This window comes from Rhipicephalus microplus, chromosome 1, assembly GCF_043290135.1.
Source record: "Rhipicephalus microplus isolate Deutch F79 chromosome 1, USDA_Rmic, whole genome shotgun sequence".
Taxonomy (NCBI): Eukaryota; Metazoa; Arthropoda; class Arachnida; order Ixodida; family Ixodidae; genus Rhipicephalus; species Rhipicephalus microplus.
The window spans coordinates 95,705,070-95,837,569 of record NC_134700.1 but is presented as its reverse complement, the minus strand read 5'-3'; the positions used below and the strand labels follow the sequence as shown (position 1 = coordinate 95,837,569).

At 45.4% G+C, this 132,500-nt stretch overlaps 3 protein-coding genes and 1 long non-coding RNA gene across 7 annotated transcripts; 2 read left to right on the top strand and 2 right to left on the bottom strand.

The window, feature by feature from the left end:
- Positions 1-14,441: 14,441 nt before the first annotated feature.
- PCID2 (PCI domain-containing protein 2) lies at positions 14,442-58,821 on the bottom strand. Its single transcript, XM_075885504.1, is given in 16 exon segments — positions 14,442-14,607; positions 18,691-18,747; positions 29,246-29,312; positions 31,419-31,544; positions 32,758-32,831; positions 34,314-34,414; positions 35,860-35,906; positions 47,295-47,389; positions 48,478-48,553; positions 50,337-50,359; positions 50,361-50,441; positions 53,310-53,407; positions 54,980-55,044; positions 55,798-55,919; positions 58,474-58,515; positions 58,638-58,821. Coding segments are annotated over 16 exon segments (1,200 nt in total). The 5' UTR covers positions 58,674-58,821; the 3' UTR covers positions 14,442-14,517.
- On the top strand, positions 24,667-26,039 carry LOC142792326 (uncharacterized). Its single transcript, XR_012890851.1, has 2 exons — positions 24,667-25,156; positions 25,363-26,039. It is a non-coding gene; the product is annotated as an uncharacterized LOC142792326 (long non-coding RNA).
- A 280-nt stretch (positions 58,822-59,101) lies between the features above and the next one.
- LOC119178481 (uncharacterized) lies at positions 59,102-88,431 on the top strand. Of its 4 annotated transcripts, XR_012890432.1 has the most exons (6): positions 59,144-59,469; positions 76,397-76,558; positions 80,528-80,765; positions 84,948-85,055; positions 86,286-86,364; positions 88,221-88,431. XR_012890432.1 is itself a non-coding variant. In XM_037429689.2 (5 exons), the coding sequence occupies exons 1-5, from the start codon at positions 59,150-59,152 to the stop codon at positions 88,278-88,280; spliced, it is 888 nt and encodes a 295-aa protein (XP_037285586.2). In that variant the 5' UTR covers positions 59,144-59,149; the 3' UTR covers positions 88,281-88,431. The 4 variants fall into 4 exon arrangements, 3 of the variants coding, with proteins under 3 accessions (XP_075741701.1, XP_037285586.2, XP_075741670.1); XM_037429689.2 differs by lacking the exon at positions 86,286-86,364; XM_075885555.1 differs by lacking the exon at positions 88,221-88,431 and having other exon boundaries at positions 86,286-88,189.
- A 36,319-nt stretch (positions 88,432-124,750) lies between these two features.
- LOC119178480 (uncharacterized) lies at positions 124,751-126,476 on the bottom strand. Its single transcript, XM_037429688.2, has one exon. The coding sequence runs from the start codon at positions 126,435-126,437 to the stop codon at positions 125,202-125,204; it is 1,236 nt and encodes a 411-aa protein (XP_037285585.2). The 5' UTR covers positions 126,438-126,476; the 3' UTR covers positions 124,751-125,201.
- Between the last annotated feature and the right edge of the window lie 6,024 nt (positions 126,477-132,500).

The following is a 132,500-nucleotide window of genomic DNA, read 5'->3' as shown; positions in this document are numbered from 1 at the left end:
TGGTTGGCAACACTGGTGTGCTTCTTGTCTAAACAAAATAATGTCGGTAAGGGGCCCCAAAATGTCCGTCAGTAAGCAGTGCTCTCAATTTCTCGTCAATGCCTCGCAGGTACCATGCAATGCCACAGTATAGTTAGCCCCCCGAATATTATTCTCTGCTCATCACACATGCGGAATCGCAGGCAGAACTATGCGAAATTTTCGGAACAGTGTGTGTTGCTGGATTCATTGTCTTGAGAACTTGTTCCTTTTTGGTTGAGGAAGAGTATGCGAAGCATACATATACATGCACTAACTATGCTACAGTTGCTGCCTTACAGAAAAGAAAATCAATTTTCCAAACGTTGGGTCCAGCGATGCTCCCTGTTTTAAGGGGAGATGCGGGTCGAAAAACGCGAGTTTTTTTCAAAATTACAGATTTTTTTATTTCCACCTGTTTTGATGAGATTAGTACCTCTACTGTTATGAAAAAAATAATACAGGTCGAAACTTAACTGCAAATGCTTTAAAATTGCATCTAAAGAGCACAAGGTGCCTGTTAAAAGGTCCAAAGCGCGCAGTCTTCGAGCACCTTGCCGCCGATAATGCGCTGCCGCTCGCCTCTGTTGATCGCATGAGTCGAAGAGTCGAGCCTCACTCTTCAAATAACAAGTTTCTCTCGCTGATGCAGCGGAAGAAATAATAAAAAGAAGCACTCTCCTGCGCGTTTTTCGAGCGCCGCGACTGGCTTATCACGTGGTACGGATCGGGGACCGCCATTGGCTGCTGCACGCCTGTATATACTGTGAAAGCTATTTGTGGGGTCCATGTCTTGTCGAGCAGCACAGCTGAACAATGCTTTTCTCGTGTAATTATCTCCTTTATGAATGAAAAAAAGGCATTGCTCACAAATGAAAGCCGTGGTGCGGCGTGCTCTGTAGGAATAGGCTACGAGCAGCTGGTCCGATTAGCGACAGTTGTTGGCTTGCAAAAAACAAAGCATCAAAAGTCATTCACACCCATCAGCCGGAAAGTTCGTGATGCGGCAATGGATGACGTCAGCGCCGATCTTGCAAGGTCGAAAGAGCTCGCTGTGAGAGAACTTAGTAGGGACGACATTGCCATTACGTACGATGGTATGTGTCACAAACATGGCTGCAAAATGGCATGACACTGGACTTAGTTTGGATTTCGCAGTCCTGTCGAACTTCTTCTTAGCTTGCAGTTGCCACAAGGCTCTGCGAGATGGAGCGGAAGTTTGGCAAGCGTTTCATGGCCCTGTCTGTGAGCAAAATGTCAGTGAGGAGTTGGCTCGAAAAAGCCGAGAGGGACAGGGACAAACTCATGGTGCTGGCGTATTTTAGTCACAGCGGCCACTACAAGAAGGTTTGTTCTTTTTGGTGTGCAAGTTTCATCTGATTTGAAGATATCTTTCATAAATAAAAACTCAATTTTAACTTTAAAACTCGTTTTTCTCAAAACACAAATTTTGCCATTTTTTTTTTCAAAATGCCCCTCCTTTTTCGGGCAATTCTACTGCTCCGATCTGCATGAAATTTTGCGCAATTTTTTTCCAAAGTATGAGAAATGCAACTATATAGTTTAAATTTCAATATTTTATTGTATAATAAAAATTGTATGTACACCTTTACTATGGTAGATGAAATATGGACTTTCTGTGTCTATTATTTTTCACGCGTGATACATATTTTGTATGTGCTTCCTAATTAGTTATTTGCACTCTACACTTTATTGGAAGCATTATGAACTATGAATAGTAAAAAATTACAGAAGTTTAGGGAGGAAAGAGGGGGGTAAAAGGAATAGGGCTTTCACTTTGTCATGTTGCAGAGCTAAAAGTGTGTAACTTACAAGAACACTAATTATATATTTGAAATCGGCATAAAAGGTTTAATAAACAGCTCAAGTTTCATTGCTGTAGGATAAGTATAAAAAAAGTGTCTTCGAGTAGCATCGCTCCTTAAGGATTTTCATCTCTTTTAGCCTCCATTTAAATACTCCTAAGTTTTCACCTTAGTTAGGCAGAACAATGCCATACAAAATATCTAGTAGGCTTAGCAACCTGAATTTGACTATGCAGCAGGAGTGCATGCTATGTGGCAGGCTGGTAATTTATGTTTATTTTCAGGGCTCCCTTCATTGGAGGTGGGGGGCCTCATCATATCAGACATATGATTATGAATGTTATACAAATAACTATACAGTAAGAATTCATTGATTCTAATTAAAAGCTTTTTGTTTTCAAACTTACTAGAGATGCAGAACTTTAAAACAGCAGCTCTTCTTGGCACATGATAGGTCTGACACTGTGTTGGAGCTTTTGGACAAGCTCCAAATGATGCTCATGGGGTTGGGACAAGAAGCACAAGGCAGATTACTGATTACTTTTAGTTTTCATTGTGTTTGCTCAGGCATGCAAATAAAAAAGTTTGGAAACATGAAGAGCTTCATATATTTACACATTAAGGCTCACTGCTATCATGAATGAATGTCTGTGCTTCTTTCTGGTGTACGACTGTTCAATTAATTCTGTTCGCTGTTAGAGCTCTATGAGCTTAGCTTACGAAATCGCCTGCTGCAAGCATGTAGTAGCGCCTAATTAACGAAGAGTCTAGAGGTGGCTTCTTTGGGTTTTGCCCGAGCAGTGTGGTGCAATGTCCATTAATTCTAGAGCTCACTCGTTTATTCGAACTCTGCTTAACTAGAACAATTCTGTAGTTCCCTTAGAGTTTGAATAAAGACCTTTTACTTAGGGGTGTGCAAATATTCTAAATCCCAAATATTTTTATTTAATAGTACCTATTGGATTTGCACCGGAATTTGACTATTCAAACTACTATATCTTCCTGAAGACAAATACAGTCAACGCCCGATTGGCAGTGGCCCCTTCAGATTTTCACTATACTTTCCCCACCACATTCTCGTATTGCTTCAAAGCTGCCTTTCAAGCTTGGCTATGGTTCTAAATAAATTGACTAAAGAAAACGCTGATTAAATAGAGGTGATAGATGTGGCAGAGGTGGTGGCTTAGTTATGCTTTTTCGGACTTGAAGTTTGGGTAGCAAGTCCGAAAAATCGAATGTCAAAAATTTTATCATCCAAAATTTCAGATGTTGTTATATTGATGTCAGTTGAAATAAGGCAGACTAGGAACTCGGGACTCTAAGCAAGCACACCCTTGTCCGCCACATCAGTTGGGCTTCTATGTCGAAAGATAATGAGACACTGAGTAAATAGTATCTGTCTTTCATGTGTTAAGTGTTGTCTACAAAGCTTTGGTTACACCAAATTATGTACATAAATACCATTCGGTCCCTGCATTGCCTCATTCTTGAAAAGAGAGCTGTGAAACACCACCCTGCCAATTCTTCATCAACTAGCCAAAAGAAATACTTCCATGTTGCTGTCTCGTGAGAATATGCTTAAGAATTCTTCCAAATGTTTGTTTCTGCAATTTTGCTTCAAATTATTTGAAAAATATTTTGGAAGTATTTGAAAAATATCCGATTGAATTAACACTTGCAATTCTCACTTCACACTCAAAACTTCGATATTTGCACAGCTCTTTCTTTTACTGTATTACTCAGAGTGTTATTCGGCCATTTATATAATGTGCTGATTCAGTCTATCACTTTGAAATTAGAATTTTGGAAAGGCTTTTTCAGAAATAACTCAGGATAGTAAGGGTTAGAGGTATGCGAGCTTGAAGGAAATAACCTAGCTGAAATCCATACAAATCCATACCATACCACTTGCATCGAGAACCTCAGGCATAACAACAGTTTTTTTTTTCCTGTTACTTATCTAAAAAAGTAGGCAAAATACACGCGTCTTTGGTTTTACACCAGACTCTTAATGCACCACTGAACAAATGAAAATTGACCAGTAATGTAAAGAGACCAAAGTAAACCTTCAAACCGATTCGGAAGCATGTAGCTTAATGCGCAGGTGCCCCATGAAACAGTATGCTGCGCCAGGAAGCTTAGTTGAACAAGGCTGTGAGCTGTCATGCGCAGTGTCTCGGGGAAATGCATGCAGCATTATGATAATCTCTGTTTTCCTGTTTTGGTCATTCCACATAATTAAATCATTATTAATAAAATTGGAAAGTTACAACTTCCTTGCGCAAGCACTACTGCCAAAAACAAAAAAAATTACCCCCCGTATCTCAATGTTTCACCGCAAATGTCACCGAAAGGCAGTAGTCTTGTGTCTGGAGGGAGTGAATACAATGTTTATTAGATGTTCTGCACAAGAAAATTGGTGAATGGGATTCTGGAGGCGCTGCTCGAGACATGAGCGCCATCTAGCAGTAATCTTCGAAAATGATAGGATCTGATATAGCGAGCGCACAGCGTGTGTGTGCAGTCTCGAAAGCCATAATTAGTAAAATGCAAGGCAATCGGTTGGTGCCACCACCGTATCATCTTAGCGAAGCCCAGGAAACACCCGCCTTTTCGTGCATAGCATTGCATTGTCAGCACAGCATTATAGACGCCTTTTATATATAAAGGCATATGTATGCCTTTAATAATATAGAGAAACAAGCCACAGATATTGAGATGTTGAAATTGTGCCTCAGATATGCACAATATTTTCTTTTACTCGAGAGTACGCAAGAGTATGAACATCAAAATCAGATTAATATTGCCAGGCGCTGCCAATGTGGTTGGATTTTAGCCAATTCGGGTGACCCACAGACAAGTCGACCGACAGACGAGAATTTAGCGTTGAAGTATCCCAAGAAAGACTATCCTCAATAAAGTAATCAACTACAGCGCTCCTCAAATGGGTGCTGATGTGCTGCAGTTGACAAGCTTAAGGAAGGCAACCCCTCTTAAACAATGAAGAGGGGGACGATGAGACCCCTTCCTGACTTAAAGCTCTGTTTCTTGTGTATGCTGTAGTGTGAACAGAGCAGTGAAGGAAATGTGCCGTGCACTAAGTGAATGTCAGGTAGGTTAGTGTGTTCCCAGTCCACTCGGTTAGATTTCTCTCGTGAAGCACCACGTTAATACTGCTGATTCTCCTCCGATTCACCGCCGACTATACCCAGTGTCTGCCACAGAGCGTAAGGTAATTCAAGAAGAATTCGACAAGATGCTAGCCAAAGAAATTATTGAACCCTCCTCGAGCCCTTGCGTACCTTCTGTTGTGCTCGTTAAAAAGAAAGATAACACGTGGCGCTTCTGTGTTCATTACCGCCATCTTAATCGAATCACGAGAAAGGACATTTATCCTTTGCCCTGAACTGATGACGCCCTCGATTGTCTTCACGGCGCGTGATACTTTTCTTCAATTAACTTACGTTCTGGCTATATGAAGATTACGGTGGACGAGGCAGACCAAGAAAAGACTGCGTTTGTAACTCCTGACGGCCTATACCAATTCAAGGTGATGTCGTTTGGGTTATGCAACACCCCAGCCTTGTTTGAGCGTATGATGGACTCGCTATTACAAGGGTTCAAGTGGTCAACATGCCTGTGCTACCTGGATGATGTCCTTGTATATTCGCCTACATTTGAGACACACCTTCAGCGTTTGTCAGCGGATCTCGACATCTTCTGCACTGCTGGCCTCCAACTAAACTCGTCAAAATGTCACTTCGGCCACCAGCAGATTACGGTGTTGGGCCACCTTGTCAACGCATCAGGTGTGCAGCCTGACCCGGAGAAAATCAGGCCGTCACAAACTTTCCTGTACCCCAGTCTGTCAAGGACGTCCAGAGCTTTGTGGGACTTTGTTCTTACTTTAGAAGGTTCGTGAAAGATTTTTCAATGATCACTCGACCACTCACTGACCTTCTGAAGTAAGAAGTGACTTTTATCCGGGGTTCCACTCAAGCTGCCGCTTTTTCTCACCTCATCACCCTCCTCACGACTCCACCTATATTAGCCCACTTTGACCCATCCAACCCGACAGAAGTCTGAACCGTTGCGAGTGGTGATGGGATTTGTTGAGTAGGCGGACCGATCCCGCCGAAGCCACCACTGTTGCGAAAGACGGCGACGCCAACACGGTCCCGATGGCGCCACTGCTTCCAACTCCGCCGGGAAGGTCACCAGCCGTTTGGTAGCGTATGTTTATCAGCTCGCGACTGCTTCTGCGCAGAGCCGATAAGACGAGCGGACGAGACGACGGTGAGTTAAACAAGGTTTATGTACAGCATATATACAGAGGCGTTACAATTTCGGCACTGGGGCCGACAGAGACTCGAAGAGCCGAGCTCTCCTCTATAACACATAGGTCAGCCTTTCGCCTAAGACCGCTGACTCACACACATGTCGGCACTCCGACACGGGGACTCCTCTCCTAGGACCTCCGATCGCGACGCGCCGCAGGGCTTCTTTTATTTACACCGGGTCCAACCAAAATGTCCAATCAGAAGCGCCGCTGGTCGTCAGCGCAGATTCTTCCAATGGGGTTGCCGCGCCATGCGTCAGACCACCAGACACGAGAACGCCGGCTCGCTGTCACGTGCGCCGCTGACTCAATGCACGTGGGCGAGAGAGGCGCCGCGCGTGTTCACGCCGTTGAGATGTTCGCGTCAGGCAGACTGCGGGCTGGCCTTGACCCAGATTGCCTTTTTCAGAGGCACGGACGTTTGACGAGGACTCGCTGGCATAACAGCACCCCCGCCGCCAGACAATGCACCGGAAAGACGAGCTGCTTCCACGGGGCTCGGATGTCAGGTGCGCTCGTTCGCCAGGTCCCTCCAGGTTCGCCTCCAGGGCCATGGGGAGAATACAGCTCCAGACTGTTCCGGGAACACATCCCATTTTTGACGACGGATCCTAGCTCCACTGGCTTGTCGCCACAACTTGCTGGCCAACTTCGCTCGTCTCTTCTGACCATCTTCGGTTTCAGCACTTGTCGATGGTTCTGCAACTTGCCAAGAACGGTTCGACAACAGACAACACACGACACAAGCAAGTGCCCTCGGTCACCCAACAGAACACCAGACAAAGTATAGTACAACATATACCTATCTACGTGTCTATCGGAATTTTGTTCCCTCTACATCAAGAGGCACATGTGGGACACAAGACTCTTAAAATGACAACTCCAATTTTTTTTTTCCACGTACAACAACGTAACGAATTAGAATACCACAAAGTTGGCCCCTTGAGATCACTCTGAACGAGAGCGCTCAGCCCAGGTCGTGATGAGGTAAAAATTTTGCCCCGAATCGCCAGCGAGAAACCGAAAGGTTGAGAAGTTACTAGCTGGAACTCACTGCTCAATGCACCTGCCTTAGCGTTTACCTTTCCTTTATTTTTTTTTTTTTGATAGCGAACGTCAAAGTTGCGCTGTGGAGCAACATGCTCCACTTCAGTAACCGGCCACTTTTAGGCGACGATACCTATGCGGCACCAAGAGCGGCTCACACTTTCGACGTTGCACAGGGGAACAACGATACGGCTTGCTACTGATTGACTCCTCACCGCTTAGCTCGATATCGTGTTCGATCAACCTCGTGTTTCCGGGGCGGTCCGAAAACACGTCTTCAAACTCGGAACCAATCTTTCTCAGGTCCTCTTTCTCAGGTCCTCCTTCACTTAAGCTAGGCTCTAGGTTTATCTGCTCCCGGATTACTTTCGATCCCCCTTCAATTACCTCACTAGAACTCAAAATTTCTGCTTCCTCTTCCTTTGAAGCATTCAGCACCAGATTTACGACTGCTTGATGTTGAACATTGGGTTTCATCAAGTTGTAAATTTTGTTCTGCCGCCTTCCTACTTGCACCTCATAATTTGTATCGCAAGGCTTCGATAATACTTTGGCGGGCCCTTCCCAATCAACCTCAAGCTTGTTCCTTTTGGATGGCTGCAGCCGCATTACCTGATTATCAACTTCAAAAGCGCGCTTCTTCCCCGATTTCTCGTAGTGCTCCTTCGACAGCACTTTTGCCGCGTTTTTCTGGCTTTCCACTAGCGCTTCAATTTGGCTTTCCACTAGCGCTTCAATCGAGAGATCCTCACTCTGCCCTCGAATGAGCGTCTCTCGATCAACTCTCGGCAGCTCGCTCCAACTTTCCGCTACAGGCGAGAGCGTTGCAACCCTCTCGCTCTGACTCAATGGCGCCACGTCGTCTCCCCCAGCGCATACCGCGCCGGCCGCTCGCGTGACTGCTCACATGACTCATGCGGAAAATTTCCTTTCTGGGGTTCCGTCGACCCGCCGACAAGGTCACTTGAGAGTTCACCGCATGGAACCAAGTCAAGCTTCCGCGAAAGCTTTCGCGCTTGCGATCGCGTGAGAGCCATGCACGCTAAGTTGGGGAAGAACGATTTGCCCTGCTCTTTGAGAAGCTGCTCCGAGTTGTTGGAGAAAAGATAAGAAAAACGACCATTCAGCGCGGCAGACACAGCCGCTTCGGTGCAAAGCTTACCGAACGGGCCTTCAATGACAACGGTGGCGATTGGTAAGCGAACACTCTGCTCCTCGGCGACTTGCCTGATCCACGCGCATTCTCCTGTGAAGTCATCCGGAGACACCAATGAAGGATGGACAACGTCCATGGTTGCCGCTGAGTCTCTAAGTGCTCGGCACGTTTTCTCATTGACCCTAATTTCTTGGAGATACGGCTCCAACAACCGCATGTTTTTTTCTGATTCTCGGATCGTTGCGAAGGCAAACTTTTCCTGACAGTTTCTCGCGATGTGCCCTTCCTTTTTGCAGTTGTAGCAGATTAGCGGCTTCCGTGATTCAAACGCCCGTGTGGTATCAGTGCGTTGTTTAGAAACCTCACTCGATTTTTCCGCTTCTGTTTTCCCTTCCTCTACAGTGTCCTTCGTAAGAGACGGGTCCCTTTTGAAATTACGGTGCGGAGCGGGTTTCCGTTGATCAGGTTTCTTTGAAAAGCCCTCTTTTCTTTCATCCTTTTCAACGCGCACTGCCCTGCTATGCAACTTTCGGCGAGTATAATACTCCTCAGCTAACTCTGCTGCCTTGTTTAGCTGTACTTCACCAAGTTTGTCCTGCAGCCAAAGTTTGACATCCTCCTCGATGCAGCGGTAGAATTGCTCCAATGCAACGCATTCCACCACTTTATCGCGGTCGTCATAAACACCTTCGCCCTTGAGCCATTCAATCAAATCGGCTTTAAGACGAAACGCGAAGTCAACGTGTGACTCATTCCCCTTTTTAGCATACCGGAACCTTTGCCTGAAAGCCTCGGGTGACAACTTATAACGTCTCAAGAGCACTTCCTTAACCTCGTCATAGCTCTCAAACGCTTCCCTCGACAAGCAAGTTATCGCGTCGGACACTTCGCCGGGAAGAAGAGCTAGCAGGTTCCGCGCCCAAAGAGACTGCTCCAAAGCATTTCGCTCACAGACGTGTTCAAACTTGACGAGATACTTCGCCATGTCCTCGCCCACTACGAACGGTGGCAGTTGATCCCGAATTCTAATACCGCTGACCTGAATCGTCGGAGAAGCTGCGCTAGGCGCCTGCGAACACTGTAGGATTGCCAATTCTATTCGTTTCATCTCGAGGCGCTCCTGTCTCTCGGCCTCCTCGCGCTCGCGACGTTCGCGCCTTTCAGCTTCTTCACGTTCGCGAGCTTCTCGCCTTTCAGCCTCTTCACGTTCGCGAGCTTCTCGCCTTTCTTCACGTTCGCGAGCTTCGCGCCTTTCTTCACGTTCGCGAGCTTCTCGCCTTTCAGCCTCCTCACGTTCGCGAGCTTCTACTTCTCGCCTTTCAGCCTCCTCACGGCGTGCTTTAATATCCACCCAGGCCTCATCGACTTCCTCAGCCGACACTCCCTCATCCTTCATGATCTCAAGGATCGCTTGCTTTCGTTTCGCACGGCCCAAAGTAATGCCGAGTTCCTCACAAATTTCGATGAGTTCCTTCACTTTAAGGTTCTCCATCGTTCACACTAGCCTCTTGCTGTTTGCCCCTGTTAAGAATCTACTTGCCGTACCCACTATAAGCCCACTAGCAAGACGCGCAAGCAATTTTAACACTGCCGTGTTTACCCCCTCTGCATTAACTTTGGTTTCAAAGCGCTTCGACTTGGCTTGAAACGATCAAAGCTTACTTTAATGCTTCACACAGCCCTTCTCTAAACTACTACAACCTGAGCTAGAGTAGTCTGGTGAACTGAGGGGAAAACATCAGGCACTCACCGCATCGATGTCGCTGACGCCGGCCGATCCCGCAGCTGCCAACCACTGTTGAGAAACGGCGGACCGATCCCGCCGAAGCCACCACTGTTGCGAACGACGGACCGATCCCGCCGAAGCCACCACTGTTGAGTAGGCGGACCGATCCCGCCGAAGCCACCACTGTTGCGAAAGACGGCGACGCCAACACGGTCCCGATGGCGCCACTGCTTCCAACTCCGCCGGGAAGGTCACCAGCCGTTTGGTAGCGTATGTTTATCAGCTCGCGACTGCTTCTGCGCAGAGCCGATAAGACGAGCGGACGAGACGACGGTGAGTTAAACAAGGTTTATGTACAGCATATATACAGAGGCGTTACAATTTCGGCACTGGGGCCGACAGAGACTCGAAGAGCCGAGCTCTCCTCTCTAACACATAGGTCAGCCTTTCGCCTAAGACCGCTGACTCACACACATGTCGGCACTCCGACACGGGGACTCCTCTCCTAGGACCTCCGATCGCGACGCGCCGCAGGGCTTCTTTTATTTACACCGGGTCCAACCAAAATGTCCAATCAGAAGCGCCGCTGGTCGTCAGCGCAGATTCTTCCAATGGGGTTGCCGCGCCATGCGTCAGACCACCAGACACGAGAACGCCGGCTCGCTGTCACGTGCGCCGCTGACTCAATGCACGTGGGCGAGAGAGGCGCCGCGCGTGTTCACGCCGTTGAGATGTTCGCGTCAGGCAGACTGCGGGCTGGCCTTGACCCAGATTGCCTTTTTCAGAGGCACGGACGTTTGACGAGGACTCGCTGGCATAACAGATTGGAGCTGTCCTAGCCGAACGCCAGCGGGGACACGACCGAGTTATCGCCTACACTAGTTGCCTGCTAACAGCTGCCGAGTGCAACTATTCAATAACAGAGCATGAATGTCTTGCTCTTTTTTGGCCAGTCACGAAGTTCCGCCAATATTTATGCGGCACAAATTTCTCTGTAATAACGGACCACCATGCGCTATATTGGTTTTCGTCACTGAAGGATCCTACTGGCCAGCTTTGGTGCTGGGCTCTGGGACTGCAAGAATATACCTATACAGTCATGTACAAGTCGGGACGCCTACATCAGGACGCAGACTGCCTCTCCATCTACCCGGTCGATTGATTGAGCACCATCCCTGACACCGACACCAATACTTGCGTCTTCTCCGTTTTGCAACTGACCCGCATCGGTGACGAGCCATGCCGTGATGCATCCTTGCATGCTATAATCGAACATCTCGAATCACCATTTTCCGACAGGTCTCATTGCTCATTCGTCCTCCATGATGGTGTCCTATGCCGGCCGAACTTCTACCCAGATGGACCAGCCCAGCTGCTCGTCATTACAAAACATTTTGGCTTGGCACTTCTCCACGAACTCCATGACCTTTCAACTGCCGGTCACCTTGGTGTGTCACGCACTTTGACCGGATTCGTCGACGCTTATTTAGGACTAGGGCTTTCATGCTCAGTCAGAAGATACGTTGCGGCTTGTGAGAAATGTCAGAGCCACAAAACACCATCGATGCTTCTTGTTGGGCCCCTCCAACCACTTGAAATTTCGTCATAACATTTCTTCCGCGTTGGCTTACACTTCCTGGGCCTTTTAGGGGCGAAGCTCCTTAGGGCGTGGGCTGTGCGTCCCCTGTAGCCTGTATGTAGCCACCTCTAGTTTAGTTCTTGCAGTGTTCACTAGATGGCGGTACCGTCCCCTGTATGTAGCCACCTCTAGTTTAGTTCTTGCAGTGTTCACTAGATGGCGGTACTGTCTCCTGTATGTAGCCACCTCTCGTTTAGTTCTTGTAGTGTTTACTAGATGGTGGTACTTGTAGCTGATGATGAAAAGATGCAAGATGTTATAAACTAGAAAGCGGTACTTGTAGTTGATGAAAGACGCGAGATCTTATAAAATAGGAATGATGTCACATATGGCGCGTGTCATTGGTTGAAGGCAATCGTTCGATTTAGTGCAGCGACGTACGCTAGGGGGAGCGATGTAATAAAATCGAGTGGGCAAAATGTACAGAGGATTCATGGTTTACCAGGTTTACCTCCGGAGCTTCGCCCACTCATCATCATTCACTTCGTGGATATGGCGGAATTTTTTTCCCTTGTCTTTTTCTAGCAGCAAGTGGATAGCTGTGGCCACAGACTATGCCACGCGCTACGTCATCACACGAGCACTTCCGACAAACTGCGCCAATAGTGTTGCCAACTTCCTCCTACCCGACGTGATCTTGCAACATGGAGCTCCACGCCAGCTGCTTACAGACCGTGGTCACATCTTTCTATCAAAGGTCATAGCCGATATCCTTCAGTCATATGAAACGAGGCACAAGCTCACTTCCTCGTACCACCCGCAGACAAATGGACCCACGGAGCATCTGAATCGAACATTTACAGACATGCTTGCGAAGTATGTTTCTTCCAACAACTCTGACTGGGACCTTGCTTTGCCATAGGGGTCATTTGCATGTAATTCTTCTCGCCACGACACTGCTGTTTACTCTCGATTTTTCTGTTGTTCGGTCGAGAACCCACATTACCCCTAGATACAGTCATTTTGTCTAACGCGACACCGACCAGCGAATATGCCCTCGACGCTATCACTCGAGCTGCCCATGCACGCAAACTCGCCCACACTGGCTTTCTGGCTTCTCAGGAGAACCAGCGGTGTTTGTATGATCAACGGCACCGCGACCTGCACTTCTTACCCGGTTCATTGCTCCTGCTGTAATCCCCGACCCGTCAAGTCGGCTTGTCGGAAAAACTTCTTTTCCGCTACACAGTTCCATATCGAGTCCTTCGTGGGGTTACTCCTGTGACATACGAAATGACCCCTGCTGCCTTATCGCCTTCAACTGCTTCACAGACCACCAATATCGAACATGTGGCATGCTTGAAGCCTTATTACTCTTCCGCTGACGTTGGCATCTAGACGCGCTGAGATGGCGCTTCTGCGGCCGGGGTTTATGCTACATGCATGTTGACATTTTGTGGGACGATGCACGTGTGTGTCTGACAAAGAGGACGAAGAGTGGTCTTCGCTAGGTGTCTGGTCAACCGGTCACACCGCTGCTGCTGGCTTGAAATAAATTTCATCCACAGCCTTGTCGATACGGCGTCTCTTCTCTTCCGCAACATGCATGTAGCAATATTATTCAAGCTACGTAGCCCACTAGAAAGCAAGTGCGAGTTTTTAATTTATGCACAGTGCAGTGAGGGGTCATGCGTAGTATGTTACATTAATGCATGGTAAAATGTTATACTTTTGCTAGTGGCATTACTGCTGTTCTATATAGAGAATAATTTTATATACCCATCTACACAAGTTGTTCTATATAGAGTGCTATAGAGCGAGTGCAAACAGTGCCTTGTGAAGTTTCTTTCCTTTGCTTAGGCTACTTTTCTCAGGACTCGTCTTATCACTTCTTTCGATTCCCAACCAGTCGACTTGCTTCTGACCAGACATTTTGATCTCCTGGCTTATCTTTTGAGCACTCTATGCTGAAGTCTTCAGCAATTTAGGTATTTTTTTTCCACTGTCATTTTTGTGAAGTAGGTGCACACATGAATTTATTTGTAGTAGTGTTGGTTAAGTATTTGGAAAAGTAAAGCAAGCAAAAAACCTGTGAACATGACCCGATACAACGAAGTCCTAGCAAATGTCAAATATATTTATTACACAATCTTTGTGTCCTTGGCATCATCAGTATTGTTTTGTAAATGTCGCTATTTTAAATATGTGCAACAAGGGATGCTCCTTGCACCTTTGAAAAAGCTTTGAACTCCTCTCAGAAGACCTTGAACACATTTGACTCTTTTGTGTTCAAAATGTGTAGGTTCTACCTGTATGAAAACTTAAATTTTGTACCACTAGCCAGCATTAGTAATGACTAAGCCAACACTGGCCACTGCTAACCAAATGTTGCTAACCAGTGTTAGACAGTGTAGCAGTATGCCAGTGAATACAGTAGGCTAGAAGGACATTGTTGCTTAGCATTTCTAAACTGCAGAAAAGTTGTGGGGGAGACTGTGGTGACAAGTGCAAAAGCTCCAAAACAGTGCAGTACGGAGCAGAGGATGAATTCTCAGAGCTGGAGTGTCACTTTATTTTAAAATACAGAACGGGGTGAACTCTAATGCTGAAGACTTGGGCTTAGCCAAGCAACAGGGAGTACAACGGGTATGACAAATCCAGCCATGATGTGTTAACTGCTGTTGGCAGCTAAACAAAATCGGCATGCAAAGCTGAAAGACTTTCATCTTCACAAGCCGGCACAACTGATCTTATTGACATTGAAATGCACTTTATTTACAAGTGTCGCTCTGGACACAGACACACAATGTTTTCGTGGCTCTGCTATTAGCTGAGGGTTGACAGACGAGGGAACGCGCTCTGCTTGCTGACGACCAGTTTCTGGTGCTGCAGTGAGATGTAGCCCTTTATCTTGCCCTGTGAAATGACAGCACAACAAGAAAGAGCGTATTATACATATTGCAAGTTCAGTGCAAACTGCCCATAATCGCAATACTTTACTAGCAATATACAGGAGGTAGTGTCAACTACTGTGCTTATTCAACTATAACATCACCATGATTACGTAAGGTGATACAGCAGATAGAAGATGCACGAAATTAACGGTGCATGCTAGGTTTGTGCGAATATTCTAGCATTCTAGTCCACATGTACCCCCCCCCCCCCCCCCCTGTGAATGTGAAGGTAGAGAGGTGCTCTACCGCGATTACGTACACCCTTGAAAAAAAAAAAATTCATACTGCCGTGAAGTCTCACTTCAAGATTAAATAAACACGCTACCCTCACATCAATTCTTTCTTTTTATAGTTTAAAAGCTTGTTATGCTGGCTTTTATGCACTAAATATAGCAAATTTTGAAACATACATTTTACAGTTATCACTGGCATTCTACCAAATGTCGAATCCCGCTACTATTCAAAGTGGCTTTTGTTTCCTCTGAGCCAAAAAGAATGACATCTGCACATACGTTGCCGGTTAGTGGAGTCATGACAAAGAAGCTCGTTCTTCTTTATAATATGTGATATATACTATTCAAATCGAGTCGAGTCAAACAAACTATATTTCGCCAACAGTTATGTCATCGATTCAAATTTATGCGAAACAAGCCACTATCCATTTTTAGTTTGATTCTAAGCTAAAATTCACACAAGCCTAGTGCGCACTAACAACAAAGTGATGTGCACTCCATGCTGAAATTTCCATCCAGGAAACTTCACGGTGCTTTGCAGGCAAATTATTCATTATATTCTGCAAGGTTGATGTAGCGAAAGCTTCAAGAGTAACTATAACAATTAATACCCAACGATGAAGGGGTCTGCACATCAGGATTAGCCAATGTAGGCCAAAAGGTTGCGCCAGCAGCACCTGAGGAGTCATCGCCTCTTCAGAAACAAAGATAATTTTGCTGGTACTTCTTGCTTTTTGTGAATCGTCACGGGTTTTTAAATGAGCAAGCTTACGCTCTCGTCCTGTGCACCTGTCTATTTGCCCATTTGTTTATCCCTGCGTCATACAAGATGAATCACTATAAAGAAATAAATGTATAAAAATAAATTTTCTCGTAGGTGCAGAATTTCGAATCTACGCAGCCACATTAGGTTTCCTACTGACTGGCTCACAGACCTGCACTTGCAAATATGCAAATATTTTCAGGCGAACATGTCCCGCCACCGTGGTCTAGTGGCTAAGATACTCGGCTGCTGACCCGCAGGTCGCGGGACCGAATCCCGGCTGCGGCGGCTGCATTTCCGATGGAGGCGGAAATGTTGCAGGCCCGTGTGCTCAGATTTGGGTGCACGTTAAAAAACCCCAAGTGGTCGAAATATTTAGAGCACTCCACTACTGCGTCTTTCATAATCATATGGTGGTTTTGGGACGTTAAACCCTACATATCAATCAAATCAACCTTCAGGCGTTCTTGAACCATATGGACGCATTGCATCACCAGTACAATAAAAAAAAAAGAGCACCTTTTATGATGGCTTCAGTGAAATATTTAGTGCCAGCGAATTAACAGTCCTCTCTAGCACAACATGTAAAGCCGCCATGTACAAATCAGGAAAAATTTGAACACACGGGAGGAAATGCGAGTGTAAAAATGCAAGTTTGTTCTAAACTACATATTTTTCATTTTTATTTTTTTTTCACTAACTTGCTTTCTCTATTTTCACAAAAAAAACAACAACTGATGATTGTAATAAAACTCGAGCTAGGTTGAAATCACTTTTAACGGGCACAAGGCAGCTATTCAACGCTAAAAAGAGCTCATTGTCTGGGGTGCCCTGGAAATTGTCACCTGGCTGCTTGCCATTGCTTTTCGCATGAAGAGTTTGCTGAAGCCACATGCTCAAAATGACAATGATTGCCAAGCTTTCGTGATGAAAGGAATCATTAAAAAAACATATCTTTTTTAAAATGCGTTTTTCTCAAGATTAATTTTTGGGCAACTTCTTGAGTTTAGACATCATGTTTTTGATACATATGATAGCTAGATTACGATGACATTTTTCCCACATATTTCTTAACATGTGAAGGGCGCAAGTATCTCCTTTAAAACTTGGTACTGCCTGTATAATTATTACGATCCTAAAGCAAGCAATTCGTATGAACTGGTGATTCTTCAAATTCTCACATTACAATTTTTTGTTCATTAAAATGTTTTATACACACTTTCCTGATAGTTATTTTCACTCTACAGTTAGTGTGGAGCAATATGAGTCATTAACGACTCAGAACCAGAACAGGTTTATGTGATAAAAAGTTTGTCCAAAACATTTATACATTGTCATGGCACAAAATAAAAAATGTGGAACTTACTTTAAAAAAAAACTAATTACATATTTGAATTTAGCATAAAAGCCTATGTATACATCTCAAAAATTCCATTGTCCTAGGTAACAAATTAATTAAACATTTTTCTGAATTGCATCTTCCATTAGGGAAACATAGTTTTTGTTTCTGAGAATACATATTTTCATGGGACTTACACAACTTGTGTATATTCAAGTGCTCATTCCAAATATGGAATCATTTCTTTAATGCAACACGTATTTTTTAAAGGGACACTCAGAATAAAAACGATTTTTTTTCGTATTAGTAAAGTACAATTCTGTGATCCCGAAAGAACAAATGCACGAAAAGAAAATGCAGGTGGAGGTGCCACTTTGAGATTCTCACACCAAATACTGTCATGTAGAAGATTTTGATGGCATCTGCTAGGTCTTAACATTGTTTCTAATTGGTAAAATTGAAGTACATTGTTATCTTTGGGGTCAAAGACTTAAGTTATGAAGTTTACAAAAATTTAATCGAGTCAACGTTGGGGAAATAAGAAAAATGCATTTCAAAATTTGTGACGTCACGTGCGAAGATTTCGGTGTAAAATTCAAAAATAAAGCTTCAACCTGGATTTTTCCATCTAATAATGAACTTATGATGATGGAACTTACTGCATCAGAATTCTCAAAGTACAGTTTATCAACCTAAACCAAGCCATTGTTTTGCTTTAGTGTTTCTCTAAGATGTCAAAAATGTACTGTTTGGAGCAAGATTATCTCATCAGCTACAAGTTGTAAAGCAAGTCAGCAGGCCACAACGATTCAGAATGAGAATTGTATGCTGTCAAAGAAGAATGGATTTTCGACATACATGCAAACGATAGTTGTATGTTGAGCATGTGTGAGTTAGCCCGTGTCAATCAGAGGCTTTGCTGACCAAAACAAAACCCCTGATGGCAGGCAGTGCACCATTTGCCATAAGGAATTTTAATAGATAAATTTCCAGAACAAGAACACCGCCATGATTTGGCAATGTGTGCTATATGGGCTGCAGCCCACCCTAATTCTTTGGTAAGTTCTGATTCCACGAGTAGTCTCTCATGTTGATGTTTGGCCAACACATACGTACTCTTGTGCGGATTCTTAAGTCTGGCTGTGAAAGCGTGAGTTAGTTGAGACTCTTTGAAACTAATGTGAGTGCCGGTCATGTAAAATTTGAGCAGGGGTCTCAAAAAAGTGGCCCACAGATGTTTCATGAGCAGCCCCGTTAACATCTCCATCCCACATTATATTCTTATTTTCTATAGAACTATGTTCATGAGCCTCACGAACGTGGCTGGCCTGAACCATTATTTTTTTTCTTTTCTTCGTGAGGCACCCAATTCCGTCACTATGCACTAAAACATAGCTGTGGAATTAAAATCATACTTCAAAGCTGGCATTCAGATTTCAGTCACTCTGGAGATCAGCATCGATATGTATCTCAAAACGTGCTGCCATATCCCCTTAACAAATGACCCATATATGTCATATATGGGAAAGGCCTTCTTTCAGTTAGCAACGTCAGCTGACAATTTGTTCACCCCCCCCCCCCCCCTCCACTCCATCGCGCTTTAGTGCACCAGCCTTCTTCACTGTCATAGCCCACTGGGCAATTAAATTTCGTGACCACGGTCCACTAGGTACGGTAAGTTACAAAGCTTTCAACCAGAGTTTCGCTCACCTCGTAGATGAGATTGGCTATGATGCAATGCAGTTCTTCCCTGTCCACATCGTCCACCTGAATAAAGAGACAGAAGCAAGCACACAGTGAAAAGTTTTACTTTTAAAGCAAAGGCTGTTTAGGAGGAGAGGTGGTGGTTAAAATTTTTGGAAAATTTAAAAAGTTCTCTGAACTAAACTGAATGAAGTTTTCATACAGGGTTTTCTATGGCGATTTCAAAAATACAATTAGTATTCTTTGAAATGGCTGAGTGGTTCCACTGACAATTAAAATTAATCACCTACTGGTAATCACCTACAAATGGCAAGGAGAGTCTTATCCAGAATACTACATAATTGGATACCGAATAATGTAAGGAACACAAGCACACAACTCCAACTTTTTATACTGCAAGTATTACCAATTTTATAGCAATTTCAAGTGCAATCTGCTGACAGGGCTATTGTGGGGTGCAATTATTACCAAGATTAAACATTTAAAAAGCCAAACAAAAAAATGTGCTTTTACATATGTTTGGTACACACATGTAGCCATATGACACAAGTATTACGGTGTGCCTCTTATCATGAGCGAGAAACGCACAACACCCGTTCGTCGGGCAAGTTCTTCTATTCTCCCTCTTCCTTCTCTTCTACCTTGCTCAAGCTACCCGCGCGCCGGAGCCCCAGCGTCTTTTTTGGTCACGACAATGAAGCAGTCAACACTCTATATGCTTTGAATATCAAGTTTAAAAAGACCAAGAATCAAATTCTGAGAAAGCTCAAAACCCAAAATAGGCTTATTTTTACTATAGAGCACCAAACGTATAACAATATTTATAAATGTTATTGTATTTGTAAATATTCCAATACATGATAATTAGTCCCCAGGAACATTGTTTGCCTGGATAAAGTTGCCCCAGTAATATTTGTCACTTGTCAAAAAAAGAGCGTTTTATTCACTGAAACCTTACGTCATTCTCAGCTGACACTGATGCTGAGAATCAATGTTAAAGCTAAAATATTCGTTCACCCAGCACGAAATTTCGTGAAACGATACAATAACGATTGAAAATTCCAAAAGCAACATTTTCAAAGCATTGGTTTTTTTATTCAGATATTTTATTTTTAGACCTCCTCTTCCCTTTTTAGGTTTCTCCATTTTCATCAAGAAACTCAGACAAATGATAAACTTGAACTAATTGAAACTGCAGCATAGCAGCACACCACTGTTAAGTAAAAATTTTTGCCTTTGTTCTAATGGCAACTGAACAATCTTTGAAGTCTGACTTAATCAGAAAGTCTAAATACAGTAAAGCTTCAGAACTTCAAAATCGTAGATTAGAAAAAATTTCAAGAGCAGCAAGACTGCGAAAACATAAGGCCACGGAGACACAGAGACCACACACAAGGTGTCTTCAATACGCAGTGTAAATGTCCTTGACGACCTCCTTATATAAGTACAATACTATACGAAAAGCATTATTTTTAGTCAACATGGATTGGGTATGTCATCACTCTGGGATAACTAAGCAACAGTTATGTTTGCTTCTAAGGGCAGTACTATCCTAGGCACTGAACCAAAGACATCCGGGCCCCGCCGCGGTGGTCTAGTGGCTAAGGTACTCGGCTGCTGACCCGCAGGTCGCGGGTTCAAATCCCGGCTGCGGCGGCTGCATTTCCGATGGAGGCGGAAATGTCGAGGCCCGTGTGCTCAGATTTGGGTGCACGTTAAAGAACCCCAGGTGGTCAAAATTTCCGGAGCCCTCCACTACGGCGTCTCTCATAATCATATGGTGGTTTTGGGACGTTAAACCCCACAAATCAATCAATCAATCAAAGACATCCAGGTTGAAGCTTGACAAAGCGTAGCTATTAACCCTGATATACATTCAAACCTCTATATTGTCGTGAGAGGAAACCATGAACAGAAACTTGAAGTGATCGACTGTTTACACGACCACAACAACCACTCACTTCTACGCTCTTTTCTTCTGCCATCAACACAGGGTGGCATTACTCTTTCCCCTGAGAGGGAAAAAAAAAAAAAAAGAAAAAGTATCATGTGAATGCTGCAGCTTCGAAAAACAGTGGAAGGTAGCCAAGAATGTTAATGTCCTTTGAGAAACACAAAGGCGAGATAAAAACAAGTGAGAAAGAAATGTACAATTGTCTTGAAGGCAAGTTCCACATCACTAAGTTCGTGACTTGCAGTCAACACAATTAATAGGGTTTCTTCCTGGAGACGTCAACCACATTCAAGGAGTGTGGCCTATAAGAATGGTGTGATCTGTCTGCTGGAGCAACTTCGTAGTTGACTTCCCCGAAGCGATGAAGAACTCAGTATGATCCGAAGTATTGACATAATTTCTCGGAGCGCCCACATTGACGTATGGGAGTACAAACCCAGACTAGGTGACCCGGTTCGTATGTTACAGTTCTGTGATGGGTGTTGTACCCGCAAACATCTTGATTTTGCTGCGATAGAATGCGAAAGCTGACAGGCTTCTTCGGCACGCTTAACAAATACATCTGCATTCGAGGTAGTCATGTCTGGCAAAGTTGGTTGCAGCATGGTGTCAAGAATTGTGGTGACGTCGCGGCCGTAAACCAGATGCGAAGGGGCAAAGCCGGTGGCTTCTTGAAGAGCTGTGTTGTAGGCAAATGTGATATATGAAAATATTTCATCCCAATTCTTGTGATCCTTGGCAACATGCATAGCTGCAAGCGTAGCTGCAATTGTTTTGTCAAGGTGTTCGGTTAACCAGTTGGTCTGCGGATGGTACTCAGTTGGTGTTCGGCGTGTCATACTACTCAGCCAAAAGATATCTTCGAGCAACTGTGCCCTAAGTGCAGTAACACGATCTGTGATGACAGCGGGGGCACTGTGGCAAAGAACGATGTTCTTTATAAAAAAGTTAACCACATAGAAAGCAGTTGCTTGCTGGGCAGCTTGGGTTTCGCAGTATCTAGTCAAGTAGTCAGTGGCAACAACAATCCAGCGGTTACCAGCAATAGACTTCGAAAATGGGAAGAGTAAATCCATCCCATAGCACATGCAGACATAGCACATGCAGCCGGCGCGAGCAGAAAGTCTGCACGGGTACTTTGTGTTTGTGATTTTTGTTTAGATGAAAGCCCACTTATAGTATTGTACATTCGAAGCGGCACGTTCGCGCGACGATGCCTTTCAGGTGCTGTGTACTGGGGTGGCGTTCCGGTTACAATGGCACTAGCGAAAAGGTATCGCTGTTTTGCATGCTGAGTGTTCGCGAGCAGTTCGAGCCCTGGAGGCGAGCCATACTGCGGCAAGAAACGAACGACTTCAGATTCGATTCGAAGCATGTGCGTGTGTGCGCGAAGCACTTTGACATATCGGACATCATCCGTACGGATGATTTCATGATAAACGGTGACGCCGTGTCGTCGCCGAGGGACAAGTCGCGCCTCAGGCCTAACGCCATTCCCCGTGTTTTCGACGGCCTACCAGCATACCTCACGACGCCAAAGCCCCGACCACGGACAGTTCGACCTACACGGAAGCGGCCTCGAGAGCCGTCGCGTGAAAGGGAAGCAGTCGAAGTTTCTGTGCTGCCTAACGAGCACATTGGGTACTGTGCCGGCAGACGACGATACGTAATATGCGCGTTTGCGCTAAGGCGGCTGTTTGCAATCCTTGTGCGTGCGATTTACTTTGCATGGTGTGTATACATGGTGTTTGGTGTGAAGTATGTACATGCTGTTGCTGTTTTCAACATTTTCACAGATGCAGCAGCCTGTCATATTACGAGCAGCGACCAGAGTTGTGACTGCGCCTGCCAAACGGATAACGAACTCAGCTGTTGCTGCGCAGCGGAAAAGGCGACTCTGCGGTATCAGCTTCGGGCTGTCAAACAGCAGCTTGCATGGTGCCAAACAATGCTCGCGAAGTTGAGGGTGCAGGGTGGCAGACAAAAAATGCTGGAGCAGAGCCTTCGGAAGCTTACTGATCGCGGGAGGCTTGTCCTAGATCAATGTTTGATGAAAGGAAACGCGAAGTCTGCTAAAGCTGTGCAGTAAGGAATTTCTCTAAAAATTTAAATATAGTGTGTCTTTATACGCCTTAAAGGTTGTTAACCATTCTCCAAAGGGGCGACCTTTTTACTGCCTATATTGTAAATTATGTCAGTGCCTGTTCTATATGTTTGCTTACTTGAAATTGTACCCTATATTAAGACGTCATTGGTCTGGCACCTACGCACTCTAACACCTATCTGTGTTCATAACAAGAATCACAACAAAACTGCTTTACTCAGCACTGAAAGCAACAAATTTCTCGTGACTGGACCGATTGCTTGATGGATTTTTGTAATTCTTGCACGTTTGGCAGCCTGTTTATAGGCGTGTGATCTATGCACATACCCGTGAGTGTGTATATACTCTGGCATTGTGGCATTTTAGCGATTTTCACTATATGCAAGGTGTCTTTACATTTACAGCAAAGCTGCATGGTTTAGTAAGCATGAAAAACACTATGATGGTAAGGCTGTATACTTCCAAACACATTCCAACATGTTTTTAATGCAAAACAATTTTGCGCACCTTTTCCCATCAGGTACAACAAAGATTGGCTGTATGACTGCCTTCTTTTGAAGGTTAAGTCCACTGCAACGTACACATTTCTTCATAAGAATGACTACCTCCCTATGCCGAATGTGCGCACATTGTACACCTACATGAAGAACCTTAAAACGAACTTTGGGTTTGATTCAGACTTATTTTCTGTGCTAAAGAAAAAGCTGCTTGCTTGCCCCGAGAGGGAACGACCAGGTTTGTAATTAGTGTCTCCATCACTTCGTCATGCTTTTCTTATATTCCTTCAACAAGTTGATTTCATTTTTGTTTTTCTTTTCTGTAGGAGTGTTAATGTTCTCGATGAAATGAGTGTACGAAAAAGCCTGCACCTAAGGGAGTCTGACATAAAACTCGTGGGAAAAGTGGATTTCGGGGAGTACACCAGACTATCAGATAACGAGCGAGATGCTGACCACGTGCTAGTTTTCCTACTCCGACCTTTCCTTGTTGGTTGGTCTCAGACAGTAGGCACATTCTGTACTTCAAATGCTGCTCCAGGTTCAATCATTGCAAAATTGCTGCTGCAGTGCATTGTGAACTTGTTCAATTCCGGAGCTATTGTGGACGCAGTGATGTGTGACAACTCAACAAGCAACCGGTCAGCTTTGAGATCATTGGGTAGGGCAATTACTAAAGTGCATATTTGTATCTGAGTATACATCATAAAATAAACTGCCTAACCTCACACGATATATCATTTTTAGGCATATGCGGTGAAATGGGAAACACAAGAACACCATTCGAACATCCATGTGACCCTTTTAGAATGATCTATTCAGCGATAGACCCACCCCATATATTAAAGTGTATACAAAACAATCTACAGAAGGTTGGGAAGTTTTGCGTAAGCTAGAAATGAGTTTTGCCAGTTTGAAATGAACTTTCAATGACTATTTAGTACTAATGAAATTTGTGTGCAGCTCCCACAGGGACAGGAAGTGTACCACTCTGATTATGCGGATCTTCTTGAATATGAAGAGAAACAGGGCGGTCTTCGTGCAGTGCCAAAGCTTACAAAGGCACATGCATCACCAAATTCCTTGCAGAAATTGAGTGTGAAGCTTGCAGTTCAGGTAAGAAACATTAAAATTTTGTTCAGCTGAGAATGATTTTGATAATGGTATTTTAGCTAAGAACAATTTCATCAGAAGAGCATTTCCATATTTCAGCTACTCAATGAATCCACTGCTGCAGCAATGGAATTTTACAGTACACAAGATAGCTGCAAGAAACTCCACAATTCCTCGGCAACAACGCAGTTCACAAGACGAATGAACAGCCTTTTTGACTGCCTGAACTCTCGACGGCCAGAGCACAAACAATATCAAGAAGCCGAGCATATTGCTGTAAGAAATCAGTTCTTTTCATTTAGTAAACATTTTGTTCTCGAGGCCGAAATGTGACCAATTTGCAGACACTGAAAGAAAACTTGATGTGGCTGGATAGCTGCTGCAAGTATCTGGATGAGCTGCCAAAGCAGAGCAGAAGCTGCTTCCTAAGCAAACCTACGTGCGAAGCTCTGCGCATAACTCTCCTCAACACCATTTCTCTTGTTGAAAGCCTGCTTTCATATGGTTTTCGTTACGTGCTGGTTGGAAACTTTGGGCAGGATCCATTGGAGGTAAATAACTGTTTTTTCACAAGTTTTCACTGATAACACATGCCCATTCTTTCAGAGATTCTTCGGCATAGCGAGACATGTTGCTGGTGATGGAGGGCAGCCAACGGTGCAGCAGTTTCTGTTTATATACAGAATACTCTCCGTTGACAACCTGGTACAACCACCTAAACGAGCGTCGGTAGCTGAAGATGGACCACAGTTGCTGCTCAAGCTCAAGGACATTTTCAACCGAGCAAAAGCACCCATAAACCATGTGAGCAAAGCTTTGTTAACAAAATAGTTGTTGGGCGATACATGAGTGCATAATTGTTACTAATTATGGGCACCCAATATTGCTTTAATTGAAATATAAAAAACTCAGGCATGTCAAACAATCTTGCCCTACCTATAGAGCACCAAATGTGCATTTCTCTCATTGGTTCACTGTTTACTTTTCTAAAATTGTGGTTTACATTACAGGCCGACTCTCTGGCAGTCCTCCTAGACGATGTCCTAATGGAGCCTGACAACAGTGTAAAGGAAGCTTCAGATTTGTGTTCCCAAGAATCGCCGCCAAAAGAGCACATTCTGGAATATCTTGCAGGCTACGTGGTAAAAAAGTTTTCTTCTCTGAAATGCTCCGGCTGTGTCGCAACGCTAAAGTCTGAACGAGTGCCAGCTGGCCTAATACTTGCAAGATCCAAAGGTCATCTTCAAGTGCCCTCTAACCAGCTGCTTACGCTCCTGAAAATTGTGGAACATCACCTGGAACTCTTCACAATTGAAAAAGTAGCATGTGCCAACGCATATATGAGCATTCTTGAGGGCGTTTTGCTGGACGGCCACATGGCTTCGGCAGCACTTGGTTGCACACTACATTTCATTAGCATCACTGCTGAGATCATTCATTTTTTTCTTAGGACTCGCCTGCATTTCTTTACTAGAGAAAAAAATGAACGCACGCGAGCATCAGTGTGAACAACCTGTCCAGCAAGCTGGGGCAAAAAATCTGCTTGTACGAAGCAGCAGGCATATGTCGGCCCTGCACTGCCTACATAACTTGTTTTTGCTTGAATATTGCAAATAAAATCACCCCCAAGCACAAACAAAAAAACTCGGTTTTGCTGTTTGAGCAATAAAATATTTTCTTCCTGTAACCTTGACTGCATTCTCTGTGTGTCAGTATTTATAGACAGTAAATTATAACTTAGCTTAGTAAATTATAACTTAGACAGTAAATAACCACTTAGCTTCAGTTCGTGCATATGCATCTTGTACGCTGACATCAAAAGCTATTAACAATTTTAACATTTTCTTAAGTTTGCTACTGCAGCTCTGTGCTGCTTGCAAAAACGGCCATCCCACCGAAGTGACTTCGTTTCCCAAACAAAGTAGGCTTCCAGCCGTGATGAATGAGCCATTCGTAACTTATGGCAACAGAAAAAAAAAAACAAGGTATAAGACTTCTGTGTCAATACTCCTTTACCATTGCTATAGTGCTTTACACTACGCCAGTGCTGAGCGAAGGCGAAAATTAGATGCTAATTCTCAAGCATCTGCACAGCCTCATTTCCTTCAAAAATAAATAAATCAATAAATAAGCTCGTGATTACAATCCTATTATGCGTCTTCGTTCACCATGAAATATGGCACTGTATGCAATCACGCACAATCCTCTTCACCCTGCTCGAGCGAGTTAGAAAGAAAAATACTTTATTTCTTCTTTAACATTACATCAAGGTGGCAAGAGCAAAATGCGCCGCAGCCTGACAGAGGCTCCTGCTCCGAATGAGTTAGAGATAAAAAAAGCGCACTGCTGAGACAGGGGGCATTAACATGCCCCTGTGTCACTCTGATTCACGAGGTTTTCATCGGGGACATTGAGAGAAAAAAATGTGGCTGGAGCGGAGCGCAGTCCAAAAGGGAGAACTTTCAATTGATAGAGATTTTCAGGTGTCATAAACACTTTTTTTTCTCAGTCCCATTCATCTACTTCAATCTACCAATACTCACTACAGAGATCCATGGACGAGAAGTAACGGGCGTGGCACAGGCAATCTGAGGAGTCATCGATGATAGGAAGGGGATACATGTCTTTTTTTTTGTTATCTTGTTCAGTTTGTGATATTGTACACAGAATCGTAATGAACCATTTTTCTTTTAACCAACACAACTGATGATGCCCAAGGACTTGTCAATGGTTGCGTTGTGCCATTGTCTAGTATTTGTTTTCCTTGATGACGGATGGCATCATGTTATTTCTGCGACAAGCGGTAAGGGTGTTGGCGCACAGGTTGGACGTTGGGCTCAGTGATGATTCTGTACTTCATCAGTGGTGTCTGTCGGACATTCGAAGTTGTGGCAAAATAGTCCCTAAAGATGACAAAAGACTGAGGAGCTTTGGCCCCTTAGGTTGTTCTAACTCGCGATCCACGTTGAGGTGACTAGTCCCATTAGTATCACAGCTGTTCTCATTCGAGATTATCGTAACAAAAAAAAAAAAGGCGTCCAAATCATCCAATGCCTCCAAGTAAGCTACAGTGGTGCATTGCGCTAAATGCCTGCGTTAGCCACCGAAGTTCGTAACTTAAAGCGTAGTCTGGCCATTTAGGAGATGAATGGCACTTCGAGCGATGGCGACTTCCTGATCAAGCAATAACGTGAGGTTACCTTCGGCGATGTCCGTTATTGACTGTCCCTGCGAAAACTCAGCAAGGACGAAGATACTTCTGCGAGGCGGCAAAGTGATGCAATCATCAACTATGTGTAAGGCCACGTCACAATGTTTGTTCTCGATGTCTGAATTTGGAGAAACACAGTTAGCAAAAGTGACGAACAAATCACGCAGATTGATTATCGCTCCACACTCTTGAATAAAAGCCATGCCAAAAATGACCGACCAAGAACAGTTCGGCAGTACCAGAAACAATGTCGCAAAAGGCAGCGCACAATTCTCAAGCCTGGTGGTGCCTTCCTATATCTGATACAAGGTGTCCCCCAGTGGTGGTTATAGTTGGTGGCAGAATAAAGTGCAGAAGTGAGTGTCTGCTACGATGAATATCAGCAGACCTTAGCGCACTGGCATTGGTTGCTTCTGGTTCAGGACCAGCAGGCATAAGACAGCAGTACCCAGCACTTCCACCAGTCTGTCGTGAGAGGAAATGAACAGAAACTCGCAGCAAATGCCTGTTTACTCGGTCATGGCAACCACTCACTTCTACACTTTCTTCTTCTGCCACCAACATAGCGTGGCAATATAACGAACTCAGATAAAGAAACATCGGCTATAACGTAGTACATGAAAAGTGATATTGCAAATAGATATAGTGTTAGAAATATGCCTTCCCAAGAAATTTTTGAACATGACGAACTTATTTTCGTGTAAGACGTAAATTTGTTACAGCAAAGTTTGAATGTAGCACAAGCTTTAAATCCTGCCTTCCAAGGAGCTCATGACTTCAGACGTGCAAAAAAAATACTAACAAAATGTTCTGGGCAATGAGTATGGCTGTGACGGTTGGTTGCTGCTAACACAATATACACAGCTTCAAGTTCAACAGCAATGAGCAAACCAATATCGTGCAATTGTTCTTTTCATCTATTTATTTACCATGTACAACTAAATAAATGCAGCCGATTTGTGTAAATGAGTGATTGCTAGCTGCCATTATTGCTTTAAAATCTGCCAATGGCAAGCCAGATCTGTTCACTCTTATTCACAGATGACCAGCCTGAATGCATTTGATGTACCCTAGCACCACCAAAAACAGCAGTTGGCTGCTGTGAATATGAATGAAGCTCAAGTTTTAATTACTTAGCGAAGCCGATTTCAGAAATGAAATAACGGCGTCAGGGCGAGAGAAATGCACGTACACACTGTTTGGAGCGGTTGCCGAGAATCGAATTGTACTTGACAACTATAACTGGAGTCAGAGTCAGAAAGTTATGTCAGATGGTCAATAAACATTTAATGAATCGCTATGCTACAAGTAATTTGCTACACTTTCGCTATTTAAAAAACGTAGTGATGATGAATTGAGTGGTTAGGCAAGGGAATGCTATGCACTCTAACCCCGACATAACGAGTCTGGATATAATTAAATATCGGCTATAAGGAAGTCAATGAACGAAATATCAGTTATGACGAAGTCTTGTAACAGACACAGTGCAGGGAATGTACCTTTATAACGAATTTTCGGATATAACAAACTTATTTTCGTGTAAGATGCAACTTTGTTAAAATGAGGTTTCAGTGTACATGTAATGATTTATTTTATCTTCACAATGATTGTTGCATTCGAAGTTAGAACATGAAATTATTACTAATAGGCAAAAAGGCAGATGATCTGCAATGAAGCCGCACCTTCATGAACTTGAGGGCCACCAGGAATGCGTCCATGGAAATCTGGTGTGTCTTCAGCAGGAGGTAGCTGTGTGTGAAAAAACCCAGCAATGAAGGCCCAAACTTCCCTTTCTTACATCTTGAAGGCAGGCCACAAAGCCCAAAATGGCCGAACATGTTCGAAGAAAGAACTCATGGCCAAGAGGTGCACCCACTTGACTTCTTGTTTCTATGTAATGCTTCCCCTCCTTGAGCAGCTTCCAATGTGCTCACCAGGATAAAAGGAGAGAAAAAGCGCACTAAAGCATGTTGCAAATTCCCGTAACTTAACCTATACGTAACGAATGCAAAATATTTGAGCGCCAAGCGGTTTGAGAGACCACAAACTCTGTTAGTGAGGTCATTAAACAATTCCTTGAAACAGTGTTGAAAGGAAAGGGTTCCTGCTCATATGCAGCACATATTTCACACAAGATTACGTCCCTGAATTGTTGAAGGATGGCTATTCAATCTAGTATTCGGTTAAATTCTATATCCCTGTAGCCCTTTCTGATGTCAGTATTGACCCTGTTGCTATCAAGTGATCTCTTTTAGCAAGCAGTAGGTCTCTTGAAAACTTCTGTGGAATAATATTTGTAGCTGCACGCACTAAAACAACAATGTGATTAGGAGACAGCCCATATCAGAGAGCTTCAAAAGTTTCCACTATCTTCTCTTCCTTAACGTGCACTGACATCGCACAAACAATTATACGAGTCTCTAGCAAGTCGCCTCAATTGAAATGCCGCTGCTATGGCTGGTATTGAACCATGACTTTTGGGTCGCCAGCCGAGTGATACTGTAATTGCTGCACCACAGAGGCGGATGACACAAAAGTTATGAGTTTGTCATCCCCATGTCCACCTGAGTCAGCCATAGCTCCAATGGCGATATGTCATACTCAATAGGGGGCTATTTCGAAGTAACTACCGTAGAATCTCGATAATTCGAACTCGAAGGGGCACGAAAATTTGTTCAAATTAAAAAAGTTCGAATAAATGAAACCTAAATAAACGGAGGGCTCTCCGTGTAGTGGCGCATGTGCATTGAGCTAACACACGAGGGGGATGTTTAGGAAAACTTACATTCATTCACAATTCACAGGACATCCGTTATTATTTGAAGTAATCGGTGGTGCACGCCTGCACACGTTTGCCTTGCAGCGAGTCAACCAATTTCGCACGCAGCTTGCAAAGCATTTCTACTTTGCCTTCAGCATTCTCCTGGCAAGATAAGTTGCGCTCGAAAATATCCAGCACCAACACTTTCTAAAGACGACGACAACAACTGCTGCGTAGCTGAGCCTCCCGCTCTCCGCAGCCGCAGCATGGCCAGCACGCGACGAGAAAGGAGAAGCGTCTCTACGCGGAGAGAAGCAGATCTGCATGTGGAAAAAAAAAAAAACCATGGCAGATTTTTTTTTTTTGCTCTCTTCGCGCACGTCATTGAAAGGAGAAGGGTTTCATGGCAGGGAAGGGAAAGCGTGGCACCGGCGCGCAAGGCAAGAGACCCCCCCCCCCCCCCTCCCTCAAGGCGCAGAGTCGTGCTCCCGCAAGGGGCTAGGGCTGCAAAACATAGCGCCTTTTTCCTTTCCTTCAACCACACATTCATTCAGCCCAGCCACGGCTTTCTTTTTTTTCCCTCTCTCTATTTGCGCATGGCATTGGAAGGAGGAGGGGCTTTACGTAGCAGGGACAGAAAAGGGAGAAGCATGACACGGGCGCGCAAATCGGCATTTGAGAAACAGCAAACATTCTACCGCAGCCTTCTCTTTCCTTTTCATTTCCTTCACGAGCAGCGTTGAGGTGTCGCAAGTGCCGCCGCAGGATTGGGCGGGGTGCTGAGAGCATTTTCGGAGCGCAGTATGTTCGAATTAACCGTCAAAAGTGCTTGGGTGTTCGACTTACCGGGCGTTTTCACTCATTAGAATACACATAGCTTTGACGGGACCTCATCGTGAGTTCGAATTAACCGAAAGTTCGAATTAAGCGTGTTCAAAATAATGAGATTCGTCTGTACCTACTTGAAAACCTTGTGCACTTGACATGTGTGGCAGCATCAAGCCTCAACATAGGATGTATTGTGATCGCGTTTCGATTAACTGAGGCATGAAATGATAATATGTCTTTTCGCAAGAAAAGTGAAAGGGACGTACACTTTCTTGAACAGGTTGCGGTAAGTGATGATTTTAAGCCGCTCCAGGATGAGGTATATGCCGTTCTTAATGAAGAAGTCCTCATTGGCTTCCAGTGCTTTGTCAAAGCGCATCAGGTTGCCCTCCCTGTCAAGTAAGTGAGAGGCATAATAGTAGGTCAGAATTAGCCTCACCGAAACACCTCCTGAATCTTTCACACTTGGCATCCCACTGAATCACTGGGCACCACAGCAGATGTGCCTGTAGGAACTACGTTCTTATGAAACAATCACCCTGGCACAGCTTGGTTAACTACTTGAAAGTACAGCCAGCAGACGGTCAGTAAAGGGAAATCTGTTAAACTGAACTGCTGCTTAACTGGAACATTTGCATCCAGCACAATTAATTTCATACTTGCAGTCTCCACCCTAATTTGTTCCTCGGTAGATGGTACTCCTCTTAAACAGAACACATTTTCCTGTTCCCTTCAGGTGCTGTTTAATGAGAGTCTATTGTGGAATGAAGTCACAAAGACATGTTAAAAAAAAACATTCAGCAACTGCAGTGTAAAAAGCAAACAACAATAACTCTGCCACTCTGCCACCAGATTGGCATTCACAAACTGAGTCTTTATGATGGTTTGTCTCTATTTTATTATAGTATTCACTTCTACTCTTCACTTTACCTTTTGCTGCACAAATGAAAGTGTAATGAAAATTTTGTGTACGTGCATCATAATGAAACTATAAAAGGGATAACCGACAAACTTTTCCAAACTAAAAGCCATTTTAGCTGTAACAAAGTCCATGCAGCTTTTACAGAAAGGAAACCTAGATTAAAAAGAATTGGTCCAAGCCGAGGATGCTGCCAGAGCTCAAGGACTCATGGCTGCCACCTAGGGGAAGGAGACAATTCTTCCACATCTTGCCGCTTTTTTTAAAATAAAGTTATTTCCTCCTCCTCCTTGCTCGGGGATCGAATCCAAGAGCAACACCTTTGTGGGGCTCTACCGAAGGAGCACACCAGGATGGCAGCAAGTGTCAGAGCAAGGGCAGATTAGTCAACAACTCTAACAACTTTTGCCCAAATTACCATTTTGGGTGCTTCATGCTAAACTCGGTATTGCCACTACACTCAATATCAACATCACTTCCACTCAATGTCACCATTAAACACATTGGCCTTGAAAGACTCCACCTTATGCTGTTACGCCCCTAATTATTGAGCAGATCTAAAATATGAGGGCCCAAAAAGTCGGTCAGCTATCGCAAGGCTTTCTTGGTGACGCCAAGACTTAAAAAAAAAAAAAAGGGGGGGGGGGGGGAAGCAGGAGACACTGCGAACGAGCAGCATCACTCACGTGACAGCAGACACCACCTCCGCAAATTGCATCAGGTCATACTTCCGTAGTAGGGCCTCACTTGGCATGTGACCCTGAATGTAGAAGAATTGGAACATACTACATTGTATTTACATAGCTACACAAGGCAAGACAGCCACAGTGATGCTCATAAAAGCTAAGCATTTTGGACAGGAGGGTGCATGCAACACGACCTGCCCATTCTGACCAGGCCAGCTTGCAACCATGATACACTCAAGCCTCATCATAGCAAAGTTGCATCTTACACAAAAATAAGTTCATTATATCCAGAAATTCTTTACAAAGGTATATTCCTAGCACTATCTACTAAAAGACTATATTTCATTTGCTTCGTTATAACCAAGATTTCGTTATACCCTGGTTCATTGTCTCAAGGTTGGGGCGCATTTCAGCTGGCCCCATTACAAAAGGTTATCACAGGTTTGCTATATTAAAGCATAGAGTCAAGACAAAGCAATGCGTTAGCTTTCCCAATTATCCAAAATTTCAGAATTGCCACCATTGTGGCCATTACCAATGAAAGCATGACAAACACAAGAGAAAATTATCATTCATTAGCGAAAACGTGAAACCGACTCCTACGAAGCAAAGCTACACTGACGGCCGAAATTGCAGACAATGGATGAAAACAAAAAATCAACTAGCACTTCAACATGAGTAAAAGTGCATCTTCGACTATGTCCCTGCAAGGAAGCTGTTCAATGGGCGTGTGCAAATCGTAAATTCGAGGTTCAAAGCAAACAGTGATTTGGTTGAATAACTTAAATGAGAATACTTCAAATAGTGGTACTAGTGCATATCACATATTATAAAGAAAAATGACCATTTTCATCATAACCCAACAAATTTTATTGCACAATAATTTTAAGAATTTAAACTAAACCAGTGTAAATATATTTGCACTTTTGGTGAGAAGTGAAGTCTAAGTACATTAGAACAGTACATTAGAACAGGATTTGAGTAGCACTGAATGGGTGCAAGTTAGAAGTGACGATTCAACACACTTCAAAATTTCCCATACTTATATCAAATAATCTTGCACGACACTATCTTAATGTTCAATGATAAACTAATCAGGAATAATTAATATATACACTGTGATTTTGTTGCAAAAGGAAATTCCTCTGAATATGTAACCTCACAGCACAATGGCCCCATCTTATAGTGAAATTACATCTTTACAGGCAGGTTACATGCAGTAAAATATGCCTATTGATTTGCTTTAAATACATCAAAATCGTGGAAGTTTTAAATCCATGTTAAAGTAAATTAGGGTACTATTTCTATAAGCTTGGTGTCCAGTTATTTTCATTTTATTGCTGCGACAAGTGCATTGAAAACCATGACCGTAAAAATCACCTATGCAAATGAATGAAAGGTTTCTCGGGGGCAGGTTGAAACATTTTTTTTTTTCAAACTTTTGCAACAATAAATTGATGATGAAGGAGGATTTCATGTATGAAAGCGTAGTCTAGCAACAGTGCCTACGAATTGAAAAGGACGACAGTGACAGACAAAACATCAGAAACACTCACCAGGAGCATCTTGACAGGAATGAGGTATATGAGGATGAGTCGCTTGTTGTGCACAGAGTCCTTGTCACATCGTAGAAAGGCGTATGTCAGGTACTCCTCAGCTGTGACAAGAAAAGAAGCAACAGCACATGATACGTACAGAGTACAGCAATGCTTTGTGAAGTTGTTCGAGGATTAACCTATGATTCAATGAAAAGTTTTTCCAGACACTGCTAAAACTTGTCTAGCTGCACAGAATTTTAACTTATTTAGGAAAGTTCATTCTCGTCTTTCACAAGCCATAGCGAGTTCCTTTGAGGTGTGGAGCTTGGCTCTAGTATGGGCAGATTCTGCAGCTGACCAAAAGCCGCTAAAACGGTGTAGTGCACACGTATCTTGAAGGAGTACGGCCACTAGCGTGGGTCCAGTCTTAGCGAGCCGCAGGGCACGCATTAACCATCGTCGTGGCGAGAACACGGTACTGCTCAAGGTCACAACACTTTATTGTCTGCGGCAACACAAAAAATGCAGTACAGAGCCCGTTGCAAAGACGCGGCGGGAAAGCAAATGGGCTTATTCATGCCACGGGCAAGAAGCACTACACAAGGGTGCCACGAGCACGTCTCCGTGGCAAAAGTGATTGGCGGAGACACCGGGTCAAGGGCCCGGTCGCTCGCGCGAGGGCAAAGGCGCTCGCGTTGGCTTCGAAGAGATATGTGTCGGTGCAGTTTGACCACACATTAGGACATTGCACCGCTCTTCGACCTAGTGTTCACAAGGGGCAACAAAAAATGAGCGTTCACCGCAGGCGCCGTTGGCGAAGCCTGACGAGCCCCAAACAATGGGAGTCAACGGACGGAAAAGAGAATGCGTGCTCGCCTACAGCTGTCCCAGAGATATCTCTCTCACTCCCGACGCGCACGCAAAAAACATCCCAAGAGACCTTATGCGCGGCGCCACAGTCGACATCCGCTACCAGGTGAAAGGGGTTAAAGGTCACTCCCCGCTCTCTCAGCACGGCAGACCATGGAGGAGGGGAGTCATGTCGGGATATGAGAACGACAGAAAGAGGCCGCAAAGACCACGCAAAGGCGGCAGGCTAGCCTCAATTCCTACAACGGTTACAAGTTTTCTGCGAGACAGTCACGGTAAAGCACTGTTCTAACAAAATAACTCCCTTTTGATATTTTGGAACCTTGCAAGTTAACTTTCATAAAGAATAGCAATCACTTTTTAGAAAAACTTAAACAATGAAGTTTATTAAGTAGCTGGCTATGGGTTATTCACTGATCGATTTCAACCACCTGTCTAAAGGAAGGTATACACGCATTTTAACATTATGCCTCTGTCAGAATGTGGCTGCCACTGACAAATATTGCACCTGGCACCTCTCCCTGTGACAGACCAAAATGCTGGGCAACATTCTGCTATTCCACAGAAAATAATTACAAAGAATGCATCTAGTAGAGCAGGTTCAATGTCCATCTCATTTACAGCCTAAAAAATACTAAATAAGAGAGCGAAAAAAAGAAAGGCTTGAATCGGGGGTGTTGGGAGATGAACTCACCATTCTTGAAGTCACTGTCAAACATAGCTTTCTGCCCAACGTAGTACCTGAAATACGAGTGAGTATTCATGTACTATATTCTAAACTAAATAAAGTACATGTGGTGTAACTTAACAACGGTACATTGGTGGCATTGTTTTGAGGCCCCAGAGTCTATAATGCCATGTATAGCTAAGCTACAAGTCTGGTTATATAGGTAAATATGGAGTTTTTGAATAGGGGTGCCCACTGTTTTGGGCCGCAAGGAAATACCATTGAGACCGCTGTGCATGCGCGACAAAGAAACAGAGTTTGGGTTTTACTTTGGACGCTATTTCTAGAATTTAGCGAGAGCCCCAAAGCCTGCACCGAAACCTCAGCGTCAAGCAAATGTGATGGCATTCACTGAAAAGACTGCCATCGGCCAAGACTAGGACGACATAGAATAGAGGGAGTGTTAAAAATGCCACAGACCCTATGAGCGCTTGCTTCACTTAGCGCTTGCTTCACTCGAACCGAGCATGTGTGCGGGGCTTTGGGGCCCCATATTTACAGAGCACTCACTCGAAAACTTTCTAATATGTTTACATGTATAGCAAATAAGAGCCTAGCAAAAAAAAAACACTGAGGCATTTCAACTGAGAGTGACAGTTTCTAACAAATGGATATTTAGTCAAGGACATAGATTAATTTGAGCAAGCGACGTAGATACTAAACAGTGAAGCACTTAGGAGCGCTTTCTCAAACCACTAAAAAATAGAAATCCACTTGTGTCACAAGATCTTGGTGACGATTTATTACAAAGCATCCTAATTGGTGCTGTGGTCATATGACTACCTCAAAGCTGTCGTGCCAGTTGCGTTGCAAGATGCTCGCTATCACTGTAGCTCTACAAATGCTTAGCCCCCTTTGAATGTGGAGCAAGTAAAACATGGCACGACAAACGAGTACTTTGGATTACTGGCTAAAGAAGCATGTTAAAGCAAGATTTAAGAGGACTGCCTCTAATTGTGCGAGGTGTACACGACGCATCATTTATTTGATGGGTCACTCCCAGTTGGGTTGAAAAGCAGAAATCTTTTTTTTTTTATAGCCACTTAGAAAGCCACACTGTAACTGTTGGCAACGATTACGAAGTGTCGTCAGGTCGTCGTGTAGGGCCTCAAGTACTTCTGGCCTCACTGCTGAAGGAACCACGATAAGGTGGTTGGCTCAAAGAGGGAGGAAGCTTTTCTTTAGAAGAACTCCATTACGCAAGAAGAACGACTCCAGCCGCAAAGGTGAAGGAATCAATGTGACAGCAACAAATTGGAAGGCCACGTGCAAAATGGCAAGCAGACTTTATTGAACACAATGGGCTGGAAATTCGGTCTCGGTGGCTTCAGGTGGTGGCCCAAAGCTGGTCTTTGAGCTCCTTGTAACCTCTGCCGCTTGCCTCTATTGCCTCGATGACTACCGCCTTCAGAGATAACCCGTTCCTCGCGATTCAACGATAGCATAGCATCTTTCATAACAGGCATAGATATTTGTTATTAGACTACCAAAGGATGAACTGTGAAAAACACTTGATTTGTGGTTTGTCCTGACTTTCTGTGACTGCACTGTTTTGAGCACCGTTTGATTCCCAGTTATAACAAAAGCAGAAATTTGGTATTGGCAGTATATGGTGGCATGCTGAGGGTTTCGAATGGTTTTATCATACCGAGGAGAATATTGAATATATTTATCATGTTACTGATAAGATACCTCATGAGTTCCATGTTTGTTGCTTGCTTGGGCCAGAGGAATGTATCAAAACATATGTATAGCGGAAGCTCGTGGATACAATACCGCATAACACATTTTTTGGCCTAATACCCTTTATCTTTTTGCTCATGGCCAACCTCAGTTAATGCGATTTTCGCAGAGTACGTTTTATTTTCTTGTTCCCGCAAAAAATGCGTCAATATTATTTCACTGTATAATATTCACAATCATGCAAGCAACCATGACAAATATCAGCTCTTTTTGAGGTACCTGCAGTTCACAAACTAGTTCAAGTGGTGCTGCACTCGACTGTCTGCTTTAGCATTGCAAAAGCAGTGTTTTTTTAGAAAGTATAGGTACAGTTCTGCCATAGCTCTGAAGCAGCGGATGTCTGTGCATACTGCGATACTACATAAAATTGCAGCAAGGTGCTGAATGGCATACCGACAGAAATCTTGCCATTAGTTGTCACTGACGGCATCCACACTCGCGACAAAAGGTAGTGTTTGTTACCTATGACATGCAGAAAATGTGCTTTAACTGGAGTAAAATGTAGCTTCTCAGCAACAGGTTACGTACAATACAGTTGAACTCCGCTACAACGAACGCCGCTTCAACGAAATTTGCGCTAGAACGAAAAATTCATGGTTCCCCGTTGGCAGTCCATAAAAGCCAATGCATAAATATTGTTGCCACAACGACCACTTTTTCTTCTGCCGTCTTGCTTCAATAAAATTTCACGATAAAATTCCAGGCTCAGATATTTATTTCTATACAGCAAACAGAGTTTTTAACATTTTGATGCACTTTCATAACTTAAAAATATGTCGACGAAGTTTAAAATACGCGTTGGCACCACCAGCAACCTGCGCTGTTCAGCATGCATGGGCGCCACCATTGCTCGATAGCTATGGCAATGAGACTGCCCTGCTTTTGCCACTACCGGCTTGCTTTCGAGCTGCAGACGATCTTTGTGCCTCAAAAGTGCATTAAACGCAATCCAAAACATCCGTGGTACACACGGGAAATCATTCAACTAACTCGCCGTGTAAAGCGACTTCGCAAAGGTCGTCCTCTTTTGTCAGCTGCGCGATCACCACTGCTTAATTCTTTGAAGTGTACTTTGAAGGCGAAAATGCAGGAAGCGAAAAATTTCTATTTCAACAATACATTGTCACGGTTTATGGTAGAAAACCCAACCAAATTCTGGAAGTCTATTAACCTGAAGTCATCTGTTCAGTCTTGCTTCCTTATAAATGACCAATCATGCTCCGATTCTAACACTATTGCAGAAAGCTTCAACAACTATTTCAAGTACGTTTTCTCTCGTGATGATGGCACTATCCCAGATTATGCTTGCAACTTTGTTCAGTCTACAATTCCAGACATCACAATCTCTTGTTCAGATGTTCACAATTTGATACTAAAATTAGATGTGACTAAAAGTTCCGGTCCTGATGGCATTCCTAATACGTTCTTGAGGCGGTACTCCGAATGGTGCGCTCGTTACTTGACTGTCATTTTTAATAAATCGTTTGCGTCAGCCACTGTTCCCATACTTTGGAAGACAGCTAATGTTGTCCCGTTATTTAAATCTGGCAATAAGCAGCTCATTCCAAATTATAGGCCAATTTCCCTAATTTCAACAAGCTGTAAACAACTGGAACATATCATTCATAAACATATTGTTGAGTATTTGGACGCAAACAACCTTCTGTCCCGGTGTCAGCATGGCTTCCGAGCTGGATTTTCTACAACGCAGCTCCTAGAATTCACCCATGACATTGCCACATCACTTAACAAAAGGGGTCAGACATATGCAATTTTCATAGACTACTCGAAAGCTTTCGACAACGTATGCCATAAAAAACTTCTTCTAAAACTTAATTCCTTTCTTAAAGATTCTGAATTACTCGGTTGGATTGCGGATTATTTGCGTTCTCGATCTCAGTTCGTTACTTTCAACCAGGTGCAGTCATTCCCTGTTGAAATCACATCCGGTGTGCCGTAAGGCTCTGTGCTAGGGCCTCTCTTGTTTATTATATTTATTAATGATGTTGTTAATGTCATCTCTGGAACCCCTGTAAACATACGTCTGTATGCCGATGATTGTGTACTGTATAACTGCATTACTACCTTTCAAGACCAGTCAGTCGTCAACAACGTATTCTCGTTATTCTGCGATTGGAGTTCAACGTGGCAAATGCCCATAAATTACAAGAAAACTGTAGCTATGACTTTCTCAAATAAAAAACAGCCTCTAAGTTTCAGTTATAACTACAATGGGTCCACCCTAGCACATGTGAGTGAATTCAAATACCTAGGCATCACCTTTACACATGACCTTAAATGGGGCAAACATGTTGATCAGATAACTTGTCAAGCTCTAAGGAAACTTGGTTACTTAAAGCGAAGATTGAAAAAGTCGACAAAAGATTGTAAGTTAACTGCCTACAAGACACTAGTGAGACCGATGCTCGAGTACGCCTCTGTGGTTTGGTCGCCTCATCTTGACCAAGATAAAAACAAGTTAGAATCTGTGCAGAATAAGGCTATACGGTTCGTTTTTAACCGTTATGATCGGGACTTCTCCCCGTCTTCACATGCTCATTTGTTGTCACTTCATTCACTGGAACACCGCCGTACACGTGAGAGTATTATCTTGTTGCACAAGATTGTACACAAAATGACCCGCGTTCACGTGGCCTTATCTTTCGCTGATATACCAGCGCGTACAACACGTAGTACAGACGCTTTGAACCTTGTACCCTTCAGGTCTCGTTTGGATTGTTTCAAATTCTCTTTTTTTCCGCGTGTGGTGGAAGTTTGGAACAAGCTTGATGGTGCATTGCGTAGAATGAACACTGTAGAGTTCGGGAAAAATTTTATGTGTCAGTCACATAAATTTGTGCGCACTATTGTTTGTTTCTGTGCTTTCGTTGATTTTTCTGTACCCGCTCCTGCAATGTCCCAGGCATGGGACAGCAGTATTTGTAAATAAATAAATAAATGAATGAAGCTGAAGCTCAGTCGTTCAGTTCATGGTTTTCTTTCACGCAGCTGTGTGGAACGATGCCTTTGTTGATGCCAATGCGTATCGATTCGTTCGCCCATGGCCATTGTGGTAACTAATCAGAGCAGCTGTTCGTCCGCATTACCAAAAAAATCAGCTAGCCGCGAGTGGTGGATGATAAGAATGACATAGAATAATGCAAAAGTCACCACTCCACGATGCCCTGCCTCCATCTTGGCATTGTCGGATACACTTTGACTGCGGACAGCTGCTGGTGTTAACATGTTAATGCAGCTGTTTGGTTTGCTCACGAAAGCGGTTGTAGGCCTTGTTTCAGTGTGCTTTTCACCATGGCCTTGTGATGCGTGGGGGAGAATCACGTCGTGACGCTGCTGGGAGAGAATAGGAAGCAGCGGACAATTTTTGAAATTTGAGAATAAATGTTCCTTTGTGTTGCTAGCTCAGATCAACTATATTTTTCTATTTCTCTACAACGAAATTTTTGCTTCAACGAAATTTTTTCCACGCCCCGTCAGTTTCGTTGTAGCGGGGTTCCACTGTGCCGAGATAACGTTTTTTTTTTTGTGTCCAACCAGCTTACCTAGTTATGTCATGACTGGGCTATTACCATATGACAAATTTTTCTTGTCCTTCACATTTTTTTAGGACGTAATAGATCTGAATCTTAAAATATAACCACGAGTCAGCAACGAAGTCCCAGCACATACCGTAATTACTCGAATCTAACGCGCACCTCTTTTCCGGTTAAGCGAGTTCATAAATCGCATGCGCGTTAGAATCGAGTACGAACAAAAAAATTACGGTCAATCCATTGCCATCGGCAAATCTAAAATGGCCGCCCCCTACGTGCGTCGGCACGGAGGAACGGCATAGCGTGTCGGCCATTTCTGCCTATGTGTTTCCCATGTGCGGCACTTTGTACGTGTGCTGAGGAGTTCGTCATCTAGTAGTGCATTTGAATGGACGGCGTGGATGGGCCGAGTACCAAAACTCGAGTGCACCACGATGCCGCTTTTAAAAGAAAAGTCATCGCGTGTGCAGAAACGGACGGAAGTCGGGTCGCATCGCGGTCGTTCGGAGTTCCCGAAACGTGCGTGCGGGACCGGCGGAAACAAAAGCAGAAGATTGTCGCCAGCAAAACTTCATGCAAAGGCTTCTGTGGACCACACCGAGGTCGGTTTCGGCAAATTAAAGAGCTGCTCGGCGAGTATGTGCTTGAGCAGCGAGTCGCACAGCGGCCCGTGACGACAGAACTGCTCCAAGTGCAGGCGATGCAATGAGTCTTAGAAAAAGGTCTAATGTGGAGCCAGTTTAAAGCGAGCAGGTGCTGGCTAACTAACTTTATGAAGAGGAAAGGCTTTTTCCTCCGAAGGGGAACATGCATATGCGAAAAGTTTTGCGGAGGAGTACGATGAAAAGCTTCACAGTTTTCAGAGGTTCGTCCGAAACTTGCGGCGCAACAACGGCTACCTGCTTGGGCAAATCGGGAATGCCGATCAGACGCCTCTTTACTTCGACATGCCTGGCACCACAACCGTCGAGAAGAAGGGGGCGAAGCAAGTGCGCGTGCTGACATCGGTCCACGGTAAAACTACAGTGACGGCAATGGTCTGTTACACGTCAGATGGGCACAAGCTTCGCCCGTGCATCATATTTAAATGGAAGACGCTCTCGAAAGGAGTCGTTTTTTCGAGTGCTGTGATCGTGCGGGCCAGCGAGAGAAATGGGTGCGCGTTGCAATTGATGTCTTACGTTTTTTTTTTTTTCGCGGTGGAAATCGGCTGCGCGTTACAATCGAGGGCGCGGTAGAATCGAGTAAATACGGTACTCTAAAGTTCCAGAAATGTACAGCACGACGTGAGAGCAGGAACACTGATGACTAGTGCTACATCACAAGTCGTGCGTTAGTTTCTGAAAAATCTTTTCATAAGGGTGGCTTGTTAGGCAAGTTGCTACATAGCCTTGGTGGGAATACGAGCAGCACCAAGTGAGTTTGAATAAGCTGTGACAAGAAAAATAGACAGGGACAGGAAGGATGCTGGACTATCAACTGACTTTATTTTGATCAAAACGTCAACAAGAAACCAATATGAACATGCGCGAACATAGCAATCACACAAAAAGGCCCCCTATCACAACCCCCATTTTAGATTTACTGTCAAGATACCAGAGCTTTTCGTATTTCAGTAACACAGATGGCATGCTCACACACTTCTCCGGAATAAGTTTGTAGATGTGAAAAGCTTCAGTAATTTTGCGCTGCTTCTGCGTATCAGCCCTTCCAGTGACCAAAACATTGCTGAAAAAAGTGTCGCAACCACATGCCTTGCAATGAATCGGCAGATTTTCAACCATGCCCATAGGAAGTAAATTGGCGTGCTCGCGCATCCTATCATTGACACACCTTTTCGATTGCCCAATATATTCTTTGCCACAGGTCAAGGGAACACTGTAGACAATGAGCATCTCACAACTACTGAATCCATTGACACGCGTATTATTGCACATAGAGTTACTTGCCCCATACTTTGTAACAAATTTACATATTGACACAATGTGACTTCAAGTTATGCGTGCTAGTCGATACTTGTGCCCTCCAGATGGTTTGCGACACACAAGCCTGCGGGGCCCAGCTGCGCGCGACCCGTGTTGGAAAAAAAGAAGAACGTGGAGGAAGAGGCAGAAGTAAATCCTCGAGACAACTAGGAGATTTCGTTCTAGCTGTGTTGTTATTCTCGGGCACAAGTTCGCCCTGCCTACGTTAGCCTATTAGAAGTGTTTATTGACCGTGCATTACAAATCTGGTGGAGGTGCTGGGTACGATGCCAAGCCTCTCTCGAGTGACGGAGCAGAGTCCAGAACCACAGTGGTTTGGTCCCAACAAGCTGATGCCTGTTCATCAGCACTGCAGTCGATGCCTACGTGGTGAGGGTCCTGAATTTTCTTTTTTATCGACTTCCCTTAGAACCTCAATGGCTGTGAACGGGTACGCAATCGACATGACAGCTCAGGTCACTCGAGCCAACATTGTAGAGAACCAGCCAATGCTACCAAAGCCTTTCCATGGCGAAAGCTACGAGGACGCAGAGTACTGGCTTAAACACTTCGAACGCGTCACAAAGGCTAACAGATATGAGGAAGAGCGCAAACTTGGAAGTGTTTACTTCGCGCTGGAAGACAGCACACGAACGTGGTATGAAAACCACGAAGCTACCTTCCGGTCATGGGATGACTTTTAACGGGAGCTGCCCACTGCTTTCCCAAATACACACTGCAAAGAAAGAGCTGAAGCTGCGCTCCAGACACGAAATCAGTGAAATAACGAAAGTGTCGCCATGTATGTGCAAGACAAGTCTCGCCTATTCTGTCAAGCGGATCCAAATATGAGCGAACACAGGAAGCTGCGACATCTGATGCGAGGCGTGAAGCAAGAACTCATTGCAGGACTAATTTGAAGGCTGCCGCGCACCGTCGCCGAGTTTCGTTCCGAAGCGACTACAATGGAAAGGAGGCTACAACAGCGAACAAGGTTATACAACCGGGATGCGATCATCACTTCCTTGGACATGTTGCCACCAGTCTTCGGTAACGGCATGGAAGCACTACGCGAGCTGGTATGTTCTGTTGTGCGAGAAGAGCTCCAGAAGCAGCGTCTTGACCAGAACGCTCCATTGCTTTCGTCTCTGGCCGATGTGATCCATGAGGAGGTCAGGCAAATGGTACGCAAACCTTCAAGCAACGCACAGCCAGAGCCGCCACTACAACAGAAGACGAGAATGACGTATGCCGATGTGCTACTGCAAGGATCTCCAGGACGTGCGGATGTCGCAGTGGCTACACCTATGCAGGTGTAGCCGCCGCGTTAAAATTTTTTTAACGAATCGCTGAATCTCTGACGCGGCTGACAAAAGAGGAAATGCCTTTCGTATGGCTTTCGGAGCAAGAGGATGCCTTCAATGAACTATGAAAGTGTCTTCAAAGCTATCCTGTTCTGGCGCATTTTGACAAGGAAGCGGAAACCGATATCCACACGGATGCACGCAATTTATGTCTTGGGGCCTAGCTCATCTAATGGCAAAATGGACAAGAACGAGTCGTTGTGTATGACACAGCGACCGAGAAAGAATGCCTTGCCGTGGTATGGGCTATCAGCAAGTTTCGACCAAATTTATATGGTAGGCCTTTTCGAGCTATAAGCGACCATCATTTGCTATGCTGGCTGACTAATCTCAAGGACTTATGTGGACGGCTTGCACAATAGAGCCTGCGATTACAGGAGTACGATATCACGCTTGTGTATAAGTCAGGTCGCGAGCACAGTGATGTGGACTCCTTGCCACGTGCTCCGATTCAACCTGCTGCTTCTGCTTCCACCGATGACGGTGAAGATTTTGTTTTCTTGGGAGCTGTGACACAGTCAGAGATGGTACATCAACAATCCGACCCTGAGCTACTCCTCCTGATCAAGTACCTACAAGGACAGTCTGTCGATGTTGCACAACCTTTTGTGCGCCGCTTGTCAGCGTTCGTCCTACGAAACAACATCCTGTATAAAAGGAACTTTGACAACAATACAGCGACATTCCTTCTTGTCGTCCCTTCACTTCTGCGACAAGAGATTTTGGAGGCTTGCCACGACGATCCATCAGCTGGACATTTAAGAGTAAGCAGAACGTTGGCACGCATCCGCACTAAATACTACTGGCCGATGTTGCTTAGCTCTGTATGGCACTATGTCAGAACCTGCCGGGACTGCCCAAAACGTAAAACCCCACCGCTAAAACCAGCAGGTCTCCTTCAACCGATAGAACTACCAGAGGCCCCATTCACACAAGTGGGAATAAACTTACTGGGTCCATTTCCTACATCGTCATCAAGAAAACGGTGGATAATAGTTGCGACCGACTATTTAACCCGATGTGCCGAGACAGCGACTCTTGTTAAAGGATCAGCCGTTGAAGTAGCCGAATTCTTCGTCTCCAACATCGTACTGCAGCACAGAGCTCCAAGAGCGTTGATCACAGACCGAGGAACTGCATTTACGGCCGACCTGATAACTATGTATTATGAAAATGATGCACACCAGTCATAGGAAAACGACGGCATATCATCCTCAAGCGAATGGTCTTACCGAACGACTCAACAGAACGCTGGCTGATATGTTGTCAATGTACATTGATATAGAACACCATACTTGGGATAAAATATTACCCTATGCAACACTCGCCTATAACACTGCGATGCAAGAGACAACACGGATAACGCCATTCGAACTTGTTTTTGGCCGGACGGTAACAACACCCTTACATGCAATGTTACCTATTGACGAGACATCCGAGAATGACTATGATATTCATGACTACATTGAAAGAGCAGAAGAAGCCAGACAGCTGGCAGGGTGTCGCATTCTCCAACAGAAGGGACGTCCAGTACGCACCAGGTGACAGAGTATGGGTGTGGATTCCTGTACGAATACGTGGCCTGTCAGAAAAACTGCTTCGCCACTCTGGAAAGGGGGCAATGACACAATGTGACTTGAGTTATGCGCGCTAGCCGGTACTTGTGCCCTCCAGATGGTTTGCGATGCACGAGCCTGCGGGGCCCAGCTGCACGCGACCCGTGTTGGAAAAAAAGAAGAACCTGGAGGAAGAGGCAGAAGTGAATCCTCGAGACAACTAGGGGATTTAGTTCTAGATGTGTTGTTATTCTCGGGCACAAGTTCGCCCTGCCTACGTTAGCCTTATTAAAAGTGTTCATTGAACCGTGCGTTACAATATGCTGCCTTTCCATTGACCCATGTTTTGGTCACTGGAAGGGCTGATACACAGAAGCAGTGCGAATTTCTTGAAGCTTTTCAGACCTACAAACTTATTCCGAATAGATGTGCGAGCATGCCATTAGTGTTCCTGAAAGAAAAAGGGCTCCGGTATTTTGACAGTAATTCTAGCATGTCGTGATAGGGGACCTTTCTGTGTGATTGCTGAGTCCGCGCATGTTCATATTGCTTTCTTGTTCATGTTTTCATCAAAATAAAGTCAGTTGATAGTCCAGCATCCTTCCGTTCCGTGTTTCTTTTCCTTGTCTCGGTTTGTTCAGCTTCATTTGGTGCTGCTGGTATTCCTACCAAGATGAAAAACCCTGTTGTCACACTGTGGCTACAGTTCTGAGCTGCTCCTGCAAGAACATGGCATTGCAGAGTGAACATTCGAAAAAAAAAAGTGCATGTGAATAGGACTGATCAGTTCTCGTGCACGACATCCTGTTAAGAGATGCGCACGAACATGTTGCAATACATCCAGTTCTGCTCCTTTATTGAGTAGAACAGTGAAACCTGCCTATAACAAATTAGTGAGTACTAAATTGAACTGCAAACTTCCCTTGAAATATTTTCGACATATGAGATATTTTATACATTGAAATAGTTACATGTTGAACTTTATTGAGATCACCTTCAGGTTCGACACATCCGTGCTTGGCTGTACTCAATGGAACTCTGTAGCACACCTCAATCCACACTAAACCATCACCATCACATCAACTCTTCAATCCCCCATTTATTGTTGTGATGTTTTCAGCTACAAACAGCTCCCAGCCACCTCAAGCAATGAGCCTAAGAAATTGCGGAATGCACCAAGTCGCCCAAACTGTCAACCTTGTGACAGTTGTCAACACACACCTGTAAGTGACCAGTTGGGAAATGGTGAAGTGGTCCTTGAGTGCTGAACTTTCAATGGCCCGGATCAGGGGCTTGCACAGGTGGAGCTTGTTGATCTGCATGAGTATCAACCAGTGTTAGATACGGACATTTATCCTTTTCACACTTATGTACAGAGTGATCAGGCAATAAACTTGAATGAATGCCATGCTCATGTTCGGCAAATGCCATAGTTCTCCGAATGATGCATGAAGACATGTCATGATGTGTACTGGGTTTCCAAAGACTTGTCCAGCTCAGATTTTATTCTTCCAATGATGGTATCTTGTCAACCATGTTATCCATGACACTGAGTGGTTGAAACCAAAGATACAGAAAAAGCACAACTCCAAGCAAGACAGTGACTAAGAACAAACACACTACATTTTTTTTGTCAAATTCAATATTCATTTCATTTCACTTTGGCGTGCCCCAGATTAGTCTTGCTGGCATTTTAAGTACTTATATCTTTTTGTCACTTCTGATTAGATTTGTATAAAGAGTAGGCAAAAAAAGGTAAGATAAAATAATATTTACGGTGACAATTCTACAATGTTTTACATGTTTGCAGACAAGCTACCTGAACTTACTTCAAAACAATTTGTGATATGAATACAATTATTTTGCATCCAAGTTGACGCATTGAATGGGATGTAAACTCTAAAAGTTCAGTTTGAATGAAGAGCTTTGAGCCACTGGCGAAGCTGGCAGGAGTCAATGCCCCCCCCCCCCCCCCCCTTCTCAAAATTCTTTAATTTTGCAAGCGTATCAATACACACACACACACATACAAACACATGCATAAAAGTACATGAAGTACGGTTAAACCCCTTTCTTATAGCTAAAATTATCTACCTACACTACTGCATTAAACTGAACTACGCACATAATAAGCTGCTGCTATCATGAAAAAAAAAAAAGCTCTGAAGGCTTAAATTGAGGAAATATTAAGCAGTTTCAAACTAAAACCACACTAACTCAGTTTATAGTTGCTGATTCCCTTGGTGCGGAGATTTGTTTACTAGCTTTTTTTTTCTGAGCCCCGATCAAAGAAATACAGACATTCTACTGGGACAAACACTCACAACAAAGACTTATATGTAGTAAAAAATAAAATATTCTTGCACCCTTCACAACTACACTCACCCAAGCGTCCTGTGCTCACCTTAAAGTAGATCTTGAACAGCTGGTTGACTAAGTTGAGCATGCCTTGCCGTTTCGAGTTCTCCAAGGATGACCGGCTGCAGCAAAAAGGAAAGACATCTATCCTGACTTCACAGAAACATTACAAGAGCAGGCATTAAGTACGAAAATGTAGTCAAAGGATAGTAATCTATGCATAAGATTATTTTACAGTGTAAATATACTGCCATTATACCTTCTGTATAGCAAGAAAAGCTCCTACCATAAAGAATGATTTAAGAGATTATATGGAGGTGGGGACTGATTGCACATCTCATCTTTTGTGCATGGTGGCAGCAATTTACGAGCTGTAGATATGTGGCAACCACTTACCTTGAAAGGTTGTGTTTCTCAGATCTCTCGGGACTACTACCACAAGGGCTACACGGCTGGCACACTGAAGCTACTTTCTCATAAAACCGTGCTTCTCTGTCCAAGCTCCAAGTTGCCAGACAAGTACAAATCACTGGGGATTGCTCTGGTTGGTTTTTTCCAGAACCCTACCCACATATGCTTTCTTCTATTCCACATGGTACTGTCTCACAGTGGCACTAACTCACGGGTCAATGAAAAGTTAGTTGCAAAGCACATTTACTTCAACTGCTCATTTTCATGCCTGGTGAAGCACATATCAGCTAGCCATGTACTCGACCGGTCATGTGGCGAGCCTTTGCCTACAAGTCACAATTGTGACCCTGTGTTGAATCTGGGTTTACAAATCTGCATTTTCTGGAGCCATCTATGGACTGCGTCCCCACACAGACAATGAATGCTGCTGCATTGCCCTTCGTGCGATGACGAGTTGGAGAGAGTTATCCCCTCTCCTTACCACAACTTTTATGACCAGCCTTAACAAGCAAATGCTAGTCCCCCAGGCTTGAAGCGCTAACCAACCAAACTTTTTCTTTCTTCCTACCTATGAAGCCTATGATGAGCACAAGTACATAACTACTGGAGACAGGGCAAACAACAATACACCTCCAAATTGAAAGTTTACTTTTTGAAGTAACTTTGATAACATGGATTTGTTTTTTGTGCTCCTCTTGCAAATCGCAGGCACTTTTATTTTGTCTTCAGTCATTTGGCCCACATAACAAGTCTATGCAGGTATGCATTTGGTTTATTTGGCCCACACCAGTTGACACAACTACTGACAGAGCCAAGACGCGATTTAGGGTAAATCAATCACACTGTCACATTTAACAGGTGCTGAGAAACTAGAGCAGTGAGTTATAAAATGGCAGTTACAGCCAAACCACCCTCTTGTTCACACTCACCTTGAAGCCACATATAGAAGTCTCTTTGATCTGGTAAAATTGTTCCTATGCTGCAGTATATCTTGCTCAGTATGCAACAGATTGCAAATGAAAGTCACCTGCTGCAACGTGTTAGTACTAGTAAAACAATTTTCTCAACTACTAAAACAATTTGCTGAATGAAGGATACGGCGTAGCCATCTATGACTCTTATGAGCAGTAGTATAACTTACCAACAACTTAAAGATGGCAATTTACATTACGCCATCATGAGAGCACACATTTTCTTGTGCATCACTGAGACAGTGTATACCTTCATATTATTCCCAATGACACCCAGAACTACTGTGTTCAAACACTCTAAGAGGCACGTAGATATGCAAAACAACATAACTGGGTGAAATCTGAATGCAAATGATCCAATGCTAAGAGCCATTTAAACCTGGCACCAACTTATATTTAAACAACAGATTGTGGTATTTTTTTTTTTTTTTGTCTGAATGCTAGCCTGCTGCCTGACAGCGCTTAGCGTCATCCACAGAAGCAACACTTGCATGCAAAGGCATTGCCACGACTGCTCACTGACTTGTCACTGGCGCAGACTCTGAAAGCAGCCCATGAGATATTCCGCTGCCTTCTCCAACGTCTCTCCTGGTTTGCCTTTGCTCTTCTTTGACAGCTGCGTGTCAGCCTGGAGAGAGTGACATGACAGAGTAAATAATGAGCGAATAAATGAGTCGATGAATGAATAAATAGAACCCACTTCAACAAACAGAATTCACAGAGAAGTAGTCAGATGGGCAAATAAGGGCCAGGGAAAGCTTAAAAAGGTTTCTGGGTGTTCTTGCAAAATATTTTTCTGCAGGCGACAATGAAAATGTAGACGATGCTTACAATGATATTATGTAGTATACATATAACATATATAAACGAATTCAGCTTGAAATTCAGCTTCATTGTAACAATGTTTCAGTCATGAAAGGTATTGTACCCAACAAACTTCAACCCCAACCTGACAGTCAATTTCTGCTTTGACAAATTTCACTAGAGATTGCTAAGCGATGCTTTTAGCTTCAAGAGATGCTTAAAGCAAATACCGTATTTACTCGCGTCATGAACTCCCTCACATAATAAATGCACCCACAACTTCACTCGGCAAAATTTGAATTTTTTTTCTCTCACGTAATAAACGCATCCCCCACATTCGTCCCCTGCAGTGCCACAAACCGACACCTGCCGTCTTCACAACCGTAGAATCTTTTCCATTTCTTGTTATGCCGAACCCCCTCGATCACCTTGACTCGCTTACACCTGTGGGCCACTTTGTTTTTTTCTATCTACGTTGGCACGTCCCTTGTCTTTTTTAATCATCTGTGCTCCACTGCGGAATACAGGAACGGTGCAAGAGTAGAGAAATAACAGCTGAGAATCACAGAGTGAGCAAAGGTCATGAAACTGCCCAGGCTAACCGATGGTCACTTTCTGCAAATACAAAACATTAAGGCCCAACCACGTACACGCGATTTTTGAGTGACGACGACAGGATTCTCGCTTCGGTAGCAATGAGCTCTTCATGCTTGTTATTTTCTCATGCGTCACGGATCGCAAGATATATGCTTCTCCTTCTACGTGTGGACAGTGAGGCAGCGGCTGCCGCATCTTGTTATCGACAGGTTGTTTTGATACTTCGATGGTAGCTTGCTACAATGTTGGTTACTTGCTGCAATGTCAACGGTGCCGCAGTCGTCGTGAGAGCTAGCAACGGGGTTGGCAAACTGCGTTGTAGCGCTTGCTTATGGGTGCCCCTCGATATCACAGGAGATACCACGTTTGCGGTTAAACAATTGCGAGAAAAGAAAGCTGTGAAACGCTTTTATGGAGTGCGCGGGCGGCGTGGGGACAGCTTGTAGAAAATAGCGATATCGACCACCAAGTATGAGTGAAATATAACAAAGAAGTTATTTCCAAACAGTGTACGTGTCTATTGTAAAAGGCTTTTTTTTTTGCATTACTGCATTTTTTGCTCATCGTGAAAAAAAGTTTTATAAAACTTGCCATGCGTGATGAATGCACCCCCAACTTTGCTTCAATTTTTCGGGAAAATAAGTGTGTTTATTGTGCGCATAAATACAGTATTAAATCGACGTTGATTGTTGACATAGCGGTCCAGAAACCTACTTTTGTGCCAAAAAGCTCCTTATTTCGAAGTAAAATTATGTTTTAATGGTGAGCATCACATAAGCACACTTCAAATGACGTGCCTGAAAGTGGTCTTTCTGACGTCCCTGTTGTTGTGCCCATCGTTGCCCGCCTTTACTGTGTGGCTGCCAACACTAGTAGCAGCAGAGTGAAAGTAGCAGGAGGCACAGCAGCAACAACGGCCATTGAACAATTTTGTGCTTGCATGGTTAAACTGAGCCCCGCTAGATGGCACCACCTATTCAACCTGACCATGCGAAAATGAAACTTTTGAACCACTTGTGTCTTTCACCATAGTTGTGCCATGCGGTTTTTGATTTCTATGCGGGTTTTAACGTCCCAAAACCACCATACGATTATGAGAGACGCTGTAATGGAGGGCTCTGGAAATTTCGACAACCTGAGGTTCTTTAACGTGCACCCAAATCTGAGCACATGGGCCTACAGCATTTCCGCCTCCATTAGAAATGCAGCCGCGGGAGCCGAGATTCGATATACACGAACTGCGGGTCAGCAGCCGGGTATCTTAGCCACTAGACCATCGCGGCGGGGCGCCATGGAGTTTTTCTATAAATTAAACAGGCAGGAACAAGCAGCATTTTATTACGGCTCTTAATGCACAGAAAGATATTTTTTAAGGGCGAAGCTCCTTATAGTCTAACCTTGTGACCAAGAGAAGAGAAGAGAAGAGAAAGAAAAGAAGGCAAAAGAAATGAATGACTATTTCACGTCTCATTTCCTAGATAACCTTGTGTTACTCTGCCGCTAATCTCTGATTGGCTGCTGCGCACACTTTGCCAACAAGTGCCTCTCTCAGTCTCCTGGATAGTCGCCACGGTAGATTGTTAGTGGTACGTGGTGGATTGTTAGTGGAGCATGGACAGAGCAGAGCGGCGGGCGCGTTGAAGACGCTTACGCTCGGCTTCCTTGGCTCATGTCTTGTCAGTGTTACCCGCACAAGATCTGCATTCTCGAATGTGACTGGACACATGGACACATGCGTGGACGGACAAACACATGGACGGACGGGCGCTTCGCCCCACTCATTATTATTCACTCCGTGGATATGGTGTGATTTTTTTTATTGAAGCTAGTTTGATTACCAGTGATCAATTGTAGTCGGACGCTCTCCCGTCATCGGGATCATTTCCAAAATGTCCCACTCGTGGTGCACGATGTGGGATACATTTAGCTCAATTTCTTGGCAAGTAGGGCACTGCTCTTGACAATATTGCTGTTTTATAGGTCATACATCGAGCTTTCACTCTGACATAAATTGTTATATGCCTTTAGTGCCCCTTTAAGGTGGCCCCAAACAGGTACATGATGATGGCAGCGAAATTTGGGTGCGCGTCCATACCTGTGAGGCGAATACTCGGAGATCCAGGCAGACTGTGTACATGATGGGCAGGGCCCAGTTTTCTTCCTTCAGTGACTGGAAGATCTTGGTGAAAAGCTTGCAGCAGGAAAGAGCAGGCTGCCGTTAAGGAGCAAGTGGCACTCCGCGCTTTACGAGCACCTTCTTACTTACAGAACCATATCCACAATTATATGGGCATTCAAGCCGCGAATGCAAAAACTACCACACCGCAGCTCGCATGCTGTAACACTCTGACCCTAGAGACCAACACCAACCCACTGCTACTATGCATTTCTTCTGTAATCACAATGAATGTCAAGCTACATATTTGTGTTATACTTGAAGTTTCTGCTACAATGGTGTATTATCATACCATGCTTTAAGCATCTTAGTTTTTTTTTCCCCCACCATGTTGCACCACTGTGTTTTGCGTTTCCTTTCCACTTCCTTTTTTTAATCTACCCACTCTCTATGCCAGGAGTCTCATACACGCTGCCCGCATATGACAGTCTTCGTCCCAAATTTTTTTCACAACTGTTTATGATATTGCTAAAACTTGTTTGCATAATTTTTTTTAATATCATGGTATGCAACATTTCTTCGGCTAAGCTACACTGCAGTCGCTGATCTAAGCATTTGTTTTTCGAGTCACCCTGTGTAGTAACCCGACAGTGAAACAAGACCATAGAAGTAGTCTGCACTTCAGAATCATCGTGCAAATTTTAGTTACTTGGGATATTAGCACCGAAACCTTTTTCAAACACCTGCACCAAACCCCCTTTGAGAATGACTGACATAGGCCTATATTAAAATTGTAACGTTAGCTGACTGGTTATATCATTAGCCGACTAACATCCTCGATCCCCCCCCCCCCCCCCCGCTTTCAACTTTTTCCCCGCCCTTTGCAAGAAGACGAAATTCGGGACTGCACCATAGCAGCATTTGCGAGTTTGAGACCGCTGGTCTAGGTAACACACTCTTAAGAGGGCTCTTAGGGGTACTGTGAATAATAATATTAATAACAATACATCATAATAATAATGTCCCGAGTACTTTCATAGCTACTACCAATGACGAATTCTACTGCCCCGGACAATTCCCTGTTATAAACAGCCTACATTTTGTTTTGTGCTAATGAGCCATGCTTATCTACAAGTACAGGAAATGAAATTGGCGATTCTTTATTAGTGAACAAACATTAAGAACCTCACCATAACGGCAACACTTACAGTAACTCAGATGATGCGCTGTCAATCGGCATTTCATTATGCGAATAGTTGGAGAAGAAAACATGTGGCATCGAGCAGGTGGGGCGCATGCCTTCATGCTTAAACGATGCAGCATCAAGCACTGTAACAAGCTAACTCGAACATAAAAAAATTCTTAAGGATGTTCCATTCACCTGTTGAATACATGCATTCACAGCATAAGGTAGTTATGGCATCAGGCTTCTGCGCTAGAGGTTCTATGCTTGATTCCAGAAGACAAACAACTAAGCTCTTGTCTTTTACATTTGTTTTTTATTATCCTCTCCAATTTTTACATTAATGGTCCCTGCTATCACAACTGGGTAATTTGTCATTGCTTTTTTCCAGTAACGTGGCTTCTAATGCAGGGCGTGCAAAACAGCAACCTGCTTGCTGCACACCATGCATAGTGTGAAGGATATTGAACAAGGAGAGCTTGCTCCTTGTAGGCCTCCACAAAGTTGTAGTTGTTCATGTGGTACAGGCACCTGAAGTAAACAAACGCGCTTGATGCAATATACAGTAGTCTTCCCGCGAACACTACCTGGGAGCAAAGAAGGTAGACAGTCACACTAAAGAAAAGTATTAAATAAAAAATACACCTCAATGAAACACAATGAGAATTGCCACTGCTAAGTACACTGTCCATCAAGTTTGAGGTCATTTAATTTCCGCAAACGACACATGAATTAAACTCAGACTTGCATGGCCAGCATATGCAAAGCAAGTTCAAGCAATAAATGTGGCAAGCTTAGAATTAGTTTTAATGCTTTCTTTCTCAATCACATGGCGCTTTTGTATGTAAAACGGGGTTGTACAGATAGTACCACAAGACTAGACGTGACTTTCAGACTGTTTCTGTCATGAACAAATGGTTAGCCACGTTAGTTTAGATTGTAATGTTCAAAAGTTCCAACAATGGGCTCTGTGAAATGCATAGTAGAAGAGCACAAGATAACAGCTTTTTTAATCTCTGTTCCCCTGAATGTATATAAAAGCTTGCTGTCACATTCCCCATCTACCTGCACCTGCAGTGGCTAGGGGTTGAACCAGCAATATGATACTCTGCAGTTGCAGCAGAAGACTCTATTCATTCGAAATCATCTCGTGGCAATCTCGACAGTCAGACAAGATTTCACTAATTAAGGAATCTGGATATTTGCTCTGATGTATGTATCCTATGCCAAACAAATTACAGCAAATCTAGCTACTGCACTGTACATGATAAGCATGTATGCCACCTCAGGTGTTGAGAGACCACTTCATCCCACGGTGCGTCCATCACGCGTTGCACTGCAGCATCAGGGTCTTCCACCTGAAGTCGAGAGCTTGCGCTGTGCGCATGCTTGCAGGACAGCAACTCCTGCAAGACGGGCCCAAGTACTCTATTGCAGTTTCACAGAAGGAAAAGAACACAATGTGATGTCCAACATTCTCATTAAAAAGCGGCAATGGCAGCCAGCAAGTGAACGCACGCATTCGTGATAGGCAGTGCAATGCCTCAGCCGCTAGCCACCGCTAGCGAGCAGGTTCAGCACTCCTAAAACAATGACGACTAGAGACCGGATTTCACGCAAATTCCTATTTTGTTCCTCGAACTCTTTTTGTGCCACTTATATACATGAGCATGAATTAGGTGTTGAGGAGGGCTTTTATGGTGTTTTCATAGTGCCTATAACTGCCTATTTCTTACATTTGTGCCTAAATTTCTATAATTGCCTATTTTTAATATAAGTGCCTATATGAACACTATTTAACCTAAAATTTTGTTTTCAGGTACAGCTTAAGACCGTTATTCATGTTACCAGGCAAACATGACCTTTATACACTCTATGGGGTGCCACCTAGTTATCTAGTTCAACAAACTTCCAGAAAGCAACTGCTAGCAGCAGTGAAATAAGATGCGCCGTCCATCTTGTGCCACCGCAGTGACATAGGGCAAGCAGGAGGAGGAGGAGGGAAAGAACGAGAGGAAAAGACGTTATTTCTGCAACCCTAAGTGGGTGATTCTGTTGACAGACAAGGAGGGCGACTTAGTGTGCATGGTGACTGAGAGAACACCTCAACGGGTACACACACTGTGAAAGGGGATGAAAAGGGGACAGCTGCATCCGAGCGTATACAGCGGAAGGCAAAGGTGGGAAGAGGGAAAGGACAGAAGACGAGTGGCTGAGGATGTGGCGAGTATCCTTTAAAGCCAGATTTCTAGTGCAGTGTTCCCCTCGAACAGCTTTCACAGGAGGTGCCTCTGCAGCTGCAGGAAGATAGAAAGCAAATGCAAAACTGCGGAGTGCGGTCAGGGGAAAACATCAGGTAAAAAAAAATCTGATGTGCCTGCGGCTTTTATTTTGCATGTACTTTACTTCTTAAGGGCACTTTACCAGGTCACATGAGAAATTTTAGCCCCTGAAAGTTGTGACATGCCCAAGGAAGAGTTTTGTACCCCAATAATTCTTGAATTGGTTGATTACAAGCCCTCAAAGCGTGATACCAAAAGGTAAGCTTGAAACCTTTGCCACATGCCTCGGGTAGACTTCGCGAGTCAGATGAGGGCCTGCCCTCGTCTGTGTCGGAGCATCTTGTAACCAGAAGATCATATGACGTAGACACATCAACACACCATGCGCACGCAAGGCTACCATGCGTATGACATGCTCAAACCAGATCGCGCACGCAAGCAATGTTGTATCGTTTCTGCATTTTTTGTGGTATACTACCTGCTCCTGAGGGTTGAATCCCTCTATGCAAGCACGTTTGGAGAGGCTGGCATGGATCACATATTTTTTTGTGACAATACACAGCGTCACACCGCGGGACTATTGTAGAAGACGGTGCACCAAAAACACACCAGGCATAGTCAGAGCCAGCACCGGCACGATTCGAGAACGGTGAGAATCCGAACAGAAACGAAATGGAGGTAGCTTAGTGTCACATCTCGCTTAATTAAAAAGTAAAAAATAATAATGATGATGAGAAGGCAGAGTCTGTATGTTCTATTATTTCTATCAACAACTTTCATTCTATATTCAAGCAACAGGTTGCGCAAATTACACCTCACGTTGAATAATTCACGCAGTGGCATGTACTACTGTGACATATGCAGGACCAGTGCTTGTCGAACGTCACCTACTCCATGGTGGGGCGCGCGCTCGTGAGATGGAGGGTAAGCGGTGTCCAGTCGGACACGTTACCTCTTTTAGGAGTGTGTACCGCTGCAAACCTTGGCAGACACGATCGCTAGTGCGCAGTCTACGTATTCACTTGCCAACTCGAAATGCTCAAACCTGAAGGGTGGGGGGATGGGGGGATGGGGGGGGGGAGGTCTTTAAAGGTGTTTACGGGCAGAAGAGAAAATGACCCTGCTGGCCTTTTGAGCGGTCTGGCTCACCTGTGCTGCTCCTCTAAGCCATGCCGACAAAAAAAAAAAAATAAACCCGTGAGCATGTTTATTGGACGATCAAAACTTGACTAGCCTTGTTGGACAATAAAAGGGGAGACCATGTTCTGCAAATCATGCGGGAAAATGGAGAATGGCCCGGCTATATTAAACCAGTGGCGTCTTTGTGCCATAATAAACTATATTTTCTTTCTTTTTTGCTTTCTTATCGTAAAAGTAGGTTACGCACGTAGTTCTTCGAAAATTTGAATTTTTGTGAAAGTTTACTATTCACGATTTTGGGGTCTTGAAACAATGTTTTGTCTGCCTATTTTTGGCGCTTAAAACATGACTTCGTTAGTGCCTAAACATCCAGCCTCTAATTATGACGTATGAAAAACCACACAAGTTCGTTGCTTTAGTGCGACTACAGTGACTTATCTTCCTATGTGCACGGACGACGAAACAGTTGCCGAACGTAACGTTACGCGCTCACTTCATGAAGATGATGCCGCGGGCAGGAAGTGGCCGGAACACTCACCGCGGCCTTCTTCCCCCTTCCTTGCTGCAAAGCTTCGTCGACCTGCGAGCAGCAAAGTGAAACATTCGCGCTTTGGATTCACATGCACAACCGCACTAGCTCCACACCACGCAACGCCGTTCACACATGTCCCCACATTACGAATGCCGCGCCAAGATGCCTACCTGCTGAAGATACTGATTCATTGTGATGTGAGCCATGGCTATGCACTCAAAAACAATGCGCGCAGTTACGCGAGTTTACAAGCATTAAGGCATGAAACAGGACAATAAAATCTTGAGACCGCGATTGTTTACCGAGAAAGCAGCGCCATTAATGAATTAGCGTGGATTATACTTGGATTGGATCGACGCTTAGTCGATGATGACTTTTTTAACTGATGGCGTTTACCGTTGCGTTTACTCACAAAAACTGGACGGCTTATATAAAACTATGCCAAGCTGAAAATTATGGTTATGTAGTGATTGTCCTTCTTTTTTGTGTTGTTACATTAGTGGTTCTGGGCTTTTTAACAAAGAACCACGGAGGAATGCAGACTCAGTCGCTGCTGAACTGACTCTGCGGATCGCATGAATAAATTGCCTTTTTTCATTCACCGGAACGGCTACGTGAGTTATTACCGTCCTTGATTTCATGGTACCTCATGAATGGCAGAGATCATCACAAGCACTTCCACATGCAAGCGCCAGTGGCTCTCCTAGTGGACAGACGCGAACATCTACGGTCGCATCGGATCCGGATCGGCTGGTGCACGTGGTTTTTCCGGTTCTGCGTTGTGTTGTGTGCCCCAACAAAATGTGTGTCCGTGTGCGCAATGAGAAAAGCGAGTCGGCCAGCCCACAAAGCTGGTACACAGTACTGCTGTGTGGTTGAGTGCCACAACAGCCTCGAGAATACGAAAGGCCGGTACCCTCCCGTGAAATTCTACAGATTTCCTGGCAAATGGTATGAAGCGGAAAGGCGTGAAGCGTGGAAAGCGGCCGTCCGTAGAGTCAAGTGAGTGGCCTTCCGCGTCTTATCAACGTGCTTTTTTCGAGTGATTATTGGTGTGGAGCCCATGCGCAGTCCTACTAAGGTAGGAAGGCCTATCCAATCGAGGAACGTTCAACCGCGTCACTCGACAGGGCGAGCCTTATCGACATTTGATGTGTGGTCAGACTTTTTGGGTTTGTGTTTTTGTGAAACATGTTTGTTTTCGGGTTCAAATCTTATATAATACTTTCATCCTTGAAGTTCTCGTTCATGGAAAATGCTAAGTTGCCTTTTACAACAGCACCATCCACGCGAACGTGCTTGCACATTTGGGGATACTTCCTTACTGCGTGTTGCTAACGTGCATGACAATTGCTTTTGTCATGACGAGGCGCAAGCATTGCGGTATGCTGCTGGTGCCTGAATAATTTTGCTTTTTTCTTTCTCCTGTTGTGTTGCTGCATTGTTAACAGGCTTTCTAATGAGCAAAAGGAGCCCCGCAGCGGTGGTCTAGTGGCTAAGGTTCTCGGCTGCTGACCCGCAGGTCGCGGGATCGAATCCCAGCTGTGGCGGCTGAATTTCCGATGGAGGGGGAAATGTAGGCCTGTATGCTCAGATTTGGGTGCACGTTAAAGAACCCCAGGTAATCGAAATTTTCGGAGCCTTCCACTACGGTGTCTCTCATAATCATATGGTGGTTTTGGGACGTTAAACCCCACATATCAATCATTAATGAGCAAAGGGAATAGAAAGAGAGAGATGAGTGTTAATCAGAGAATAAAAAACTCAAGGGGGAGCAATATGGAAAAAATACGTGAGAGACTGCCGCGTATATCCTGTATCTGATATTTGAGGTAGAAGCCCCAAAAAACAAGATGACCAACGAAGACAGACTTGGTGAATAACTGCTTTATTTCAGCTCGCGCGCTCCACGAACTGTGCTGCCGAACAAACTGAGAGCCATGATGATGATGAGGAATTGTGGTTATGCCTTTTGTATCGTGTAGGCCGCTTTTGAATGCCTTAACCAATGAGAACAAAAAAAGACGGAAAATGGTGGAAAAGTGACTATATATGATAAATAGACAATAAGAAATGAGACAGAAAAGGGTAAAAAAAAGGGGGGTGGGGCAGATACACAAATGGTTTTGCACACACACTATGAAATGTTCACCACAGCCGGCTAGTGTATCGTTCAGGGCACCTAAGCTGTCTGAACTGTTTGAACACTGTGCATGGCACTGCCTGTAACTCTTGCACTACTACTGGGCCAGTTTCTGTTTTGTGACCTTCACTGCTCTGTCCACCGCTCTGTTCTCCTTCGCATCTTCTCGGAGTCCCAGTGCCTGTGGTCATAGAGGTGCTCCATGGCAATGTCAGTTTTGTGGGTGCGATATGTCAGCAATGTGGACTTCTCTTGCATAGCATGCCGCCACTGCTCTGTCTCCACATCACAAACCTGCGTTTTGACGGAATGGGCTTACTTTTGCGTTTTGTCTTTAGCCACAGCCATAGAGGCCGAACTTTCTTTTCAGGTTGCCCAGGGGCCTGTACCACTGTGTTTGCTGGTTAGGCTCGTATATCTGAACAGCTGCTTGGGCCACCGTTCGTCATCCATGAGGCTCAGGCGTCCTTCGTACATGGCTTTGTTTCTCCCCTCATGAGCCTCAAAGGTGGACCATCCCAGGTCACCTTGAGTGGCCTCCATGGCTACACGTCTGTGGCACCCAAGTGCCGTACGGCTCACCTCCCGTTGACGCCGCTCCAGCCATTGCGTGGTTGTCACAGTGAGGTACAAGATAGCATTGGCAAAAGTGAGGCCAGGGACATGTACGGCCTTCCACAAGTCTCTTACGAGGAGGAAATGGTTGCATCCCCACAGGCTTTTATGGCGAAGCACATTTGCTGGTCTCTGTGAAGACCTGCACAACTTTTTTTGTGCCCCGTTAACGATTCACCAGATATGTTCAATACCACTCCGAGGTACTGATATTCAGTGACCCACTGTATCTCATTTCTTTCTGGCAGGCATACGTCGGCAGTAGGGTGGGAGCCTGACAGCTGTAACGCCGCGGACTTTTTGAATTAAAGGCAAGGTCCAGGTGGTATAGATGGGTCGCGGCGAGGATGACTAATTGTTGCAGGTCCGTTGGACTTTGGGCTAGTTCGACCAGGTCGTTAGCATAAACTAGGCCTGATAGCTTCCAAGTCACGGACGTTCTATTGTACATGTATGTGAATGCAAAGCCGATACCGGTTGCTAAGAGCACATGTTCCAGTCCAGAAACATAAATCAATGGGTGAGATTGGACCGCTCTGCTCAAGTCCCTGTGTTACCATTATTGGTCTGGACTGGGCTCCGTCAAAGCATGCAATAACAGAGTTGTCTTTGTATAGCCATCGTAGTAGGCCGAACCACAATTCTGGCTTTCTGACATCTGCCATCCACTAGAACAGAGATCCATGTGGGACGCTGTTCTATGCCTTGGCCATGTCTAGGAAGCACCCATACAGGTCTCTATACTCCTTGGGAGCCACTGCTATGGTCTGCACAAGCACGAAGAGGTTGTCTTCCAGGTACCGGTCAGCTCGAAACCTGTTCGGCAAGTCTGTCAGCACGTTGTTCTTCTCTGCCCATCCACTCATCCAACATTCAATATTTGTGCAAATACACGGTATGGGACACTCGTTACAGTCAAAGGCTTGTAGTCTCGCAGGAGCCCAGCATCTCTGCCTTTCTTCATCACCAGGCACTCTCTTCCTCTTCGCCAGGCTGTAGGGACTGTCTCTCTTGCCACGATGCCAGAGGAAATGTCGGCAAGGTGGTTTGGGTAGCATCCCTTAAGCGCTTAAAGGGCCACTCAACAGGTTTGTCAATTTTGAGCTGACAAGCGCAATGCGTAGAGGAGGCGTTCATGATCACGTCTGCCAAAATTTGCAACGCTACGTGCCACGAAAATGGGTCAAATTTTAAGATGAATGCCTCCTCCCTTCTGCCGGCGGGCGCCCGGAGAATGAGGGCATGACGTGCGCGTATGAATGGCCCTACGTACACGGCAATGCAGTGATGTTGGTTCTCTACGTAGATGACTCTGCTCCGACGTTGCAAACAGTCGCACATGACATGGCAGAAATTATTTAACACGGCATGCGTAGTTTATTAATTTTTTGCTTGAAGAGATTAATAAAGCTTTAGATAAATAATGAGATGTGGTGAGGGAATGTGAGCGTCTTTTTTCCATTTTTCTCCCATGAATTGCAACGAGATGCGGGGCTAATGTGTAGGCGTTTCGCATGCGTTCGTGTACCCGTGGTCAGCGCATCACATCGAGTTGACGACCACCGTGGAACGCTCCTACCCGTTTGCCACTCATTGCGCTCATATATTCTACCAGGTCTAAGCCAGCATTTCCAAATCATCCCGCAGAAACAGGCAGAAGACCACAAAATAATGCTGTTCAACAAAGCAACGCCGCTCGTGTGCTCGGGGGTTGGACTTATTTGGGCACGTCATGCACACGTGACCTCTTGGTCGGATGCCTTAAAGGGTGGGGAAGAAATTTGGCTTGCGAAGGCTATGTAGAGGAGCGGCAAGGGTTTTGAGCTCGCCTCCTCTCATCCTCGTTTCGCGCCGCTTCAAACAACTCGTTTTCTCCACTCGTGATGAACCGATTCAATAATTTTTTGTGGCAAAATGTTCTTCATCGGACACCCAACAACTTCCACTGTCTAACTAAAATTTGGTATGGGGCCTGGTGAGTGGCCCTTTAACAATACCGGCAGTTATGTTGAGTCCTTTTGCTGTGTGTGCATCAATTTGTACAACTGCTTTGTCCACTGTCCTTTGTGTCACTTGCCATTTCATGATCTCATCTTCAGGATAGTAGATCTCTGCTTCTTTCTCCTCTTAGGGCGCGCACGACGATTGCACAGGTTGACACACAGTTCATATGCTCAGTTAGCTGTCCGGGAGGTTACAGACGGGCAGAATTATTTCCTCATTCCGAATCCGCGGCGTGCGTGCCCTCCTGTGGAGTGATGACACATCTGTTCGAAACCACCGGGAACCATTTTGTCTGTCCTCAGTTGAAGCTTTCAGCTGCTTGCCATTATAATCAGCAATCTTGCGTTGCACTGTTGCTTGCATGGCATTTTTACATTCCAGGTACCTCTGCCATAGCATTGCACATTTGTGTGGAGGAGCGTCTTTAGGGCTTTTCTGTGGAGGCGATTTTCCTCTCATTGAGCATTCAGTGCCAAATGGCCCTCCTTGTCCCACCACGACTTCCCGTGCACCCTCCCCGGAAGTTAACATATACTTCATGTGCTTGCATTATCTGTCAGAGACCTTCTACATAGCAGTCATAGGACTCCATAATCATGAACCTGTTTTCAAACTCTTCAGCGATGTTTTCATACTTCTCTACCAGTATGTAACGTGAGGCTGGCTCACGATTTTCTGTCCGTTTTTGCTGCCATGTGGAAGTTAAGGAGGTCAATTTGATTGGGTCGGATCACTTCCTAACACTAAACTTCCCATCCTTGTCGATTGTGATTGATGAGACATGGCGGGACATAATCGATGCATAAATGGCTGTTCCTGGCACACCACTTGAATGCACCCTCACAGTCAATGCATAGGTTGGCTATTTCTAGGTTTAGTTTGCATGCTGTCAGGTCCACCAAGTCTCTATTAAAATCCTGAAATCTGTACAGTGTCTGCGTATGTCCATTGAAGTAACCCATGAGTAGAACTTTTCTGGCAGCTGCCCATTGTTGCACATCCATTGTTACACATTTAACAATTTGGGCGTTTCCATCATGCTGTCTGCTGCTGATCGCGAGGTAAACCACACCCACTAACACGGAAATCCCCAGAACACAACCACAGAGCCACATGTATTCAATGCATGTGCGTGTCAATCCCACATCGCTCCGGACCGCCACAAGATGCCCATTTGCCCACCTTTGTGGGCATTCCCTTTGCGGTTTCAGCCTGACCATTCCCAGTTTGGATGTACGGGGGGGTCCCTCCTGTTAGCGCATAAAGTTTCATACTTTCACTTTCTAGCATGGCATATAGCTCATCCCACTTGCTCAGCTTCCTTGAACCATGTATATTGAGAAGGCCCACATTGGTTTCCCTTGCACGTGACCCCTGGCAGTAGTGACGATGGTATACATGTTTTACTTCAGACTAAAAGGACAAGGGGGCTTTCTGCACTTCCCCTTGTTCTGTTTCTCTGCCATCTGTAGTATTGCCTGTACGGGGGCTTTCATGAGCGGTGCCAAAGGGTGTGAGTACCAGCTTGTTTGTGGCCATTTTATTATGGGCCCGATCGGCTGGAGTCCTAAAAAAAAACACAGCCTGTGTCCGAAGCGTGTCCCCAGTTCTTCGGCAGCATTAGCCCTGTACAGCAAGCTGTCTACCCCTCCTGTCGGTGCTGGCGTGGTGGTTACGAACTCCACTTGTTGGCCCAATTCATCACATACTATCCTGAGCTTCTCGTTCCACAGTTTTCAATTTCTCTGCGTTGTGTCATTACAATGTTCAGGTTCAAGCACACCATACACAATGAAGTGATGTTTATTGGCTCTTGACCCCCACATCTGCATCCTGGACTCGAGCTCTTGCATTGTAATATCTGGGGAGGCATCACTGTCCATGATATCACTGCTTTCGCAGTGTATGACAACAACTACCTCTGTTGCTTTCCAAATGTCCACCGCAGCATCCATTTCAGCCATCACTTATTAGAGGTAGGCATCCTTTCACGTTCAGTACTGGGCACTTCTGTTTCACTTCACAGTGCGTAGTCAGCTGCGGCGGCTGAATTTCCGATGGAGGCGGAAATGTTGTAGGCCCGTGTGCTCAGATTTGGGTGCACGTTAAAGAACCCCAGGTGGTCAAAATTTCTGGAGCCCTCCATTACGGCGTTTCTCATAATCATATGGTGGTTTTGGGACGTTAAACCCCACATACCAATTCACAGTGCGTAGAGTGGTGTACCTCGTTCGAAAGGCATTCTTTTCTCGATATACGAAAACACACCTACTTTCGTTCAGCGGCTCTTTGGACTGTTCTTGTTGTCTACGCTCCTCCTTTTGGGAGGGTCCTGTTTCTCTCTAGCTCTTCCCCAGCTGCTTACGGGTTTTTTTCACCAAACTGGTTTTTCACCCGCGTGCCCCTAAAGTGCATTCTTTTTTCGGCTGGCTTCACTATTCCCCTCTCAGTTCGAGTGCCTCTGAGCAGTTCCTCTCAGTTTCCTAGTCAAGCCCTTTATCATGTGCACGATGTATGTTCCATTCCTTCTTGGGCAAATGTGATATCCTGTTATCCGCTGTAGCTTGATGAGACTCTTCCAGCTTTCCAGTCGCGGATCCTTCCATCTCACTCTTCAGTTCATCAACTTGTGCCTGCAGCAGGGAAACTCGCTCCTGGAGCTCTTCGCGCTTACTAGTCTCTCGGCCCAGCTGAGAGAAAGCGTCACTCAACCTAGTCTCTGTATTTTCAAGCTACAGCGCACACTCTTCCTTAAGTTGCTGCAGCGGCTGTGTGAACTCCTCACACAGGACCTTCTGGCGGACACACTGTTTGCAGTCATAATGTGCTGCCCCGCATGCTTCCTCGACCAATTCAAAAGCGCGTCTTCACTGTCGAGCCACACATCGCAGCTAGTACACGCCACCCAACTCTCTATTTTGCTGCCAGCTTCAACGGATGCACTTCGCTTGGCTCACGGTCTGCCCATACTTTGGTTCTTGGTCCAGCAACCGAATGTCCCGCTTCCGCGCACGGCCACAATTTGAGTCACATAGGTAGTACCACCCCTTATCAGCTTTGGGAGGTAGCCAGTTACCAATAAGACAGTTGTTAAAGGCCAACTTCAGGGACTTTTCGAGGTCAATGGATCTCAATGAAACTCGCTGAGTACGTTCTTTTGCACATTTCCGTCATTTATGCCAAATTACGGGCTTGAGAGATGCGCTGATTGTTTGCAAATGAATTTTAAAGATTGCCTCGAAAAACTCGCCTCGCTAGCCGGAAATTGGCAACACTGTTTGTGTGACATCGTATTTGGCATGTGAACCGAAGTGACACAGCCGATGGCATCGCTACTTTGGTCGCTACAGCATTTACTGTGCTGCCCACAAGGTGATGGTGGTGCTGTGTGGCACGGCTATAGCAAGAGAAAGCTGTCTTCTTTGCTCTGTGGCGTTAGGCCGGCGGTTCGCTGGTCTGGCTTTCACAGCTTTCATACTACCCGCTGGTGAAACCAGTATACAGCCTCCGGTTTTTACCAAATAGTACGTCATACGCAGACAGGGCGCCTGGTTGGGTTTCGGTTTCGGTTTTGCACATTTTTGCTTATTCAAAATTACTTTCGTATTTTCTGAGCATTTCAGCTACTGGACTCGTGACAAGAGTGTCTCAGGAACATAAAAACAGCCTTACCTTGACATGAATGAAGAATCGCCAGAGTTGCTGAGAAGGCGTTGGTTAAGCCTATATCGCTAGTCAGCATGGTACACTGCACTTTAGACGGCGGGGACAGCAGACAGAATCTCACTAAAAGCACCTTCTTCTGCACATAGCCCAACACGTACATACCACTGCACTTCTGTTGGTGAGGTGGCGCCATCTGTCGTGCCCTCGACCAGACGCACAGCAAAAACATCTCACTCCTCCCAATCCAAAGACCGGGTCCAGGGCGTTCATGGCGAGTAGCGCATCACAGCAAGTCTTGCTCCCGAGAAGAAACATTTAGGACGTGCTACTCCGCTCCTTGAGGCTACCAGGTAGATAGAGTGGGCTAGCCTCAAATAGATATTATGTGGCTAAAGTACCCTTTGCATTGGGTGGACTAGGTATTAGTGTCCTATCTGAATTGTAAAAAAAAAAAAAAATAAAAGGTGAAAAAAGCACACACGTTGGAATTCACAGGTGACCTTTCGTGAGGTGCACGCTTTTGCCGCAACGGTTTTCCTCCACATCATGAAATCTAAAGGCTTGTGGTAAGGTGGTGCCCTCTACTGTAAGGGGAGTCAGCTTCGAGCAGTAAAGTAGCAAGTGCTCGATAATTTCCCGCTCGCGACCACAGGTCGTGCACACAGCCGCGAGCGTCTTGGGGGCACGAGCAAAACGACTTTGCTAGTCAAGAGTGCGCCGCACGCCCGATCAAGGCTAGAAGAGCAGGACAGCACCACAGCTGCTGTTATACAGTGCGGGCTCCATCGTGATGCCTTTCTTGCTCTTCCGGTACATGTTGAGGGTATTCTTGGGGAGCATAGCTGACTGTTACATTTCTTCCTTCGCTTCTCATACACGGTCACGAATGCTTTTTGCGGCCTTGTGCTCAGGTCCGGTTTCAATATATGTATAGTCCAGGAAGCCGTATTTTTGCCTCGGAAGCATCACTCGTGCCCTCCATTGAGTGCGGATGCCCTTGATCTATATATAACGAAAGAGCCTGCGTGCCCACCTTTTTCATCCATGGTCTGTTGCCGACATTCAAATGTGATTTTGTTGCGGGACTCTCGAACCTCGAATGAAGGCCAACTGACATCCCCCTGGATGTTCTCCATGGTGACTCTCCCATGGCAGCCTTAGGCTATATGGCCCACCTCCCTCCGCCTTCGCTGCAGCCAATCCCTCGTTGGGCCTGACAGACAAACGGCCAAGTTTGTGAAGGTGAGACCAGGCTTGGGCACGGCCTTCCACAGGTGGCGCATCATGGGGTATGGGCTGCAGTCCCGTAGGCACTGTCGACGAAGTATGCGGCTGACTCGCTGTGCCGCATGTGTCAAGTGACCTTCATGTAGCGAGACGAGCTTCCCTGAAGTGGACGTTATTACTATTAGGTAGTGATAGTTCTCTAACCTGGGCAGCGCTTCGTTATTCGGCAACACCACACCAGCCTCGTCATGCTCCAGAACTGGAGTACGACTGATTTCTTTGCATTGAAGGCCAAGCCTAGGGTGTTTTAGGTGGTTGGCTGATATTTTGACCAGATGTTGCAGTTGCACACCTGATTTTCATCCAGCAGCGCGAGATCATTCACAAAAACAAGGCCGAGTAGTGTTCACGTCATCGGGGTGCCATCGTAAGAGCAGTTGAGGTTGAACCCCAATCTTGAATCCAGGAGGGCATGCTCCAGACCCTCTGTATAATGCATATATATCAGTGGGGAAAGAGGGCATCCTTGTTTGAGACCACACTGGACTGGCACGGCACGCGTGCGTGTTCCACGAAAGTTGGTTTCAACTGTATTGCCAGTGTAGGGTCTGCATGGTAATTCAATCCACACAGGAGGCATATTGAGGTATTTCATGCAAGAAAAAAGTTGTCCCTGTAGTATGCTGTCATAAGCCTTGGGCACGTCCAGAAAACAGGCGACTAGGCCGTGAGAATTCCTGCATGCTATCTCGACGCTTTGTATCAGCACTAAGAGATTATTCCTCCCTTTCCGCTGACAATGGAAGCCATTTGAAGCTCTGTAAAAGGTTCCTGGGTTTCTGTCCAACCACTCATCGATCTCTTGATGAGCTGTGTGAAAAGTTGGTACAGCACACTGGTGACTGTGAGCGGCCTGTAGTCTTGCAGCTGGTCGCTGTTGCCTCCTCTCATGAGCACCAGGCACTTCTTGCTGCAGCGCCAGTCCTCTGGGATAGGTTCCTCATTGAGAATGCCGGTGAAGAAGGAAGCCAAGGACTCTCTTGCCCTTTGTCCAAGCTGCTTCAAGTGGAATTTCATCCAGTCCTGTGGCGCTGTGGGCTCTAATGCTGGACATAGCTCGGTCGATTGCCACACGGGACATCTTCCACTCGTGCTCCGCAGTGGCCCTGTTGTCCATCTCACAGTCTTTTTCACGAGGTTGGTATGGCATTCCCTGTTGTTCTGGCGACGGGTTCTCGTACATCGCTGCAAGTAGGTCACCAGGTGTTCTTCAAGGTCTGTGACAGCTGCACCTGTTGAGTCTCGGAGAGTAGGAATGATGGGTTCGCGATTGAGAGAGGGGATATATGTCCAGAATGTGCGCGGTCCTTTGTTGCCGGCTTCTGTGATTGCACGCAGTTGTTTTTGGTTGCTCTCCTCAATTTTTTCTGGACCAATTGCTGCATGGCTCTCTTGCAACGCAAGAATTCCTGCCATGCCTCTTGGCATTCTTTGGCCAAGAGGTGTTTTACTGCATGTCGGTGCGCTCTATTAGCCGTGCGACGTGCTTCATGTGCGTTCTTCAACTGCTGGCCCCACCAGGTCTCAGGTCTAGTGCCACCTCGGAATTGGACTCGCTTCTCATAGCGACACATACTGTGTTGCAGCTCTCTCACGAACTCCTTATATGTGGTTTTCTGCACATGTCTGTCATTCTCTTCGAAATCCTCCATAGCACTGAGCTGACTTGCGGCATTCTGTTCGATGATTTATTTCGATGGATTGAAGTAGAGAGTGTCAGGGTGATGCGATTGTGGTCGCCACCCAAACTATATATATATTCTTTTGAGGTGTGCCTCTAGATTAGGCGAAGTAAGGAGATAGTCTATACAAGACGGACCATATCTGGCGCTCCGTGGGGTCTCACCTAAGCAGTCACCGTGGCGGCTGGCCACTTCAAAAAAAAAAAAAAAAAAAAAGATTGCTGCTAGCTGCAACATATGTTCACCGTTATGGTCTTGGAAGCCATCAATGCTTGGGACATGCTCGTTGAAGTCTCTTGTAATTAATATCTCTCTGTTGGATCCCCAGCACTGAATGTTTTCCGCATACAATACGACCAGCTCGTGGAGTTGGATCATCACGTCTTGGGTACTGAGATGCTGCCTGAAGCCGTACATCGTCTCCGGCATCTGATCTGTTTCTTCAAGGTGTTTCTGCAGCCGGCGAAGGACCATGTGCTCCATCACCTTTCCTACACAGGATGTGAGGGAGATGGGCTGCAGGTTGTCTACCGCGAGGGCCTTGCCGGGCTTTGGAATAATGTGGACCTCAGCTTCCTTCCATTCCTTCGGCAACCGTGAGCTTTCCCAGGCTTTGTTGATGTGCTTTAGGAGGCCGCGGGCCACTGCATCGCTCATGTTACCGAGCAGTTTGTGAGTTATGGCGTCCCAGCCGGGTGCGCTTCTCTTGTTGCTTTCGTGCATGTCTTCGATATGAGCACCACCGGAACGGTAACACCACCGGAACGGTTGAAAATCCTCATAGACTTGTCACTAATCATGTCAGTAGCTGGATGTACAAAAGGACTAATGTTGGAAATGCTTGCGGTTGCATCACTAATGATTTTCTTCCACTCCTTGCACATGTTCTCTCAGCTTCACTGCATCTCAGCATGGCAGTGCCATGATAACAATTGCGAGAATTTACTCTCGTCCTTTGCAGTCTTAGGAAGATCATTCGACTCATTCTCAACCTGAAAACATGTGCTAGTATTAAAAATGAAAGCTGAGGTGCATCAACAGCAACAATCCAAAAGGTCACATGGATTGCATATTAAGTGTAATAAGCTAATGGTAGGACTTCTCAGCTTCAAAGCATTAAAAAGTGGCTGCTTGAAGTGGGCAAATACTGGTTTTATTTTTCATGCCTGCATACTATTCCAAGTCATCCATGAGCATTTAGGGAACTACAGACAGGCATGCACCTCATCGGTTTCAAATGACACTTTGTATAGACTTGTTGGTCTGCTTGCTGCTACCTATGTTAATTTTATTACATCAAAAAAAGTATTCTGCAGAACTCATGCTCAAGAAATCACTGCAAATTGTGTGCCAAAGTGTCATTAAGTATTCACTAAATTTAACATCACATTAGGGAGTTTTTGTATAGCGTACCACAAGCCTTTGCATTGCGGTTGCTGCCTCTGTGCATGCGTCGTAACTCTAATCACCGTTAATGTTTGCGGTTTGCCCGCAAGAAATCCGAAATAGTGTGCGGCCCGGAAAGCGCCTTTGCGGTGATCTCAAGGAGAACGCGTGCTGTGTGAAATAACGAGATGGCTTTAGCCAAAACTACGACTAAGAGAAACTGAACGAGAAGCCAGCTTTTTTTCTGCTTCTTTTGAATCTAAAAAAACCGCTGCGTGAACATGGAGCTGCCACCGAAGTGCTTCAGGTTCACAACGAAAGTGGACATCTACATGTTGTGTAAGGTCCGTGAGCAAGACCCTATCGCAATGCGCATGTATGGCTTTTTGTCGCGGAAAACCTGTTGCTCACGCTAGGAAAGGCCATCAGTGCACGAGAAGTTTGTGAGTGCTGCGAGTTGCCACTCGCTCAGTTTGCCCAGGAAGATTGGACGAATTTAAAGGGAGGGGCCCCGCAACACTTTTTGAGCATGGTCAGAAAACGCTGCCGATCAGTAGTAGAGGCTTCCGACAACACGCGAGCCAAATATTATGGCGCAGCATGTGGCCTAGAAGCCATAATAAATAATGAGCAGCTAAAAACTGCTTTCTCTTCTCTCGACAAATCACGCGATAGGCCCAGAACTCTCGCATAGTAAGCCCATCTATCAGACATTGGCCGATTTGAACATGGCGCGCTCACTCGTTGCAGAGATTTCCGCGAGAGGCCGCTACTTGTCCACGTGTGGGTGCATGATCACACTGAAAAAGCCACGCATTTGAAGAAAAAAAAAAAAGAAGTGTTCCAGGTCACGAAGCGCGCGTGACATTTTTCTATGGCCCTACCATCCCTCCCTGCTTAGCTTCTAGCGCTTTCGTCGGGACGAGAGAAGAGAGAATGCAATTGCAGCATGTGACAAACCTGTGTAACTCCATTCACACTGGACGGATTCTTAAAATTCTTGCGGCATTGAATTCGTGAAGCAATAAGCTCTTCCAGTGATTCAAATTCATTCAATGGTTACTTGAAAAAGTGTTTCAGGGCCCCTTTAAGAAAGTAAGTGTACTATTTCAAGCAGTCTGTAGCACTGCTTGAAAGCACTGCCCTTGACGGTGCAGTGCTTAGGCTGTTCAGAGCTGAACGTGGAACTTGCGCAGGTCCGGCACAAAAGAGCAGTATGGGGAGCAGGAACAGCTCCTCTTAGAAATTTACGACGTGGTACGAAGCCACGGCTGTTGGGTAGCCCTGGTGCTGCGAGGAAGGGGGCGAGCGCCAATGCGTCAATTTCACAAGCACCACAGCCTGGGGACAGAGGCGAGCGCAGACTCTTGACGATGGTGTGTGACTGAGCTTTCGCTGCACTGCAAGTCAAAATCGAGGAGAGAATCATGGGTTTCGCTGACCAGGTGCAGTCTAACCTTTGTAAGTTTGCCGATTAGTGATTGGATGAATAATTGTTGCGGATTCAACTATGTTCCCAGAGCGTACAGCGGCACTTGAGGGGCGTGGTGTCATCTGCTACATACTGAAAAATACAATTAGTGTTGACAACGTTGAGCACATTTTCTTGTTTGAAATGAAACTTTTTGTGTCATTTTTCAAATTATTGCGAAGACTTGGAGTATTTGCTAACACAAAGGCGAGCCTACAAATGTGACTATACCTGCATTGGTATGTGGCCGTGGATTGGAGCGTTGTCGTAACATGCACAAGGGAGCATGCTTGCTCTTGGTTTACCCACATGACATGCTGCACATCCCTACTCAGTAACAAGGGGGCAGAATAAACGTAACATTCAGTTTTCGAGGGCAGTGTATGATGGTTCAAGAGCAGTGCATGATCTGCTACTGCAATACGCCACTTGTCTAATTTACGATCGCATTTAAATGCAATGGCAAATAAACAAGTGTTTATTTAAGCAGGTAGTAAATTATGACATTAATTTTTGTAATAGTAGAATAGAGATGTTATGCTATATCGAACCTTTTTCATAAACGGCAGCGCACGTTATTGAAAAGAAAAACAATGTTTATGCGAATGGTTCACTACGAAATGAAGCATGTTACTGGTAACCATGATTTCCCTGCTAACAGTTATTAATAGCTCACAAACAAAAAGGGAATGCTTTGCCTGATTAAGCACAATCATTAAAAAAACGCCGATGCTGCGTGGTAGGTACAGCACTCACAGGGAAATCTAGAAGAGCAGCCTTTCAGAGCCTTTTCAAAACACTCATTGGGTAGCTACTGCAAGCACACTTGCTTGGTGCCCACTAGACATTAATAATAAGCTTTCGGGTAGTAGGCCAGCATTCAGTATGCTATTTTTTGTCATTCTTCTGAGAAGCATAGTATCCGCTTAACACTTGCAAAGAATTTTGTGCCAATTGTCCATGCAGTGGATGATGACAATGAGGAATTAAGGCTGAAGTGGGTATGCGCCACAGTTAATAGGGAAACAAGAACAAAATTTTGTATTGGGTTGGAGCATTGGACGGCCCGCTTGTTATGCTATTCGCATTGTGCAACGACTGATTGTTCTTTCGCTGTGGTAAAGCGCTTTATAAGTCGTATTAACGAGATTACTTTCCCGACATCAAGCCTGCCTAAGGCAAGTTTGACAACTCACAAGCACCGCTGTAGTTCAGTGGTAGAATACTGGGCTGGCACCCAGCGGACCTGGGTTCGAGCCCCACTGTGCCATTGGGGCTAGGTCATGCCTGCTTAAGGCAAGTTTGACAAGTTACAAGCACTGGCGTAACTCAGTGGTAGAATATTGGGCTGGTACCCACTGGACACTGGTTCAAGCCCTACTGTGTCATTGGTGCAAAGGTTTTTTCTAATTTTGCGCGATGTGTTTACGGACACCGGCGGCGGTGGACAATATGCAACTGCGCGGGACCCGAAAAGTGATCTCATAACAGCTTTCCCTGTAAAAATATATGAACATAGCGTATCGCTGGCTCATACACGACAGGTGCTGTGTGCAGGCAGCTAACATTATTCTTGAATGAGTTGGCTCATTGCCTTTGCAAGAGAGGTGTAGGAAGCATCTGCTGCAGCATATATATGTGTGGATTGCCGTCATTGGTTGCACAACTGTGTATATTTGATGTCTTTTTAAAATTGCTTTAACACAGTTGCATAAGGAAAGCATGACGTAGTAGTTCTACTTTAGAACATTTCATCCTGTAATAACTTTGCATGTCACGAAGCATTCACGACACACTTAGATGGTAACTGGGGCAAGTACAATTTACCTGGACTGTTGCTATTTCATTTCGGGTAGTCAACTGTGTTTGACAGCACGAAAGTTGTCACTTCAGCTCTTGAGGGAGGGGTCATGTGAAGCCATGGGGGACTCCTCTCAATCTATTCCACACGCGGACGTCCCACAGGACCAGGGCACCTTGAGCTCTGCGCTAGCAGCAGCTGGCATCACGGGACAAGCGGTAGGCACTGGTGCTGCTGCAGGTGCACCAAGGGCACGACGGGGTAGGTTTCGCAAAACTGTGGTAGCAACAAATTCAAGTGACTATGCTGTGATATTGGAAGCGTCAAGAACAATCAAACTTAAAAAAAAAAGGAAAGGAAAAATTGGGGGAGCCTTAAGCTTTGCCTTTAAGATGTCAACGCGATAGCGAAATCCGGCCCCTAATGCGCCCTTCAAGGGCTAAGCTCATACTTATCAATATGTTTTGTTAAACACAAACATAAACACACACACACAAATGCGCACGCTAGTGCGACGTACCTACAATGATGCAGTGACTGTGCAGTGTAGCCACTTCCCTCTGCCATAAAGTCTCACAATGCCTCACAGATGGCAGCACATTATCTAGCGTTTGCTGTTTGCTTGATCAACGCAACGCCTTCTCTACGCCTCTGGAAAGGCATGTTTTCCGCTAGATGGACATAGTTGTTCCTTTTTAGAGCTATTTGAAAGTTCCTGTGTGTTTTTTGCGGCAATGGCTGCACTATCCCAGCCTTTTTCGACGTAGTTCGTTGGCCTACCAAATGCGCCTACAAATCGCCGAATGGGCTCGTTTTTGTCGTGACACCTGTCGAACGGAATGCGTTAAGGAGACTCCTTCTACTACACGGCATTTATGTAATGTTTTTTACCGAAGCATCTGCAAGTAACATGGTGGCTTTGTGGTTGGATATCTGCTTGCCACACAAACAACCCGGGCTCGATCCTCAATGGGACCAAGAATTTTGTTCTTATTTTAATTGCTTTTTTCTCAAGTTTTCACTCACAGACGATTTTTCGCTCACAGCCATTGGTGCGGACGCTGATGGTGGAATTTCTGCGACATGAGCTCTCCAACGCTATTGCGTAAAAATCTTATAGTGACACGCAATAAGAGAATACTGTAGCAGGATACAACCTTAAATGTCTACCATGCTCTCTCCTCAAAGGGGAACGAACACAGGCCTGTCCAAATGGGCACTCTCTCTACAGAAACGTCATGGGTCAAGCGGCTGATCAACCAATTTTCGCAGAGCATGGTCAAGTGCATGCACAGGACTATTTCTTGAGTAGCAGGAACAACTGCCTACCACGCTTCCGTTATCTGGGTTGGGCCTCTGTGGACCTCTTAGTTTGTATCCGACTATTACTTAATGTGTGACTATCGCTGAATGAACAAATTTTGTAAAGGTGACCCAATGTAGCACCAGGGGTGCTTTGTAACGGTAGCTGATGAGGACCCGCAAGACGGAGAGGACTAGAGGACCGGAAATTCCTCGTAATCACTTGTAAGGCAAGGTTTAGGCCACAAGACACTTCTTTTATTCGTCCGGACTGAGCCCCACCACCCACGCCAGCGTGGTGATGATGAGTATGTACAAATCAGCAGATAGAGTACATGATTAGTGCTCCCAATATATATAGTATGTTACAAAAATTCACGCAAGCCTCGATACAACGTAGCCAGATATAACGAAATATTGGTTATAACGAAGTAAATGAAAAACAGTCTTGCAATAGATATAGTGTTAGTAATATGCCTTTATAACAAATTTTCGGTTACAATGAACTTATTTCTGTATAAGGTGCAACTTTGCTATAATTAGTTTTGAGTGTACTTCTTTTGCCCTTGCAGTCCTGATAACACGCCCTGGGAGCCTACAAAGACCACGCGCATTTGCAGTGACCATTTTGTTGGCAACTGCAAGAGCAATTTAAGCCATCATCCAGCATACTTACCGACCATCTTCCCGTCTGTGTACCAGAACGATTCTGCAGACCTTGTAAAGGCACTAAGGTGAGAAAGGCGTGAAAACAAACACTGATGTCGTTAAGCCCATGTTAGCAAAATGTAGAGTACGGTTGAAATTACCATGGGAAGTAATATCGGAAGCAGCAGTGTCTTACTTTAAAATATATCCTATTTTGTTTTCTTTATTTGTAACAATCAAGTGGCAAGAAGTAGCCGTCGCCAAGTAACGGTGACAAAAACTTCTTCATTTATTTTCTATTCGAATAAAAAGAAAAGAAAGAAACTCCCACATTTAAACACTTTCTCTAAGGAGAAATTTTTACTGAAGAATGAACTCTGCTAAAGCTGCTGCTTGGGCAAGTTGGTTCATGATTAAGATAGATTTACCAGTGCGAAAAGACGACACTCAAGATAGAACACATGTTGTGTGTGCTTTTAACTTTAGGTGCTTTGTCTTTCTGCAGTGGTGAATCTGCTTTAATATTGAAAGGTGAAAGCTGGCGTTTCGAGACCAACTTATTCTTTCTAACCAGAGGGGCCACTTTGCTTTGTGTGCCTGTTGTGCATGTGTGCATGTATGTATATATATATATATATATATATATATATATATATATATATATATATATATATATATATATATACACCAAAAACAAAAGTGATGCTGGGTCTGGGTAAGATTATCTGTAGGGAAGAAGATGCACGTACGAAGTGATTTTATTGACGTTCTGGCCGCGGGTCCGGCCTTCATCAGAAAGATCATCAGACTCTGATGAAGGCCGGACCCGCGGCCGAAACGTCTATAAAATCACTTTGTACGTGCGTCTTCTTCCCTATGAATATATATATATATATATATATATATATATATATATATATATCGAACGCGTTATTCGAAGGTCGTGGATTCGATTCCTGCTCACAGCTGGTAATTTTTTCATCCACTTTTCTTTCTTCTTTCTTCTTATTTACATTCCATTGGTTCTAATAACTTCCCCTGTACATTCCTTGGCATTACTGTCTGTTATATCTCATTAATATTGTGTTAAAACACGGAAATACGAGCCCTTAGGTATACACTTCTCTCCCTTATATATATATATATATATATATATATATATATATATATATATATATATATATATATATATGAGAGAGAGACAGGAGACAGGTTTGCAAACACTGATGAAGACTGGTGGTCGAAACTGGGTTGGAAATAATAAAATTGAGACAACCGCTAAGTTGTGTCTCACCTACTCACCTCTTCCCAAGTACTTTCGGCCCATTGGAAATACGTCTTTGGTATATATATATATATATATATATATATATATATATATATATATATATATATATATATATATATATATATATATATGTGTGTGCAGGCATGGTGGCGTCCTCCTTGAGAAAAGTAATTACGAATTATTTCGACGATTGCGGCCGAAGTGACCTACTCAAGACTGGCCACAGGTGCACCTCCAGTTCTCACGGAAGTTTCCTACACATCCACCTACCACACCAATTATCGGACATCCAAAACTAACAAACAAGGTCTCTTCGCCGCCATTTCAACCCATATGACAAAACAGCTGCATTCGTCACTTTTTGCAGAGCCTCGACATTTGGCATTGAAAATGAGCTGGCCACCATACCGCACTCATACCATGCCATGCTCATACCATGCACCATACCATGCTCATTTTTCACATCGGAACAAGCAAATTGGAGCTGTATGAACTATACGAGTCTCTACACCATCTGTACTGCCTGGTGAATAACACGCTCCAAACAGGCCAAGAACTTCAAAAACTCATTATTTCATCTGTGTTGTCGCGATACTCATACCAGTGCTTGGAACTTGCCAACAAATATTCGTTCATCGCTTCAGCAGGGCGCTTGTCACTTCAATGAAACAATCAAGGCTTACTGCTAGAGATTGAGCAAAATGTCTTACATTGACTAATAATTCCACCACATATCACTAAGACGTTTTCTGGCTGGAGATATCGACTTCAACTAAGCTTCCTGAGAGGTGCTTTCAATGCCGAAGCCTTGAAGTGCACGCTCTGTTACGGAGACCTCAAAGCTACCACTGGTTCGTCGTCTCGACCTACCACTCCCACCTAGGTCCGATCACAAAACTCTTTATGAAATAAACCCTACCAGTCAGCGACACACTCCTTTCGTCGCCCTACACACTACTGACATCGCGGCTGAGTTTCCCGACGATCGGCCAAACCGTTACGCCAGGGTTTGGGCAGCCAGCTTGCCATCATCGACAGCAGCACTACACCACTCCAAAAGGTAAATGAAGCCTGTCGAACAGCAGAGCCGTGTCCCTCTAATTTGGACCCACTATAATTTGTACCCACTATACATGAACTGGCAACATGTTCTCGCATTGTTCCTGCACTGAATGCTCACAAGGAGCTTGGTGCCTGGATCTTTCCTGCAATGACAAAGGCCTGTAGAACATAACTACGTATGAAATACAGTGATGCCATCCCAGCACCCACAAGATTTATCACCGAACTGTAAGTCCAGTTCTTCCCTTCTCGGTTACAGTGCCACTCTTTTTGAAGAAATAAAACTCACTGACGAACGAGTCAGACATGAGGTGCGTAAATTCACGTTGCAAGTGTACCCAAACATTAGAATAGCTGCCAATGACACCATCCCTCGCACTAGCCACTATGAACCATAATGAATGCGTTCAAGTAGCATGACAAAATGTCCTCCTTGAAGCATCACTTAACAGAAATTGTGATGAGTCATGGTGAAAAGCGGGTGAAGAAACTGGCCACCATGACCAACACCATTTTCTGCAATAATAACCGCTTATCAAATGAGGAAATTGTCCTATTAATACAGTTCAAACAGACTAAATAACAAGACACTACAAAGACTAAAATTTATCCTAAACTTGAAAGAAACTGTGTTCCTAACCCCTCGTTGCCAGAGGAAGAGGTGACACCCATGAGGTGACTAACAGTGCGAACCAGAACCCACCCATCAACACTCACCGTGATGCTACGATTGTAAACCTATTAGACACGAGCTTGTCACCTGATGAAGTGAAACTATTATCTAAAAAATGAAAATTCTGCCCAAGCAGAGAATGTTTTGGTGAATTTTACTTACTCGGAGACCTCGACAACTTCGGTAGACACTCGAGGTAGCATGAATTCTTCTTAGACAAGCCTTCTAGCACTCAAAGGATTTCCTGCAATTGAACAAGCGATTGTACTCGAAACAGTCATAGAGAAAAATGTCTGTACTTATACGTCAACCTAGTACAGAAAGATATAATACAGGAGTACCATAGGCAGAGATGGAAGTAGGAGAACTTGACAAAATCTAAGAAGGCAAAGTGCGAAGAGCCTGTCTTCTATCCCTGTCTTCTATATATATATAAATATATATATATAGCCCCGCCGCGGTGGTCTAGTGGCTAAGGTACTCGGCTGCTGACCCGCAGGGCGCGGGTTCGAATCCTGGCTGCGGCGGCTGCATTTCCGATGGAGGCGGAAATGTTGTAGGCCCGTGTGCTCAGATTTGGGTGCACGTTAAAGAACCCCAGGTGGTCTAAATTTCCGGAGCCCTCCACTACGGCGTCTCTCATAATCATATAGTGGTTTTAGGACGTTAAACCCCACATATCAATCAATCAAATATATATATATATATATATGCACACACACGAAAACACACAGCTGATTTCTTTCTTCACTCTGTTGGGGCTTGGGGCTGCTGCATTCGGCAAACACTAATGAAATAAACACTTGGTACTGCTCTTGTTGAATGGTTGATGTTCAGGTGTTTCACGTGCATGTCACTGCTGGTTGCTGTAGCTCTACTACTTTGGGGGGGGGGGGGGATGTCCTTAACTACACTTTTTTTCCTAATGACGAAAATGTCTGTCAAATGTCCACGTTTAAGTATATGAGCAGCACAGTTTGTGCAATGTGGCTTAGGTTAGTTGGCATACAGTGCTGCTATTTTTTTGTGCAGGCGACGGAAACATTTGGTGGATCAACATAGTTGTGGGCTGTCAGACAATAAAAAAGCTGCAACAGAGTGCATATGGACAGACTGTAGCAACACAGGTCTTGAAAGGCGACAGTGTCGAGACATTGCGCACCTGTACACTCCCCCCCGGGCTCTTCCAGAACTGGCAACAGAGCCAATTGACCTGGAACCTTCAAGTGGTGCGCTGATGCAAGTTCTTGCTCTAGCAACATGTGATGTTGTAAGTACACACGTTTAATCTCAAACAACATTTGGCATGGTGAGTGTCGTGGTCCCGTAGCGATGTCTACTAACGGCAAGTGTTGCGACCCTCTCCTACACGTAGCATGCTTGCCTCAACCTTGTGCGAGGAAAAGGGAATCCTTGAGTTGAAGCGACGTGGCTGGTCATTTAAAGGGACCCTGAAATGGTTTTTGTAGTTTTGTCAGCGTTTAGGCTGGAGCATCATCAAACTATTCACACAAAAGGTTTAAAACAACGCCTTGTACCAATGCCACCTCGAACGATTGTATCATACCATCCTTCTCACCCCGGCCTTGCCTCCTCAACTCATGAGACGCACAGGCATCACTGGTGATCGCAGGGCTCTCATGAGCGATTTGAGCTTCGCCCATTCATGAGCTCTGAGATAGCACGGCGACAGGTTGCGTGCAATCTCAGAGACTATAGCCCAGTACGCCCGGCAGCATGCATACTGTCTGGCAACAAACACTAAGATTGCAGCGTGGTTGATATCGGCTCAGACAGGTGCTGCCAGCCTACCAGCTGATCTTACTTATGCGCATTCCACACCCAATCAGATCAGTAGCATATATGATGTTGCACTTCCAGTGCTTGTTGTACTGTGAACGGGCAGTTGAAAATGCGTTCTCCTGAGCTGCAGTGATCTGCAGCTATGCACAGCCTTAAAGCGTTGCAATAAATTACACAGCTTACTCAGGGAGCTTAATTCAATCTGTAAATGAACCTTAGTACTTGGTCTACTAGTGCATTGTGTGTGTACAATATCGTCAAAACCGTTTCAGGGTTCCTGTAAAGTTTTCTGGCAGAGGCGCTTTGGCCCGGCTTTCGTTTAGAGAGAATCCCTGGTCTGACACACCCTGGGCGAATCGGTTGTTGCGTTTTCCTAGTGCGCTTTTCAATCTTTTTTCTTCTTGGCTTGTCATATCATTCCTGGCTTGTCATACCTTCTGTTACTTACTCATTTTCGTAAGCTACTTGGGTTGTGTATGCCCTCCATGGCTATGTCACATAAATTTATAGTGGAATTGTATATTTGCGTTAGTGCTACAGCAGTCCTGCTAAAATGCTAGACCAAACTACTGTTAGAACACCCATTTTGCCCCAATCTACTTCGTCACCCTCATAACAGGGTGTGCACTGACGAATACTCACATGATTTAGCTGACCTAAGAAAACCTATCAGGAATTCCAAGTTGCCCACAGGGAGAAGTCCGAGAAAACCGGCTTGGTCGATTTCTTTGTTCATTACAGCTAAATCTTTGAGAAATGTCATAGGGTTCGGCTATAAAACAACAAAAAATGGCTGGTGGAGACCTACTTGTTGAGATCCTTATTGAAAACGGCCTCACAACATCGACGGATGTTGCTATGCATAAAGCGGAGTTGTATTAGAAGCAGACCTCTTTTAGTTTATAGGTGAACTCCTGAAAGGGTGCAGAGATCAAAGTGCCACTAATATAAAATGCAGTATCATTAGACATGGCTACTTGGAACTCCCCACCAAGTGTTTGGTGCTAGCTTTTGCATCTATCATCCGACTTTATATGTTCAAAACAGTAAACATATAATTAACTACTGGCCATACATTCCTAACCCCAGGCAATGCTTTTAATGTTTGAGGTTCAGCCACAGCTCGCATAGCTGCCGTAGCCAACTTGGTGCAAATTGGGTGTTGAAGGCCTCCTCTAGAAAAACTGTATTGGCACACCCCGCCTTGCTGTGCCAGCACAGTTGTCACCAGGGTGGGCACAGTCAAGGCCACCTGATTTTCTCTGAACTTCGGCCAAAATGTTGGCTCCTACTACCACTGGCATCCAGAGGTGGTCCCATTGACCTGGCTGGTCGAGTGCGAAGGCCTCACCTTCTCAGGTGAGACTTTCGTGAGAAGCTTCTCTCCCGCAAAAGTGCAAACCTAGCGCTCGGCAAGAGCTGCTGGACGCTATATTTATCCTAGTAATCATTTCTGACAGTTAATCACTCTGTCTTCTTAACGATGGTTATTTATTCCATGTTGTATGCCTAAGTGTTTTATAGCAGAGCCTCTTATCAGAGGCATTTGTCTACTGCACTCACCTTCCTGCCTTTGTACTCGAAGGCCTGGTTGTGGTGTTAGTGCTGATTATATATTCTTCCGTTTTCCTTCTCTGATCAGGTGTATATAGTTCACCTCAATATACCTTGATCATAATTTTAATGAATAATCTACACTTTGAGTGCTTGAACTATAGTGATTGATCTTGAGGTTTTCTACAGCCACTTTTCACTTAAAAACTTGCGATCCATTGGTTTAGCAACAACTTATTGACAAGTTGACATAGTTTTCTGACCACACCTTGTTGTTGCACCAGAAAAAATTGTCGTGATCCAACAGCTTCATGAAACCCCTTTAAAAATAAACTGGCTACAGGCCAGTGTTAGCTTTTGTGTCTAATGATGACATGCAACTACATTTTAGTTGTCTTGTTCGATGAAATGTCTTTTTTTTACACGAAAATGTTTAGAGGACCCCTGGCACCAAGTTTAGAAACACTAGATGGTTGTGTTGTTTGATAGTCCTGTATGCTGGGCCACGTCTGACCGATTATTAATGATGAGTGTTGCCTATAAGATATTTTAATTTGACTTTAAAGTAAGAGTAAGGGCTCCTTCGAGTATTCAGGTCCAAAGGACATTTACTGTGGTTATCTCTGCAAGGCCACCTTGTTACCTTGCAGAGGCCATGCAAGTATTATCGGCCTCAGGGCGCATTCACAATACCTCCACTGGCACCCGGCAAGGACTAGTATTTGTCACCGCTCTTGCTATGGTGTTAGCTGCTCTCTAAGTGGTTTTGGCTGCTCATGCCAGGAGTTTTTTTTTTTTTTTTTTCTGAGTGAGACATGCTCAAGGCAGCTACATAGTTCCATTCTTCATCACCCACGAGTCCACCTATGTGAAAACTGTGAAAATGGCGCGTTCAGCGTCACAGAAGCTTGAGAAGCTTGAGTGGAGGTTGTCCGAGGCACTGCTCTGCTGTGGGGCGGTAGCTTCTTATGGTATTTAGACGGGAGCTTTGTACTCGCGCAAAATGCTTTTGAATTACCGGTGCTAGCATTTATTGCACGGTGCATTAGAGTGTTCATGATTCAATTTTGGTATTACCAGATGCAAAGCTTCAAGTTACAGTGAAAAAAGTCACAAACAAAACTTTTGCTGTCAGGGGTCATTTAATGCCAGGGTTCGCCAAGTCTTCGCTGTCATTGTACCACCACGTATGTGATGTCTGCAAAATGCTCATGAACAGTTAAAGAAAAACCTGAAAAAAACTTACATTGCCACCAATGTTTTTGAGATGAAAAAAGTGCCGCAAATGCTCTTGGGTTGAACTTGAATGTAGCAATGACTTCTTATAGCATTGGCGAGAAAAGCTTTCAAGTACTTAAAAATAGTCCTCAAATTTGCCTTGCATAGCTTCACAGGCACCAATAAGTTCTGAAGCTGGGTATACTTGGCTGGACCACAACATGTGAGCAAGACAGCTGTTTTTTTCTCATCCGGCACGTTGTTGTCAGTAAAGTACTGGACAGTTTTCTTTCAGTATTCTTTTCAGCTCGACTGTGTGTCGAACAGCTCTAGCTTGCTGACAGCAAAAATTCCTAAGTACAGGAGTGCAGCCCAGAGCAGTAGTCGCACTAAAGTGAACAGCTTCCATGCAGCTCAACGCGTCTTCCTCATTGCCATTGTGATATTAAGAGTGTCCCCGCGTGTAACGGAAAACCAGAACGGGCGACCAACCAACACAGGCTCCGATGAGTAACTCCTTATATTTCAGGGCACGCACTCTGTGAGCTGCGCCTTTGAAACATGCGGCGTTATGACTTGAGGTGGCGTCATTTGCAGTGTTCCCCGACCAAATGCATAGTGAAACATCGCACCGTAATGGTTAAATCATGATCTGCGGTTTCAGTCGTAGAGATGGAGATAGAGCTGTCAGCTTGGTTGTGTTTACGGCAAATGATGCTATGGCTTCGAAACACCAATGAACGTTGTGCAAGCTCTAATGCATCAGCATACAATAAGCAATAAATTACGTATAATCCTGGAAAGACATGATATACTTTCACACTATATCAATTGTTGCCATGGAGGAATCGACCATGTTTTTCGCTTCATGTTTCAGTCGTGCCAGACAGAATGCTCGCCTGTGGGTGAACTCTCCATCCTGCTGTCTGCTACGGACGGGGCCACAGCATCAACCCAAGTTACTCATGCCCAATTGCTTGACAAGGTTTGTGGCTGCTGTAAAATTTTCTATTTGCAAGTTGCAATAGGCACATCTGTTCTTCATCGTGGTGGTATCTCGGTACAGATGTTAGTTGCTTTTTTAAAAAAAATACTTGTGAAGTTTTGCTTGCCAAGAGCGTCACGTGATTTTAAGGCACACTGTAATTTGGAACTCTGAAATAATTTTGATTACCTGGGAATATTCAACGAGTACCTATATTTAAGTGATCGGATGTTTTCATATTTCACCCCAATAAAATGCAGCATGCTGCAATTAGCATCAGTAATGGAACTGAAGTCTTCATGCTTAGCAGCAATGATTCGCAGTTGTTGCAACGCCAGCGGTTTAGAAGTGGGCGCAGAACAGCACGTGCATACGTCTTCTCTCTCTGTTTGTTCCCTCTCTGTCCCCTTTCCCCTCTTTCATGATATAAGTTTCAAGCGATCAATAAACGCGGATTTTTGCCTGGTGACACAGACTAGATCATGTCTCTGGCAGCGTCTCTGCCGCCAATGCAACAGTGGCGACGAGGATGAAATACCTTTCTTCAAATGTTTTTTAAAAAACCTCACAATACTGTCTTTGTGCCAAAATATGCTTTTATCTAACTATTTGTAGTTTCTAGTGAAAACTAGAAACTGCAAATGGTTTCTACAAAGAGGTTTATTATGCCTTTACATATCTGAAAAGTGGGCCATTAAACTGTTTCAGTGTAAAACAGGCCCTGGAAGTTGCTGGCTGTAGATTCTACCCACTGTCATGAATCTGCATTTTGCCATGGCAAGTGTCTCATCCCGTTCAGCAAGGAGCGGAGCTGTCATCTGCCGCCAAAGTTTCAGCTGCTGCGAATGGTTCAATTTCAATTCCAAGCTGAAGAAAGCTAAAGTATCTTGATTTCATGCATAGAGACACTTGCACAGTTAGCTGCTTGTTATGTCGCGACAAGCCAGTACGCTAGTGTTGCTCATCTCTTTGGTCGCTTTGTATGTTTATAAAAATATTCAATTACAATTTAAGTGCTCCACAGTATGCATTATAATTTCACCAGCTTGTTCCTGATGGCACAAGGATTAACCAACTAACACAGGTTATTATCGAAAATGGGGTGTAATGGCCCCTTTAATTCAAGTAAATTTTACGTGTCTGTATACCCCCACGACGATACAGATCACTCGCCTTCCAGCGAAGAGAATGGCTTCAAATTCTTTGTCACTGCTGTTTACTCCTCAACAGGCGGTGTTTTGGCTTATTGCCTGAAACATGCATAAAATGGGGAAGCTTGGCCAGCCACTAAGCCAGCGAAGTCAGAAAGGTGCAGCATTTTCTGTTACTTGTAGTTAGGGTGATTTTTCACAATTTAGCAAAGCTCAATGCAGTGAAGGAACAAATGTAATGGGAGCACACAAGCAATCAAGTTTTTGATCGTCTTTGTAGTTGTAAAGGGGTTGTGTGTTAAAGGCCAACTCTGGCAATTTCGGACCATGTCAGGGTAGTGGTGTTTTTATGTTCCTGAGACACTCTTGTCACGAGCTTGATAAATGAAATGCTCAGCAAAGCGAAAATAATTTTTGATAAGCAAAAAGGCACAATACCGAAACCGGAACTCGAGCTAGCACACTGTCTACATATGACATACTATTTGGTAAAAATCGGAAGTCGTATACTGGTCCCGCCAGCGTGCAGTATCAAAACTGAAAGCCCAGACAAGCAGGCTCTCAGAACAGTGGCGGGCGCACTGAGCATTAGCTGGCAGGTCCGAGGTTAACAGTGTCTTGGAGGTATTAAGGATCGGTGATCCTGACGTATATGACTCTGGCGAGAAATGACCAGAAGACACACGTGTCATTTTGCTCGGCAACCAGTTGTTCAATCTGATCGCACTGCTCCACTTCTCACAGAGAGCACCGTCTTTCGAAAAGCGGTGATAGCGAACTCTCTGCGTCTTGTGTGAGTGGTTTGAAGAGCCCACAGTGCAACACTAACTGTTGTAAAAACTGGAATATAGGTCAGACCGGAATATAGGTCGACCCCTCCAACATTGAATCTCTGAAAAATAAGTTTTTAAAAATTTCAAAGCATCGCGGCTCACCCTTACCTTGATAAATACGAGACACAACTAACTGCACTGTGGTGACGTTTCTTTGTATTTCAGTACAAATATTACAAGGTTAAATGCCAGAAGGCCACAAAGTTCTGTCACTCAGACTCATCCGAACTTGAGTCCGACAACGTCTGTTTCTCGCTAGTTTTGTCCCAGAGTGCATCGTCCTCTGTTCCATCCAATGCGTTGCTGTTGGAGCATTTGCGAAAACACTTGCGCACTATCTTTTCTGGGAGAGATTTTCAAGCTCACAATACCCAGCCACAAACACTCGCAAGCGGTTCAGGATCGTAGATGGCCAGCGGGGGTGTCTCGGGATTGTCGCCCAGCATGCACTCATTGTAGAGCTCGCGCACGTGATCTTTGAAGGGTTTATTAAGCACTTCATTCAGTGGCTGGAGGATTGATGTAATTCTCCCAGGGATCACGACAATGTGCGTCTTGCGATCAGACAGAGCTCCCTTTACATCAGTCGTCAGGTGGCCGTGAATCGAGTTGAGCACCAACATGCCCGATCGCTGAAAAAGCCCACCGGGTCGCCGATCCCTCACGAGAAGGATCCACTCGAGCATGAGGGACTCATTCATGAACCCTGTTTCGTTCGCTCTCATGATAACATCTCGGGGAAAGTCTTCTTTTCGTAGCTCTTTTCTTTTGAAAATGATATAAGGAGGCAGCTTCTTTCCATCAGCTGTGCACGCGAGCATCACTGTAAATTGCGAATGCTTGTCGCCTGTTGTCAAGAGCTTCACTTGCTTGGATCCTTCAGCAGTCACAGTTCCGTTCGAAGGCATATTGAACCTGATCAGAGTTTCGTCAGCGTTGCCCACGTGTCCCATCATTTAGCAATGCTGTCGACGAAGCTTGATGACGAAGTGATGATATTCGACGAGCTTGTTGTCGAAATCTTCAGGCAGCTTTTGCCACACGGAAGTACGCCACCTCAGCGCAAAGCCTGCAAATGGGGAGATGCTACTCGTAGACACTTTTTTTTAATATTCACCCTAGAGAAATGAAACTTGAGCTGTTTATGGAACTTTTTATGCTGATTTCAAATATACAATTAGTTTTCTTTTAGCTCTGCCTCGGACAATGGGAGCGGAGGAGCCATAGTATCCAACGCCTAGCCGGAGCACAATGTGATCAAGATCTAGGCCCTGGAACTATAGGACTTTCTTAGCCATAGTCTTCAGATAGGGAATACACGCGCCCTGCTTGGCCGGTGACTTCCCGCACGCCGGATGCGTAAATAAATGTTGTTTTTCTCTCTCTCTGTAACATTGATTGATTTGTGGGGTTTAACGTCCCAAAACCACCATTTGATTATGAGAGACGCCGTAGTGGAGGGCTCCGGAAATTTTGACCACCTGGGGTTCTTTAACGTGCACCCAAATCTGAGTACACAGGCCTACAACATTTCCGCCTCCATCGGAAATGCAGCTCTCTCTGTAACATGACAATGTGAAAACCTTCACCCTTTTGCCCCCCTCTTTTCATCTCTAAGCTTCTGTAGTATTTACCATTTAAAGTTCATAATGTTTCAAATAAAGTTTAGAATGCAAATAACTAATTAGGAAGCACATACAAAATATGTAATACGTGCAAAAAATAATATACGAAAAAAGTCCATATTTCACATACCCTAGTAAAGGTTTACATACAATTCTTATTATATAATAAAATATTGAAATTTAAACTAGATAATTGTATTTGTCATACTTTCAAAAAAATTTGGGCAAAATTTAATGCAGATCGGAGCACTCAAAGTGCCCGAAAAAGTGGAAAAAATGGAAAAAATGGCAAAATTTGTGTTTTGAGAAAAACGAGTTTTAAAGTTAGAATTGAGTTTTTATTTATGAAAGATATAAATGTGATGACATTTGCACACCAAAAAGAACAATCCTTCTTGTAGTGGCCACTGCGACTAAAATACGTCAGCACCATTAGTTTGTCTCTCTCAGCTTTTTGGAGCCGACTTCTCACGCACGTTTCGCTCACACACAGGGCCATGAAATCCTTGCCAAACTGCCGCTCCATCTGGCAGAGCCTTGTGCCAACTGCTAGCTAGAAAGAAGTTCGACAGGGCTGTGAAACCCAAACCAAGTCCAGTGTCATGCCATTTTGCAGCCATTTTTGTGCCACATACCGTTGTACATAATGGCAATGTCGTCCCTGCTAAGTTCTCTCACTGCGAGCTCTTTCGACCTCGCAAGATCGGCGCTGACGTCATCCATTGCCGCATCACGAAATTTCCGGCTGACGGGTGGGAATGACTTTTAATGCATTGGTTTTTGTAAGCCAACAACTGTCACAAATCGGACCAGCTGCTCGTAGCCTATACCTACAGAGTGCGCCGTACAACGGCTTTCACTTGCAAGCGAGCTAGCGTCTCTCGGACTGATGTGCGGTCGCACAGCCATCGCGCTCCACTGCGAATGCCAATTCTGACCGGTCAATGGCCTCGAATCTTCCTGAGCTACGCGGACCCTCTTCCGCAAAGTTCACCTGAACATTTCGACACCTGGTTCACCAAGGTGGGCTCGCTTTTTATCATTTTAGAGGACTTTTCGCTGCACGGCGAGCTAAGCCTAGGCGAGGTTAGGCGAGCCTCCTCGCCTACAGCGCTCGCACGCCAGCTGCAAGATGCCGCAGCAGATTGCCATGGAAGGGGACGACCTCACCCCTGAGGAATTACAAGGAAACGGATGGTTTTCCATTCTAAAAAGACGGCCAGAATCGCGCGCGCAGTCACACGCAGCCCGCCAGTCGGGAACGCAACGAGGCGCGACAGCTACGCCTAACGCTACCCTACGACGCGTCGCAGCTGCGAGCCGGCTACCGGCGATGCCACGTAGTCACAATCGAGTCATCGTGCGACCGGGAGGTGGCCTCAACGTGCAAGCCTGCAGCCCGCACAGGATTCTCGCCGCACTAAACGTGGCAGCTCAGCTAGCGCCGTCGGTAACAAAGGAGGACATTATTTGTCCCAACTCGATGCAAAACATTTTTGTCGTCAGTACGCCCAGCGCTACTAATGCAGCAGCGTACAGTCAAGTAACCAAGATCATCCTCGCCGACCAGAGACACCCGGTCACGGCCTACCTCTTACCTGCCAGTATCACGAGCCGAGGCGTGATTCGCGGCGTCGACACTGACTTCGATGAGGCTACACTCAACCGCATGCTAATCCAACCGCGCAACTCAAGCCTACTGGGAGCGCGTCGCATCTAGAACACTGAAACTGTGATTCTGATCTTCAGCGGGCTCAAAGTGCCCAACTATGTCTACTGCGGCCAGGTCATCTACCGCTGCACGTTGTACAAGCACCAAATAGACACCTGCCGCACCTGCGGCCAAGTGGGCCATCAACAAGACATGTGCCCCACTCCTTCAACCAAGGTCTGCGACCACTGCGACACTTACCAACAGACAACCCACACGTGTGCAACCAACCAGTGTGTGCCTTACGCGGCGAAGCACACCGCATGGGTGACCCCGAATGCCGACATCGCTACCAGCTGCCTTACCTCGTGCGCCGTCATCGTCAGCGCCGTCGCTGACAAAAGCAAGCCCAGCAGCAAACACCCACCCCAGCACCCAGCCCGGTTCCTGCCAAGACCACCGAACCGCAAGGACCTCCTCAAGGCCCATGAAATCCTACTTCCACTGACCAGCCTACCTGGACCGACAAGGTGGCATGCAAAGGTGAGGTCCACGCAGCGCAGCGTCATGGATACTCGCCACAGCAACCTGACCCAGAACTAGCACAGTTAAAACGCATGTATGCGGAGCAGGCTAAAGAAATCCAATCGCTTAAAGAAGAGCTAGCAAAACAACAGGCCCCCTAATCACGCGAGGGTAGCATTATCAGCGGCCTCGTCTCGATACGCGGCGCTAAGAAACGGGCAGGTCCGACGCTCCAGGCCGAAGAGCAATCCGAATTTGACCGGTTTACAGCCAATATATACGCGATACTACAGCAGTACCGCGCAGAGACCACGGCCGAGTACAGCGCTTTCAATGCTAAACTAGAGAGCATGCAGAAACAACTTATCGAGTTGGCTGCATGGCCAGCACAAATGGACGCGAGGACTAAGGTGTTGGAGGAGGACCTGGCACGCTGGGCTAATACCTAGACCTTAAAACGGCGTCGTCACAATCATTCACAATTTGGCAATAGAATGCAAGTACCCTCTGTACGCGGAGAAAAACGTTACAACAATTAATTGGCTCTATGACCCAACGACCGGCCGTCATTCTCCTGCAGGAAACGCGTATCGACCGATTCGCTCTTCGCGAATACAGAGTCGAGGCCGTCTGTGGGAACAAAGCTCGAGGAATAACCGCCTGTGTGGCTAAGCCTTATGCTTACACGACACATGCAGTACGCCCGGACCTCAAAATAGAGCATCAGATGATAGAGATCATCCCCAACGCTCACATTAAGCAATCAGTATTTATCATTAACGTGTACTGTTCACCTTCACACAGCACAGAAACATTCACCACACTACTAACTAAAGCGACGCAGATAGCAGGCAACCATCCCCTCATCATCGCGGGGGACTTCAACGCCCCCCATGTAGAATGGGGCTACAATCGCACAACACAGAAAGGACGCCACTTACAAACACACATCACTCAACACAATCTCATGTTGCTTAACGACCTCTCTACCCCCACACACATAGGTAACTCAGTGTCACGGGACTCATCCCCTGACCTGATCCTAGTACGCAACGTATCGAATCCCACATGGATTAATCTGCAAGCTAACCTCGGTAGCGATCACTTTATCTGTAGCACAACAGTCAATATAGGCAGCCTCGAGCCCAGAGACTTTAAAGTAGTGGACTGGGACTTCTTTAGGCAAATGCGCAAACAAGACACCAACCATTACTCTTCTCTCTCTGAACTCTTTGTGAGACTGCAGCGGGACGTAAAACAAGCTACCAAAAATATTTCTACATCAGGCAACATAGACCACATGGACAGCCACCTCGCACATCTCCTGGAGGCTCACAAAAGTCTTCAAGAAAGATGGAGAATGCATAAATTCAATCATAGGCTATGAAAAAGAATTGCATTGCTCAACCGACAAATCGAAGAGTACAGTCAGACTCTAGCATGCAATCAGTGGAATGAGGTGTGTAATTCGCTCGACGCATGCGTGAGAAAGGGTCTAAAATGGGACCTTCTCAGGCATCTGCTCGGCGACAAGCCTACCAAGTCAGAGCAACGACTAACCCTAGATAGACTGTTGCACAAAGCGCGAGGACAGCAACTTACCGACGCGCAGATTTTAGATGCTACAGCGGCCCAGTATCTATGCACAGAACCTACCTCACATGAAGACTATCCACCTTACGCGGGGGCCACAGACGACCCATTTGAGCAGGCTACAACTAGCGCTGAAATACGCGCGGTAATAGCAGAGCTCAATACTAAGTCAGCCCCGGGTCATGACGGAGTCACCAACAAGCTACTCCGCAACCTGACTGACCATGACATTGAATCACTAGCCACCCAAATGAACGAGGTTTGGGAGCAAGGGAGCGTCCCACCAGAATGGAGGGCCGCGACCGTCATACTCATTCCCAAGCCGAACAAGCCCCTGAAGCTGGACTCTCTACGACCCATCTCCTTCATATCCTGTGTGGGTAAGGTCGTGGAGCACGTCATTCTTCGTCGAGTCGCAAAATATTCAGAGCGAAAACACCTCTTCCCATTTAATCAAGTAAGGTTCAGGCCGGCTATGGCCACGCAGGACGTACTTCTCATGCTGCAGGAGACGTTACTTAGAGTAAGAAGCAAAGACCTCAAAGCAATCCTAGCTCTTGACTTAGAGAAAGCTTTTGATACCATAAGCCACGCTCATATACTACACGAGATTCAGGAGGCAGGCTTAGGCCGCCGCTTCTACGAATACATCCGCTCTTTCCTAAGAGCCAGAACGGCCACACTAAAAGTTGGGGATCTCAAGTCACACACCTACAACCTAGGCCCGCGCGGCACCCCGCAAGGGTTGGTGCTCTCACCGTTTCTTTTCAATTTAGCCCCAGACAACTTACGCAAAAGCTGAAACACATCGAAAGCATAGAACACGTGCTCTACGCCGACGATATTACTATTTGGCGCACTGGAGGGAGCGATGGACAAATCGAAGCGAGCCTTCAGGAAGCAGTCACTGCAGTACAAACATTTTTAAAGCCCACGGGCCTCAGACTATCGGCATCTAAGTCCGAGTTGCTGCTTTTGCCACCACAGTACGGCCGCACCAAAGGCGAACCTACCATACACCTCTCCACAATGGATGGCTCGGTTATCTCGATAGTGTCGTCAATTGGAATTCTGGGCGTTACCCTGCAGGAGAATGGCAAAAACGACTTAACCATCACACATCTCACCAAAAAAGCCGAGGCAGTCATTCACCTCGCCCGACGCGTCGTTAATAGACACGCAGGACTCACAGAAGAGAGCTTACTACGCATCTTTCATGCGTTCTTAATGAGTAGAGTTTTTTTCAGCCGATGTGCCTCGCATGCGCTGGTTCATACGAACTAGATGGTAGAGGCCTGCGCTGGATGCAGATGACACCGATCTGAATTGCCTCCGCAGTAGGCTAGGGCTCACGCTAAAACCTTCGAACCTCCGAAGTCTGTTTACACTCGTTTTTAGCACAGAAAGTCACAGATCAAAGCACAAGAACACCGACATGCTCCTTTCGCTCGGCCGACGATCGCATACGGGACCGGCGCTAGCATAGCCGGCCGGCATTCGCTGGATCTGTCGACGTCGCTCGAACTAGGCACGAAACCGCGTCACGCTGGTAGCACTCGCAGCCGTTCGTCGTTTTAGATTACGAAGCGGTCATTCAGGAATGTTTGGAGTAGTTTTCATGCTTGCTTTCAGCACTCGGCTGTGCCTTCGCAGCGGCGGCCATTAGGCACAGCATTCGGAGTCATCGCGGCCTCTGGTTGGTTGGCGTCGCTGTACGCGTGGTGACGTAGCGTACGCGAGGCGAAATATCAAGCCCGGCGTGATCCCTCGCGCCTGCTCGCGTATGCCCCTCCGAAGCCGACGCCGAGAGGCGCATTTGACGCTTTTGACGCGTAGACGCGAGCATATGCGTGCCAGTGGTTGGCACTTTAGGCTTTGACCTGCAAGGTGATGCCGGTGAGAGATTTCTCCTGTGCATTGTTGAACAATAAAAAATTCGCAGCGTGCACGTTAACTAAAAGCCGAATTCTCCTGTCTCTTATTTCCCATTAGCAGTCATTGGCATGTACATTGAGAACTATCTGACAAGAAAGGGTTGCTACTGGCTGGGCGTAACCTCCTTGGTTTTAAAAAGGTTTAGCGGGTGTTGGGCCGCGGTGCCATGAATACAGTGAACGAGTATATACCATGAACTCGAGGTGGTTAAAGGTGGGAAGTAGACACGAAGTGCAAGCCGTAAGAAAGTGTGCCTGCGCCACCTCTCGTTTAGTCCTTGGAATGTCCGCTGGATGACGGTGCTTCTATATGCAGAATATATGATGGAAAGATGCGAGATGGTGGTACTTGGAGTATTGACTAGGTGGACGAACAGATACACAGACAGATACATGGACGGACGGACGCACGGACGGCTGCATGGACGGATGGATGCATGGACAAACGCAGGGACAGACGCACGGATGGACGTGCGGACTCGCAAACAGACGCATGTACGGACGTGCGGATGGATGCACTGACGGTCCCACAGACGGACGCATTTAGGGACGGAAGCAAGATTGAATGGACGGACGGATGCTTCGCCCCACTCTCCATCGTTCCCACCAAGGATATGCTGCCATTTTTTTTCTTTCATGAGTATATATATATATATATATATATATATATATATAGGCAGGCATGGTGGTTGAGTGGCCGTAGCGTTGTCCTTCAATCTTGATGAAGGCCAGACTCTGGCTGAAACGTCGAAATAAACCACGTTGTGACTGCTCACGGAGGATCTACTTGACTCTCTCTCTCTCTCTCTCTCTCTCTCTCTATATATATATATATATATATATATATATATATATATATATATATACATATATATATATATATATATATATATATATATATATATATATATATATATATATATATATATATATATATATATATATATGGTAAGTGATGCAGGCGTCGGCGACAAAACCTAGCTGAGAGTGTCCATATAATTGCTATCGCAATAAAACACAGCGTCTGATGGTGGCGGACAAACGTTGCGGGTGCACAAAGCGCCGTCAGCGCGGTAGGTGCGGTTCCGCTTTGCATGGTCTTCGAGATGGCAAGTGCACTACGCAACGCACACGTCATATTAACTCAATGGCGCGCGTCAGTTTGAAAGCCACGCGCTTTGTTTTTGTGCCGCTGTGCTTACGTGGAGATTTGTCGTGATAAAATGAACAGATAGATTACAAATAGTTTTCTTTTCAAGCCCAAGGTCGGGGGTAGGTTCATTATGTGAGTGAGTTTATCACGGGAGTAAATACGGTATATTCTTGTTTTCACGGTACCACCCGTTGCCCACTCATTCACAGGGAACAGAATATCACGTACCAGACCAGTGAAGCGCCGGCTAAATATTCCAGAGGAAGCAAGGAAGCTTATTTGTGCCAAACATCACCCCCGTTGCATTGTGGCCAGCACAGTAAACGCTGTAGCAGCCAAAGTTAGCAATGCCATCGGCTGCGTCACTTCTGTTTATATGCCAAACATGACGTCACATGGACAGTGTTGCCAATAATTCTAACAAGTCAGGAAGCATTTCGAAGCAATCTTGTAAAGTTTATTTGTAAACAATCAGTGCATCTCTCAGCGCTGTTACAGTCGGCTCTGGTTAATTCAAACTTGAAGGGGCCTCTGAATTTGGTGCGAATTATCAAGAAGTTTAATTATCAGAGGTTCTCGGATATATGACTCTGGGTAAAGTGACACCACACATTGTGATTAGGCATTGATTTTATCAGATTTAAAAAATTTCTAAAGCGTTTTTAAACCCTAACTGCCTGCAATGAACAAGAAGCAAAGTGCGAGGTCCACAAGTTTATTGGCCATTTATTGCTGATCAGACCTTTTCAAGAAATTGTGAATTGCCAACTGGTTCTTAACTATATGTGCCTTCAGCACAAAGCTCTCTATACCATTTGAGAAGCATCACAGTTTACCATGTGTGTGCTTCGTTTCAAACATTTGTTCAACTAGCAAAGCCTTTTTTCTTGAAAGCCTGAGGTGTTTATTTTTCCTTTTTAGACTGTTAGGATTAGATAAGCATGCAAATTTTTAAATAGTAGTGAAAAAGCAGCAGATATTGTGTGGTATGGAACCACGAAAAGTATGAATCAACAGAATGATAAAGTTTGAAGAGGCTTTTAAACAAATTAACAGCATGGAGGGCCAATCAGAAAATTGAATTTTGTTGGCAATAACCGAAAGTATGAATTATCTGGGTTTGAATTATCACCAGTCTACTTTATTTGGCATAAATGAAGGAAATGTGCAAACGAACGTACCCAGCAAATTTCATTGAGATCTACTGACCTCGAAAAATCAAGGGAGTTGACCTTGTCTAACCGTGACATGTCTCCGTCTCTCTTGATGAATGTGGGGCTCACAGTGCGGTTAATCCATGAACTTTGACATTGGTCGCTGTCACTTGGACAGTAGGAATAAACCGGTGCTTGAATGTAAGTTTGTGCACTACATACTGCTTGAAGTCAGAAAGGTATTTTTCTAGAAATGAAACAAAAGTGCATGGCTAGCATTTTGTGCCACGTTATAATGCGCCGCACTATTTCTTTTTTCACTAATTATGAGTGGTTCAGCACGAGCAACAGATTTGGTTATGCACTATGTCGTCGGGCTAGTATAATACGTTTCACTGAAGTCGCTCTGTGTTTTACATTTACCTTAATATTTTAGTCAAGAACTCTATATTAATTATATACGCCTCCGATGTGAGCTGGTGTTGTTAAGTGTTTGACATTAGGCTTGCCTCAACATCAGCTCTAGAAAATCCCAAAGTACTTGAGACATGAGAGCTTTCAGGAGGATTTCTGCAACCTTATGGTGTACTTCTCAGCATTTTCTCATTGTGTATTCTCAATGAACTACTTTTTGCAATATTGTGCAATTTCAGCTAAATCATCATGACACAGTCCAGATTAGTCATTGAAGATTTCGAAATAAGTGGCTTCCTTTTTGTGTTCCCACAATGAGTGTTGGGTTTTCTGGGATTCGTGCAATGCATAGTGAATGAGCCCATCCATTACACGGTCGTATCTCAGTGACACGATCACTGCTCATGCAAATTTTGGGGTGATAGGAATCTTATTGGTAGTCCCGGCCAAGGCCCATCAGCATTCAGTATAATGGAGTAGAGTTTTTGAGAACCAACTTTTACCTCGTGATGTGTCATATGAACGTGTGCCATGCACAGGTTCACACAAGTGCTGCCCACGCTGTTGCGAAAGACTCAATCTTGTGCACCCAAGCGGGCATGCCTCTTGGCCTTGGAGAATATACATGTGAATTTTAGAGGCCTTAATGTGCCTTTGTGATTATATTACAGTTGGTGTTGGCATCACACTTGTTTTCTTTGTCAACACTTCAGTGCGTGCTGCTGTGTTAGAGGTAGAATCATCCTACTCTGTTCACGTATGCCAAGCCACGTCCTCACCATCAGACGTCCGAAACAAGGCTGACAAGGACTGGTTTTGGTGAGGGAGCTGGGTCTCACAACGTCAACAGGCACGATTGTTGGGTACTTGCACACCTGCCAACTATTCACTCTCCACGGGAGACTCCCGAATTTCAAGCAAACCACCCGATTAGTTGTGATGGCAATAAATATCCTAAAAAAACAGTCTCAACACCATGACAATAAGAAAGCGGAGAGCGGATTTAAAGTTTTCTGGCCTTCCTCCATCACTGCACAGCATTCCTTAAGTCACTATCGCCGCAATATGCTTGTGTTGTGGGGAGAGGCACACGAAGATTAGGAAAAAGTTACTAGTAGTCTCAAGTCACAGTACATGTAGCCACGAACATGCGCTGTGTGTTTGTATTATCGTTTATGTCTAAAATCTTCCCTATCAGTCATGCAGAGCTGTTCATGATGTTGCTACGGCTCTGAGAAACAGTAAATGAAAAAGTGCACTAGCTTTCTTTAGTCCCATACTAATTTCTCATGTTTTCTGTTGATACAAAGTTCGGATGATATGAAAATTTTGATGACCCTGCAAGATTAGTATCACTGAGCTTTTACTGTAATAGTAGGCCTTGTTAAAACTCCATTCTTTGGTATGGCAACTGTTTGGCAACTCGAACTTACAACTTATATTGAATTTTTGTAGCTTTATCGAAAAATATTATTACTGTTTCTCCAGAACCACATAAAGTGTATTTCACCTTCACCTGGCTTAATGACCATACCCATAAGCCTGTGGCAGTCTTATTTTATGAAAAAAAAGGTGGTGTGATAGTGGCACTATTCACTAGGGAAATACAGCATTGGCACAATGTTTTTTTATTCATTCACGTTGACTTTCCATGCGACGATCAAAGAATTCTCTGGTGCCTGTTGTTTATGGTTAGGGGGACATCGCAGGACTTTGTAATTGACCTCTTCTGCGCTGCAACTTTTCTTCATGAAACAGTTCTACAAAGACGTCTTTGGCCTTTTTACTTGTGATATAGCCTATGCGGTGATACGATGGTTACGGAGCTCAGCTGCTGACTTGAAAATAGATATTCGATCCTGGCCAAGGCAGAGACGTTTCAATGGCAGGGAATTCTTAGAGGCATCTGTAATGCGAGTGTACGTTAAAGAATTCCGGGAGGTTAAATTATTCAAAGCCATTCAGTGCGACTCGTCTCATAGTTATATTGTGGTTTTGACCTGTAAAGCTGCAGCGATTATTATTACAGTGGAAGCTGCCTAAGATGTCTGCGAGAATTTTCTTGGCCAGATTGAAATATTGTAGCAGCAGATTCAAATCTTCGCAAAGGCATCCTAATTAATTCATAAGCACACAGTGAAAAAAAAAGCCATCTGCATGAGAAAAGAGAATTTGGTTGATAATGTGTGCACATTTTGAAGGGAAAGTCTATGGATTAACTAGTGATAGAACGAGTACTTCTCGTGGTACTTCGAATTCATTATATAAAGGGGTTCAACTGTATCTTCACTCGAGGCATATTACATTAAAATGGGTTGACCTAGTGAACACTGATTCCCAGAAAACATAAACATTTGAACAAAATTACTGCTTCAGCAGAATGACTGCCTCTAAGAGGGTTTGTTTAACACTTGAAATGTGCTCCCTGGTAAACTTTGCTTTAATAGAACATCTTTTCCCACTATTTTGAGGTTCCAAAACAAAATTTCAGTGTGTATCATTTATTAAGACTGCCGATAGTCTGAAAATGCTGCTATTTTTGTTTGCAGGTGTGCTCTTCTTTGACAACCGAGCTTGAGGCTTGCGAAGGCTGGGGCTGAGTGCACCAACCTTGATAAGGTCTTGTTCTAATCACGGTTGCTGCGATGACGAGGACTCTCTCAAACATGGGACGCGACATGACTCAATCTTCTAGCACCAAGTGCTGCTGTGATGACAAGCAGGTGGGCTAGCTGTACTAATGCTTCATTCAAAGTGGAGTTGTGAATTCTCTTGCAGTATGTGCCAGTTTTTCTAAGGCTCGAGTGCTGAAACCCCTGAAGGTTAGTTCGAAAGAAGAGAGAGCTGTTCCTAACAGTTGAACTCCATGATGGCTTACAGAAAAGAAATATTCTGCCATTGCACTGCTCTTATTGTGAGGTTAATTGTACCAAGCAGATGTATATATATGCAAGCACTAAGGCTAGCAAAGCACATATAAACGACAGAACGTTCTATGTCATCCTAAATTTTTTTGCCTCAAGGGGATGCTTGCAATGATAAGGCAACTGAATACAGTTAATCCTGTATATATCAAACTCCTAGGGGATTGTAAAATAGTTAAAGTTATCACACTTAGTTACTCATGAAAACAGTCTGCAAACGTGTCTTGCTTCTTGCTTGCCGTCAGGTTCGTCAAGCTATCCTCAGTATCAATGAAGCTTTCCAAATTAGCAAATTCAGGATCATCTGTAATGTACTTCTGTTTGGTTCCTTGTGTGAAGGATCTCAGTTGCTTGTTACTTCCTCTGTTGCTTGGTCATTGCATTTGTTGCTGAGTGAAGATATGCAAAGCGGTATGAGAAGTATGGTTGTGGATCGCTTACCTTTTTTGTTTTTTCTGGTTTGCTCATGGATGTTTTGGCATTGTGGTAATGACAATGAAATGTAGTGGACCTCTTTGCATAGGGTAGGCACTCAAAAACGTTCTTTCCGATGAAATGTAAACAGACACGGTTTAAAGGCATGCTTAGAAGCAACAACCATCTATTGTGTGTTGGCAACCCATATTTAGCCAAGTCGAACAATGCAGCACCGCTACAGGGATGGAAGTGCTACTCCAATTGCTCCAAACTGTTCCATAAGAGAATCGCTGCTCCATGCCGCTCCAAACAGTAGTTTTTGTTAGTACTAATTGCTCCAAATCTGCTCTGAAATGACAGTGAGAGATTGTGAATGACGAACTTTTGCTGTTTGACCGACTCGTAAGTCCTAGAGAAGCTGAAAAGAATCTGTGTAGTGTCATCCCAGTGTGCGACTAGTGTGCCGCATTGTGCACTTTGATCTCATTTGCTTGACAAGAGTTGGCATAGTAAGCATACAGCTCATTCGGCTGTATCTTTTTTCTCAGCTAGACATGCAGGCTAACATAATGAAATGTGAAAATGAGCAGGATTGCTTTTATCTCATACCGATTATCTACTGCTTATTTGGCAATAGTTTTATGGAGCTTCTAAAATGTGACGCTCAACTTTTCTGGTTTGATTTCATTTCTATCACAAATACTAGTGCAGCCGATACCAGATATATAAAACTCGAAGGGGGTTGCGAAATAGTTCGGTATATTGAGAATTTGAAATAAAAAATATGCATACTTAAGGCTTAAATTGAAGCATTTCAGGCCTCGCAAATTGTTACAAGAGGCTAACATAACGATTTGCTCACAGTATAATGAAAAACAAAGTGTAAACTGCATTTTACTGCACTTTATTTTGTATGAAAATAGTCCGTAAACTTGTCTTGCTTGTTGCACACCGTAAAGTTCCAGTCATCCTCAATATCATTGTAGCTTTTCAAATAAGCGAATTCAGCACCTTCGGCCACAACAACGTTGATTCACGCAAAACGCTGATGCAAGCTTTGTACATAGCGAAAGGTTAGTAAGCGGTGGCGCGAAGGCATTGGCACATTCATAACTGTACGGCTACACTTCCGCCGCACCGGCACAGGAGTGAGCTGCTCAACTGTGGCTTCGTTGGAGGAAAGAATATCAGCTTGAGCTTCGTTCACTTCATCACTACCCAACTGCGTCATGTAAAGGCTTAATGGTCGATGACTTAGTAATTGTGGAGGAACCCAAGGCCCCACAATGTGTTTGGCCACTTCGAAAAATAACGGAGGCATATCCTGCACACAACGGACTGGTGCGAGCATGCTGAGTTCAGACTCAAGGTAGGAAGATTACCAGGCCCTAGCAAAAACTGTACCCGCTAGAGATACTATCAGTCTCGGCGGGCTGAGAAACTGTAGAAAAAGAAGTAGTTTAAAGGATAGGCTCGAAAACAAAAGAAGACAACAATGAAATTCAAATGGGCCTTCTTTGTGAGTCAGTTTATCGCATTCTTAATACTGTATAGAGGATGATTTGATCTCTCGGAGTTCAGTGTTGTCTCTTTTAATAATTGTGGTATTTTCTGTATTTTTTGGGCAGGACAAGTTGCATGAGGTTTCTGAACTCACTTTTGTGTCATTGTAATGCACGGTCCTTTTTCTTAATGTATAATTAATACTTGAAGACTGTAATTGTGTTGGTGCTGTCATGACTCATCAACAGGATAGCTTCAGGTCTTCTCTTAGATTTTGCTTGTCTACAGGTGCCTCTCGTGTTCAAACAGTTCTTTTCGCTCTTGAGAACATTAACACATTTCTGTATGTGTCTGTCTGATGATCCAGTCTCCGTAGCACTCATTTAAAACTGAGGCTATTGGTAGCAATTTAGACTGCTGCTGCAAAATGGATTTTATTTTTTGCGTTCACGCAGGGAAGCGAAGGTGGAGTTGCAAAGAAATCCTGTACATGTGCATTTTGCTCGGGACCACAGAGAAGCGTGAAAAGTTGATGCTATTCCACAAGTCCTGCTTAGTGGTGCAAGCCGCTGGATTACGTGACTTACACAAGAAAACTTTGTCACCGCAGCTGCTGTTGCGGCTCCCCTCTCAAACAAGAGGCCCTGTCCTGCAGGACAACAATGGTATGCAACGCATCTCAGAGGTGGGAAGCATTTTTTTACATATAGTGTGAAAATGGTGAAAGGTAATGCCTGAGAATTCCAACTTTCCATTGGTTCACCAAGCTTGACACGTACCTGCTGTGGTGGCCTTGAGGCAATGGTGCTCGAATGCTAATCTGCAAGTCGTCGGATCAGATCCCTGTCAAGGCCGCATTTTCGGTAGAAGGGAAAATGCTTGAGGCCGGTGTACTTAGATTGAAGTGTGTGTTAAGGGGGGAGGCTACCTTCGAAGGGCAACTTTTTTGTTTGTTGAGATATCTTAATGAAATTTTCAGGGTACACTAATAGCAAAGCCATTTGAATAACCACAAAGTTTCATGCAGTTATGTTCAGTGGTTCCCAAGTTACAGCCATTTATCAGGGTAGTCCACATGGGTCCCTTAGTCAGGGTCTGGAGAATTTGAAAAATGTGCTAGCACTGTGAAATTCACTATGATGATTCCTGGATAGGTGCTTTAGGGCAAGACAGAGCGCTTTTTTTAAATTTCCTTGCCAAAAAATGTTAGCAGAGCACTGAATTTAGTGTTCACAATTTGGCTCTCATCAATGAAGTTTTAGTTAATTATTACAAATTATAGACACAATAAATTGAAAAAGCGGGCTTGTCTTGCCCTGGGCAATTTATTAAGGTGCATAATAAAAAAAACCTGATAGAAATCAGACCAACAGTTCCAGAGAGATCACCTGACTAAGCAGCCTCACTGGCCAAAAAAGTCATTTTGAGAAAATTGACTTCGAAAGTTTCAAACATTTATTATGGTCTAAAATGACCCTGCAGAGTAGCTAGATGTGTCCTTAGGCTCTCTTTTTCTTTGCCGCTTTTCCTGCTTCTCATTCATCCCTTTCTGAGCCTTTCTCAGACGCAGAGAGTCTTTCTCTGCAGCTCGTTGAATTATTAGGTGGCCAAGTGTGAGTCCCACTGATGACAACAACTCTTGGGTGGCCCTGTAGCAGCCGGCATTATACCGCAAAACTGCGTCATGCAGTGCTGTCTCGACAGCAATCAATGATGCATGTTGCTCCTTGGGCATCAAGGACCATAGGACAGAATGGAATGACTCCGATGCATTTTGCGTCTTTGCTCCCAGGCAGCGTTGCAGTAGAGAAGCCTGCGAAAGGCGCTGGTAGACTGGCAGCAGCGCTTCTGCAACGTAGCCCGGAAGATTGTATTTGTGCTTTGGAGGTGGCACGCCATTCCCCTTGCAGGCATTATGACGGCACCACGAGTCTGCACCTTCCGGGCACAAGTCATGGTGAGGATCCTCGTCAGTTGAGGTGACGTGATAATATGACGCCATCACTGCACGCTGCATTGCAGCCACATTGTTTGAATTGTTCCGCAGTGCCCAGCCATAATAGTCTGTGAGTTTATCAATAAGGGCTTTTGTCAATCTGCCCTTCCCTCCCAGAGCCTGTTCGCTTTTCTGCACAAGATTACGTAGGGCTGTGCCCATCCTCTTCCGGACATGGTTCAAGCATTCTTCTTTCACAATAGAAACTAGCCCATAAACATTGTCTTGTTGAAGGGCAGAGAATGTGGCGCTGTCCCCATCAAATACAATGGTTGTATACTGGAGGTTATGCTTGGACAGTGAACGTGAGAACAGAGTTACAGCTGCTTCAACCTCCATCCTCCCAGACTTGGCATCAGTGTTTTTTTGGCACACATGGTGCTTCAACCAGCTTGCATAGTCCTCGTCTTCAGGCTTCGGTCCTACCTGGCAGCCGAGACACTGATTCGATAAAACTACAGCATCCAAGATGAGGCCTGTGTGATACTTGATGATTGCACCAACTCCAATGTGAGATGTATGTCCGCGCTTATGCCACGTGCCATCATAGTTCACTGTAATGTCCTTGCAGAAAGATGGGTCCATCTCCTTGTACACCTTTTTCACAGCAGAAGCCGATTCTTCGTAGAATTTATTCGGGCTCTGTTGCTGTGGTTCTCTGAATTGCTTCAGGTGCCTCTGGAAAGTTCTGTGGTGCAGGCCACGGTGGGAAACATTCATAGTTGCCCAAAAGTCGTTGAGGGCTGTCTGTCCCTTCTCTATTTGTTTCATGGCCGTAATGGCTCTTATATTCACGTTGAAGGCCCTTGACTCGTTCTGACGAGCAGAGCTCCACGAACTTGAAACTATTCCACAATGTGGACATACCAGCTCAAGCTTTGTGGCAAGTCCAAGCTGGGTGCCTCCTTGAACTTTCATCCCGGTCGCGAGGCAGCGCGGGCACGGGGTCTTGGACAGCATGTCGCTAAGGGCATCCCCTTGCACGAGGAAATATCTCTCGCCTTCGGTCGTAGCGGTGGCAGCTTCGGGTTCAGGCATCATCGCTTGAAACTTCCTCTCGGTCGCTGGCATAGCGCCAAGCTTTCGTTGCACAGCAGCACGTTCTCTCTCCGCCGTCGCCAACTCCTCGCAAGTCCGAAAACGTGTTTGGATGTGCACAGTCGACGACGCGGTCTCACTGTTCGGGGCCGGAATCAATGCGGTTGGCGAGCGCGACACACCAGGCGCACTTGAGCACGAAACACCAGCCTCACTCGTCACGACGGATCCTTGTGCCGATGGTGTAGAAGTCTCGTCGCTAGAAGCGTTGACGCAATCGTCTTGAAAAGATGAAGCGGAAGCATCGGTGCAACTGTCGCCGCGCGTGGGCGTGCAGGTGAGCTTCGCCATGTGTACGAGCTTCAGCTGACGCTTTCTTGAACCGAACGCGTGCCGAGTCTTGAACTTCGAAATGCCCATCGTGACCGTCAGCGCAACAATCCGCGTCCCGTGAACACGGCGGAAGATCGTCTCGTGAGGACGGTAGTGATCGTCTCGTAAAGACGGTAGAAGATCGTCTCGTGAAGACGGTAGAAGATCGTCTCGTGAAGACGGTGAAAGATAGAGGAGCACGTGTGACGACCGATCGGAATGATAGCAAACGGGGCACACAAAGAACGCCGGCATTGCTAGCGCCGGTGCAGACGACGAGCCGGCGCATGCCGGAGAAGCAGCTACGTCATCGCGCGCAGCAGCCAATAGGAGCCGCGCGTTCCCCCATTCCCTCGAAAGGCGCGCGTTTTGTCCAATCGCGGCTTCGCATCCAGGCAGCGGGACATTCGAAAGCTTCCGCGAGCCCCCCAATCGTGAGCGACTCCCGCCTCGGAGCGCCACCGTCACTGCCACGGGTGGCGAAAAAAAAAAAGCGCAAGAATTCACGAGCAAAACAACATCAAGATGGCGGCGATCGGCCGAGCGGTTGGGAAATGGCGAGCGCGCGAAGTTGGGGTATTTTTGGCGCTCGCTTGCCGGCTGCCGCGGCATGTTATAAAATTTATTTGACGTACTTTCGCGATGAATTAGACATTGATATTTACAGTAGAGGCAGTTTATGAGTCATACTGCCCGAGTATGTGGTTTTCAAAAAATCGACTTTTTCGCGATTTTTCGGTTTTCAAAGGGCGCGTCCCCCCTTAAGGGGAGGTGGGGGTGGGGGTGGTGCGCAAAGGGCAGTCTCATCTTTGACATACTGTATGAACGGGTGTAAGGGCCGTGCTTTTTTTTCCAAGAAAGGACGACGACCAGTTTTCAGGGTGCGGCTCATACTCGCAACATGCAATTTTTTTTAAGCAAAAAAAAAAAAAGAGAAAGAGAGAGAATGTACCAGCTACCGAACAAAGAACGTTTATTGCAGCATATTTCGTCGTCGCTCAACAAGTCCTCGGACTCGGAGTCCGAGATGGCGTGTTGCAGAGCATCGTCCTACCACAAACAGTCATCCTAGGCACCATTCAAGCTGTTGGATATGCCGGTTACTTCAAGGCTTCGGGATACGATGTTCATTGACATCGAGCTCCACGCCGACAGTACCCAACCGAGAACAGTAGCAAGCGGTGCCCTCTTTAGCCGTGCAGTCAGCGTCTGCTCATGGCTGCCGCTTGTCATCTATTCAGTGTAGAGCCTTCGGAATTTAACCTTAAAAGGTCGATTAATGCTGACGTCCAAAGGCTGCAGCATTCAAGTGAAGTGACCCAGAATCACGGCCATATCTGTGCCGACACGGCGCAGCTGCTCCTTCACCTTATCGGTCAGGTGACCGCGGAAGCTGTCTAGCACTAAAAGTCACCGTTTGGCCAACAACGCTTCCGGTCGGTTTTGCCAGACGCGCTTCACCCAGTCGTGAACCAGCTCATAGTTTATCCAACCCTTTTCTTAGGCTCTAACACTGATTCCCTTGGGGAATGCTTCGTTCGGAATTCTTTTTCTTTTTAACACAATGTACGGGGGTAGCTTCCACACGTCCGTGGTGACACAAAGCATCACGGTGCAGCGTTGGCGCTCTGCTCCGGTGGTCCGCACAGCGATGCTCTTTTAGCCCTTCTGTTGCACTGCGTAATTTTCTGGGCAGTCAAACCACAAAGGGGTTCGACCTGCATTTCTTATTTGTGACAGCAGATAATTATGCTCATGGGGAAGGCAGATTACGTACTTGTGGAAACTGAGCACCTGATCGGTGTAGTCTTCTGGTAAAGGCTGGCACAATGTGGTCATTCGCCAAAAGGAGAGATCCTTTCTCTTCATGAATCATCGCACCCAGCCAGCACTTGACTTGAAAGTCCCGGCCGGTATGTCCTTCGCACATGCCAAGGCTAGTGCCTTCATGCGCAGCATCTCTGTTGTCAATGCATATCCGTCGTCCCACACTTCAGTCACATAGCGGAACAAGTCTTCTTCCTGGTCCGGAAAGTTGTACGGCTTTCTACGGAAAGCGCGCTTTTTGTTGTTGGTCTTTTTGGTCTTTTGCAGCTTTTCTTTTTGCGCGCACCATCGTCGAACGCACTTTTAGTCTGCGCCGAATTTTCTGCCGGCACTACGTTTCCCCTGCTTGAGAGCAAACTCGACCACTTTTAACTTGTAGCCAGCCGTGTAGCTATTCAGGTGTTTGCCCATCATGCTACAACGTAAACGCTCGGCAGTACACACACAAACACGAATGACAATAAGACGTGCACAGCTACATGGCTGAATCAGATAACACTGATAGCACCATAATACATGGAGGCGAATGACAATAAGGCGTGCATAAGGCGTGCACAGCTGCATGGCTGAATCAGATAACACTGATGGCACCATAATACATGAAGGCGTAAGATTGGTGATCCTAAGTCGATATGGATAGCGCGTTCGTATAGAAGTGCGAGACGCGAAGGATAAAATCCCGGTTTAACCTTTTGGTAACTGCAGTCTAAACAATCGGTTGAAATATTTAGCAAACTAATGAGCACCTTGGCATGAAGAAATTTCAATAAAATATATTAGTGACGTACTACTGCCACAGTACAATATATTGATGTTGATGGTTGGGTTTTTTCACATCATCTATTGACAATGTTTAAAAGGTCGCATGCACACGCATAATAAATATGTGTGGGTCAACGAAACTGTGGGTGCGGCCCTTATGCGGATTTTTTTTTTTTTGAATATGTACTTCAGAAAAATGGGGTGCGGCCTGGACACGGGTGCAACCCTTATACGCGTTTATACGGTAGTTGTGTTTATTTCTGCAGCGATTTTGATGCATCTGCACGGGCTCGGGCAGTTTTTTTCTACTGTTTTCAAATATGTAATTACTTTTCCTGTAGCTAATCTTGTTCCTGGGAAGACATAAGTTGACACCCCATTAATGCCTCAATAGATAAAAAAGTGCTTAAATAAAAGCGACATTTGAAATGTGGCAACATGCACTTATGAATAAAGATTGAAATTATGGAAGAGCTTTTCTTCTTTCCCTCTTTGTTAGCTATTTCAAAGAAGAATGAACTTTTAGTTCTAAAAGGTAGTTAGCAACCTATTACAGTATTGATTAGTAAACAATTTAAAAGGCGTGTCTTCTAAGTTCATTCTTTACTTGGATTCCATACATATACAAGTTTCCATTGCAAAAAGAACGATTGCTCTGCCTACTCTAGCTGCCGAGATATTGAGGCCTCAAAATAAAACACTGTCACAAATTTAGATTTTGAAAAAAAAAGATTAAAAACAAATAAAGCACAGTTATTAAAAAACAATAAGGATGTGCCTATTTTACAATGTAGTCCTTAATAGCCACCGGTGACATAATCAGCGTGATGCTTAGCACCATAGTGGCACTTCTTTAGTGCTTGCCGGACGTTCTCACTTGAGGCACACTTGAGGACCGAGTCAGCCACTCGACACCTGTCCTTCTAGTCATCTGTCTAACGCTTGGAAGGCTGAGGTTCAGATTGAGCTCATCCAGGGTACGTGTTGATGTTTTCAAGCTGTAGCAGTCGAATTTCATGATGTCCTCAACAACTGAAGCTTGAACCGTAAACAGCGCTGCTTAGGGACTAAAGCTCACATCATAGAATGAAGGCTTTCATTACTATTCTAGGCTTTACCCCCTTTGGCACCTTTCTAAAAGCCTTCTTTCGTACAGGTGCTTATTAACTGGCAGATGAGCCTTGCACGCATGTTGTGGCAAATTATAACGGTGCTTTGGAGTGGGCTTCCCTTTCGCAGCTGCCGCGTTCTGCTGCCACCAAGGGTTTAGGCCTGTCAGACACAGGCTGTGGATAGACCCACTATCATTTGAAGTTAAGTGATAGTAAGATGCCATGACTGCTCTTTTCATGCCCTCAACATCTCCTTTGTGGTATTTGAGCGCCCAGCCGTTAACAAGAGCTCCACTTTGTAATCAAGTCCCCAATAATCCTCCCTTCTCCTTCAAGGTTTTCAGACACTTCCTCATTGTGCCTTGCAGCTAAATTGCATAGGGCAGTGCCCATATGCTTTTGGACGTGATTTACACAATCCTTTTTCTGGACTTTGATAAAGACATAGACATCTGCTTCTTGCAAAGGAAGCAAGGTGCAGCTGTCACCATCTGAAAGAACTGTAGTGCATTTGAGGCAATTTTTCCTCAGAGACTTCTCGAAAAGAAGCACGGCTGCCTTCACTTCCATGTCCCCTGCTTTATTTGAGGTGTTTCACCAAGCCTAATATGCCGGGTCATCTACCTTCGGTTCTTGTTTGCAACCGGCATAGAAATTACACAGAACAACGTAGTCGAGCACAGGCCCACTGAAGAACCTCACCCCTGTGCAAGACAAGTGCCCGCACGTCATTCACGAGCCGTCAGATGAAGTGACAGAATCATCAGCATTATCAATTTGCAGTTTTTTGTGAAGCTTCCGAACTGCACTTGCACTCGCCCGTCTTTTTTTGAGCCGCGTGATTGGCTGCTACAGTAAATTGTCGCTTCACATATCCCTGCCATGTTTTTTTATGGAGACTATGATGGGATATGTTCATCGTGAAAATGTATCGTTCATAAGTGCTTGACAATTTCCAGTATCTTGCATGGCTCGAGTGGCAAGAATGTTGATGGTGAACAGGCTAAGGGGAGGGTCTTGAAAATTTCCTTTTATTTTGAGTATTCAGAACTGAAATATTTATTATATGCATTTTTTACAGCTGAAAACAACTATGTAGTTATTTTTCTGCTGTCACTTTTACATTTTAAAACATTGACTGTCCCATAAACTTACATTCTTCCCAATGTTTGGACAGCTTTCTCATAGAAGATTGCTGTAAATTAGATACAACAGTGTTCTGCAAAAAATGAGGAGTGCAAGGAAACCGTAATTTTATTTTTAGTTTGATTGGTTCAAGAGTTGTGGTCCTTAAGGGGGGAGGTGGCATTGAAAAAAAACTTTTTTGTTTGTTGACCTACAGCAATGAAATTTGGCATGCATACTCATAAGTGTCTTGAATAGGGAAATATGCAGTTTTATCATGATATCTTGAGTAGTTCTCAAGTTACATAATGCTACATGGTCCAAGTATATGGTCTGCTTGTGGAAAGCCTAGCGCTGCAACAAAACATGCCAGGAAGCTGCGAATGGTGTTGATATTTACTCAAAAGAAAGCTACAGGGTATGGCACGCTCAGAATTCTTTAATAAGTTCTGTTTCTTTTTTTAGAGATTATCATGGCTGTCGACACACATTGTCAGAAACAGTGGCGTGGACAAATCATCATCTAGAAAAAAACAGGGTCATAAAACAGAAATTGAAAATTACTGTGCCCACAAGCAGTGTTCAGGGATTCAGAAAAAAAAAATCAAAATCGGTTCAGTCATTCCTGTGCTACTCTTTCCACGAGCAATGTCGAAAACACACTTGTGAGAAAACGGCTATCAAAGTTTTCGAAGTCATTTGCATTTGTTAGAACGCACCAGCACTGTAGTCCTTGGTGGCCTTGTGTAGAGGCAACCTTTTGGGTCTCTGCCCTTTAACTTCATGCATTTGTGATGACTTCCTTGCTTGCTGAGCATCTTTTTCAGCAGCCCTGTGGAGGGTAAGGGCCCAAGGTTGCACACCCATTGCAGCACAAATTTTGGTGTGAGCTTGAAAGTTGCCTGCATTGTACCTAGCAACTGCCTTATGGACTGCTACTTCAATGGTGAAGAGAGAGAGAGGCATGTTGCTGCTTAGAAATGAGTGACCAAATCACCGAGTGAAGGCTTTCAGCGGCATTTTGTGTCTGGTTGCCACTGCAGCGAGCCAGCAGTTCAGGGTCGGACAGGCGTTGGTACACTGACCGCAATGCTTCAACAACTTTGTTGGGCAGGTTATACCTGTGTGGAGGTTGTGGCTTCCCCTCTGCCTCTGCTATACACGGTGCCTGCACCAGCTGCGGGCATCAGAAGGACAGAGTTCGTGATGAGGTTCTGCATCTGTCGATGAAACATGATGAAAGGTGGCCATCACTGCTTTCTTCATGTCTTCGACGTCCGTGCTGCTTCGCAGTGCTAGGCCATAATAGCTGGTGAGCCTTTTGATCAAGTCCTGCGTCAGGCCACCTCTTCCACCGAGCGCCTCTCCCTTCTTAGGCTTGTTTAAAAGAGAACAGAGTGCTGTGCCCATCCTCTTCTGAACATGGTTTACGCAGTCCTCCTTCATGAGAGGTACAAACCAATACATCTTCTCATTGCACAGGGCCACGTAGGTGCGAATGTCACCGTCACAAATTATATTCGTGTAACGGAGATCATTTTTACTGAGGGAGCGTCCAAAAAGCTGCGGTGCAGCTTCCACCTCCATGCGTCCCGCAACCGCGTCTCTGTTTTTTTGACAAACATGCGTCTTCCTCCACTCTTAATGTGCTGGGTCATTTTCGGCTGGACCTAGTGAGCACCCGAGGCAGAAGTTGGACAGGACTGTACAATCAAGCACAAGTCCAGTATAAAATTCTGTCACACAGCCTACACCAAAGTGCGAGTTGTGTCCGCGCGTCATCCATGTGCCGTCATAGACCACGGTAATGTTTTAGTGAAGTTTACTTCCATTTCCTGATAAGTCTTCTTCACAGCCTCTACAGCATCTCCGAAAACTGTTTCTGCAGCTTCTTCAGCAGCTGGCTTCAGCACCTTTTTCAAGTGGCGTTGATAGGTCTTCTGGTGCAGCCCTCTGAGAAACATTCATCACTGCCCAGAAGGCATTTAGAGCAGTAGGCCCTTCCAGGTGGTCGAAATTTCCGGAGCCCTCCACTACGGCGTCTCTCATAATCATATGGTGGTTTTGGGACGTTAAACCCCACATATCAATCGAGCAGTAGGCCCTTTACCGATGCACCTTATTACCTGCAGAGACCGTACATTGACGTCGAAAACTCGACCACCTGGTTTTCTTGGCGAAGTCCAATGGGTGTTGGCTGAGCCACAACAGCGACATGTGACCACCATTTTCACGGCAAGTCCATGCCTTGTGTCCCGATCCATAACTAAACTTTGCTCATGACAAACAGGGCAGAAGGTATTCCCAATAATCGCGTTTAGGACGCCCATCTGCATTATCGCGTATTCTTCTTCTTCCTGTGGCGTCGGTGTAGTTGCGCGTTCCGGTGGCGCGGTCAGTACAAACTTTCGCTCAGTAGCGGACATCGCACCGAGCAACTCGCGAATGCTGGTCGACTGAGCTTCTGCGGTTTCTGCTGACACAAAACGGGGTTGAATGCGTCCCTGAATAGTACGGCGCTCGCTGGTCACAATTGCGGCCGTGGATTGCCGGCATCTGTTGGCGCGTCAATCATGTCACTGTCACGTTGAACAGCGGGATCCTCGTTAGGAGAGTGTGCGGCCTCACGTCGATGTACGGTAGCATCAACGTCGTTGTCTTCCGAGCTTGACACGCACTGGTGTAGCATCTCATCTGTGTTGTTCACCACATCGGTTGACTGAGAATCCAGAGTAGCATCACTTTTGGCGACTGAAGGACGACTTCGTGGGGGTATCCGCGATCGCTGAGGTTTAGGTGTACGGTACTTTCGCTTTTCGTAAGCGAGCCGAGTCTTGTGTTTCTTCTCGAAGGTGCAATCCATCACATCAGAACACGCACAATTCCTCCAAAAGGCCTCTTCGACATAGAAAGCCGCGTCAGGCGTGTGTTCGGCAGAACACGCAGAACTCGTCGATCGTGCAACGATTGGCAGGCCACGTCAAACGATTATCGGCTCGTAAAGATGGTTTGAACAATACTGTCGAGACTGATCGCAAAAAAAAAGCACAAGAGATGAAGAAGCACACGAAGAATGTTTGCAACGAAGGAAGTCGAAGCAGACAAGGAGACGGAGACGCACGGTAGCCGGTGGCATGGTTGCGAGCCGAACACGTGCACGCCCGCAGCAGCCAATAGCAGCCACTTGCTTGCTCATCCTCGAGGAGCGCGCGTTCCATCTAACCGTAGCTCCGCATTTGAGAATCAAGGCTTTTCAACACGCCGTGAGCTCTCCAATCACAAGTGAATTATGCCTCGACCATGCGGCCGGGCCTAGCACTGACGGCAGAAAAAAAGGAGCAAGAATTTAAGAACACATTAAAATCAAGATGGCGGCGCTCAGGTAACAAGCGGAGAAGCAGCGCGCGCGAAGTTGGGGCATTTTCGGCGATTTCTTGCAGCTTGGCAGCTCCCGCGGCTTGCGAATTATTTTTTTTAAGCACTTAAAGTGCAGATTAGGCGCATATATTTACACCAGAAGTAGTTTACGACACATACTACCGAAATATATGGGTTTCCAAAAATCGACTTTTTCGCGATTTTTCAGTTTTTGAAAGCAGCGTCCCCCCTTAACAAGTAGAATAGTCAGAAATCTGAAACTCGCTTAAATATATTACTAATTAAATCATTGTTATTAATAAAATTGATTGATAGACGTAAAGTATGCGATGTAAGAAGGTATAACATGGAGAGAATTGAACACGCTCTGAAAAACGGAGGAAGTGTCAAAGCATTGAAGAGGAAACTTGGGATAGGCAAAAGTCGGATGTATGCACTAAGGGACAAAGAAGGCAAAATAACTACCAATATGGATAGGATAGTTAAGATAGCGGAGGAGTTTTACAGGGATCTGTACAGTAGCCGAGACAACCACTACCTTAATACTATAAGAACTAGCAGTAACCCAGATTACACCCCACCAGTAATGATAGAAGAAGTCAGAAAAGCTTTGGAGAGCATGCAAAGGGGCAAAGCTGCTGGTGAGGATCAGGTAACATCAGATCTGCTGAAAGATGGAGGACAGATTGTGTTAGAAAAACTAGCCACCCTGTTTACGAGGTGTCTCCTGGCGGGAAGAGTACCAGAGTCTTGGAAGAACGCTAACATCATCTTAATACATAAGAAAGGAGATGACAAGGACTTGAAGAATTACAGGCCGATCAGCTTGCTCTCTGTAGTATACAAGCTATTTACAAAGGTAATTGCTAACAGAGTAAAGAAAACATTAGAATTCAATCAACCAAAGGAACAAGCAGGATTTCGAACAGGCTACTCAACAATTGACCACATTCATACTATCAATCAGGTAATAGAGAAATGCTCAGAGTATAACCAACCACTATACATAGCCTTCATAGATTACGAGAAGGCGTTTGATTCAGTAGAAATATCAGCCGTCATGCAAACACTGCGGAATCAGGGCGTAGATGAAGTATATATAAACATTCTGGAAGAAATCTACAGGGGATCAACTGCTACCATAGTGCTTCATAGAGAAAGCAACAGAATACCAATCAAGAAGGGTGTAAGGCAGGGGGACACAATTTCCCCAATGCTGTTTACCGCGTGCTTACAGGAGGTTTTCAGAAGCCTAGAATGGGAACAGTTAGGGATAAGAGTCAATGGAGAATACCTTAGTAACCTGCGCTTCGCCAATGACATTGCATTGCTGAGTAACTCGGGGGACGAATTGCAACTCATGATTACGGAGTTAGACAAGGAGAGCAGAAAAGTGGGTCTTAAAATTAATCTGCAGAAAACGAAAGTAATGTACAACAACCTCGGCAAAGAGCAGCTCTTCGAGATAGGTAATAGTGCACTTGAAGTTGTAAAAGACTATGTCTACTTAGGGCAGGTAATAACCGCAGAGATGAACCACGAGATTGAAGTAACTAGAAGAATAAGAATGGGGTGGAGCACATTTGGCAAGCACTCTCAAATTATGACAGTTAGATTGCCACTATCCCTCAAGAGGAAGGTATATAACAGCTGTATCTTGCCGGTACTTAGCTACGGAGCAGAAACCTGGAGACTTACAAAGAGGGTTCAGCTTAAATTGAGGACGACGCAGCGAGCAATGGAAAGAAAAATGGTAGGTGTAACCTTAAGAGACAAGAAGAGAGCATAGTGGATTAGGGAACAAACGGGGGTTAAGGATATCATAGCTGAAATCAAGAAGAAGAAATGGACATGGGCAGGGCATGTAGCGCGTAGACAGGATAACCGCTGGTCATTAAGGGTAACTGACTGGATTCCCAGAGAAGGGAAGCGGGTTAGGGGGAGACAGAAGGTTAGGTGGGCAGATGAGATTAAGAAGTTTGCGGGTATAAATTGGAAGCAGCAAGCACAGGACCGGGTTAACTGGCGGAACATGGGAGAGGCCTTTGTCCTGCAGTGGACGTAGTCAGGCTGATGATGATGATGATGATTAATAAAATTATCATACTTTTTTGTCTTCTTGCAATTATCAATGTGTAAGCTTTCTAATGCCACAAAAATGATCAAAATCTAACTGCTAGATCGAAAGATGCTGTGGGCAATGACCTCGGACGTGATGAAAAATGTTTTGAAAAAACAAGAACAGAAGTTTAGGCACATAATGAGCATGTATATTCAGCAGGTAAAAGTGTAAATCAGTGCATTAGTGATGCTAGAAACCACCATGAGTCTAGTCGTCATCAATCTTCGTGCGCTTTCTTTTCATTGCACGCCAGATATTTCCAGGGTTTCCATAGTTCAGATCAGCATACAGCGTTCTGATGGTGCTTGCGCAGTCGTCAGTAATGTGAGTGGCAGCCTTCTGCGAGGCAGCACTCAATTCCACTTTCATGTAATCTTTATGTCTTTGCATCTCCGTGAAACATTCAGAATGAAAAAAAAAATGCAATTCAACGCAATTTGTCCAATTTCTGTGCTGCGCGAATCGCGGGCATGTTGATCTCGAGCGGGCCAGACGCCGCACCCCCTTCCCCCCTCTACCCTTGGCGAGCTTCTTACAGTTTTCAGTTCGCCGCACTCATCACACGTCAGCACAAGTTTCGTGGCGATGCCATATTCCCGATCTTTCTTGGAAATGCTGCAAGACCTGCTACACCCACCGCACTTCATACACTGAAGCCTATCATCTATTATCGCTATGCTTACAACGGTGAATGGTTATCCACTAGTCGTAGTTGCTTCTGAGTCTCAAAAAAACTGACCGCTCGCGTGGTGAGGCTGACATCGACAAAAGGTCTTTCTAAATGTCACTCGCACTACACTCATGGGCCACTTTTTCAGTGTCGGAAACGAGGGGAGTGCCGAGGCGCAGATCTCGCGTGTGATCGTTGGTCCCGGCTATCGCATCTGTGATTGCGAAGCCACGTTCGTGATAGCGTTAGCGCAGCCAGCTTTTTCCGTATTCTCGGCAGCAGAGGGTTTTGATGATAAGACGCTGCATGTTCTCAAACGTTGTTTTCACTTCTTTCTGAACACATGAGCACTATGGAACTTTTGATGACTGCCTGCCATCGCACTGATGGTACAACTGTCACTTAGGCCTCGTCACAAAATGGCGGATTGCACACCACTGTCTAGCAGATGAATCCTTGGACATCTAATAGGAAACCGGGAACTGCCCCACGTGATAGAAATGCACCAATAATGCGCGATTATTTGGTTTTTCTTTATTTTCAATAGCTGCATTGTTACTAGATGAAAAGCATTCTTCCGCTGAGAACAGACAAAAGAAGGATACACCTTTCAAATGAGACCAATATGGCCGCGCTACTTGGCGTGGTTCTCAGGCACCGCGGCATCGAATATGACCATTTCAGAGGTGGTTTCACAAGTGGGAATGATCCTGAAACTGACTTTAAGACCGAATTACTCGACGAATATGCATTACATGGCAATAGCATTTTAGAAACACCTTCTTCAGACCCTATATATTGTTTTAAAAGGTAGTTTTAAAACTATTTTTCGGAAATTTTTCGGCCTTCCAGACCAGTGTCTCCCCTCAGCTTTCTGATTGCCGTCCACCGGCGAAGAGCTTCATGCTTGCACAATGTCCCCACAGTTCATGCAGCGTGCACACATTTTCCAGGGCAAGTCCGTACTCTCTGTCCCGTTTGTAGATGCTGACATTGCGTTTGCAGACTTTGCACTTCATAGCATCTAGTAGTTGACTGATGCACCTGAGATTGGCAATTATAAAGCTTATCTCTTCGCTCGACTTCGCAGCAGCAGCAGCAGCACTGATCACTGTGTAATTTTTTTCTAAAATCATAATTTTCGCCGTAGCAGTCGACGCAAGATCGTGTAGCCTCGAATCTGCTTTTGCTCGATTTTCTAGCAGCTCTGATTCAGTTAACAAAGCTTACACAGTCGACACGACTGCTGCCTTGCGAAGCATCTGTGGCTGTGAGGGCCGCTAGACAAGAAGGCCAGGAAAGTCCGGCGTAGTGGGCACGTGCTACATGGTTAAGCTACGCTGGCAAAAACTGAAGAACCTATAGTTTAGCGCTACTGCGCAGGCGGCACGCACCCAGCAGCGTTTTGTGTGTTTGATGACGCCATTGCACAGATAAAGCATGCTCTTATTTCACGTGCTTACGCTAGACCACAATGCATTGCGCACTGATTGATGGTTGATTGATCGATGTGTGGGGTTTTATGTCCAAAAACCACCATATGATTATGAGAGACGCTGTAGTCGAGGGCTCTTAAAATTTCGACCAGTTGGGGTTATTTAACATGCGCCCAAATTTGAGCACACAGGCCTACAGCATTTCTGCCTCCATCAGAAATGCAGCCGCCGCAGCCGGGATTCGATCCCACGACCTGCGGGTCATCAGCCGAGTACCTCAGCCACTAGACCACCGCGGCGAGGCACGCGGCAGTGAGGGTCAGTAAAATGGCGGCGTATGGGCCGTGTTTGGAAAGTGTGGGCATGGTTTACTCGACATTGATCGATGGCCACATCATCTGTGTCTGCTCAAAGAGATTATAGACTACATGTGCGTGTGAACCAGCAAAAGCATGGACGATTGTGACAAGGAAAAAAAAATGCTTAGGAAGCCTTAGGAGGGCGCTCTCGTATGTACAGTGAAACCTTGATGATTCGAAGCGCCCGGACCGCGAAAATTCTTTGAATTAGGCAAATTTCTGAATTAACTGAAATGAAGAAAAAAAAGCAGACAAACACTACAAAATGAAATCACATTTTTTTTGCAAGAAAAAGGTTATTGAAAATAATCGGTGATGCTGGATTGCTTATTGCGGTAGTTTACAGCGCCAAGTGCCATGTTCTCAAACCTGCGCACAATACTCAGCATTTCAGTGTCACCACTGCTGCACTTGACAAAGCTGCGGAAGGTGTTCACGGCATCGACAATCGACAATTGAGGCCAAAGCGGGCGCGGGGGTGGGCTCGCTATCGTCACCATCATCTCCGACTTGCTCACTGTTCGTGACGTCCTCGTGCAGATCAGCGTATGATGTTTCTACACCCGCCTCAATACTGGAATACTCCACGAAGCCTAGTCCTTCGCCGTCCCCAGAGTCAGTGATCTGGGCGCATATCGAGGCTGTTTCACGTCTGCTACTGCCGGCGGGAATTACGAATTATCCGAATGAAACTCCGTGGGCTGTTTAAAAAATCCGGTAAAATTTGCATTGAGAAACACAGGACCACAGAAGTTCTTCAAATTAACAAAATTTCAAATTATTCGAGTTCGAATTAGCGAGGTTTTACTGTACATGGATGGTCCGCTTTCGTTTCACATGCGTCCTATGTAGCTATTTTCTGGCTCCCAGAAGGTTTTAATCAATGCTTGTGAGGAAAGATATTTCCAGTGCGAAGTAAAACAATGTGCAGAGCAAGAAGATACACGTGCGTGAGGAATTATCCAAATTAATGGTGGCTGAGTTTACAAGATTCTGCTTTCCTTTGATGAAAGCATTCTTACAGTGAATAAAATAATAGGACACAATAACTGTCGATCTAAAAACAGAAGAGCTTGTTCTTTTGCATCGGCAATTGTTTTACTGCTTCTAAAATTCAATCTCTAGCTGCAGCTTGAGCTGTAACTGCTAGTCTTTCATCAGCTTTTGTTCTTTTATTCAAGATCTTTGACAAGAGCCCCAGTCCTCCTCTTCTTCCTTTCAGCATCTGACAAGTCCAGCTGTTCCTTCTTTCTGATGTTGGCACTTTGACCCATGTCGCCCAGCCGTGGTGGTCTAGTGGCTAAGGTACTCGGCTGCTGACCCACAGGTCGCGGGATCGAATCCCAGCTGCGGCGGCTGCATTTCCGATGGAGGAGGAAATGTTGTAGGCCCGTGTGCTCAGATTTCGGTGCACGTTAAAGAACCCCAGGTGGTCGAAATTTTCGGAGCCCTCCACTACGGCGTCTCTCATAATCATATGGTAGTTTTGGGACATTAAACCCCACAAATCAACCAATCAATCAACTTTGACCCATGTCAATCATGTTGTCTGTGGCGTTGACTTGTGCGACAGCACCATGCTGCAAACACCTCTTCGTACAGTAACCTTTGTGCTATAAGTGACGACTCCTTCATATTTTCTACTAAACATAAAAAGCAACAATCTTGGATCATTTGAAGACCAATAAAATGATACCAACTTTTTAACTCTCACTTGTATATAATGAAGGAAAGACGCCCGCAAGGCTGAGTGAAATGTCCAAAAACAACAAACTGAGAAAAACTTATTTGAAGTTTCCAGCAACTGCAACTTTTGCTGAAGTGAAGCTACAACGATATAAATGAAACCCTTTTGTAGCTCAATATTATATGATAATAGCCATGCTAATATAACCCTCCCAAAACATTTCTCGTAGCTTGTTCCAAAATTATCACATGGTCATTATCGCAGCGGCAGAAGACTTTTAGTTACTTTGTGGTCGGTCCAGTGAGTTGCAAGTGAAGGAACGCACGAAATTTCAACATAAATATTGCTCTTGCCTAAACGATACATCTACACAATGTTTAGATTGAAAATACTCAATGTTGTTTTTACAAAAAATTGTCACCGTTTGCATGAGGACAGTCTTACAGTAGACCGGGGCTGGAAGCGAGGTCCCTTGCTGGCTTGTGACGCTTTGTAAGTCTCATTTTTGTTGTGCTGCTGTTTAGATGCTCTATCTGCAATTTTTGCTGCCAAGAAAGTTGGTCAATAACTCTGAATACTGCATTCATTGTTCGGTCACGTGGAACAACCCCGACCTTGTGCCCTAGCTTTGGTTCGACTGTACATATTGTGCAGGTGTCCCGCATGGTCCGCTTGATAACTATGTCGCTACATTCAGAAGCTACCTGGAAAGCTCCTTTCCACAACTTCCTGGCTATTATTACACAGGGTCCCTTTTCTATGTGAAGCTGGGTGTGCACTTGATAAAAATACAGTGTAGACCGCTTATAACGTAAGTCACGGGAGTTGTAAAAATCTGCGCTATAAGCGGTACAGCGTTATATTCAAAGCATGCTTTTTGCGGCCTTTGCCTATGTCAAGAGGGGAACCCACCTTTCAAAAGCAATTTACTAGACTTTTCACTCGCAGACACATTCAACACAATCACAACACCGCACGGAAACAAAGTTCTCAAGTCCGGCATCAGCAGAAGAACGCCGTTATTTTCATCTTGCGATGCTTGCGAACAGCGCTGCGAACAATTTCGTCCTCCACAAAGCTTAAGCACTGAAGCGATTTCTCGCTCAAACTGTTTTTTGCGCAGTACGTTTTCACTTTAGCGAGGTATTCCAATGCGTCTTTGCACAGGAAATCTGGTTCTGGCGTCGGGTCGACATCGTCTTCGCCGTCCGACTCGTCGTCCGTTGCAACCTCCGCACTACCGCGCACCGCTGCGACGATCGTGTCATCTGTGCTCGCTTTCTCGCAGACAGAAGGCTCCGACTCCCCGGCATCGACAAATTCTTAGAGAGTGTCGGTGGCGGTTACAAAGTTGCTGTCAACGAGGCAGGACCACACGTCATCAGTGTTGAGGGTCTCATCGGCGAGCGACGTGTCGCTCTGCTCATCGTCTTCCAGAGCCTCTGCATTGCGCACGAAGCCTGCCCTCTTGAAACACTTGCTTACGGTATCGGCCTTTACCTGCCATCATGAAGCGAACACCATGTCAATTGCGCCTCTTAAGTTAACTTTAAGAGGCTGCTGCTGCTGCTGCATGCTCAGCCAAACTCTCTCGCAAATGCGCTTTTTTGTACAGCGCCTTTACGGTTGTGATGACACCCTGGTCGAGAGGTTGACTTTTTGCTGTAGTGTTGGCAGGCAAAAACTTTAGGTTGACTGCGGTCGACTTCGGTTTGACGTTGTGGGCCGTGCAGTTGTCGAGGATAAGCACGACCCACTGCTTCTCTGCCACCATATCATCATCAAACTTGCAAAGCCAGCTGGTGAACAAATCCTGCATCATCCATGCCTTTTTATTGGCTTTGTAGGTCACTGGCAGGCACTCTCACTTTTTAAAGCAACGTGGCCTTGCCGGTTTACCTGTGACAAAGAGGGGGCGCTTGTCGCTCCCGTCCAAATTGGCGCAAAACAATACAGTTATGCACTCCTTTGAGACCTTGTGGCCAGAGCAGGCTTCGCCTTTCAGCGCAAGCGTGCGGTTGGGCAAAAGGTTATAAAATAAACCAGCTTCATCGGCATTATAAATGTCTCTGTCAGTATAGGTCGACAGCATACTCTCCAAGTTCAAGCGAAGCCAGACTTCGATAGACTCGTCGTCGACAGCGCTGCTCTCTCTGCACACCACTTTGCAGCTGATGCCATGGCGATCTTTGAAACGCTGAATCCACCCGTTGAGTGGATTGAAGTCGTCGTGGCCTGAAAGAGCTTCGAGAGACTTGGCCTTTTGTTGGAGCATGGGGCCACTTACTGGAATGCTCTGAGCCCTAGCTTTGCGGAACCACCTGAACAGCGCTGCGTCCACGTCTTCGTATTTTGACGTACGTATTCTCTTCCGTGACAGGGAAGACGAATCTTGCTGCAGTTGCTGCCGCAGTTTGTCCTTGTTTTTGTAGATGGTCGACACGGTCGTGTCAGAAACCCCGTATTTCGCCGCCACCGACGCCTTCTTCAGGCCACACTCAATGTCCCTTATGACGCATTCCATAATCTCCAGCGATAAGGCACGGCGTTTTTTCACACCGCTTGGAGATGCCGCCGACGCCATGGCGACAGGAGCTACGCAACACACGTGCTCTGGGCTCTCGGACGGCAACGACACGGCGAAGCGCACACAGCAAATCTAAAGAGGCAAAAAAAGGAGGTTGAGAAAAAAAAAAGCATGCTACCGCTTCTCTTCCCCACTCCGTGCAGCGCGCACCTGGATTGGACGCTGCCACGGTGACGAAAACACGATCCCTCCTTCCAAGGTCTCCCCGACTCTCTCCCTACTGTACCCTCTCTTCTCCGCAATGTTTGACATTTCGCGGTGGTCTCTACGTGCGCCCTCCCGCTCACACTCCCAACGCACCGGCGGGCCGGGAACGCCGCCGGCAAACCGTGCTGACCGTGCTCTGTTTGCCGATTTTATGGTCGCGCGCCTAAAAACTCCGCGCTATAACCGGTATTCTCCTTCGCGCGCCTACGCAATAAACAGTCGGCCTATACATTGAGTTCTATGGGCGACATATCGGTGGTCAAAAAAACCCACGTTATAACCGGTCCCGCGCAAATAAGCGGTTACGTTATAAGCGGTCTGCACTATAGCTGTGTGGTTTAGAGTGAATCGGAGCACCATCTTTTTGTTTTGTTTTTTCCCGAAAAGTTTCTTGCTGCTTCCAGTGGTTCATGTTCCTTGTACTTTTTTGGTCATTTGATTTGCATAATTCGGTCGTTTCGTTTAAAGCATGTTTTTTAAAGCAGCACACAACAATGCATGATGGCGAAAGAAAGCACCTGCCATGATGATGTTTGGTCGTGAACTTTTGACCACATTGACGTTACTGAATCCCTCAGACTCCCAGCGCATAGAGAAGGAAGAAAAAGACACACGGCCTATTCGCAAAAATCTAATCGTCTGTATGAAAAACTTTGCAGGGGACCCGGCATAAATGAAAGGAACCATCATCAAACAAGTGGGTCGTCGGTTTTGGTTGGTCAACGCAAACAGAGGTGTTGTGCGACAACACAAAAATCACACTCAAGACTACGAAACATGTAGCGACTCATGACAACACTTCTACAACACAGTCACTGGGAAATCTTTGCCAGTCTTCACTGCTTCTGTTTTTCCTCTCATACAACGAAGCTGATAGTCAGCAAGAAGCGCCGACTGCAAGCATTTCAGAGTGTGGTGCTACACTAGCGCCACTCCCATCCGTCGGTGCTCTATAAGAACCACCGCAGCTGCCCTGAGACTTGGCCGTCACCCATACCAATAATATCAGTTGTGGCTCAGAGTGGGGAGAGACGTGTTCGTGAGTTTCGGGTTCAGTGCTGTGCGAGAGTTTCGGTTTAGGCCACACGAGATCCCACTGCTGGAGGACAGGATCTGAGGGCATGCTACCCTCTACCCGGAAACAGATTCTGTATAAGGGTACCGTTTATACTCGCATAATGATCGCTCTTTTTTTTAAAAAAAAAAATTGACTCCAACTTCGGGATGCAGTCATTACGCGCGGTAAATTTTCCGTGAAAAAAATATTCCAAGCACTGAAAGCGCAAAAATGTCGCTAATCAGAATTCTTACGATAACTATCATGAACATAACCATAAATAAAAGTAAATTAAAGCTTACCTATGTAATAAAATGCATGCATTACACAGGAGCTACATGCATGGCACACTGCCCTTTTATTTTTTTTTTTTACCTCTTTGACCCCTTTACCTTCACTCATACTCCGGAGCGTCACTGAGGTCAGTGCCGTCGCCGCACGATTCTTTGTCGGAACCGGCAGTGTCTTCACTGTCCCACAGACCGTCATCTTCCGTTTCGTCGAGCGCGTTGAAAATGCCAGCGACAGTTTATTCCGCCGCATGAAACGTGTTGTCCAGCCGGAACTTGTGCGGAAGTCCTTTGTGGCTATTCCCAGCCTCCGGGAAACTGTGCCCGCCTGCGTCCGTATCATATCTAATGACACTGCATGACCGTCCTTGCGCATGTCCTTCACGTATTCGAGGACTGCCTTTTCAGTGTCAGGGAACTTGTCAGATTTGGGTCCACGGAAAACCCATCGCGTGCTGTTAGTAGCCATCAGCATGTCGCGCTGTTTTTTCCAATATCTGATCCGACGCCGAAATGTCTGCCGGCAGCGTGGTTGCCGTGCTCTAGTGCGTAGTCAAGAGCCTTCAGCTCGAACGCGGCAGTAAAGCTCGCATACCGCCCCATGGTGAAACGGCGCTTTAAGGGGAGACGCTACTCGAAAACACTTTTTCGTTAGTTTTCAAGTTAGGGTTTCCAAAATTTAGCCACAGAGATATTTTTTCTTGTAGATTCCATAACTGTTATAAGATTTTGTGTAGCCTCATTACTTTTAAAGGTATTGTACATGCAATAGCAAAACAAAGGGATTTTTACTCTCGCTTTTTCGACATCAAAACTTTTGTGTAGATGTTTGTGTAATAGCTTATTATGCTTGTCATGAACTACTGTGTGCATTTAAGAGGTTAAAATTACGAGAAAAAAAAGCTGTTACTACAAAAAATGAACAGATCTGCCAAACTTCTTTTTTTCAGGGTTCCTTGTATCATTTCTTGGTATGTTTTTATTGATAATGGCTATGCATCATAAATCAGAATAGATAACGGCACTCTACACACCTTGAAGAATGTGTGTGCCAAGTTTCATCGCAATAGGACAATATTAAGGGGATGAAACTATGTGAGTGAAATGTGACCGTGGCCAAAAATTTCAAAATGAGAAAAACACGTTTGAAAGTTTGAAACCTGTTTACTAATTAGGGCGCACTTGCAAACACTCAAAAGTGTGTCTAATGCACAGGCAGTATGTCCAGGAGCTGGCCACGGTGACTAGAATTCACCCGCACTGTATGTAACTCCTTCGGGGTCCTTCCGAGCGGAGTCCTGTAGGCGAGCTCTCTTGGCCGATGTGCGGCGGTGAGCCCTCGCCTCAGTAGTCTGTTGGGCATTCATCTTCTGAATGCACCTCTTGTCGCTGTAGTCCCCCAGGGTGGTCAAGCTTGCTGGTGGTAGAACACCAAGCTCCTCCAGGACCACCTCGAAGCTTGCATGGCCCCGGTTATACCAGAGCACAGCAATGGCTGTGGCAGTCTCCACAGCACTTCGGGAAGCAAACTTTGTTTTTGGGCACAGCAGCCACACCTTGCTGTTGAGAGACTCAGCAGCGTTCTGAGTTTTCCCTCGAAGGCATCGAGCCAGCAGCTTCTCGTCAGAAAGGCGCTTGTATATGGGCAGCAGTGCCCGGCCCTGTGCCTTTGTCAGAAGTGGTGTATGCTGTGGTGCAGGCTCGCCCATTGCTTCAGCACGCTTGTGCTTGCACCACGATTCTTGGCCTGGTGGGCAGAAGTTGTGGCTACCAGCACCATCAGTGGAGCAAGAGTGAAAGTAGGACGCCCATATGGCAGTGTACATGTCCCGTAGGTTGCCTCTATTGCCCGTGATGGCAATCTGATAATATGTCTGCAGCTTTTCAATGGTGGCAGGCTTGAGCTTCTCACCTCTGGGCAGTGGTGTCGGCAATTTGCGTATGCCAGTGCCTAGGCGCTTTGCAACATGATTAGTGCAGTCCTCCTTGCAGATGGCACCTGCACCGTACACCTTGGCATCACAAACTCCGTTATATGCTTTCCTGTCGCCATCACTAAGAAATGTTGCGAAGCGAAGCGGAGTCTCATACAGCAAAGTGCGCTCCCATATCCGTAGTGCTGCTTCAGCTTCCATGCCATGAGCGGAGCTGTCGGTGTTCTTCTCACAGACAGGTCTGTGGTAGGTCTGCCAGAATTCCTCTTCAGAGCCCATGTCGTTGTGTAGACTGCAAGCGTGGCAGTAATTCGACAGCACTTCGAAATCTAAGCGCGGGCCGGTGTCCAAGGAGATAGCTGCGCCGACTCCGTTGTGGCTTTTATGGCCCCGTTTCTGCCAAGTTCCATCATACATTACGGCCACGTCACTACTATCAACCACCTGCTTTGTTACGGCTCTTGCCTGGTTCAAATTTTCGGTCACGGGCCTCATAGCAGCATCGTGAACCTTCTTGCTTATTGCCTGGAAGGTTTTGTGGTGCATGGGCTTCGCTAGTCCAACAATCGCACAAAACTGCGAAAGCTGGTCATGTCCGATGCCTATGGCACGCGAGGCTACAACAGCTTTCACATTAGCCGGGAAGCTATCGCGCGAGCTGCCGTTGCCGTAGTGCCCCACCTCCGCGCAGTCGTCAGATGCTGCGGCGGCTTCGCCGGAGGCAACACGCCTCGACGTATGTGTCGAAGAGTGAACACCAGACGCGCACTCACTGTTCTCACACCGCAACTCTAGACAGGACGACAGTCCTTTGCGCCGTTCTGCCACCTCGCGAACAACAAGTTTGTGTTCACGGCAAGACGGGCACTCCGCTCCGCCCACAAGTGCCGTCATCACATCGATGTCGCACAGCACTGCTGATGATATGCCATCATGCGCATGCCTTTGGTTCTCAAAAAACTCCAGTTTTTTTTGTGAGGCGCTGACGAAGTTTGCGGCAGCGTCGAGGCCGCCGGCGAAGTCACTGTCGCGATAGTTGCCGACGCTGGGGTTAGGCCTAGACCTCTCCGGGCCGTTCACCTTTGCCGCAGTCTGACGACGCACTTTACGACGTTTTCCCACATACTTGTTTATCGTCCGGTACTTTTTCACCTTGTACACCTGCTTTCTGGCAGGATGCATCGCGTAACTAATTGAATAAATCCTTGCGAAGTTCAGCTTGCGATGCAGAGCGGGGCCGAAGGGACAAGCGGGCACTGCGCTAGCCAATGGCGCGCTCGCTACGGCACCACGTGATGCGCCGCGCGATTCAAACGGCACGCAGGGGCGTTCAAAAAAGGATTTTTTATAGTATTTTTTTCTTTCCGGACGAGACTTTTCGAGCCTGTGTTCGAGAGAGCATGGACAACTCTAACCGCCTCAGTGATTACAAATGGCGCACGGTGCCGCTGCCTCGAGATACCGGGGCCGGCAAAATGTCGATTTTGGCAGATTTCAGCGATTTTCTAGGTCTCCGGGGCTTACTTGAGCGCATTTTTCAGTAACTTCTGACACGAATTACCGATTGAAATTTATTTCTGGTAAACATGAATGTTTAAAGAATCTAATACGACTGAAAACAAAAAAGTGAAAATTTCCGGAAAAAACGCGATTTTTCGATTCGCGTCTCCCCTTAACAGACGATCACAAAGGACACCATAAAAAAAAACTTGGTCTCAGGAAAAAAAAAAAAAACATTGCTGCGGGATGAACACAGGTCGACCAACAGGTGGTCGCTTCTGTAACAGTGCGGGATGTCAAAACAAACATGGCGGCTGGCAGAGCGAAGCACTCCGTGTAGCGGAGCCACCGCATTTTTTTTCCTTCTTTGCGTCAGTTATGGAGGTTGTGAATACGTCACGCGTGTCAAAACATTTTCTTCCATCTAAATAAGGAATGCTTTCATTTAAATCAGTAAATTTACGGCATTAGCATAGTGATGCCTGCTTTCATATCACAGAAACAATGACAGGGGCATTCAGCTAGACTTGGCACATGCCATGTCGATGTGGCAAGTTCAAGGTGCAATCATTACGCGGGGGGGGGGGGGGGAGTCGAATTCAGACGACAAAATTTAAGGGTGCGATCATTATGCGAGTGCAATCATTATGCTAGTAAATACGGTATCTATGCAGGCTAGTCGGTATTTCATTGCAATATTGGGTGTAGCATCGCGTACAAGATTGTAAGAAGAAGAGCTGACAGTAGGGGTGTTCGAATATCGAATATGAGAAGAAGAATGCCTCCACAGTGGCAATATTTTATATATCATGTTATTTGAAAGAGAAATACATAAACACAACACAAACTACTATCTGGTTCAAAACACAATGTCCAGGCTGTTGTCATTTAGTGATTTAGTGATTAGTGAACAGCTGCTTGTTGTGCCTCTTCGAAAGCCAGGAATAAGGCAACATCTTGAAGTACAAGGTCCTTTAACCACATCAGCTTTGGTTTGTTGCTCTTGAACACCGTGGACTTAAAGCGTAGATCTAAAAACATGGGCAAGCATGATTCTTTGTCCTCGGCATACAAGGGGAATCGGGTATTAATAGACCGCGTCAGCTCTTAGCAGAATCCAGTTGTGCTGCTAAAGCTGCTAGGCAACTTAGAATGCCAAAAATAATTGGTATTTGCGTCGAAAGGGACGTGTATTTGTCCACACTGGTTATGACAGTGGCATCATATAAAGGCTTCAGTGCTTGCACATATTCAGATGCCTCTTTTGATTCTGCTGAGCAGAGGCCATCAATGCTACTACTTGCCGTAGCAAGCTTCACAGACTCAGCCTCCTTCAGGTCCAAGAGGCGGGACAGCATCAGGTATTGGCTGTTCCACCTTGTATCTACATCTTGAACCAGATGAATGGGCTCTTCGCCCATCTTCCTCTGGTACTCATCCAATCTTTCTTACGCTGAAGAGCTGTGCTTGTAGTGGCCCACAATCTGTCTCCCTTTCTTGCACAGACGGTCAACTGGAGATGTGTGAGAGGTCGCATCCTGAATAGCTAGCTGCAGGGTGTGGGCGAAGCATGAACGCTCAGTCCATGGGAGCCTTCTGACCGCGGCATGCATGTTACGTCCATTGTTTGTGACGGTGTACTTTCCACAGCTGTGTGGTATTTCCTATTCTGTGCAAATCTCAAGTATTTGTGCGATGTTTTCCGTGGAATGGCTAACAGCCATGTGGCGAATATTAAGCGTGAACCGTTTAATTTTGAAACTAGGAGTGAGAAGGGGGCATGTGAAGCTCACGTAACTCTCGTTGGCGCGTGACGTCCACATGTCGCTGGTAAGGGTGTTAGCTGTTGTGCCACCTTCAAAAGCACTGCTTAGTTCAGCTTTTACTTTCTCCTTAGTATCATCGTATAAACGTGGAACAAGGGTACCTGAAAGCGTGGTGCACGATGGCAGCTGATAGTTAGGAACAGCCTCTGCCATAAGTTCCTTGAACCCGCGACCTTCAACAGCATTGTAAGGTTGCAAATCAAGCATTCCCATGGCAGCCACCTTTGTGTTAAGTACTTGCGCCCTTTTTTCCGACAACGGCTCAGTACGGCGCACAAAGTCAAGCATCCTTGACTGGTCTTTCTCTGGCACACTTGTTGTGGTCATCCGGTACTCCTTCATAGCGGTTGGATGTTGTTTTATATGGTTGACAAGCAGGCTAGTCGTATTTGTCAGTGTTTGAAATTTTGCACGGCATGTCTTGCATTGCGCCACCGATGACGATGTCTGCACAAAGTACCTCCAGATAACGCTTCTTTCTTTTCATTCCGGTGTCGCGTGTCGATCGTTTCTCCGTTTCACAGGCGGGTCGTTGTAATCTTCGCAATCTTTCATGGCACCGATTAGTGAAGTGAGTGTATCACAGGTTGTGAAAAACACTTGCATCAACCCTGCACCACATGCATCGCACACGCCGCAGCCGTAGCAGAGAACCAAAAGGAGCACTAACAATGAGCTTCGTCGATTTACCAAGGCTTCGGGCCATCAGCGCGCCTAATGCTGGCTGCATCCGCTGTGGCATCTACTATGCCAGGCTATGCTGTTCTGCTCTTGCCTTAGCTGCGACACAGGCCACAACCCTGACCCAATTTCAACCTAAACAGCAGTTAGGTAGTGAATTATACCTATTTCTGTTGTGGTGCAACTTACTGTAAGTGAACTACTCGAGTGCGTGCACATCGTAGACCGGCGCGGTCTTTCTACCGCTGTTCCTCCTAGGGAGTATAACGCGTGTTTGCCCGACCTTCGGGAATACACACATCTTCGACGTAGCTCAGAACACCGATGACAAGAACTGGGTCCGCAAACAATGCGATATCCAGAATCATGCGAGAAGCGGACAGAAAAGCAAAAAGAGCAAGAGCACGTCAAAAATTTCTATGTCTAACTCAAGATGACTGCACTGGCATGCGCCCCGCGCCGTCGGCTGCCAGCTGCCCGGAAGAAATCATTCGGACCAGAGAGTTTCCTAAAATTAACTAGAGGCAACGCCTCTATTTAGAGTTCTGCCGCATGATAAGCAAAACAGCTGCTACAGCCTTTCCCTCCTTCATTTTAGAATATTGTCAGTCGCTAGCATTACCTGTGGCGGACAGTGCAACAACGCAACATTCTGCATAGCCTCCGAAATAGTCGTGTACAGTTGCTGGTATCGAACAACATTCGACTGACGTGCCCTTATGGGGAACGTGCATTGAGCCGGTGGCGCCGCTGCGCGGGAGGGAACGAAACGAAGTGGCCTGATACGTGCAGCACCGCTCCAAGAGCTGAGCCGTGTCACGCTGGTCAAGGACCTTTCCAATGTCGCGCATGAATTGCTGCGTCGTCAACTGCGCTAATAGCTACGAGAAATGCCCTCCTGGAACAAAGTTCTTCCCTTTTCCGGGGCGACAATGCCTCGTAGACCAGCGGGAACGGTGGATTGGCAGCATACGGCATGTGAAGAAAGTGATCCTATGCATGGTTATGGAGTTCGTGTTGTTGCTAGTTCAATTTGAATTTACGCCCCACGCTAGCGAACCGGTGTTTTTACAGTACAGACGGAACCGAGTGGCAGCCGGCAAAGTGGTCTTGGGTCTGCAGTGCACATTTTGTTGGCAGAAAGTCATCGACGGATCCAGCTTCTCCTTCGTACCCTCCTGCTATTTTTCCGCCAACGCACCCCAAAACTTCGGCGATCGCTGAGGACAAGAGGTCGCGCTATGAGAGGTCAGTAGGCTTTTACCGCGTTCAACAAAAGATAAAAATTACGGCATATTCACGGGGTGAATGATGATGAATGGGCGAAGCTCCGGAGGGATTCATCGGTAAACTGTGAATCTTCCGTGTAATTCGCCCAGTCAATCATCATGTTAAGACGTGAGAAACGCTGTGTGTGTATATACACAAATCAACTTTTATTTGTTCTTAGACGATGGATGGCTTGCGATGTCCCTTCATTATGACGGCTTTATGGTCTGTGCCTTGCGCTCTCTCCGCTGTGCAGCCTTATCCATCCGGCGACTCCGAGCGCGCACCAACAGCGAACGAATTTTATTACAACGCTCCCCCTAGCGTACGTCGCCGCACTAAATCGAACGATTGCCTTCAACCAATGACACGCGCCATATGTGACATCATTCCTATTTTATAAGATCTCGCGTCTTTCATCAACTACAAGTACCGCTTTCTAGTTTATAACATCTTGCATCTTTTCATCATCAGCTACAAGTATCACCATCTAGTAAGCACTACAAGAACTAAACGAGAGGTGGCTACATACAGGAGACGGTACCGCCATCTAGTGAATACTGCAAGAACTAAACTAGAGGTGGCTACATACAGGGGACGGTACTGCCATCTAGTGAACACTGCAAGAACTAAACTAGAGGTGGCTACATACAGGCTACAGGGGACGCACAGCCCATGCCCTAAGGAGCTTCGCCCCTAATAAGTACAAGGTGCGAAGCTTTCAGCCTGTTGCACAGGCAGCTGGAAAGCCACGCGATTTGTGCAACGTCGTGGATATCGCGCGCCGCGAATGCTTCGAGAGCGATAACTTTTCGAGAGCGATAAGCAGGTAAAATGATGAAAAAGCATTCGCACAAACCTCGATGATGACGGCGTATGCTTCCTGGTTCACGTCGGCTTGTGGCACACACCGCCCTTTCATTATACTCTGTCCGACTGTGGTCTCTTCAGTCACGTCGAAAACGTGCCTTCTACGGCATAATTTGCCTCCTTTCTCTTCGTTCGAGCCTCTGAAAAACCCTGCGCTCTTTACTTTCTTGAAGCCGGTGCGCTTTATAATACCAGTAGCCATCGCGTGCACGCACGTCCGCAGAACGCGGGCGCAGCAGAAGGGGAGACGAGAATGCGTATCACGTCAGTTAACAACTCAGTGGCCACTCGTGGCACTGACGGCGCGCTGGCGCACTGCATTAGCGCGCCACCTGTAGGTGCCGCACGTTTCCTATGGGCTGCAGGTGAAAGATGCTTAGCAGACGACGTTAACGCAGTGAGCAGAGAAAAAGCGTGCAGTGTGCAGTTTCCCTTGATAACTACTGCAGACGGACAAGCAAAT

Bases quoted from the DNA above. Each gene is read 5' to 3' on its own strand.
- LOC119178481 (XM_037429689.2), top strand. From the start codon at position 59,150: ATGCAAGCGCCAGTGGCTCTCCTAGTGGACAGACGCGAACATCTACGG. The intron at 59,470-76,396 runs GTGAGTGGCCTT...TTGCCCTTGCAG, and splicing joins GCGGCCGTCCGTAGAGTCAA to TCCTGATAACACGCCCTGGG. The intron at 76,559-80,527 runs GTGAGAAAGGCG...TTTTTTGTGCAG, and splicing joins GACCTTGTAAAGGCACTAAG to GCGACGGAAACATTTGGTGG.
- LOC119178480 (XM_037429688.2), bottom strand. From the start codon at position 126,437: ATGCACCACAAAACCTTCCAGGCAATAAGCAAGAAGGTTCACGATGCT.